This window comes from Neolamprologus multifasciatus, chromosome 10 (assembly GCF_963576455.1).
Source record: "Neolamprologus multifasciatus chromosome 10, fNeoMul1.2, whole genome shotgun sequence".
Taxonomy (NCBI): domain Eukaryota; kingdom Metazoa; phylum Chordata; class Actinopteri; order Cichliformes; family Cichlidae; genus Neolamprologus; species Neolamprologus multifasciatus.
The window spans coordinates 13,435,044-13,573,896 of NC_140448.1; the positions used below are offsets into that span (position 1 = coordinate 13,435,044).

At 39.8% G+C, this 138,853-nt stretch overlaps 3 protein-coding genes across 3 annotated transcripts; 2 read left to right on the forward strand and 1 right to left on the reverse strand.

The window, feature by feature from the left end:
- Positions 1 to 13,239: 13,239 nt before the first annotated feature.
- On the forward strand, positions 13,240 to 42,527 carry zbtb20 (zinc finger and BTB domain containing 20). The gene is made up of 4 exons (XM_085175877.1): positions 13,240 to 13,508; positions 29,231 to 29,375; positions 30,631 to 32,151; positions 34,911 to 42,527. The coding sequence occupies exons 3-4, from the start codon at positions 30,651 to 30,653 to the stop codon at positions 35,444 to 35,446; spliced, it is 2,037 nt and encodes a 678-aa protein (XP_085032003.1). The 5' UTR covers positions 13,240 to 13,508; positions 29,231 to 29,375; positions 30,631 to 30,650; the 3' UTR covers positions 35,447 to 42,527.
- A 1,860-nt stretch (positions 42,528 to 44,387) lies between these two features.
- Positions 44,388 to 52,115, reverse strand: LOC146509774 (ADP/ATP translocase 2). The gene is made up of 4 exons (XM_085175880.1): positions 51,904 to 52,115; positions 50,581 to 51,067; positions 50,354 to 50,494; positions 44,388 to 50,232 (listed from the first exon to the last, which is right to left on the reverse strand). The coding sequence occupies exons 1-4, from the start codon at positions 52,012 to 52,014 to the stop codon at positions 50,075 to 50,077; spliced, it is 897 nt and encodes a 298-aa protein (XP_085032006.1). The 5' UTR covers positions 52,015 to 52,115; the 3' UTR covers positions 44,388 to 50,074.
- A 6,199-nt stretch (positions 52,116 to 58,314) lies between these two features.
- Positions 58,315 to 87,050, forward strand: LOC146509775 (GDNF family receptor alpha-4-like). Its single transcript, XM_085175878.1, has 8 exons — positions 58,315 to 58,817; positions 67,035 to 67,301; positions 67,378 to 67,470; positions 67,580 to 67,949; positions 70,877 to 70,986; positions 71,497 to 71,631; positions 75,328 to 75,464; positions 78,716 to 87,050. The coding sequence occupies exons 1-8, from the start codon at positions 58,763 to 58,765 to the stop codon at positions 78,914 to 78,916; spliced, it is 1,368 nt and encodes a 455-aa protein (XP_085032004.1). The 5' UTR covers positions 58,315 to 58,762; the 3' UTR covers positions 78,917 to 87,050.
- Positions 87,051 to 138,853: the final 51,803 nt, after the last annotated feature.

The window sequence follows — 138,853 nt, forward strand, 5'->3', positions numbered from 1 at the left end:
ATTGACGGTTTCCTCTTCTGCAATGAACACATAAACAGAGACGTCGCCGTTTATGTAAAATGCATACATCTAACGTGAGTTCCCAGTATGGAGGTGAATACAGCTGCATTTCATACATGTCTGTGTAAATATTTTAGTGGGAAAATGGGAACACGTCATGTGTGTGTGTGTGTGTGTGTGTATGTGAATGCATTAGTAATTAATGTAAGGCTGCACCAGCATGTGTGTGAGGTGATCTGTTTACTGTGACAGTGATTAATGTACATGTTCAGTCGTAAGTGGCGCGTATGAGCTTTTATGCATATGAAAGGATTGGATTGAGTTATGATCCGCATACTCTACAGGCGTTTTCTCTCAGAAGATGATCCTAATATGGCTGACCTGTATACAAGATTATATAATTCTGCTCTTGAGTGAGCTAACAGCTCTACGCTCACATTTCCTGTGCCAAAAACTTGAGTACTCTCACATTCTCAAAGTTCTGATTCTTCTGGTGCAAATAATGAAAAGTGTAGACCCAGACAGAAGAAGAAAAAAATCAGTCACAAGAAAACAGCATAATATTCATGCTCATTATGTAAATGAGAAGAAAATATATATCTTAAAACCAAAAAAAAAGAACCCTTTCATTGCCCGTGCAACACCCACACATGCACAAAGGCACACGCACTTACACATGCACATGCTGTTAAAAATATATCATGCTAGGAGTAGCAAAGAGAGAAAAAACCTCTCCCCATGGACGAGCTTGAATACTGAGAGCATTTCCACTCATGTACATCCACGAACCTCCATTATAATAGTCTTTTAACAAGACTTGAGAAAGCACTCACCCATAAATATGTCGTCTCCATCCTGCTGTGTTGCTGAGCTTAAAGTCTTTTGGATCTATGGTGTGCCTCTGACAAAAAAAAGTAGGCCAAGGACAAGCACTGGTCATCTAAACAGTCTAAATGCAGGCAGAACATCCAGATCATGGGGCTGCTGCGTTGGACACTCGCCAGATCTACTTCTAGTCACAGGGAGATGGAATATTTTCATGAGGTCATCTTTATTCAAGCTAAAGGATATTGCTCATGCAATATAGTGGAGTATTTTTTTTTCCTGAATAATAATATTCTTATTGTAATGTCAAATATTTCACATTCAAAAATCTATAAAGAGGCTCTTTTAAACATTAATATCAGTTAAGTAATGTAAGTTATATTCCAGTGTGAAACATAAGACTACATTTGCTGGATTTTCTCTTGCCAATTTTTTTTCTCTGTCCAAAAATTCAGCTAATTTAAAAACCGACACCCTGGCTGTCAAAGACAGGAGACACCTACAGGTGGATCAAGACTCACTTGGGGAAGTGTCACTTTTTGGGCTTATTTGTGGGCATCATTGTGACTGCTGGGCCTGTCTGCTCTCACTTTTACTGCAACTTCCCTGAAATAAACTATCTGTACCCCAGTCGACATGCACAATGCGCCATGTGCTTCCTCGGGAAGCAGGCTGCAGTTTGGATTCTGGGATTTTTGCATGTCCCAAGGCAGATGTTCAACAATTTGCCTGATGTATGCAGCATTTGCTTCTGATGAAAACTGTCACACTCAGATTGCTACTGCATGGTCCGAGTAGGTACACGACAGCAGGTTTTAGGGTTCAGGTACTTTACAGCTTTCAAGCTTCAACAGAGGTGAAAATGAAAGCATAAGTATATATTTCTGCACTCACAGGAAGCACATATAATTCTACCTGGTTTTATTACAAAAATTTCCATTATGCAAACTATATTTTTCAAAAGCTAGTGGCTTTATAAAACACAGTATACCTCATGTTTTTTTTGCTGGTTGTGACATTTTGAAAAAGCCAAATAAAAGACTTAATGAATAATGATTTGAAAAAGGTGCTTCCTGTGGCAAAGAATCACATAATGTCTTTGAGATCCAAGTTTCAAGATTTAAGTCAGTCTTCTTTGTTAGGATGTACAGCATCTGCCAAACACATAGAAAGTAAATATCATGACTAGAGCTTCCAGAATGGAAAAAAATTAAGCCAGTACAGACAAAGGTGCCTTAAACTTCTATTTGATCTAACAGTGTCAATAGAAAATTGTACTTAGTAGTCAGTATAATCTTTTAATGATATAAGTTTGCATATGGTAGAATACTGCATGTAATCATTTGTGTTTAGAAGTATATAGTTGGTGGCATATTGAAAGAATGTCTCATCCTAGGAGTTGTCTGTAACAACGTTGTGTACATTCCAGGGTGTTCTGGCATTCACCCCCACATCCTAGGAGCATGGGAAAGGTTGTACCTTGTTTTATTGTTTTACGGTAGGATTAACGTAGCTATGTTAGTTTTAGTCTAAGTGCCTTTTTTACATATAGATGAACTGTTGGATTTTCCAGACCAGCAGGTTAAGGGAAGTCGTTTATGGGGTCACACTCTGACACACACACACACACACACATCCACATTCCAATGTAATGAACAACCCACTGGTGTATATAATAAAGAGCAGGACAATGGGAGAGCGGACTCTTGGAGACCTCGCTTCCATGCGAGCGCTCTGAGAGCTGTCCTTGTATACAAGTAAAACTGTGTTTCTCCTCTCTGATTCTCAGCTGAAGAAGTGTCTTAGAATATATCTCTTGACAAACGGCCAGTTTGACAGTAGCTGTGGTTACAGAAAGACTTCCTGTTTTATAGCAGCTTATGGAAAAACAGCTTCGTAAATACTTTCCTGGTGAGTTTCTCAATCATTCATTTTGGTTCTTATAGAAAACAAATGTCTATTTTGTAAACATCAGTCATGCTGTTTCAAAAATACAGGATTATCTGAAGTATTCTCATTGGCTAACCACTTGTGATTGACAAGTTGACAACTGGAAAGCATGCAGTTTCAAGGTCAGACGCAACCTCCTCATCATAGAAACACTGGAAGACATCACAATAGCTATGTCCACTGTTTATGTCAATGATCAAACATCAATTTAATTTGAGCAATACTTCTAAATTCTGATTGGTGCACAAATACCCTTAAAGTGAGCCTAGTAAGCATTTTCCTTATTTCTCTATATCAGGGGTCTCCAACTCTCAATCCTGAAAAGCTACTGATGCAGCTGTACTCCAACACAGCTGAATTACCTCTTCAGCATGCCATCAAGTTCGGCAAAGACCTGGTAACAAGCCATTCATTTGATTCAGGTGTGTTGGAACAAGGATCTAAGCTGCAGGACAGTAGCTCTCGAGGACTGGCGTTGGAGACCCCTTCTTTATATATACATTTACAATGATGGATGCTCAGAGGATGTTTCAGCCAGAGGTTTCTTCCTGTTAAAAGGGAATTTTTACTTCCCACTGTCACCAAGTTCTGGCTCATAGGGGGTTGTTTGATTGTTTTGGGCTTTCTCTTCATTATCACCTTACAAGATGAGGCAACTGTTGTTGTGATTTTGCACTATATAAATAAAACCGAACAAGGTCTGGTATAAGACAAATAAGGATTAACATGAAATGTGACAGATGCAAAGCTACTCTAGTATAGTCCAGCAATAAAGATCTAATGAAAAAGTCCTCTGTAAGCTCACCAGTAATTAAACACCATTAAATAAAACTTTTGTAAAACTTTGGCTGAAGAGGTGTTCATGTAGGTCACCAGTGGTCAGAGTCAGCTTATTGTAGAAATGAGTTTCATGGCCTTTAACAGTGACAATTTAAGGAAAACACTTCTGCTAATTATGTGGACACACTGTACCATAGTCTTTGTAGTCTGCTGAGGGTACAGTATAATGAAATGCACACTATAATTTGCCATGCTAACAGAGAATTGTTTGTTCTCCCGCTCAGTCTGTCTCACACTGCCTACATGTACCAGCATGCCTCACACTTTAGTGAGGAGTCAGCTGTGATTCACCGTACTTTTCTCATTTTTTAAAAAACTTTAATTCATTAATGTTGCTTGCCACATTTCAGGATGTATAATTAAGTGATGTGGACGTGCGTGCATGATTGTAATTCCTCATTGTGTTAAGTTGAGTTGTGTTGGTGAGAAAACACTTCATTGTGATCTTGTTGATTTAGTTACTCAGCTTAAGTAGTTCAAGAGAAACACTCTTGACCATCATTGCTTTCTTAGCACAGCTCATAGTGCCACTGAGTGGCAGAAGGGCTCTCATCTCCTCTTTATTGCATTTTCTCAAATGTGGATCCACTACTTTGACAGCACGTTATATAATTTCCTATAATTTTCTCTCGTGCAGATAGGCAGAGGAGCTGTCTGACCATCAAAACTGCTCTGTGATACCACCAGGCGGAATGAAAATGAAACTCAAACCGTCCCTGTAGTCCTTGAGACATCAGTGGATGGCGGAAGTAAACCAGGCTGCTACAGAGAACATTGGCACACTGTTGTGGGCGTTATACGCATGCCAGCACCATGACTAATACATGAAAATAAGGCTGAAGAATCACTGAAAGAATTTATCATTTATCATGCGTTTCAGAGTTGCTCCTTTGGATGTGAAATATGCCCAGCAGATAACAAACAAAACAATTAGACGTGCATTCACCATTTGAAGGCAGATAGACAGCTCAGTAAACACACAGCACATTTCAAATACCTCACAACAACACTGCTGTATGATTAGCCAACTCACTTCCACTTGTCAGTGCATGCCGTCTGCTTAGCGGCCAGCCTGGTTAAATGGCATTTGGCACACTGATAAAGCAAAACCACACACACGTCGAATAAGGCACTTCCCTGACTAACACTAACGTAGCTTGCTAGCTTGCAGTAACCTTTCCTTGCTGATAATTCCCACCAACCCACAGCGTGTTAATTAATAAGCAGCTGGGGAATTCTAGGGGTGCTAATGCATTCACTTGTCCACTGCACCATGTAATGATATAGCTCACATTCACCCCCCTTGGCATATGAGCCTGAGTAACAGAGCTGGTGGTGGGAGTAAAACCCTGATGTTAAGCTGAAAAATACTGTACACATGACAGTAGAAAGTGACTGGGATTATAGAGCCTTGTGGGAAAAAATGAATTTAGGTTTGATGTGGGAAGCTCGGAAGCATTAATTATACCCACAAAGTTAGGATAGATAGAGAGATAGATAGATAGATAGATAGATAGATAGATAGATAGATAGATAGATAGATAGATAGATAGATAGATAGATAGATAGATAGATAGATATTAGAATTGTTGTTCAATCTGGATAATAAATTACAGTTAAAGGGTCATTAAAATGTTACCTAACACCCAGTTGTGTTTGATTTTAAAAAGTGGTGGTGTCTGATTACGCGGAGTTGTACACCATCTGCTGGTAAAATTCTGTAGTACTACTACTAAGAAATCAACCTCAAGTAGATGTTACATATTAGTATTATTCTTTTCATGTTTTAAGCATATACTACTGCTCATTTGAGAGAAACAAACACATGTTTTGGATAAAAATTACTTAAAATGCTGATATGGTGTCACATTATCAAGAGCTGGAGTAACAGAGAGCCCTCATGGCACACATTTGAACAGATAAATAAATCATCTGATTCTGCTGTTACAGTTTTAGGGTCCTTGTGTTGAGCATGCTGGTTCTCCACATCACACTATAATGGCTTTTTAGAGCAATTAATCAGAATAGAGTGATGCGAATGGCTTTTCCCTGAAAAAGTGTCCTGGTGGAAAAAGTGCCTATTTGAGCCTAAAAACACAGTGATATTTGAAGTGTTTGCTCTGACTGTGTCAGTGGGCGGGACCAAAATCAGTAAAGAAAGAAAGAACAGTACAATTTACTGTACCCTGCAGAAGAAATCCCATTTTATTTCTTATTTTACCCTTATTTATCAGTTGGCTGCTCGTGCCCGTGTGAAAGTTGCAGTCAGATTTTATGCTTGGACTGTCTGTGTGCAGAAATAGAAAACGGTCTCCCTTTCAAAGCCCCCAGCAGTTGACAGCAGGACAAATGGGGGATGTCAGAGTCTGGGCTTTGAGAGCTCTGACATTCCTTCTTGTGCCCACTACCACCTGCCATGGCTTTGACTGCCAGTCGGTCACCTGTATGGTCATTCAAGGTCTTGGCCAAGCTTCTGACGGAGCAGTCATTGAAGGATGAATGTCCGTGCCTCCTAGGAAGAGCCCAAATTGCTCAGACACGTTTTTCGCGCCAACACTTGAAATTCGGTCACTCGAAAAATAGTTGTGTCCAGCTAAGGAGCTTCCCAAGGCTTTCGGGGACTCAGATGCAGCTCTGCATTGGAGCACTTATCATCAATCAGCTCATCTGTGAAAGCTTTAAAGAGACTGCTGAAAGACAGACATTGTTGTGATATTTTGAAGGGGCAAAACTGAGAACTCAAATGTCTTTTCAGTTCAAAAACGAGTTAAGATGCATGCGTGTGCATTCATGCATGTACAACTGGTGATGAAAATTCCCATGGCATACCATTAACACCCATGAATGAAAACAAATTAACACAACAACTGATCTTGCTTGACCTGACATTTTGTCTCAGGTACATACAAGTAAAGTTGCCGATGTGCCTCCGGGCATTTTAAAACACCCTGTGCGTTATAATCAGGGGAGAGAAGTACTTTTCAACATAACAGAAGGGCTAAAGTCGTCACTATCTCATAACATTTTTGAGTCACTACTTTGCTCCGCTTGTGGCAAATAGAGGTGAGATGAAATATGAATCACAAAGCAGAGAGTTGAGGGAGAATCTGTGGAGACCAGTGGCACGTTATTCTTATATCTCAGCTACAAGGCTGACACAGAGAGGGGCCCTTGAGAGCTGAAAGACAAGTGAAGAAGCCTATTAATCATTTATACCACTTGGACTGTGTTCTCGAAAAGACAGCATTGTGGTAACTCATTTATGTTACCTCAATTGCCTTTGTGAGGCAAAAAAAGAGACATGTACTAGGCAGAGGTTTAATGTGTTGTCTCTCGTTGGAGTTTCCTGCAGATTCGAGGTGAGAGTAAGAAGAAATTTGAAGGATGATAATAGTGTTTGATTTTCCTTTACTGCTACATTATTTTTTGCTTTGGAATGACTAATACTCTACAAGCAGTGCTTGTTTTGGAAAGCCTGTGCTGCATCAGTGATCCCCACAGTTCTATCCAAACATGTAAATCTTAACAGCATGGTGTAGCACAGCACTGTCTATGCATGCGTTGTGAGTGCACAAATATTTCCCCGCTTGTTCTGTCAAAGAAGAACAACTGCAGTGCTAGCGGCACTCCAGCAAGCGAGGCTAAATCGTGCCGGTTAAAGGGTTAAACCAGAGGATCAATCTACTGATTTTAGACATTCATCTTTTTCCCCCTTTTGTTTGATTTAGTTTATTTTTTTCTTCTCTCTGGAATCCTTAACCTCAAATGTTGCGTGACTCATGGAAGACTTGGTGCTTGCAAAGAGCAAGGAGATACAGTATTCGCCTTGCCTCACACATGCAGCACAACCTGAATAGGTGCCGTTTTACAGTTTCTGCTGAATCTAGTAACACCAAGCCAGAATCAGAGAGAAGCCCCGACCAAAAAGGAGTGAGAAAAGAAAAAAAAAAAAAAACCACACTTGTTGTGATGTGAAGAGTCTCACTTTGTGTCGCATCTGGCTTATCTCTGATCATATCTTGTGAGTTTCAGTAAGACATGTAATACTAATGTTGTCAGTGACATACTGGACTACTGAAAAAAGTTATTTTAGGCCCAGTAATTGACAAATTAAGACCAAAGACCAAATAACCAAAAGAAGAAGAGAAGAACAGCTAACAAAGAGATTTTATCGTCTGTACTTGTCAACAATCTGCCTGCAGCCAGTTTTGAAGATAAGAGGCGAGAAGCTTTCTGCAGTGCAAACTTACTGTGCATTACAAAATGATGCAAGCTTTGGGTAGCTTGTAAGTTATTTTAATTTTAATGGCCATTCGTTCTCTCTCCCAGAAACATGAAAAACATCACAAAAGACCAGACAAAGAGATTGTCTTTGCTGCTGTTTTTTTTATAGCAGAAAATCTGTGAAGTATGGGGAAATGGCAAAAAAAAAAAAAAAGCCAATGACGACCACAACTTGTGTGAAATTTGTCTAATATATCTGATGGTACAGTGTGCAACTATTAAGAGGGCAAACTAGGTCACACTATGGCTGGAAATGAAGTGCATTTCTATCACATTGCAACAGCGGCAATGAACAGCGCACATTCATAAATACTATATGATTTCCCAATAACTTGGAGTGATGATACTGATTAAGAGACAAAGTGTGACTGAGTACTCAAGTGGGCCTCGCATCCATGCATGGATGGTAGGCTGGCATTCACAGATGGACCATGGCACAATCTAGATTTTCAAGTAGCTTTACACACCAGACATAAAACAAATCTAATGCGGATTTCCCACATGATGACACAGAACAATGATGTTCTGTGGTGGCACTCTGCTAAGATGGCGGTGTGGTGCAGCATGACCTTGTTGACTAGTTTAAACCAGCAGCTCATGCTTGACACTGAAGAGGTTCAGCAGCCGTATTACACACAAAGGACTTCAATCTTTGCCGCACTTGTAAGAAGAAAAAAGGGTTCATATACGTGGTGCACTCACCGGTCAGTCTGTTCGGCTGCTCCTCAAAAGCAAATGTCTAATCAGCCGTTCATGTGGCAGAAAGCTGGTGGATTTAAGAATGTAGACATGGTCAAGAGGATCCGCTCAAGTGCAAATCAATCATTGGGATAGGGTGGAACGTCTATTTAAGTGACTTTGAACATGGCATAGTTGTTGCTGCCACTTGGGCTGGTTTGATTATTTCACAAATTGCAGAGCTATTATGATTTTCACACACAACCAACTCAAGGAGCGGCCCAAAAAAGAAAGTGCTAAGTGTTAAATGGCAGAGAAGAATGGCCAGACTGGTTGAAGGTGATTGAGAAACAACAATAACTTAAATAACCAGTTATTACAACTGAGGTTAAGAACACCTCTGAATGCACAACAAGACTTTTTCAAACATGAACTCCGGAAAATTCATGAAAAACCATTAAGAACATGACGGTGGCATGACGCAAGATGACTGCTAGCTGTGAAAATTCTGTCAATTGTCGCAGTTGGATATCACTCAGACTTTGAACTGAAGTCGGGAACAGGAAAGTTAAAGATAGTTTAATTCGAGTTTGATTGTGCCGTTTATTTGCATTTTGGTGTGGGGTAGGGTAAAGCCTAGGAAAAGCTCAAAGCTGCAGTGTGTGTGAAGCAGATGAGCTAGCAGCAGAAGACAACACCTATATTTGCTACTCCTTTCACCACAGGCCACATGAAGAATGGACCAATGTTATCTTGTGCGATGTTTCTCGATTTCTGCACCGACATTTATATGGCAGGGTCAAAATCTGGCGCAAGCAACAAGAAAGAGTGGATCCATCTTCGCTAATATGTCGTGTTAAAAAGCCTTAACAGCTCAGACTTGTTTTTGAACATGACAACGACTTTACTGTTCTATACCTGTTCTATAAGCAGTAGAGCAGGAAGTTTTCATCGCTGAGGTGCTACCAGCAAAACTGCCACAACATGATAATATCACTTCAGTATAGACCGAAACATTCTGAGGAATGTTTACCACACCCTTTTGAATCTATGCCACAGAGCATTAAGACACAGCAATTCTGAGGACACAAGGAGTGTGAGCGGTGAATGACGAAGGGCCATGCTGAAAAATGTTCATAAATGTTGGTGCCACTTAAGTGCTTTGTTAGCATTAGCATTTGTTAATATCTATGGCTAACTAAATTTGAATTTTACCAAAGTGGTTTGCAGCGCTTGCAGATTGTTCAGTTTACAGTTGACGTAAACAAAGTAATGAGAAAGATTGCTGAGATGATGAGCCATTAACCTGTGTCTACTAAGACGGGGTTTAAATGGGATGGATTGGGAAGGTAATAATATTTTTAATTGAACCACAACTAATTCAAAATAAGTTTGCACATTGTAAGTTGAGATACAAGCCATAATGAGTTGTCTAGACTGTCTGTAAAATGAATAGCCCGTGGTCCATTCATTTGGTGAAATGTATTAATGGGAGAGCAAAAGATACAAGGACAAGACTTGTGAGTGGACTTGCACAGTACCGTTTCTTAAAGCACACAAAGAAGCGTGGGAAACACTGATGTGTTTCTATGTTTTTCTAGAGCGATAATAGCCTACCATGCCATATTTTTAGTTGCACATCCTGAGTCCAAAATTGTAGGATGAGTTGTCGGTTAACTGATTACCAAAAGCTGGTTTGTTGAAGCTTGCAGTGGCATCATTGTCTGACTACACGGCTGTATGTAAGGCCAAGCAGGCTCTCAGAGGTCATGTGCAAATGAAGTGAAAGCTAAGGCCTAACTTGTATTTGAATATGGGGAGAAGCACAACAGACAAATAAATTAATTAACGAATAACCAAATAATTTTTAAGTCGCAGAGCTGCTGTGTGAGGTGTGCCCTGACCTGCCATTGTGAGATTATACACATGTATGCTCCTATTTTACCTCCAGATATGGATTTTACTTGTAAGAATTCAGAAGGATCCCAAAAATCTAATAGAGAAGTGATTTGTAGTACAATATTTTAGTGTTCAAAAGGTAAAGGTGAGGCTTAATCAAATCAAAATTTAATTGAAAATATGATTTTCTCTAAACTGCGCGGCCATTTATTTTATTAATTGCAGAATTTTGTAAAAATATAAATAAAAAATCTGTGGATTTTCTCTGGAAATTGATGAGGACTCATCAGAAATGAACAAAGGTCTTTAGGGGCTCAGCAGATGTATTTAGAACAATCTTATTTAGTTGTGAAAATTGGTCAAATTTCTTAAATAATGCTATTAACAAGGCTAAGGTTTGGGAATAAAAAAAAACAGTTCCAGGCTATTCATAATCCTCAGGGAAGCTCTAACAAACCAAATAGTTTTATTTATTTATTTATTGCATTTTCATGTATTTATATATTTATTTATTTTTAAAGATTTTCAGTATTGTAATATATATATATAATATATATAAATTTGCTATTTTCTTGTCATGAGGTATTCATTTAATATCAGCCATATTTTCAATCATTTTTTTTCACACCATCCTTGATTTCTTTTTAAATTCACTTTTAAATAGCATAGCTTAATTTGTTAATAAACCGGCACAATAAGGAAAAATAGGCATGCAATTGTACTGCAATTTAAATTTCATTTTTAGATGCATTGCACAAAATTTTAAGTTAAAAGCATGTGTTTTAGAAAGCTTTACAAAATAACTGCTTTGCCCTCAGTCCCTTCACTTAATGCCTGATTCTGTATTAATAGCACAAATAGGCAGATAACTACAAATAAACTAAGCACGTTTCTCATTAAATTTTTAATGGTGTCAACAACCCGTTGCCATAAAGGCAAGTCCGGTAAAATATGCAAAGCACTTAAGAGCCACCACAGAAACACAATGTTCTCCGTGGTGAATCCTCCCTGCACGTGGTGCCGGCTGAGCCATCGTGTTAATAACGCGAAGTATCCTAAATACTGTTCCGGGAAAGGCGTTCACCGCACTGATGTGCAATTTTTTCTGTTTGTGATCTAAGATTGTGATTATTCTGATTTTGAATGAGTATTAAAGGCATTTTTTAGTTTTCGTGATTCGTTGTCGGATTGCAACCGATCGCATTAAGGCCGGTAGTGGTGTTCCTACACTGTTCCTGGTTAATGTAGGTCAAAGCAGTGACGGAAGGGTGTCCTCCGTTGAACCCGCGGTATTAATCCACATCGCAGTCCTGCAGATGGCGCGCACAGTCAACTGAGAGTGCCCTGGGTGCTCACCGCGGTGCTCGCACAACAATATCCGTAAGGAGCCTACCCAGCTTCCGAGATGGCGATTGTCTGAAGCAGCACCTCTGTCTCTCCTGTACAGCTGGAGGGTTTTGCACGCAAAGTTCAAGAGTGCAGCTTTGCTTAAAGAGAGTTTTTATTTATTTATTTATTCGTTTGAAATCCCTCCTTCACCCAGCAGCTCAGCTCGGGACGCAGGACGGTTTGTCACATGGGGCTAACCTTAGTTGACCTCTTTGTCAAGTAAAAAGCTTGTCTTTCAAGAAGCAGGGAAGCTTACACTGAACACTCCGTCCACTGCACACCCTAATCACACACATACATATTTTATTTAAAGTATCTGTTATACACTACCTTCTGCGTGGTTCATTATTCCGATGTGAACCACAGACAAGAGTGTGCGCACACACGCACACCTGTCACTGTCTAGACAGGGAGGGGGGCATTAAGGCGGTGGGTGCGGGGAGGTGGGGGGGGGGGGATCCCACATGACCCATTACTGCTTTTTTTCTAAGGCAGCCAGAATATATCTCAAGGCACTGGATAATGACAAAAAAATCAACAACAACAAAAGGGGAAAAGCAGCGGCTCAACCAAATCTGATTGGCCGGCTGAACCGACACCGTTTTTTCCCCCTGCTCGCAAACCCGAGGTCAGCTCGGGACGTTAAAAAATAAATAAATGAGAAAATAGAAATGCGTAGAAAGTAGAAGACACGGCAGACAATCTAGCTTGTTGGCGCTGGAAGTGAGCGACGGCGCCGGCGTCCAATGGGAAGCGTCGGCGCAGCTGGCTCGCGGTACAGGCAGAGGCGGCGTCCAATCAGAAGTTCAGACGCGTGATGGACGTGTAACCAACAATTCCCCCTGTCCTTCTTCATCCCAAAGTGGGGATTGATTTCGGAGTTCATTCACATTTGCGAGCGCAGAGATTTTAAAACTGTTGGCGCTGAAAGCCACGTAATAAAAATGAGTGAATTACATAAAAAAAGAAGAAGAAGAAGAAGTGGGGGGATTTATGGGTTCAGGAAGAGATTCGCCTGCTTTTTATCGTCACTGCGAGCCTGTTTAACCCTCATCCTTTTACAGGCACCGCTCACTTTCACAGCCCGACTTCCACTTATATAAACTGCCGCGCTGCTGCTTAGGCAGTGGCAAATGAGTAGGTTGAACGCTATTAGCCCGCTACAACTACTATTACTACAACTCCTACCACTTCCAGAGAGCCATAATGGAGCCGGTTTGACCGTCCCACCGCGCTCCCTGCGATTGGGGCGCAATAATGTTGACGGATTTCTGATCCAACCCAAGACAGTGCACTGTTCTTCCAATAGCAGCTTTAAGTGAAAAGGCGTGCCTGCCCGTTCACCCCCCTCCCTCCCTCCTCCTCCACCACCACCACCACCACCCCTCAAAGTACTCGATGTATAGTTAAAAAATGGGAGGGCACACTTGAACCGAGCTGCTCTATGAAGGTAGGCTGCAGCGTGTGTTTATTGATGAGATGAAAAGAAGATGGAAGTGAGAAATGAAACAAAGTAAGGGAACATATTAAAAGAAGAAGGAAAAAAAAGACATCAACTCAGCGCGCTTCGTCAGGGGGGGGAACGCCGTGGAAACGCTGTCGCCACTTTTTTTTTCTTCTTGTGAACGAGCTTCGAAGTGCAGGTAAGAAATTGAGAGAAAAGTAGGAAAAGGGATGGGTCTTTACAACATCTCTGCCGCTATTATTAGAGAGAGAGGGAGCGGGAGAGAGAGAGAAGGTGGGGAATACAAGGAATTTCCTCTATCGGGGATTAAAACATGCTCGCTGACTTTCGGGTGAAATGCATGAAAATGCCACTCACTTCCCATGTAGTTGTGGCTGGCTTTACCAGCCCCCCCAGAAATCTCCGCAAACATTGGAAACTTCATTCTTTGGAGGGTCACGAACGTTCAATATACGTGATGCCAGCGTCCGAAATGTAGCCTAATGAAACGAGCCCCTTGCTTTAGATTAGAGGAGGAAGGGGGTGGTGGTGGTAGGGTGGGTAGGTAGGTAGGGGTGAGGGTATTCAGTTTTGGCTGCCAGGGGGTTTTGTTGTCCATCTATATTCGACTACCAAAAAACGCGCTGCCCTGGCGTGACGCAAGTTTGCCATCTGTCATTATTCTGACTGTGCCCCCTTTACTTTTAGATTTACCTGTGAGCCGGACAGTGGAGAGGTGGTGGTGGTTGTGGTGGTGGGGGGGGGGACACTTGAGAACAATACTACTCCGGTCAAAGTGTGTTCACAGGTCTGTTTCTCTCAATCAACGAAAGCCTGAGCGATGCTCGCGGGCTGCCTGCTCACATTTTACACACTGTGAGCCCGGAACAACTGTGGCAGGCGACGTGCGCATTTGGCTTTTAGGTCAGTTATTTGAGTCAGAGGAAACACGTTTCCTTATTGCATTTTTCTTCTTCTTCTTCTCCTTCCTACTGCTCTTATATACTCTCACTAGAAAACTGTCTTAAATGCATTTCAGTTTGTTAAACTTACCGGGAGAGGTGGTTGGTTTTTTTGGGGTTTTTTTTTTTTTGCTTTTTTTGTGCACGCGTGAAATCTATCCTTGGAGCGAAGCGGCTCACACTGAGACAGATGTCTAGCCTACATTTTTTTGTGAATTAATATCATTACGCCGTTGCATTTATGAGATGGGGTTACGTTCAGATGTGCTCAGCAGGCGAGGGGAGGCTGGCTAATATTGTGTCTGTAGGTAAAGCAATACTGCAGGTCCAGTTTCTGGGATAAATAAGAACTGGATCTGGTGGGACTCTTTTGGTCTGGATTTTGGTGCCATGTTTCTCCCAAAAATAAAAGCTCACTTTAAACTGTCGCAATCGCTCCCTCCCCCCCGTTTTAAATTCATACCCTACAGTAGATTAAAAAAAAATGTTTACCATGTGAGGCTGGCCTAGATACGAAGCCATGCTCTGGTGTAATTAAAGTTGCAAGAGAGGCTCTCTGTGTTCCTTTTGAGACATTTTGTTGCAAAATATTAATGGGCAACTCGTGATTCCTTCGCTCTTCCTTGTTACATGGCAGCACAGCGGCGCTTCGCCTCTTGATTAAAGTCAAAATATGTGTATTGTTTGCGCAATTAAAAAAAATATATAGATAGATAGATGCGTGCATATGTGTGTATATAGATTAATATACGCGGATGAATTTACTGAAAGGGCCACAGAGAGTTCATCTGTGTTCATCCAGCAACATGTCAGTCCTTCAGTGCTCTCTCCGTGCTCGATCGCGAGCGACGCGCGCGTGTGACTGGAAGATGGACAGGGGCAGAGAGCGTGCGTGTATGCGTGTGTGTGTGCGTGCATGCGTGTGTGTGTGTGTGGCAAACAGATGTTGTCCCAAAGCGCTCGGCTTTGTCAGATAAAGAGAGTAATACGGCGTGTCCTTGTGTCTAACGCGAGCGCCGCTGATAGTTTCTATAATACAGCACGTTCCGTGTCTGATTAATAGCCACAGACCCGGCTGGAGCTCGGGAGTTGTTCCCAGGTATAAAGCTTTGCGTCAATGCATTAGTCATGTCACAGGTTGGTGTTGGTTTGGTCAGTGAATAGCCCCAAACCGGTTAAGAGACCGGTCCCGGGTTTGACAGGCACGAGAGAAACGCCGCGTCCATGTCCTTAAAGCGCAGACTCGATCTGTGGATGTGCACCTGTGTGTGTGTGTCAGAGCGTGTGTAGGTTTTTTTCTTTCTTTCTCTCTTCCTTTTTTCTTTTTTTTTACGATTCTGCGTTTGCCTCTGTTTTTTTTCCACTTTTGTTGTGATCACTTCCTTCTGCCCGCCTTCATTCAGAATATGCCTCCACAACGTAAATGACTTGCTTGTCTATAGGCTCGGTTACGTAATTGGTGGCAGCACTGGATCGTTTGTTTTCTGAATGGACACATTTGGAAAACACGGAGCTGAGCGTGCAGCATGTTTGTAGGAGAAATGCAACATTTCCTTCACCCCCTCCACACACCCACCCACCCCACCCTCCTCCCCTCTCCTTGATGTGAGACTTCAGCCAGGCATAATTGCAATTCTGTCCCATGAATTAGAGCACGCTGATTTGACAGGTTGCATGTGGGTGAGGAAATAATGAGAAAGTAAAAATTATATTGTCACAATGTGTACACTGAATTGAACACCCTTCATCTGAAAAGAAACTCAAAAATTATAGTAACCCCCCCCCCCAAAAAAAAGGCGTAGCACCTGCATTTGTGGACATTTTATTGTTTTGATGAATTGGAGGGTACTTGTCTTGGCTGTAAGTGAGCTCTCGCCATGGCTTGATGTCAAAAACTCTTGTTTTATCACCACAGAGGTGTACAGGAGCTGCTGAGTGAGGGTAAGCCATTATGTGCTTTGGGAGTGTTTGTAGTCTGTGGATCAGGTGCCCGGTTTCATCTCAGTTAAGTCAGGAACGGGTATTTACATGTATAAATTCCACACACATTAATATTCACAGGGTTTGAGCCATCGCCATTTGCCCACTTTCTGTGTCACGGCTCAAACCCACCCATGACTAATGAATATTTAAGAGTACGTCTGCACATCAAGGAAAGTGGTTATTGTGTGAGGAAACCCAGCAGATAAACTGTACACCTATACTCACATGGAAGAAAGAGGCTGTGTGTGTGTGTGTGTGTGTGAGTGTGTGTGTGTGGAAGGGGTGGGGGGTGATCAGTTAATCCACATGCGGCAATCAATCCCAATTTTCTTTTGGCTTCAGCATCCTTCACTCGTCCGCTGTAGCTTGTCACCGTCTCTTCACATTTGCCAGTTTATTATTATTGACCAGAAAACTGGCGCAATGTGTGCCCAGCATTCAGTTTTGAAGTGTTTTTGACTGATTTAGTCACGCTTTCACACATTTTCTCCCACCTGATTATTTGGGTTTACTCAAGTGAAAATGTGTAAGGGTACCATGCTGTACTAATGTAATAAGTGCTTCTTTGTAAGACACATATAACCAGGGAAAAAAAAAACAATCATCTTGTACTGTACATGGACACAGATGGTAGGTCAGATTTCCAAAAAATAAAAAATAAAAAAAGAAATAAGTGAAATAAGGCACTGATGCCCAAAAAGACAAGATAGAGACATCTTTCTGAAGCCTCCGCAATGCTTCATTGGTTGTTGGTATTCCCACGCCATTCAGCTATCTTCACCAGGCTGTTACCAGGTAAGCGTGGTGGTCCCGAACTTACATGATTATATTTATAAATATTTGAAAGGATCATATTGTTGCAGTGCAGTTGCCCTGAAATGTTTTTTTTGGCCTTGGGAGCTACACTATGTAGTGAAACGGACTGGAGAGGTGTGGGAGGGCGTGTAGCGCTGGTCATGAGAGGAATTCACCTCGCTCGTTCTGCCATGTGTACTCTGTATTTATAATTTTATTTTGGAAAGTCTACATTTGGCTGAAGATTCTGGCATGTGCTGGCAATACAACGGCAAAGAAACGAACCAAATAAAATTCCTCCTCGCGGTAGTGGCGAGCCTTTGCAGACGAAGTAAAATCAATACTGTAATTTAAACTAAAATTTCAAGTCAGGTCTTTACCATCGTATGACAGCAGACTTGCACTTGAGTCCATTGTGGCACTTTGTCTGGCTCAGTTGAACATATTTGGCAGCCATTTTGGGAATGCAGCAGAGATCCATCGATATAACAAGCCACTTTGTGGATTGCATCCAGAATGTCACAGTGCTTGTTAACTGCTTGGCCTTTTTGTCTCAGGCAGAGTTTATCTTTTCCCAGCTTTTTATTATTTTTTTCCCTCCCTGTATGATACTCGTTAGATGAATATTCCCCCCTTTGGAATAAGGCTCATCTTTGATGTGATTGCCAACAGAGACTGTTTTCAGGTGCACATCTTAAAGTTAATAAGTCTTGTAATTAACTACAGAGTAGCCTTTAATAGACTTTAAGCTTAAGGATTTGGTTTTGTTTAAGAAGAATGAATAAAGTTTCTCACCTTATGTTTATTGGTAAGACTCCTGTTTTACAGCATTTGCAGCTGTAACGCAACATTTGAGTCCCTAGCTGCCATGGTAACCCCCAAAAAACTCAGGTGCCTCTAAATTATCAGTGATTAAATTATTTTCCATTTCTATTTTCCTTGTATCCCTTGATCCTAGTAAAATGTAATGATAGTTCTTCCTTGCTGGATCGTTGGATTACGCTTTGCAAACTAGAAATTGTTGGCAGGCTAGCTACCTCCTGGCTAACTGGCTTGGATCCTTCTACCCACAAATCACCCTTTCCACACATTACATGCTTCTCTTTATATTACATTATTTTTATCCCCGAATATACAAATCAATCACAAAACCTATTGACAATCTGCACAGGCTGCCTTTGTCAGTAAGGAATGAATTTCCCCGTTAGCTGCATAATGCAACACAAAAACACTGTTACAGTGTGTTATGGGGATTTCCTTCCAGCTATAAAGCAAGGATTGAACACAAAATCACTTGTTTAAAGGGAGGAAAATTGTATTTTGTCATTGAAGACGTGGCGAAGAAAGCATAAAAAATATTTTGGAATGAAATGAGAGGCTTTTATTTATTTATTTATTTTTAAAAGAAACCCAATCAGGGTATATTATCCATAAATATTATTTCAGGAATATTTACAGCTCCAGACTTTTTCTTCTCCTTCTTTTAAAATTCATTGCGTTGTTTTTTTTTGTCTTGTTTTTTAATATGTGCCCTTTTAGTTCAGAACTTTTATTAAACCTTAACTGAACCTGGTGTGACTATAAGATCGTGCAGCATAAAAACTCTATGACGCGTTTTTCAGTTTTCAAAGGACTTTTGTTTTGGAATCTTCCCTCCCTGCAAGTATCACAGGAATGCGTAATGAAAGCACAAATTGATCCCGAATAAGTATTTGCCAGTGTTACAGCCGGTCGTCAGTAAGCTTTTGTTCGGCTATAAAACTTTATAAAGTCTCATGAAACCCGCTTACTATCCTTACTTCCTGCATAGTTTCATAGTATATGGTTTTAGATTTGAATGTTTGCTTTCTCCAAAATAAAGCAAAATCTAAAAGGAGCGTTCCACAGGGGAGAAACTCATCACACACTTGCCGTCGGATAAGAACGTTTTATTTTAGTGTTTACACATGAGCTTGGTACAGGACCAGAATTAATATTAGCCTGCTCACACGATAAGAAATATGTTTATTAGTCTTAAGATATTTTTTTTAATTTTGTCATTTAAAGTGCAATGCCAGCTGCTATGTTTTTGCAGTTGCGGTCTCCTTGTGTCACATGTATACAGTATATACATTACAAACATGGTGGGTGTGATCATGTGTTTCCATTACACTCTCTTGGTTCATGCAGTTGTTATCAAAGCTTTTATATTTGTGCTGCAGGAGCCGAATCTCATGTAAGAACTTGATCAGAAGTTATTTCACAACAATTTCACAACCGAAGAGTTTCTTTTTTTTTCTTCCTTTATTGAAGATGTTTAAACTTCTTTAGAACTCATTTTAATAACGTGTCTTAGAAACATTTATTTTGTCGGTCGCATGGAAGGAGCATTTAAACCTAATTAATGTTCTTTCTCTTTAAACACACAAGCAGGCGTAGGTATTCGACTGATGTGAAAAATGTATCCTGGATTCTAATAGCAAAGTTGTATGTTTGCCAAGGTGCATGTGTGTCCTCAGTTCACCCTGCTACCCATATGGTTTTCTACAAGTCATGGTGAGCTCACTGCCTAGCTGAAGGGGAGAGTAGCTAAAGAGAGTATGAGAAAACTGCAAAGAGCAGTAGTGTCCTTTGTAAGTTTTTCAGCTTTTCACAATAAATATAAGCGCTGTAAGTTCCCGGTTTCATTCTTGGCATCGAGGAGACTTTTTAAGCCTCATTCCACTAAACTGTACTCACACCAGCCAAAATGTTAAGATTGTGCACACTCTCGCTCGAGGTACATTGGTATGCACTGTGCTTTGGGTAAACTAAGGAGGAATTATTTTATTTACACAATAGTATTTGTGTTGTGGTTTTATCAAATATTACGTTTGCTGAAACCTTAGAGTATTTTCACATAATCTAAAAATGTATTTTCTTTCTTTTTTTATTGAGTAACTCATTAGTTGTTTTTTTTCTCGTCTTTTCTTTTTTTAAAAATACAGCCTTAGGAAATCACTGTCAGGTATTTTTCTTTTCTAATCTTTAACAAGGGAATTTTTCTCTTGCATTTTCATCTTGAAAAGGCATATCTGTTCTTATACCATCCATGTTATTTATTGCCCTGAATTGTATCTATAGCAAGACACGTTTAAGTTTTGAAGAATCTGAAAATAATAGTTAATTTGTCTAACAGCTTCTTGTTTTAATGAATAATAAAGTATAGATTGTCTTTTTTTATTATTATTATTAGGACTGTTGGTTTAGGTGACAAAGAAAATGCATGCCTAACCTGTTCAATGACAACCAGATGGCAAGGCAAATGTTCAGTTTTATCCGAGTTGCCAGGTTTGTTGACAATAAGTTTGACATTTATCAAGTGACCCAGTGGGATCGTTCTAGTGACATTCGTAACACCTGCATTACATTTTTATTGTAGATGCAGTCCATGTGTCTCCATGAGATAGTTGGGCGGCTTGAAATCCAATGCAATGGTTGCTGGTTGTGGCAGCAGTGGGATGCTGCACATGAAAACGTCCATACATGACCTCGTGGCAGCTGCTATGTAAACTCACTTTAAGCTCTTTTTTAAAAAAAATTTTCTGTGAACAGATTAAACAACATGAATCCAATTTAGAGTCTTTCACTAGAGTGAGCTGTGCTGCTGGCTAGTGTCTAAACAATCATTCATTCATTCACAAAGCATGTTTCTTATTCCCACTTCTCTTTAGGCTCACTTCCAACATGCATTTATAGGAAGGAAGGTCACACAAATAGACAAAGACACACGTAGCTATTGTACGCACCCTGTTAACTTCACCTAACACACAGTCACATGACCAGGAATAAAGGCATATGCATTCCTGAGCCTCTCCATCAAACCGTGGCACCACAAATGACTTAGAAGTGGCACATTTGTTATATGACCTGCCGAAAATACTCACAGGCCCGTGGCACGATTTTTTTACAGTAATATTACCAGAAACAGCTGATCAGCTTAGGTTACACTCTGGGGCTTATGAGCTATAGATTGTTAGCATCAACGATAATAATTCTGCTGCATTCAAAAGACCACACTGACCAACAATTCATGAGCATTAGCGAGGCCAAAGGGCCAGAGGATTATCATAAACGGAGCTGATATTATCGCCGCTTTGTGCTGAGGTGACCCTGCGGTCTCTCTGCTTTTTTTTTTTTTTTGCATTAAAACAGATTAGAGAGGACAACCTGGGCTACACTAAAATGCACAAGGAACAATAGGAAGTGTAGCAATGGTGAACACGCAAATATCTTGTTGTGTTGACGGTGACACATTGCACAGCAACAAACAACGCAAGCCATGTAAGGTAATGGAAATTCATTACAAAGCAAGTGCGGTTTGCTCTGTAATTACAAATTACAGCATTGTACAGCTCCACCAGTTGTTGTCTTTGGAAAACATAAGGAAGTCCAGTAAGAAACGCAACATTGTCAGCATCGCTTAAACGCCTTTTAAATCAATTTCCCTACTTTAAATATGATGATCGATCGATCTTGGAGAAGACTTTACTGCTAATGGCATTTTTTGTTTTTTGGGCACCAACAAAGCAAACAGGAAATGGAAAGACCAGAAATTAATGAGCGTGTTAACAGCTAACACATCGGGTGGTAAAAATCTATTTAAAAAAAAAAACAGCCAAACAGCTACCATCAGCTCATTTGACATCATTTTAAAAACATATAGTCATCGTCACGGTCACACAAGGACACAAGAAGTGGTTATGTATATGCAACCTCTGATATGCTATAGAACTTGTATAACCACACTAACTGGTGTTGCTTACATAGTTTTTCCTGATGTCATTGCTGGGAAAACAACAAGCACAAACAACAGGCTTTCCAGGCAATGCACAGGCCCATTTTGAGATTAGACTGTCCAAAGGTTTGACACTATATTGGACTGTGTTAGTAGAAGCCTTCCATGTGATTCCCATGAAGCTCATAAGCTTTGTTTTGTCACATGTCCAAGTTTGCATATTTTTCTTTAAACTTCTCCATTTACTCCTTTGTTTCCTCCAAAAGGTGTATTTACTGAGTAAGAGGGTGTGGCTTACAGTGTTGGCAGTAGTTTCTTAAAACGTACTCATCATAAATGCCTGACGAGAGCTGATTTCCTCTTTACATGAATGATCTTATTGTCCTTATGCGAGCCCCGTTTTCACGAGGGACCGGTGACTTATCTGTACTTTGAGTGTGCTGCTGTGAAATTTCAGTCAGCTCAAGTGTCTAAATAACATCTAGAGATTAACACAAGGCCGAAAGAGTGGAAATCTTTCATTTTTGGCCTTTCCCTGAGTGCTTGTGAAATTCTGTAGTTGGCTTGCTTAACAAGTTAATCTCGCAACACGCTATTGTATGGTTGAAATTTCTTAATGTGGTTAGATTGCCACCCCTTGATGGATTACCAGAAAACCTTACCTATGTGCCAATTTTTGTTTAAGTCATTAGCTCTAAATCACATTGCTCAGCCTGCAGACCAGTGGATCAGACCGGCACTTGGTCAAAGCGTGTTTAGGGCACGGTTGTGGTCGGCAGTGTTTCAGTGCGTCAGCATTGCACTTTTAGATGGGTCATATGTCAAATGATCTGATGAGACATATATAATCATCTGTATTTACTACACAACAGCTTGCCAAACTAAAAATAAACTAAACACTGCTAACATCCATATGGCTTCAAATAAGGACAGCATGCGTCCATTAAGTCTTCTGGATTTACCATCTTATCCACATAATGAGGAAAATCTGTGCTTGAAGACATCATATTGAAAATATCGCCAGTTCACCTGAATAATGAGTCCGTTTTATTTCATCCCAATGCCATTTGTATTGTTGTTGCCGTAGCTACAGGCTGAAGAAATATGTTGCATCATGAAACTATTTTTTCTTTTGCAATGACCATTTTCTCTTTTTTTTCTCCTGCTAGCATGTTAGCAGTTTTGTACCATGTCTTTTTTAAACGGCAAACATTGTGCTTGTGCTTGCCAGAGAGAGAGGGTAGGTTGCTGACCCTCGAAGCAAAAGCAGCTAGCGGAACAGCTGACCTGCTTAAAGCACCCTTGTGCATTTGTGAAAGTTCAGCTCTGTGCTGGACCATCACCGCGCTGGCTCGTGCACCCTCGTGCAGCTGCTGTGAAACCTCATGGTACACAACTTCTGAAGCTGCTGACTATTCCACGCACGCACGGTCGAGTAGTGATTTAAAGTCACTGCTAGCAGTTAAATCATTAGTCAGGTTAACTTAAAGGTTTAAATTTTACAGAGCAAAGTGCCATTGTGGAGGCACTAACCATGACTGATGAAAGAAGGCTTTACAGTTTAACCACAGCACGTATGTGTGCTGTCTTTCAGAGGCAGGACACCTTGAAAGCGCCGCATGTGAAACCCGGCTTTACATAAAACTTATGCGAGCATCTCTTTTTTCTGTTTTTCTAGCTCTAAATACAGATGAGACTGTGGTTTCATTCTGTTTGGCCTCGCTATAGTGACAAACATAGTGTACTCTTAACCCTAAACACATTCAGAGCCTGCTTTGTTCGTTATTGTGTTAGAGCTGCGCGCTTCTTCACAAAGGTCCCGCACAGTCCCCTCGAAATTCAGCACAAACGCCTGTTTTTTTCCCCTTGTTTACATCTCAAGGATAGAAAGTCAGGAGATGCGTTATTTTCTTTGAAGATACACAACTGTTCCTCGTAGCTACACAGTCCCAATTTTTGAGAATAGAAATATGAATAGAGGCATACACGCTGATATTTCTTGACGAGCTGAATGTATTAACTGCTCTTTATCATGATACACTAGTAATAGACAGAGAGGTCCTATATGAGCAGCTGTGTAGGTTCGTGAAGATCTCTTAATGGCCTGTGAGGTCCTTTTTTGGAGAGGCAAAATGTCCTTGATGTGTGTAGTAGCTGTAGAGAGGCAGTTGCATTGGACACTTGTGCCTAAATGATAACTCTTGAATTTAGCATTATCTGCTTCGGGGGTTAGAGGTGTTTTGGAGACTATCATATGAGTAGTCAGATGGTTCTTTTTGGTCAAACGCTCATTAACAAAAGCAGAGCCATTTGCCAATTCTGAGATTTTTTTTTTTTCTGTTCCATCACCAAAGTGACTGCCGTCTTTAATTTTAATGGCCGTAAGCCAGCAGTGGCTGTTTGTCCCCCTCCCACCTCCCCCACTCCTCCCACCCCATCCTCTTCATAAAATACAGTATGAACAAAAACAATACTGATAGCACTAATTCACAAGTGTTTGTGTGGACTTTGTGTGAAAAAAAAAGTATATTAGAAGTAGATTATCCTCCCATCTGTAAGTGTACAATGGATCTGCTATGGATAACGGGTGGCGGTGGGTGTGTTTTTGACAGAAAGTGACGAAGTTGAACAAGCTGTCCTGTCAAAAAATACTTTAACTGTCCTCCACTTGAATTGCAGTGTTTATTGTTATTTATGTGCTAGAGGAATTTATTTGAAAGCCGCACATCCTGTCACATTGAGTGGCTTTCTGTTGGGCTGAATATGTTAACACATTAATATGCTGCGCTACTGGAGACATTTCAGTGGAACTAAAGATTTGCGGCGTGATTAAATCAAGGGGACCGTAAAGAGTTAACAGTGGCTGCAGTTAGTGTATGATGCACACAAATGCATGAACAATACAGTCATTGAAGCAATTTCAACTGAAGAGAGGCTATAACATTATAGTGGTGTAATTACTTTACAATGCTTTGACCAAGAAGGAAGGAATTTGAGAAAGGAAAAGTGTTGTAAATTGAGGTATTTTCATGTTTTGAAACCGCTCCTGGTCTTGAGTTTAAAATCGAAAGTACAGTTTTGAAGGAGGGATCTCTGGTACGCCTCCGTTTTGAGGTGAAATGGCAGTTCAAAGTTCAAAAGGCGTTTCATGTTTCATAATAATAGTTGCGTATCGAGTCTATTTTAAACGCGCTATAATTATCAATGATTTGCACTCGAAATCATTCAAACTATTTCACCGGTTCTGACATGTCGCGCCGTACAGTTTCAGTCCAGGGAGAAGTAGAAATGGGAAGGGAAAAAAAAATGTTGTGTGAAAAATCTTGGCTCAACCTGTCAACAGTCTCCGTGTGCTCGTTGATGATTTTCAGTGACTGCAATAAAGCCAAATCAATTAAATCTTGAGACTGAGGATGTGGTTTTTCTGCAGCTTTTCTTGGAGTGTATGGGAGTTGGGCGCATTACTTACCTGTTAAGTGCTCAAAGGTAACGAGAGAAACACAGTGCTCCAAATTGCTCCGATTTAATTAGCTGACACAGCTGTCGTTGGCCGGACTTTTTCATTTGTTTCTTTTTTCAAAGCGTGCAGTGGCAAAATAGTGCTGGCTAACGTTTTGATTTTTCAGCAAAGTTTGAGGCGTTAACTGATGACGCCAAGTTGTGTGTGCGCACCCATTTTGTCAAAGAAGTGAGCTGCACGCACTCTGTCTTTATCAAACGCGCCCCCTTCACTTACCTCACGAATTTTGCTTCCCCCCCCCCTTCAGTGTTCTGGCTACATATTTACATTGTGAACGGAATTACATTAGATCCCATATCCAAAAAGTACTATTACAGCCTGATTTCTGGCAGTTTATATGCTAATGTGCTTGGATGATTGAAATTAATAATTACAACGTCGGACGGTGATTGTTAAGCAGCGGAGGTTTTAGACAGACTTACTGTTAATAAGGTGTAACACAAAAACACTCTCGATAAGTGCAGATCTGCATCAGATCCATCAAGATGCTATATGCGCGTGCATGGACATGAGCTTTTTCATCATGTCCCGCGGCCCTTTTGTCTCCACACCGAATCGTACCAAGGGCCTTGAATGTATGCTTGTAGTGTGTGTTGTAAGCAGTATTTGCATATTCAAGATGTACATTATTCAAATGGCTGATACTGCTCCTTTCATAACCATGCCTCTTATGTCTGTTCTCAACCCCATCCCCCATTCTCACCATTCTAACCCCCCTCACACCCACCCCAAAACCCTCCCACCCCACCCCACCCCACCCCACCTTGATTAACTAATGTCCAATTCGGTGCAGCGTGTTCCACGAGCTCGCCTCCTCACACAGTCAGCTGATTAACCTGGAGCCTGCCTGGTGAAGTTGCAACCCTCGTCTTCCCGTCTTAATTCCTCCTTTTTTTTCCCCCTTTTTTTTTAATGCCCCCTTCTTCCTCCTCCTCCTCCACCCCTCCCTAGTCTTTGTTGTGGCGGCAGCAGCAGAGCATGCGTTGCATTGGCGGTCTGAAGCATTGTGTCTGATTTCCAGCAGACAAACTGACCTCTGGGGATTTATTGACAGCAAACTCCACAGAGGCAGACACAGAGCTGGGGGCATGGAGGCAGCCAGAGAGTGGGGGGGGTGGGGGGGGTGGTGGAGGGTGTTGGGGAAGGTTTGTAAGGAGGGAGGAGGGAGGAAGAAGAGTGGGGGCATAGACGGATGGAGAGATAGACGGGTAGGAAGGGAAGACGGGGAGAGGTTCAACGTGATGAAACAGGAAACAGGTAGAGGCGCAGAAAGAAAGAAACCAATATGGGGGAGGTGGGGTACAAACGCTGAATTTAGTTTGATTTAAATTTTTTTCCTCCCCATGGAGTATTAGCAAGTGAAAGAAAATGGCCGCCTCCTACAAGGATCTAATTAATTTTGAAGGATCATCAGCCCCTTTAGTCCAAGGCAGGGTACAGGAGGGAGGGAGGGAGACAGACCCCTGGGCTGATTAGAATTCACTGCAGGTAGGCGCTGGCTGCTGCTCACCCACTGTGTCACGGCTAAAATGGAATCACTGTTGTGAGTGGCAGTCTGGGCAACTGAAGCCCGCTTCCCTTGGCCTACTCCTTTGTTGCCAGCGTTCACCTCACTTTCCCCATTAGGCAGGTGGATTTACATGTCTGGACTGGTAGAAGCAACATATATGTGCGCATTGTCGAGCAGCAGCCACAAAACCCAACCATGGCACCTGGATAACATTTGCATGTCAAGCTAACCCCAGCAGGAAAAAGGAAAAAAAGTCAAATATTTGACATTATAATGGATAAAGAAATTTGACATGTGGGTGTGCGGTCTAGTAAAAAACAATGGTCTCGCTATTGTTTTTTAGGTGGTGCAACAATATATATATATATATATATATATATATATATATATATATATATATATATGAGGGGGTTTCCTTTGACTTTGTCAGTCAGGATTATTTAAGGAGGGTTTCATTCACACGCAACAGGTCGCAGTTATACATAGTTTCTAACTTAGCAGCTACGCCAGCGCTCAGTTTAGACTTACATAAATATATATATTTATAGTAAACCATCTGTATGTGTTATTTTAGGTCACTCACATAACTTTATAGTGAATAGAAAATGGCTAAAGTTATATTTCATATGTAGGAGGTTCATTTGATAATAATTTTTTTTTTTTTATCCAGATCAAAACTGAAAAACAACCAACTGTTTGCGTTTGGTTGAAAGCATGATCCATCTGAGTATTGTGTGATCACCATCTGCTCCTAAACATGTTATTACATGCCTATATCTAATCATCAAATTTGTAAGTAGTTTACGAACATGTCTGGAAAACAAGCACTGAGCGTCCCACAGAGTGCAGCGCTTCTCGAAGGGAGGCCCGAGACCCAAGCAGTCCGTCAACTCAGCCATTTCTACTCAGTTACACTTTAACTGTACTTTTTCCGCCCAGATTTTCTGCTTCAGCGTGCTCAATTATAACGACAATGATCATCTTCGGGCCACATTTACACATTAACGCGTGTCTGTTACCTTGGCATAAAAGAGCAGAACCGAATGCAGCCAATGATCCTTCCACACGAGTGTGTAAGGAAAGAAAAAAAAAAAGAAGGGAGGTCACTGCTTAAAATCTCATTGTTTCTGTAGGCAGGCTTTACTTCAGTGTCTCAAAGTAGGTGTGCTGTTGGAAAGTACTCGAGAGCCGTAAAAGAATAATTTGCTCCAACATTAATGCGCCGGTCTGGTCAAATCCTTGCCCCGTTCTGTTCATTCAGCAGCACAGAGTAGTTAGTGGCGTTTTACAGAGCACTTCATGTTCCTGTTGTAGCAAGCGTGGCTGCTGCTGAACGTCTTTTACAAAAGAAAAAAAAAATTGAGTGTCAGAAATATCATCCACCCTCAAATTAATGATAAATATTCACATCCAAACATGCCGTGAAAATTTCCAGGTACTTTAAAAGCTTTACTGGTTCCATTACCTGATGGCACTTTGGAACAATGTGGGTCTAATTTGTTTGGTGGAGGCATTTTTTCACCGATTCGATGCATTTTTTTAACCCCCCTTTTCCAGTTTCCCTGCTCTTGAACGATAGTGCGAGTGTGCGACTTGAGTCTGATGAGTTTTATGTGATTTCGTGATTTTTTTTTGTCTTCAGTTTTGGGATCAAACATTTGCATACTAAATGTGTTTCTACAGTGTGAGAGCAGTTGTGTCAGACTTCCTTAGCATCACCAAAGCAGCTCATCACATGCTTAATGTTGTTGAATGCCTTTCTTGTGTTTTCAATGAAAGCCTTGTGTGTTTAATATTTGACTCTTTTCTATTATTACAACTGAAAACGTTGCTTTACATCTGTGTGAGACATTGTGCCGTTTCATTTGTGGATTTGAAAATGACAAGGGGAACAGATACGCACACGCACAGACACACACACACACACACACACACACACACGGATGGTGAATATGACTGAGACCTTTTCCAAAATATTCAAACAAAAACAAAGCTCTTTACGAAAAAAAAGTAGATAATTTTTTTCTTTGGAAGGGTGTGGTTTTATTGCCCAAAAGCTCAGGCAACTGTGTGCGTGGGTGTATGTGTGTGTGTGTGTATGTGTGCGGGGGGGGGGGGGGGGGGGGGGAGGAGGAAAGAATACCAAAATTATTTTCAACCTTGATTTGTAGTTTTCAGTCATGTGAACTCACCGACGTCCATTCATCTTGCTTTTTAAAAACTCTTCACACATCTGTTGCAGCAGACACTCCTGGTTCATTAAGGGAGTGGCAGTATCGACGAGGCTGTATGTGGCATTAAGATTTGTCTTTGTCTTTTTCCCTCTCTCTCACTCTCACTCTCTCTCTCCCTCTGTCTCCCCCCCCACCCCCCACCCCTCCAAACACTGTGGCAGAGCAACACATGATTTGGACAGAGAGGACTGACAGCCTTGCCTAGCACCAGGCCTCTGATCAGCCATCTCCACCAGCAAACTGAAGCTTGACCCGCACTTCATCACCAGCCACACAAGCATCTTCGTAACAAAACGTCATCTAACTGTGAGTACTATACTCCTTTCATTTTTTTTAAAAAATAACGTATTCTTCCTTAACGTTTCATTCACTGAGCTGGGAATTAGCACTAATGTGTTGCAGTAATTTTTTACCTAAATTCAACTTCACTGGTTAAAACAAAATCTAGTTTTTATCATTTGACCCCCCCAACATAAATTTTACTTCTTCTCGCTATATAATAACATTTTAAATTAAAAAGTGTGTCTTCAAACGTTTCCCTGTGTATTCAGCAGTAATTTGTTCGATTCTGCCTCATATTTTCATTAGCACTATTTTTTAAATAAATGAATTCACTGACAGATGAAGTGTAAAAACCAAAAAAAAAATCAGTATAATATTCCACTTGGTTTTGTATGTTTTGTGAGGTAAAAACGAGAGCAATTTTCTTGGTTTCAGTACAAGTTGTGTTTAATGATCCTTCAAATAAGGTCAGCAGCTGTACTTTAAAGCAGACATTATACTTAAGTATGTTTCTGTGCTAAATGAATACATTTTTAAAGCAGTTGTAGAACAAAACAGACAATTCGTACACTTACTACCTTTCTCATTTTTATTCCTTCAGCTGAGGACATGGAAGAAAAGCACTTTCATTTATCTCTCACACTGATCAGCCGGGTCACGTTTTAGCGGATCCCTAGGATAGTTAGGAAGCGCCATCACAGTGAACACATGGCTAACAAAAGAGGCCTGTTTGTCCTCTAAGCCCAGTGCACCACCTAATGGTGTTCGGAGGAATTTCAGAAATACACACTGATAGAAACTTGGAGTAATTAGATGGGAACCATCTTAATTGTCCTTCAGTTTGGCGATGTGGAAGAAAAATGTAGCTCAGAAGCTGGAATTACTGGATTGTCTCCTAATACTATGAGACTGAACTGAAAGACCGCCCCCCCCCCCCCCCTCAGAATTAATACATTTGTCTTATTGTTTTAGACATTCTCCAAAGAATTGTATTATTTTTATTATTTATAACAGGCAGTTGTATTGAATTCGTATTCAAACTGATTGCTGTGTCATGGTTGACGACATTTTTACACACAGTTTAGAAAGGCAATTTCCTTGAATGGATAAAGAGCTTCTTATCATATTGCCTTTGGTCATAACTGTTGTATTCCATTGTGCACGATTTTATTAATCCTAATTTATCAGCGACGCTGGGAACAATGACAATGTTTTGTTGTTACATGTGCCGGGACTTTTAGTGTTGTGTTCAGTCAGGCATGTTGCTTCCTGCTTGCAGGTGACATCAGTTGCAAGGGGATGACCGAGCGCATTCATAACATCAATCTCCACAACTTCAGCAATTCTGTACTTGAGACCCTCAATGAGCAGCGCAACCGTGGGCACTTCTGTGACGTGACTGTTCGGATCCATGGAAGTATGCTGCGAGCTCACCGGTGCGTGCTGGCTGCTGGAAGCCCCTTCTTTCAGGACAAGCTGCTCTTGGGCTACAGCGACATTGAGATCCCTTCTGTGGTCTCGGTACAATCCATCCAAAAGCTGATAGACTTTATGTACAGTGGGATTCTGCGAGTGTCTCAATCAGAGGCTCTGCAGATCCTCACTGCTGCCAGCATCCTTCAGATTAAGACCGTCATTGATGAGTGCACACGGATCGTGTCCCAGAACGTGGGCCTGGCTGGGCCAGGGGGGTTCCCTGTTATACCGGGAGATTCTGGTCAGGAAACACCCCGCGGCACTCCAGAGTCTGGCACCTCTGGGCCCAGCAGTGACGCAGAGTCAGGTTATATGCAAGCAACATCACAGCAAAATGTGGATCGTGCATACACATCTCTGTACTCCTACCCTGGCCTGTCTCTGCAGAACGGCACCCGCGAGCGCTCCCTTTACATTAACCCTCTGTCGACGAATTACGATCCGAATCTTAGCACTCAGAAGGACCAGCAATCTCAAGATCCGCCCTGGATGAACCGCATCCAGGAAAGATCTCAGCAGGTTGATCGCTTCATCTCCACAGCTGAGTCCACTCACTGCCGCAAGCAACCACGACCGGTACGCATACAAACAGGAGGCGTGAAAGTAAAGCAGGAAGAGGATGATGAGTACAGCTGCTATGAAACTATGGGGGACTGCCAGGACGACACTGACCAGATTGAGGGTGTAGAGAGTGAATCCAAGGTTGAAAGTTTTGACTCAGGGGTGAGCTCCTCCATTAGTACTGAGCCAGATACAATGGAGCAGCAGCCATACCTGACTGGCTTTAGCCGAGACGGTGGCGGGGAAGGGCAGCACGGGGAAGGAGTTCCAGTGCAGATAGAGGTCAATGACTCGTCCCCAGAGCAAGTGCAAAAGACAGAGGACGGGGACACATCCCACAGCACTAGTGATAGTAGCATGATGCATACCCTGCAAAACTCAGTCAAACTCAGCCCTTTGTCCCAGTACATGCGCCAGCCAGACACCAGCAATCTAAGGATGCCGCTCACCGTGACCAGCAATTCCCAAGTGATGGGCACTGCTGGAAGCACCTTCCTGCCCACACTCTTTCCTACACAGCCGGCTAGAGACCACAAGCCTTTCCTTTACCTTCCTGGCCAGCAGCAACCCCAGTTTGTGGCAGTGCCGCCCCCCGCAATGCCATCATTCCCCAACCCTATTTCGGTACCGCAATCGCCAGCTCAGCAGCAACAGGCTGCAGGAGGAATTGGTCAGGGGGAAAAGAAGCCCTATGAATGCACTCTCTGCAGTAAAACCTTTACTGCCAAACAGAACTACGTCAAACACATGTTTGTCCATACTGGTAAGCGAAAAATATTTTTAATCAGTTGAATTTTCTTAGTTAAGCAATAATAATTCATCACTTCTCCAGGTAACGCTTCTGCTTGTGAATGCTGAAAGCTTTTCGGTTCACCAGTCTTTTTCATCTGAAATTCATTCTGATTACGATGTTTGGTGACAGTACCCGAGCTCGCTAATCATAAACTATTCAGACAAATTTTGTTAGTGCAGGAGCAATATGCCAATGCGGAAGAGCTGGAAAAATCCAAGGTTACCACACAGGGTGTGAGGTTGTAGCTTGTTCACACTGGGGAAACAACCAAATTATGCATACTGTACATACTGATATCTGATTTCCTGTCTTCGGTTTTCTGCAAAACATGTGGGTGTCATAGAAATGACCGTTTGAATGTAGAAACAAGTGTAGGTCAAGTTTAGATTAAAGCAGAAAAATGAGATCTCGACCATAAAAAGTCAAGTTTTAGATTTGCAAAGTTACTCTTTAGAAAATTCATCTTTAATATTTACATACAGTATAAATCAGTATGTAGATTTATGAGAGGCACTGTTGCACAAAGATAGTCGCCAAGTTCTAGCGTTGCACTGCACTGTGGATTATAGTTCCAGTGTAAAGCTGAGGCCTGTCGACACATGTCTGCCATCTTATTACTTCAAGCATAATAAATAATAAACCAGTACCCATCCTAGCAATTTAACTAAATTACTAACTGATAAAAAAACAGCCCAAATCGCATTCGTTAGGTCACGGTTGACTATTATCTTTGCCATCATTTCTGTTTAACTTGCAATGCCAGCAGAGTGCTCGTGCAGCACATCGTTTCACTGTGCACCGCTTTCCTCCAGCACTTAGAACCTTATCAATCACATGCTGTAGAAATCATCATCATCACAGAAAGAAAGAATAAAATATCGTATATAATTAGATGATCTTGTTAAAATTGCGTACTCAAATAGCCATTATTATTCATTACAATCCATCGCTTGGCCAGAACCACTTGTCATATGAAAGCTATTTGAAACTAAATTTCCTGTTTTACTCGCATAATTGTGAGCAGCAGAGTGATGACAGATTGAGAAGGAAAATAAATCAGCGATCGATTAATCCCCCTGGACTAGATCTGAACAAGTCGTGGCTGCCGATGATGGATCGCCTTTGTTAATCTCGTAAAAATTATATTTTTCAGAATACACAAGGATGCCAGCGTGATTTAGTATAATATGCCGCCGCTGTCCATGTGAGAATACATCTAACGCATACACAAGATAACATCTTTTGTTTGTTTATTAAGCAGGAGTTACAAAGTACCCCAGAAAATGTAATATATCACATCTTCACAGGGCACATTGACGCGGCGCACTCAAAATAGCTAAAAAGATAATGATAACACGTGCAGCAGAGGTAGTGTGTCATTTTTCTGCAATCAAAAACCTGTCAGAGACATAGAGAAGGCTTTTCAGCGGTATGAATCACTGTACTGCGAGTACACCGCCCCCCGGGCAACACAGTAAAATACCTGTTATGTATGTGCTGCTCATGTGTTGTGACCCTGAAACCTGACCTCGGCAAGGGCCTGGGTCGGGTCAAGTGGAAACAAACAAAAAAAGACAAAGCAAAAGCAGAATTTATTAGCTTCGTTAAATGAAAGCAGGTGGCAACACATTCATTTATTCGGCGCAGCAGAAAAGCAGTCGATACACAGAACTTCATTAACTTGCGTGGTACAACTTGTCTATTTGGCGGTGTTATCAGTCTCCTTCTCCGCCTGTTCATTTTACGTTATTATTGATATGTTAATATTTTACAGCCCATAATGTCAGCAGAGACAATTATGGAAAATGATCTTAACGTCGCGACAAAGTGGCAGAAATGCCAAATAGATGCATAAAATATTGCTTTCGCAGTCCTGACATTTTAGCCCCACTTTTCTGCGCCGCCATTACAGCGTTATTACATTTTTGTAAAATTCTTCAAATGTATCGTTTTCTCGCTTTTTTTTTGTTTGTTTTTTTTTAATTTGCGCATGTTGTATCAGAGCAACTATGACGAAACCTAAACCTTTCCCACGGCGCTGTAGCGTGCAGCGCAACGTGAAACCAGCATCACAATACAGCAAATGCAGGTTTAAATAATTCTAGCCAGAGGTGTGTTCCTGTACTGGAAAAGTAACCCCTGTGGCTTTGGGCGTCTGATGTTGCTGTACAAGTTGAAGTCAGCTGATCCTGCCATGTTTTTTTTTCTTCTATGTAGGGCTTAAGAGTCAGCTGGCTGTGTTTCAGGAGCGTTTAGCGTCAAAATTTGCCTTGATTCAATTTCCAACTACTAATTTGGTCCAATTTTTTTGTAATTAATAAATCAGACACGTGCCTTCGTAATGGCTGATTTACCCACAGCAGCGTGCGCACCCTGAAATCTTTCATTAAAAATGACCGCGCCACACAGATCTCAGTGAATGTCCCCATCGAGGTGGATGTTTATGTGATAAACAGATGGAGCTAAATTAACCTCAGAGAAAGAAACCAGAGAAAGGGTGAGAAGGGTTAGAGTTATAAGAATTTTTCCTTGAATAAATTTTTCTTTCACCGTTCAGTAATTGCACGTCCGCCTAGTCTGGAGATACATTATGAGATTTTAATCATTTAAAATGTTTAGTAGTGATTTTTTGACACCCATCTTGTCCATATTTCTAACCTAATCCACAACTTTCTTCCCCCTTTTTTCCCCCGCCCTCCTTAATGCTTTTGTCTTGCATGCACATCCAGGTGAGAAGCCTCATCAATGCAGCATCTGCTGGCGCTCTTTCTCCCTGAAGGATTACTTAATAAAACATATGGTGACACACACGGGGGTGCGGGCCTACCAGTGCAGCATCTGCAACAAGCGCTTCACCCAGAAGAGCTCTCTCAACGTCCACATGCGGCTGCACCGTGGAGAGAAGTCCTATGAGTGCTACATCTGCAAGAAGAAGTTCTCACACAAGACCCTGCTGGAGAGGCACATGGCCCTGCACAGCACAGCCAGCGCCATCACTGGGCTGTCAGGGAGTGCAGTTACCCCGGGTCCTGTCTCCATTCCCATGCCTATGGCTGTCCCTGAGCCCGGAGCTGGAGTGGTTGCCCTCGCCATGCCAGTAAGTGGAGGTGCTGGAGTAGGGGCTGGGGTTGGAACAGGAGTGGGTGTAGCTGCAGAAGCGAGCTGCCAAGAAGGGACCACCTACGTATGCTCCGTCTGCCCTGCCAAGTTTGACCAAATGGAGCACTTCAATGACCACATGCGAATGCATGTCTCCGATGGATAAGTACAACTAGATAAACTTCTTTCAAAAAGAATGACAAATAAAATGGCACTAGATTTTCCTTTTCTTATTTTGAGGTATGAAGAGTAATGAGTATAGACACTGGCACATTAAGTTTCCCAAAAAAAAAAAAGTTTTTTTTTTTCTGTTATTCTAAAAGAAAAAAAAAGATGGTGGCCTTAAGGCTTAGTAGTTTGATATTGATCTACTGGATGGATCCTAACTACAGGCCTCTAAATGTATGCTTTCCTAAAATACTGATTTATGTGTTGAACACTACCGAAAGGCCTACGAAAGAAACACATACACACAAACACACCTTTTGTGTCGACATGTCTGAATGAATATACCTGTTTGAACGTTCGTGCATTTGCATGTGTCGGTCTGTTTATCCAAGTGTGTGTGTGCGTGTGCGTTACCGTGTGTGTGTGTGTGTGTGTATGTGTGTGTGTGTGTGTACATTGCCATGAAATATCTATCATGGCAGTTGTGAACCCATATTGACCAGTTTGGAAACTTTAGATGTCCAAGCTTACTGTGGTATAATTTACAACAACAATAATAAGAAAAAAAAAACACCTGGGGTTGGGCTACATATTCCCTCTAAAAATACTGATGGTCACAAGATTGCCTTCTTATATGAAATAAAAAAAAAAAAGGAGAGTAGTTAATTTGACACTGGGTTTTATTTATTCCTATTGTATTAAGGGATTATAATGCAGCCATTGTCAAGGTACCAATTTCAATCATTGTCCTGAAATGTAACACCCTCGTCAGCGGTGACGGGGGGCAGATATTTCTCACATGCTTTATAATTATTGTCCATGCATTCTGATGGTAAAGATGACTAAATTACGGTGTGTTGATGAGACAGTATTTGAGCAAAAATCTGTTTCTTTTTTTCTGAAGTTTGGAGTTTAACTCATTTGCATACACTGCCACTAATATCTTCAAAAGACTGTTAAGGCTATTAGACCTCTTCCATGTCAAAACATAAGAAAAAAAGAAAGATTTTTGTTGCTGACGGTTTTTATTTAGCCTTTCATGCTCATAGTTTTGGCAGGTTGGAATATGCGACTAAACTCTCTCCTTCATAATTGCTGCTCCTCAACTTGCACCTGACTGTTATGGGATATAGATTTAAAAAAAACAAAAAAACAAACCCAAACAAAACAAAGATTTGTCACTTCAACTATTGTTGTTATTAAGTAGCCGATGTGGTTTTAATTTGATAATTGAATTTGAATATCGGGAGGGGTTAGGCTAGTTGTTGATTGAAACAGTGTTGTTTAGGAGTGGATCATTTAATTTGAATCAAATTTGAAATTAAAGGAAACGTCACCCCTGATCACAGAGCACCTGTATAACCTGTTTAATGGTATTGCAAAGCTATTTCAGCAGATGGGAGCTAAATGCATTGCTTTTCATGTCCTAGCTCTCCCTGAAGGCTCAAATAGCGTGCAGTGTTTTGAAAGGAAATACAGTCTGAAAGCAAAACAAGTAGCTCCACTGACTGATTGCTATCACACTGTTTCATGGTATACCACAAGTTGCAAATGGACTTTGTAGACAATAGCATACATTCCTAATTTTTCTAAAACCTAGACAACAGCATGTACAGAATAGATTTGGAAGCTAGTGTGTGCAAGTTGTCATCCCTGCATCACATCACTTAAGGCTCATTTCTGATATTTCAATTCTTTTTTTTTTTTTCTATTGCTTTTTAATCCAAAATAGGACACACACACACACACACACATACACTCGGACACACACACACACACACACACACAGACGCACGCACGCAACTGCCTGCAACTGCAATCTGAAGGATTTGCTCATTTATGTGAGCAAACACTTTCGTAGTTGTATTATTAAAAGAATAACTAACTGCATACGGGGGTCTTAAAAAGACCTGCTGTCGATTAAAAAAAAAAAAGTGCTACTTTGCACATTTTCTTAAAATGCCTGTGCTTGATATTTAATCATTTTCCTTAAATGAACTATGATTTTCTTTTATTCAATTTCAAAGGAAAAAAACAACAACTTTTTTTAAAAAAAAATCTTGATAAGTGGACTGCATTATTTTCTTGCATATATGTTGCACTGCTTAAACCAATAAGTGCACTACTGTTAACAGAGATATTATAGTTTTAGAAAAGAGGATTTTTTTTTTTAAATCTAACATTTGGTTGTAGAGTTCACATGTAATAGAATAGCTTTGTTTCAATTTCTTCATTAAGTACTTCAGCGATTCTTGGCTTTTGTTATTGCTTGCAGTTACCTACAGTATATATACTTGTGCCGTGTTAATGCAAGCACCTGTTTTTATTTAAACCTGTACCATTATGTGTGCTCATCTATGTTTTAACCTTTGAATTCACTCTTCTATGGAGTCAGCTCCCTGTAACAGTTTTATTCAACTGCATTTCTTTAGTAAAAGAGCAGAATTTTCCTATGAGAAACATCCAAGCCAAACAACATTAACAGTGCAACAACGACAGTAATAATAAACAAACTCCCGTCCGACGCTGTTGGCGGAGGTAAAAAAATAATAATAACTATTATTATATTATTAATAATAAAACATTTATAAAGTGTGTGTGTGTAACATAAATGGTATGTGTCCTAGAACAACTTTTTTCTGTGGGGTTTAAAGGTGTAGGGGAGGTGATGGAATGCGGCTTCTTTGATATCTGTCCGTCAGTCGTACGCAGTTGTGTCCCTTCCTTAGTGTCCGTATGTCTGTGAGTGTCTGTGTGTGGTATATAGCCTAATCAAAATGTTGATAAGTGGAATATCTGAACTGTAGGGCTTCCTTTGCAATATGCAGCGCAGGTACTATGAGAAGCAGCTCTCCAAACCTTTTGGGCTAATAAGGCACCTGTAACAGTTGTTCGGAGGATTTTACTCAAGCTTAGGTCAAGTACTGTTGACTTTCACTGTACCAGATTGGAGAAGTTGTGTCAAGCGTTTTTGATGCTAAATTTCATATAATTGCTACTAGATTTCACATCACTGCCGAGTCGGTTTCAGATGAAGTCAAGTGACGAACACGTGAGACCCGGTGATGTCGGGATTCTGGATTGTCCTGGTCTGAAACTGAAATAAAAAATAAAAAAAATCGGCCACACTTTAGAAATACACTGAAAAGCCGTGAGGTTGGTCCTCAGTAAAAGTAGCACATTATTTAACATTTGATTGGGCCCGTCTCTTACGGTGTGCATATAAGCCTAAACTACATGGTTCCTGTTTGTAGCTGTTGTTGCCAGGATGGCAATATTGCTGCATGCTAGTGCTATATTTGTCTCTACACAGCACGTGGAGGGTAATCTCATGCCTTAACAGACAATGCACTAAATAGAAATATGTAAGCAACTGCCGAGATCTCTTTCCAACAGTATTGCCACACGTATGGCGCACAGCTCATGATGTTGGTGTTTGTTGTCTGTTCAGTACCAAATAAACACTGCCAAACTAACATCATCACTTCTTTAACAGCAAAGGCAGAGACATTAATGAAATCGTTTCAGTGTAACGTGTGTATTCAGTAATCTAGCATTCCTTCATGGCACCGAAATTTTTACATATTTTGTGTAAACACGTATATCAAATGCACTATTGACTGTAGCTAGATGAGTACAACCAGCTTTGTGGTATCATTGGTCTAAATAGTAGGTTAAGTAGCTCGATGTTGGTTTTCTTTTTCTTTTCTCCTCCAAATATTTGATTTTACAAGTTCACTATCAATCGTTTCTCTCTATCACTTCTTTTGGAATAAGAAAAGTAGCCAATCTCAACGTTATCTGGATGAGGGCTAAATAACTCGTCCAGTCGTCAGTTGACTTCTTGTATCATAAGGTGTTTGATAGCAGACCAGGCTCGGAAGGGGAAGCACCTTCTCTCCAGTGTGTCATAACGTGCTTAGAGCATACCCAGGCTTCCTCCCCCTCTGTCCCCTGTCGCATTAGCATCACACGCTCTTCACTGTCCATAGTTATATATTCCTTATACTGCTTCAGATACTCGTGGTGGTGCTTAATTCTCTTTTCTCAGTGTTGCAAAAAAAAACAAAAAAAACCCCAAAAAACCCCAAGTCAAAAATTGTTGAAAAGTTGCAACATTATCCAGAAAAAAAAAGTCCTTATCTCAATCGTGCTTCTTCTAGTTGTTAGACTAGACTTTATGTTTGCAAAGTGTACGCATATTTTCCTGAACAAAACATATTGAAAAGTAGATACTAGTCTTGAGCCTGCAGCTGTTTGTATTGTGTTTCAGATATATTCCTGTTTATGTTTTGTTTATCGTAGTGTAGAGACACAGGGTCTACAGTACATTGTTGTCCTTCTTGCAGTAAGTTTAATTCATTGTTATACTTCTTTATTTCGGAGTTCCTTCTGCTTTTTTCTGGTGGTCATAGTGGTGTTGTTTATACATACATAGCTTCGCGCGACTGAATAAAGAATAGTCGGTTATTTTTCACAGTGTATTATATATATATGCATATATGCTTTGCATTTAGTTGAAAACAAGGAAATGGAAGATAGTAATGGTGAGGGTGATACTGAGTAAGGAACAGGTTCATTTTATTCTGATAAGCATGTGTCTGTCTTCCTGTTTGTCTTTAAGTCTGTCTCCACACATTTTAAGTCAGATTTCTTTTATTTAGGCGCGAATAAAGTCACAAAAGTAGAAAACACATGAACGCATTCATATAATACTTAACAGCTTTTTAAAAAAATTTTTGTTGCCTTTTTCGTCCTTCTACAGTACACATAAGAATGAAATAGATAACTTCTTACAAATAAACTATATATATTTTAAGTATCACCATCTCCACACAGATAAAGAATACATTTTCAGATAGTTTGATAAAATTGCAGCTAGAATATACAATACCTTGTGTGATATAGGGAGTACGCCTATCAAGTGCCTATCAGTACATACAGCAACTATACAGAATATTCATAGTTTTTCTCTCCTACGTTGCACAAATACAGAATATACACAGTGGACTAATGAAAAATAGACTATTTATACTATTACTGCTAAAAACCTGGTGGTTGTGAGTGCATAAGAGAACCCTTTAAATACCTGAAATGTTCTATTCATATACAGTAAAGACTACATCAGCTAGTTTTATTTTTTAAACATACATGTATACAGTTTGGAGGATGAAAAGATTTAAAATGCAATCGCGCACGCCTTTGATTGGTTGGTTTAGATGGCAGTTGGAAATTAAAATATGAAATCCTAATACTGGATAGCCATTTTGTTTTCCTGTCACATTGCTCTCTGTCATAGATGAGGCTTTTTTTTTTTCAGTTTTCCACATCTGCAAACAAGCCATATACTGTACTGTACTGTATGTTTGGGGAGAAAGGGCAGTGGCATTTTGTGAACAGCAGGGGGAGCCACACATCAGCCAGAAGAGGTGAAGTTTAAACGAACAAAACAAAAACAAGTAGAATCGTTGAATATTTTTGATTCTCTTTGTTGGTCATTATGGCCGTTGCATTATTTTATTTTACAATAACATCTGTGGGAATGCCAGTAGTTGCTTCCTCTGAGACTACATGAATGAAATGGTTTGCAGTCTGTAGGATCTGAAAGCTGCTTTAAGGTTCTTAGTTGGCTCCAAAGTACACTGTGCGCAAATCACACCAGGCGTGCTTTGACCTTGATGGCAGGCCCGTCCAAATGCAAGCCAATGCCCAATTTCCCCACAATGATCATTAAAGTTTTATCTTATCTTACAGCCTTGTTATTTATGCGCAGCTTGGAATCGTAAAGGGCAAGCAACGAGCAATGTGGTTTAAAAAAAAGAGAAAAGAAAATGGTTATTAAACGTTAGACTGGCCGGTTTTTATCACCGCAATTTGGAAATAAAAAGTGAGATGCCAAATTGAAAGTTTTGGCTACAGATAAACAGCTCTTCCCTGAACAGCAGTCTTTAGGTGCTTGGATGAACAAAAACTAAGAGAGAAATACGGCAGAATGAAAAACCACAAATCAAGTTTCAGGACCGAGTGGCTCTGAGATAAAAGGTTTTGTGATGGCTTATTATTTTGTCCCCTGTGGACTAATTACCACAGTTTTCTCTCTAACCTTCTCCAGCCTAGTTACGGTGCCAAATTTGGGGAGGATGAGGGGAGACTTTAAATTATAAGAGTAAGAGGGAAGCAGACAAAAATAAAGAAGAAGAAAAAAAATCTTCATTTTTTTTTCTTAAATGCAAAACATTTTATAACATGCCAAAAGAAAGTGATTGCCTTTATTTTGAATCTTTGAATCCTCCATAATGCATAGTTTTCAATTAAATTAGGAGAAAACAGCTATGATTAACAAATATACACTTAGTTTCATAGACATTTACTGTTAAAAGGAAGCATCACAAATATAGGCAATGTGATATAGCTAGTCCCTGTCATTCAACCGTCACACTATGACATCCTCAGAAACAGTTCTGTTTAAAATTTAAGGGTTTTACAGACATGATGAAGCAGCTGTTCAGATTTTCAAGTAGACACAGCTATACTGAGCTATTACAATATCTAGATTATATTTACTATTCTCCGAACATGCAGTTATTACTCTACCCCAGATGTGTTGTTTTAAAAATAAAACACCATCTTCAGGTAACTACCATCGAACAGTCCAAATAAAGCATGCAGTCCTGTCTACACAGCTTCTTTTTTTTTTTTTCAGTGGAGGAGTACTTTGTTATTGAGTCCCTGGATAACACGCATTCAGTATCTTTTCTTTATCACACTGATGAGGGGACTTGGACTCTGAAGAGCTGAGCCTCTTTGTATTCTCAGTCACTCTAGTCTTTTTGGCTTAGTTCAGCTGGATGAGACGAATAGGTTAAAAAGTGTGCAGCAGTGTTAACTAAAAACATGCATTCCTGTTCAAGAGCAGCACATTCCAACTCAAACCAAAACATTAAGGAGAATTCCCAACACTTAATCGTTTTTACAAACCCGTCGATCGTGTGGTAGCAAACTTGCTTATCACAAGTTTAGCAAAAATTTACATTTCCCTAAAAATTATCCCATTTCGTTTTTTTTTTTAATTTCTTAAATTTTTTTTTTTAGATCTCATCTCGACATTTATTTCAAACTTTGCCATGAGATCACAAACCCTTATAAGCTCTGACCACAGCTAACGCTTGTGCGGACTGGTTTTATAGACAACATATACACTATGCTATCGTTCTGCCTCTCTCTCTGTGTAGGTCACTCTTTAATAGTGCAGAGACATTAGAAAAAAGTCGAGGTTCCTCGCCGTGATGTTGGCCGTGGTCTCGGCCAACTCGTGGTCCGCCATCACTGAAGACTTAGATGAAAAATTTCAGCACTGTGTCTTCATAAAACGGGCAGGTAGGGGTAATTAGCAAAACGGGGCCATGGTAATCATTAGAAGTTAAATAAAACAAACAAACAAACCAAAGAAAAGGTTAGGACAATTTTAAGTTTTTGAAAAAATGAATATTTCTTTATAATGTGTGTGGGGTTCCTACAATTGGGCTAGATTGCCACCGTTATTATTATTATTACTATTATTAATATTAATATGATTGATTTTCTTTGTTTTTAATCTCATGGCAGGGTGCTTGTGAAAATGCATATACGTTATGTCACTTGTTTATAGTTTTGTGGTTGTGTTAATTTGCCTATTGTAGACCAAAATAGATTTTCTTTTTTTAAAAATAAGAAATGCAACAAAACATAAAAATGAATCTGACACAATAGCTGTGATGTAAACTATTGCATGTTAAAACATGTATAAGATTGTAAATGTTGCATTGTTCCTCTGGCAAAACATAAGAATCATTGGTTACGTCTTCTATACACACATTTAGCAAATCGGTGTACACTTTCACCTTCACATTGGATTGTGTTTAATATATTTAAGGCTGTCCCTAGTAACTAATCTGACATTGTAACTTAAGAGTACATTCAGCCATTGATACTTGAGATGGACCAAGATGTTAAGTTTGCACATATTTGTAAGTTGTTTATTAAGCCAAAAAAAAAAAAAAATGGAAAAAAAAAATTATACACAACTTTAAGTCTCAGCAACTCAAATCTAGTTTAGGTGCTCGTCACCTATTAACAAATCGACCTTAATGTTCGCTGAAAGAAAGGCAACAAATCCGGTTGTCACTGCGCAACAAAAGTAAATTCAAACCAAACTGTAAGATGGATTTCAACATCGCGACGTGATTAGGTATTATTTATCAAAGTGATTAAAAAAAAAAAGTATATTTTTGTAATAGCGAATGTAAATCATTTGGCAACAATTAGTTTTATAACTATGAGGTCCAAATCTGGGTAAAATCTACTGTATTTGTTCATCCTGTGTATTCAAAATAGAAAATTGAATTACTGTAATTCAGGCAGGGTTTTTTTTTTTTTTTTTTTTTTAAATCAAAACCCGGGCCGAAGATATTAACATTTAAAATCCAAAATTACACGCACCCTTTTTAAAAAGCAGCTTAGGTTTGATTTTTGATCTTCCTTCTTCTTCTTCCATCGTGCTTTCAGGCTTTTTGCTGCCATATCATGTACCTAGATGCTTTTGTAAACATGCACATGAGTTGAAATTTGAGATGTGGTTATAAATATGTGTATATTTTGTCAGGCTTTTTTTTTTTTTTTTTTTTGCCTATGTCAGCTTTTGATTTTACTATTTCCCTTCATTAAAAAAAAAAAAAAAAATGACATCTCTTATATAGTTATGAACTTGGCAGAAGTGGAGCTGTTGTAGTAAAGTTAGTTAACATCACAACTAAGCAACCCTGAAATATATGCTGCAGTAATGTGTTCAGTTTGTTTTTGATAATTTATGCTCCAAGTTGGTTTGTATGTTGTTATTATTGTTGTTATGAAACAAGCTTGTATGAAATGTATTGACTGCTGTTTTGAAATAGGGGATAAAGTTTTTCTTTTTTTCTTTTTTTTAAATGTATGTGCAAGGATGTTTTTATAATATGATTTGTCAAACACTGGACTGGAGTGAGTTTTCCAACATTTCCAAGTTGAGAGATGTATTTGACAGACATAACTGCACAGGCGACACCCGTTAGCACCGATGTGAGCTGACAGACAAAGCACACCCTCCCCCCGCTGTACACGGGAGGGTGAGTAACATGGCCGCCATCCTCCCGATCAAAATAGGAGTTATTTGGATAGAAGGAGTTACCATATTTCCTTTTGTGCTGGTTAATTGCATTCAGTAGGTGATGGGTGATATATAAAAAAATATATATATATATATTTAATAGGAACTATTTATTAGGGATGTCCTTCAAAATTGTTGTTATGGCATAGACTGGTGACAGATTTGTTTTTCTTTTCTGGAAAAGAAAATTCATAAAGGGATACCACTTCACAGCTAAGTAGTTGTCAGAATCACCCGATATGTTCTTTCTAGAGCAGATTTAACAGTTGCCTCTCATTACACCTACCACCACTTCTCAAACCAGATAAGAGATTTGCACTAGACTGATTTTGGTCTTATTCTATCAAAAGCAATATAATTCACACGACACATATTTGAACCATAGTATGGGACGCTTGTCCTCACCATGGGAATGCTGAGTAAATGGTGATATTTGACGTGTTTTACTTTGTTTTGTTTTTTTTGTATTCAAAGGTACAGAATTGGTTTTTTAAATGCACATGACATCCATATATTGCTGTTTGTAGCAGGGTTCTTTTTTTCTCCCCTCGCCCCTTTTTCCTTCTTCTTCTTCTTCTTCCTTTTTTTTTTTATGTTAAATTTACCCAGCAGTACCCTGAGTATTAGTGTCCAGATTTGAGGGGCATTAAAACTGTTGTTTCCTCCTGTGATTGTTTTGGACAAATCAAGCAGCTCTTACAGATCCGAAGTGAGAGTAGGGATGTTATGAGGGATGGAATCGTTCACCGCGAGTCAGTCGTCTTCATCACACAGCCAACATGTTTAGAAATAAACACAAATGCCAAAAGAGAAACCCAGCTGTCCACCGTCGTGCACACCTTTCCCTTAAAAACTTTTAGTGATATTTTTCTGGGATGTTACAGAAAAAAAATGCTTTAAAACGAAACAATAATGAAAAAACGAAAATCCAAATTGCATCTCTTTTTTTTTTTTTCCTTTTGTTCTTCTTTTCGTCAATGAACGCACCATCATTGGCTGCTTATGTAGAGAAGCCACCAAAATGTATCATACGTCATTTTCAATTAGGGTCATTTACAGCATTAGCGATCGGCCCGAACGTCACTATATTTTTCTGATAAATAAGTGTAAATTTTTCAAAAATTCACAAAGAGCAAAACGTCACCATTTTATCTGGATGTAGTAGCTTTCCTGTTTTCACCGCTTTGTGGTGTTGTTGAAAGATGTTGCGGTTTGTCTAAATTTGTTGCGTGTTAGAGGAAGCATAAGTATGTGCCTTCTTGTAATCTCCTTGGTGAGCTTGTTATTATTGAGAAGCTGAAGCCAGCCAATTGTGTTTGCACTAAAACCAAATTGCTTTTTGTGATGTAGACTATTTAAGCAAGCTTGTTGCGTCACTTTAACCGTACAGTATGCATGAGGGTGAAATTGGTAAGTCTAGGGCTAGAGCTCTCATCTGTTGACCTGTAAACCAGTGCAGCTTAGAGGATCTTGTGAATATATCTTGGCTTAGTTTCGCATTTAGTTTTCAAATCCCATCTCCTTACTCATCCAGTTTTTCACAACAGTTAAAGGTAAAACGAAACAAAAACGTAAAAAACGACACAAAAAAAAAATCAAATAACACATACCATTGTACCAATACAATACAGCTTTTACTTTCACATGCCACAGTTAGAGTTACACAACTGCAGAAGAGATTTTCATTTTTCTGAATCCATGGGAACGCATGAGTATACGAGGTCGCCTCGAGACTATTGGTCAAATTCATTTAGGTCGTTTTTGAAGACTTGTATTTATTGCATATTTCGTTGACATCTAAGAAAGGCCTACATCATGCTTTTGAGTCTTACAAATGCACCTTATTCATGTCAGTCCATGTGGGGTAAAAGGAAAAAAAAAAGGCTGGCAGTGTAATATCTCTGATTTTAGCACCTTACTACACAGCATGTTTTCACTTTATGCCAGTTTAACTATTCTTCCATATGTATGATTTAAAAAATAAATCTCATTCTTTGTGAAATTGTTTCATGGGATGTGCCAAAGTTTGGAGGCGATCTCCCAAGTGTTTATGCTTATCATATTTTTTTTTTCCTCCTCCTCCTTCAGTTATAGCAAGGGTATGTCAGAACTTTCCTATAACAGTGTGTGGAATCAATTTATCTCAGCAAACAGTATCATTACTTGCCATTTTACAATAAGCCCTGTATTTCACATATATTTACCAGTGATGTGTATTTGTTATTATAAAGAAAATAGCCGTAAAAGCTTCATTATGTTACATAATATTGTGACTTTTTTCGAAAAACTGTGAAGACTTATCTTGCATATACTTTATACAGAAGTATTAAGCCTTAATACAAAAGACTAAAAAAAGTGTGGAAGAATAAACTGATTGTTGCTAAGTAAGGATGATTTTTGTAAATGTTACCAGCACTTTTTTTGTAATTTTCACTCTCTGAGGTATTGTACAAGTTCAAGCTGTTTGTGAAGTTTGATTATGAAGGAATAAAAACTAGTACTTTCCTGTACTTCACAGAAAGTCTTGTTGCTGTTTTCTTTTTGTGCTCTTTTATCTTTTATCTTCGGATCAATGAATGCCTGTGTAGTAATAATAATGATAATAATAATAGGACTCACATTTCCCAACTGCGCTGCCACAAAGTACTTACATCCAGTTAATCCTTAAAACCAGATAGACATATAGATGAAATGCTCGGAGTCAATTTATTCGAATAAATTACCCGTCGTAGCTAAAATTAAGCTCATAAATAATATTAGCCTGGTGTGTTGTGGTGCGTGTTGATTCCAAACACAGTTGGAAGTGACGAGATAATGAACAACAGGCTGGAATGTATCCCAGAATGCACTGTGCAGGAGGCAGGGAACACCCCGGACAAGCTGTCAGTTGGTTACAAATCTAACAATGATTAATAAACAGTCGCAGTCGTACTTCACACCTACTGACAATTCAAGAGTACAGTCCACTTGACTCACAAGTGTTTAGACTGTGGGAGGAAACTGGCACGACCAATGTGGAAAGAGCTACAGAGATGATTTCAGCAGGAACCAAAGAGTAGGTGTGTCCTGTTGTTAGGTGTGCGTTTTTACCCCCGAGCTGCTGCAAAGTACAGCACGTGGCTGCGCAAGGCCGCAGATGATTCTCAGATATGGCCATATCAAACGTGGTTTGCTCTGGGGCTTTTTACACTGATTAACATACTGTGTGTGTGGACGGAGAACAACCCGAGCAAGATCAATACGAGCTTTTATTGATATTCAGATTAGAGCTATGTGCTGTAAACAGTAGCTCCTTATTTCCACAAGCAAAGTTAAAGAAAAAACAAATGCCAACCATGCACTTCAATAATACTCATTAACAGATTAGCAGATGTCTAAAGAATGGATAATATGACAGGTGTGATTTGGCAAAAACATTACCCAGCAAGAGGAGACAGGGAGAAGGCAAGGAAGATAATATGTACTGTATGCATTTTATTCAGATGCATACGTTATTGGTGTTTATGACTGCAGAATAAACTTGTATAGGACAAACATAGCTCTACTGCCTTGGCAAATCATCCCCTTTCTTTATATGGCTACGCCCACACTCTCAGTGCAAACAGGAAAGTGATTTGCCGTTTTTTTTAATTCATATTTTCAAACGATTTATAGGTGAATCTCTCGTCAAAGCAAAGTAAAATGCACAGGGTTTCATTTAAATTGATTTAAGACACTGAGCAAACAGTTCTGTATCTGTCCACTTTATTACCAACTTTATAAACACTTTAACATTTGTTATTTTAAATGCACTGGACAAATATTCTTCCTTTACTTTGTCAGGCTCTTAGTGCGCTTTATTGTAAGGTGTACTACTCTTTTTTTTCTTTTTTACAATGTAATAGAGGAACAACAACATTTAAGTTACAGTGTTACAGTACAGGCTACAGTTACACAGCATCACTCTGGAATGCATCAACACCTCTTTAACCTTCTGAAACGAGTTATACAGGCAGCAGGTTTCGCTGTATTGAAGTAATAAGTTCAATATAGCAAACACTGCCTGGCTGTTTGTGATGATTGTTTATCTCAGTTGGGTCAGGGTGATCCTTTGTTTTGTTGTCATAATATTCTGATAAGATTTAAAGCCTGTTTGAGCTTTAGACACTCCTCATTAAGAAACTCTCAGTGGGAGCAGTTTAGCAGAGCTGATCTAGTTTCACGCTGTATGCAACTGGCGCCCCCTGCTGTCCACATTCAGTATCTCGGGTTAAGTAAACCGAAACCAGATTGTACTTTGAAACTTGCGCGTGTGTGTAAGGGCCTCTTAATCGCTGCTTTATCTTTAATCTGACTTTTCATTGGGTTTAAAAAAAAGAAAAAAAAGCCATGCCATTTCTTTACATACCTGCCAAGTTTACCTTAAACACTCTCTCTCATAAATTATATACATCTACATAATCAAATTACACCTATGTTAATTTACACCATGTCATATAGGCTTTATTACTTATGAAAAATGTAGAAAGTATGTAGGAAGTATTTTTCCCATAACACTCTGCCTGGCTACAGATATGACTAATAAAGCAAGTGTTCACCTAGCCAGTGATTTGCAGCTCACTTAACATGCGCCACACCTTGTAATCATGTTTGCTATTTAGGTTGACAAAGCAAAACCAAACTTCTTACATCGCCAAAGCAACTTACGATGGATGTGAGAATAGATTTGAATTCAGTTGGTGTCTTGGATGCATGGTAGTCATTCTGTTCTACTAAATTTAAGAGCTATATTTATTCAGACACTGAATATCCAATGAGAGGGATATCTTGAACTACATATATTCTATTTTATATATTTCTCTTAAGATTTACATTTTCCAGCTGTTTGAATAACTAAAACCGCAGTACTGTCAATTTACATGTGCTGTGAAAGATAACCTAGAAACAGAACCTCAGTAAGGTCAGTATACAAGCTATAGATTGTGCTATTAACAATCTGAGTGGCACAACAAAGGAGGTGACACTCGAGTATTCTACTCTACAATCCTAGAAGTGGCCACGGTCAAATGCAGAAAGGCTCAGGGAGAGATAAGCGTGAGTAAATATAGCCATTGGGTGTAATCCACTTCGTGCATTTCATTATCCAAGTGAGTGTTCATCCCATGCTATAACAGTATTGGAGACAGTAGACATAAATTGTTTAGTTTGTTCCCCAGAATAAATTTATTCAAGTTGGGACCATACAAACCTAGTGAATGACAGGAGGAGGTATCATATTTCTTTTTAAACAGGAATGACATTGGTAAACAGGGTGTGGAACGTTTTAAAATCAAAGATGCACAACGTACAGCCATCTCTCACTATTGGTGAGACGTTTGTTCCCATAAATAAGGCAGAACGCAGAGTCCGTAGAAATGGAAAGTTATTACATTTAGCCAAATTGGACAGTGATGTGACAATGAAGATTTAGAGGACCTTCTTCAGCTCATCGTACAACACCAGCACGAAGGCGCCGCCCATGCCTCTGAGCACGTTGGACCAGGCTCCCTTGAAGAAAGCCTTACCACCCTCATCGCGTGCGATCTTGCGCCAGCAATCAATGGTCCCGGTGTACATGATTTCAGCTAAGGAAGGAAAAAAAGAAAAGAAAAAAAGAGTTAGCTATGAAATAAAACTCAATATAGAACAGATCAACTGTAACTTCTGGGTTCATGTCTAGGTGACGCGTGTTACAAATACACTCACCTCCTTTACGTCCGGACTGCATCATCATACGTCTACGGACAGTATCGAAGGGGTATGAGGTCAGGCCAGCAACAGCTGTCACAGTCTGTGCAATCATCCAGCTCACCACAATGTGGGTGTTTTTGGGGTCTGGAAGCATTCCTGCAAGCACAAAAGGAAAGGTAAATTATTTACAACACCAATAGATGCAGATGAATCACTTTATGATCAGTGCGAAATAAACATACCCTTAGCTGTATCATAGATGCCGAAGTATGCAGCCCTGTAGATAATGATGCCCTGCACAGACACATTGAAGCCCTGGTACAATCCTTTCAAGCCGTCAGACTTGAAGATCTTTATCAGGCAGTCACCCAGACCTGAGAACTCTCTCCCGGCTCCTGCCTTTCCCACATCAGCTGCCAGACGGGTACGGGCGAAGTCAAGGGGGTACACGAAACAGAGGGAGGTGGCTCCAGCAGCACCACCAGAGGCCAGGTTGCCAGCAAAGTACCTCCAGAACTGCGTGCGCTTGTCGACGCCATCAAGGAAGACCTTCTTGTACTTGTCCTTGAAGGCAAAGTTGAGGGCCTGGGTGGGGAAATATCTGATGACATTGGCAAGGTTACCTCTCCAGAAGGAAAGGAATCCCTGCTCCTTGGGAATACGGACAACGCAGTCCATGATACCCTTGTACTGCTTATCAGCTGTGATCTGCTTACTGGCATGCTGGACCTGGATTAAGAGAAAAGGAGAATCACACAGACTGAGGTTAAAAATCAGGAAGCTAAGGAACCATTTTACAGCAACAAGGTCCCTTTGTTGTGACCTTGAAGCTATAAAAACTGCAGAAACCACAAGAGAAATCCTTAAACAGATATCAGTAATTAATGATAATGACTACCGTGTTGAATTATAATCTGACTAGTTAATTCGGACGTGGTTAAGCATCTATGAATTTAATCATGCTCACACAGATAAACACTAAGCCTCAAATAACACAAATGCCACTAAATGCAGGGTGTAATACAATGTCGTTGTGCGGGTTGAACAAGAAGGGATGTAAAACTTGCTGATCTGGCTGTGATCGACTACCGCCCGGGCTTTAGCTTAGCAGTCGCGCTAAACGCTGGCTAACATCCGGGTGTACATGGGCCACCACAATGATACGCCGCCAAATTTTACCGAGAATACTATAATCATGTTATCCCCGTGTAACTACAGTTGAGATACAAGCGCTTTAAATAATCCAGACGAGTTGCCGGCTGTTCGTACAAAGTGTTCCCGTGTTTGTCCTTTGTTAGCTATGCCGGCTAAGGTTAACGTGTAATAAAGCTAGCGTTAGCAGCCGGGCTCGTGTAGGTCATTTCCCCATCCTGTGGTGACCTCAAATCCTTGAAGCAGTCACTCTTTATAGTTTCACCGTTTCCGGATAAACATTATAATAAGCAAGCTGCAATTAGTTTAAGTACAAGCTACTCAATTAGTATTCGATTAATACTTTTAAATGGCAGTGAGTAAGATTAAACAAGCTAGCCGGCTAACGGCTTTCCGCCAGTTAAGAGTTTTACCTGAAGGAGAAGCTTCACTCTCTCGATAGGGGCAACGGCTGTTTTGGAGATGGCAGCGGAAATACCACCGGCCAAGAAATCCTTGGCGAACGAAACAAGTGTATCATTCATATTGCGATGTTCTTGATGTGTCTTTCAGGTAACTAGTAAATACTATACGCCCCTCTGCCCTCTGCGGCTGATGGCCTGCACCGACAAAATGGCCGATTGTGTAGCTGCGCCGGGGATTTATTTTACATATTGGATCGCGATACTATACGAGAACTAGCCTCCACGTCACGCGCTGCTCCGCCAATAAAACGGTCCAATTCGTCTTGTCGTCACTTTACGTAGTTGTCTCGACCCCAGGCGAGTAATTCCTGAATTATAATTAAATTCACGTGAATTTAGACCGAAAACCATAATGAGACAGAACGTGTTATCGCTCCTTTTTGGCTTCCTGCTCAGAATCACTATCGTGGGTAGCGAGACAGTTTCAAATTCGTGGTGTGAATCATACCGTGAGGCTCATCTATCAAGGACCTTAAAGATGCGTAATCCCTACAATTATTAACGGCATATTACCTGTTATGAAACAACTCTGGCACAGCCTGTACTCCTTTTCAGTGTTACGTGTGACTCTATTAACATAGGTTTCACATTCTCATTTTGCCCTGATCGGCATATTTACACTAAACGGTTAAATCACTGCACCAGCCTGCAGATAATTCTTCACGTACTACGCAGAGTCAGCTAGGATGATATTAGATGCTTGTTCATTTCTGCACCTGCACTGCTGGTACCACAACTACCCTCTGAAAGCCACATTTTTAGGTGTGTGTGAGTCACCATTGTGACAATGCTGCAAATAGATATTTAATCTATCTAGTAGACTTAAGCACATATGTACACCAGAGGGCGGCAGAAGACTTGGTCTCAGTTTTATCTATCTATCTATCTATCTATCTATCTATCTATCTATCTATCTATCTATCTATCTATCTATCTATCTATCTATCTATCTATGTTAATAGCTTTTCTGCTTGTCTGACTATTTATAAAAGCCATTGATTTTCTTTCAAACCACAGATCATCGAATAATATACTTGTTGACTTTGTTTTATTGATTTGTTGACATTATTATGTAAAACCATAACATCACTAACACTGAACATATATTTTTAATTGTATTTGAGCATTTGGATCTGCGAGCTGCGCGTTTCTTGGCTCATGCGCAGTGTTGACCACAGGGAGGTGCTGCTGTCATGCCATGCACAGCAGTCAGTGTCTAGCCATCTCTAAGAAATCCTACCATAGACCAGCTTCTGAAGGTGAAGGCTAACAGCGTATTAAATGAACCCCCTTGGTACTGCTGTGAGAAAATATTTGCTTATTCAAAATTTTAAAGCACCCTGAAAAAACGTTTAGTTTTTTCTCAAAATTTTGCGTTTCCCTGTGATATTTACAGTTCCTTATGAAATGCCCTGTGTGGTTGGTCTTGTTTGTCTGCATGTGCATTTTAACGCCAGTCACTGTCCACTTGTATTTCTTGCTGCCACTTGAGAATACATTTAAACAGGATGTGTAAATTAATCCATTAATCCCTCTGCTTTTAATTACAGTGAGGACAGCAGGTCAATTGCACGCACTTTGCAATTTTAAATTGCCTTTGTTCGCCTTTATTGAGAGGCAGCTGTGGGTGTATTTAATCATGTTTTTTGAGTGGAGCATTTTTTTTTAAAACAGATAGGCTTGTGAACTCCACGAAACCACAAACAAACACCTTAAAGTAAAGAAGAAGAAGAAAGCAATTTATTTAAAAAGTGGATGCTATACTTGAAAGCTTTGCATCGATGCTACAAATCTTTGTAAAATACTGGGAGTGAGAGAAGTTGAGGAAATAATGAAAGACGGAATGGTGAAATAACAAACACAAGGGAGGGAAATCACCTTAGCGTTACAGGTGAGCAGTCTTATTTTAGTATTTCTGAATTCATTCCTCTGTGGATAACCACATTCCCCCCACAGATCAGCCACAGCACTGGAACAAATTAAGATCTCACAGTTCCACTCCTGCTATAAACTGATATGAATGGGAAAAGCCTGAACTGCAGACCAGTCTCGATGGAAAGGATGAGAGCTGTTTAATTTAAGGCAGCTGTGGAGGAAACAAAAAACCCAAAACGATTTATAACCGTGGACATATAGTCCAAACGGAAACAAAGGTTCGTCTTCCTCAGATTTCCTCTGAATGCAGCCTGGCATGGCACAAAAGCCTATTATAAGCGTCAAGGTCGAAGGCATTCATGTTCATTCACTGGAGCTATGCTTTGAACACAACCGACCATCAAAAACTAAACACAACACGTGAAGAGTTGAGTGGATTCACAGTAATGGTGCTAACTTTTTTTCCTGTGTAACCTCAATAACACATGCACGTTGTCCATAAAGTTGATGCCCATATTTTTCTTCTGGGACCCAGCTGTTCTCCCACTGGAAACATTTTCACGTCCCTTTGGCCACAATCGCTCGTTGCATTGAGCCAATCACATTGCGCCTTTAACCCTCTGGTCTCTATCTGGCCATTTTTGGCCACTTTCTTTATTCGGTTTTCAACCATTTTTGTTCTGTTAATGCAAATGGAATGAAACTTTCCAAAGGTGTGCATTTTTTAAAAATTTTTTAATTTTCAACATTTCAACTTAATAATGTCAATAATATTCACTATACACCAATTTGTTCCTGTTTTACTGATCGTGGCCATTTTTGGCCAATTGAAACCCATTATAACCACCTTTTTTGATTCCTTGTTACTGGCAGTACTATAGCATGCAATTTAGGTAAAATTGCTTTCATTCTAAACTCAACACATGAAAATTGTAGTTTTTCATTTTTTCTACCACATGACATCCTTGGCCCATTTTCTGCCAAGCAAGCAATTTCATGTAATATTCTTGGTTTCCACTAGGTGGGGTTGATGGGTTACCACACTCCAATGGACCAATATAATGAAACAATTTTGACATAGGTTTGGTCTTAAGGATCTGATAGTTTGTGTTTGTGCATGACATTGCAGCACAAACATGTATTTGCAAGATAGACTGGAATAAATAATGACGCATCAAACATTACATAGGCTGCAGTGAATTCCTGTGGATGCAGGATATTGAGCTTTGAGGTTCCCAGTCAAACTTAGCTTTGAAGCACATGTGAAAAGCACTTTTACTCTTGTATTTTTCATAAAAAGAGACCATACCCAAAATATTAACTCTAGAAACAAAAACAAAAACAAAAAAAACCCCAATCACAGGACATTTTGCACAGTTCAAACCTGCAGCTGCAGCGCAAACAACAACAAACACTGTTTGTAAACGTGTCCTGGAGTTTATGCAGGTGCAGACGTTGCTACTGCTGTAAGTCAACCTAACAGCTTCCAGACCATTTATTCTGGCAATATGGCAAGAAGGTGGGAGTGTCCCCCCCACCCCAAGAGGGACAAAGGGACCCCCTGATGATCCTCTAATCGCCTGAGCCAAGGTGTGAAACTGGGTGTGAACTCTGGCTGATTGGGAACCACACCCAGTTCAAAGCGTATAATATCTAAATTTGAATTATATTTTGGTTTTCATGACTAGGACTGGTGCTAATTTAAAAAATCAAGTCAATGAAAGTAGAAAAATGTTTTAATATATATGAATTTTATAGTATTTTGAAAACGTAAACATGGGTGGCCATTTTTGGCCACGAACAAAATGAGAGGGATTTTTTGTTTTTCTGTCACAGCACAAAAAACCAAAGATACATAAAACTCATTGATACTTTTAATTATTGCTATGCATCTAACCTCCATCATGGTTAGAAAATAAATCAGTTTGCATGTATTATTTAGGAAAAAAATGGGGATTTTATGCTTTTATCCCTTTATCCCTTTATCCCTTTGTAAATCATTAAAATTATGTAATTTAACTGGTATTTAAAGGGTTAAAAGTCTGGATTTGAATTAAATTTTGGTCTTGATGAACAGCACTGATACTAATCTAAAACATCAAGTCAATGAAAGTAGAAAAATGTTTTAATATATATGAATTTTATAGTATTTTGAAAACGTAAACATGGGTGGCCATTTTTGGCCACGAACAAAATGAGAGTTTTTTTTTGTTTTTCTGTCACAGCACAAAAAACCAAAGATACATAAAACTCATTGATACTTTTAATTATTGCTATGCATCTAACCTCCATCATGGTTAGAAAATAAATCAGTTTGCATGTATTATTTAGGAAAAAAATGGGGATTTTATGCTTTTATCCCTTTATCCCTTTATCCCTTTGTAAATCATTAAAATTATGTAATTTAACTGGTATTTAAAGGGTTAAAAGTCTGGATTTGAATTAAATTTTGGTCTTGATGAACAGCACTGATACTAATCTAAAACATCAAGTCAATGAAAGTAGAAAAATGTTTTAATATATATGAATTTTATAGTATTTTGAAAACGTAAACATGGGTGGCCATTTTTGGCCACGAACAAAATTAGAGGGATTTTTTTTTTTTTTTCTGTCACTGCACAAAAAACCAAAGATACATAAAACTCATTGATACTTTTAATTATTGCTATGCATCTAACCTCCATCATGGTTAGAAAATAAATCAGTTTGCATGTATTATTTAGGAAAAAAATGGGGATTTTATGCTTTTATCCCTTTGTAAATCATTAAAATTATGTAATTTAACTGTGATTTAAAGGGTTAAAAGTCAGGATTTGAATTAAATTTTGGTCTTGATGAACAGCGCTGATACTAATCTAAAAAAATCATGTCAAAAAAAGGGGAACTTTTTCTTAATATATATGAATTTTATAGCATTTTGTAAATGTAAACAGGGGGTGGCCATTTTTGGAAGTTTTTATGTTTTTCTGTCACTGCACAAAAAAACAAAGATGCATAAAACTCATTGATACTTTTAATTATTGTTATACATCTAACCTCCACCATGGTTAGAAAGTAAATCAGATGGCATGTTTTATTTGGAAAAAAATTGGGGTTTTGTGATTTTTTTCCATTTATGAGTTCCTAGGATTATGTGATCTAACTGGTATTTAAAGGGTTAAAATTATGAATTTGAATGAAATTTTGGTCTTGATGAACAGCACTGGTACTAATCTAAAAAATCATGTCAAAAAAAGTGGAAATTTTTCTTAATATATATGAATTTTATAGCATTTTGTAAATGTAAACAGGGGGTGGCCATTTTTGGCCACGAACAAGCTGAGAGGAAGTTTTTATGTTTTTCTGTCACTGCACAAAAAAACAAAGATGTATAAAAGTCATTGATACTGTTAATTATTGCTATGCATCTAACCTCCATCATGGTTAGAAAGTAAATCAGATGGCATGTTTTATTTGGAAAAAAATTGGGGTTTTGTGATTTTTTCCATTTATGAGTTCCTAGGATTATTTGATTTAACTGGTATTTAAAGGGTTAAAATTATGAATTTGAATGAAATTTTGGTCTTGATGAACAGCACTGGTACTAATCTAAAAAATCATGTCAAAAAAAGTGGAAATTTTTCTTAATATATATGAATTTTATAGCATTTTGTAAATGTAAACAGGGGGTGGCCATTTTTGGCCACGAACAAGCTGAGAGGAAGTTTTTATGTTTTTCTGTCACTGCACAAAAAAACAAAGATGTATAAAAGTCATTGATACTGTTAATTATTGCTATGCATCTAACCTCCATCATGGTTAGAAAGTAAATCAGATGGCATGTTTTATTTGGAAAAAAATTGGGGTTTTGTGATTTTTTCCATTTATGAGTTCCTAGGATTATGTGATCTAACTGGTATTTAAAGGGTTAAAATTATGAATTTGAATGAAATTTTGATTTTCATGAACAGCACTGGTACTAATCTAAAAAATCATGTCAAAAAAAGTGGGAATTTTTCTTAATATATATGAATTTTATAGCATTTTGTAAACGTAAACAAGGGGTGGCCATTTTTGGCCACGAACAAGCTGAGAGGAAGTTTTTATGTTTTTCTGTCACTGCACAAAAAAACAAAGATGTATAAAAGTCATTGATACTGTTAATTATTGCTATGCATCTAACCTCCATCATGGTTAGAAAGTAAATCAGATGGCATGTTTTATTTGGAAAAAAAATTGGGGTTTTGTGATTTTTTCCATTTATGAGTTCCTAGGATTATGTGATCTAACTGGTATTTAAAGGGTTAAAATTATGAATTTGAATGAAATTTTGATTTTCATGAACAGCACTGGTACTAATCTAAAAAATCATGTCAAAAAAAGTGGGAATTTTTCTTAATATATATGAATTTTATAGCATTTTGTAAACGTAAACAAGGGGTGGCCATTTTTGGCCACGAACAAGCTGAAAGGGTAGTGATTTTTAACAAGGCCAGAGGGTTAACAAGAGTTGCACCGTGCAGTCTCAGTCTGCTCTCAACTCTGGCTGGACAACTGTGGAGCTGCCAGGGAGGCAGAAGCGCAAACGCCACACAGCTCGCGCTCGGGAGGTTACGGTACGCTGTGTGACTGATGGGAGCTTTGTCGTGATCGGCTGCAGAGAAACTTTCTTCTCTCTCTCTTTCTTCTTTTGTGGATAAATGATTTTGGAATTGGCGTCCGACAGAGATCAATATAACCGGGATCCGAAAAATAAATGGAACAACAAAAATCGCGAGAACTTGAATCGCTCCTGTTCAGTTTTCGCCAACTTTGTATAGGCTGCTAGACCATCCGATCAGCCTCAGTCAGTCAGTCCGTGAGGGCGCAGCGGCAGGGGAGGCTGGATGTGGCAGGAGACGGGTCACTGAGCTGCAGTGAGCCGGGTGCGAGTTTCCTAATCCCTAACTATCCAATGTCACCGGGCAGGATGATAATCGTTGGACTTCTGCTCAATGTTTTCTCTCATGGTAAGCATCACCTTTCTGATTTTGAAGTGAGATTTTAATCACCCGTTTAGACTGTCATATCGCGGTGTATAATGCAAAGCTGGGATCTTTTGGAAGAGATAATTTCTTCCAGTACCGGCAACTTTAATAAGAAAGTGCATGTGTGTGCGGGTACGTGCGTGCGTGCGTGGTTTTCATGCAAATGTATGAATGAATAGCAGCATATGAGAGAGTATGAAGCCCCAAGCCGAGATACACACGAAGACACCGGAACTAAATTTGTTTCGCTGATGTTCTGTTATTATTTTTGTATATTGCCTGCATCTGTGTGACCCGAGCGGTAGCTGGCTTGATATTGAAATTCATAAAGGGACAAAGACTTTTTGTCCACGCATGAGAAGGAGAATAAACGTTGGCTGGACGCAGGTTCATAAATAGTCTTGCATTGTATTCCAGGTTTAAGAGAAACTTTTGGGACAGCCTTCAGAATAAAGCTACACAGGTCCACGAAATAATACAAAATCTAGCAGAAGTTCAGATATTACACGTGGATGATGTGTTCAGGTCTGAGACAATAGACCTTTCTTCCTTTATTTCATAAAATGTGCAATGGAAGTGAATTTGCTGTAGTATTAAATCTGACATTCACAACTTAATAGAAGTAACAAAAGAGAGCATTTAGTGTCACAGCACGAGCAGTCATTGTCTTTTGTGAAGATCAACTCAAGAAAGACTTCTTAGCAATATCTGACATTTCAGCAGGCTCTGTGAATTTGCAGTGTGAACACACATTAAGCTTCTGCCAAGTGCCTTTATATTGTCTAAAGTCAATAATGTGGTCGGACATCTCAGTGGAGCGTAAAGCTTGTTGGTGTGTGGTTGCTGGTTTAGAGTTATATCCATTTTGATCTTTCTTTTGAAAAACGTGACATGTACATCAGAGCTTGTGGCTCTTTACATGTCATGTATCTTGATCTATTGTTCTTGATCTAATGTAACACAGACCGCAGGAAACACAGCCACCGCCCACCCTCTGCTTTTCACTGCACAAATGCATGCAAATAGTGTAATTGTTGGATTATGCTCCAAGTACAGGAGGTTCATCCTTCTCGGCATCCGGGAATGTTCAGATAACATCAGGTGAGGGTGCCCATTAGAGATTAGTATCATTAGATGATGAATGCTTTCTCGTGAATGTCAGAGCCTTCAGACACGCAGAACATCATAGTGTTTCAAGCCCACCTGCCACGCACTTAGGTGGAATCACACCAAGAAAAGCAGCTACTTTCAAGTGCTAATTAATCGAGACACGAATCGTTACACATGCAAATTAGTCTGCACTGATGTTCACTTCTGACATTATACCTGATTGCAAGAGAAATTATTGGATTTTAATTTTGTTAATCAACGTCATTAAAAAAAAAGTGTAATCGGTGCAGAATCTGGTCAGAATCTGTTAATGTCGTTTTGGTCAAATCTGTTGCGGCGCTACTTTGTTTCAAAACGGCTGTTTGGCCAGACTGTTGCTGTTTAAATAGTCTGGCCCCTACGAACTGTATTCCATTTCACGCAATGTTATTTTTACCTTGGAATATATCCGACTTTGTGCAACCCGGTGGCCTCAACAATGGCAGCGCCAACAAGATGACGACAGTGGCCTTCTCAAAAGGTTTGTCACCAAGACTGAAGAGGAGAAAAACATCTATAGGTATCGATTAAGAATTTTCACCCCTTTGAACAAAAGTCCCGACTTTTAAAAGCTGACTTTAAAATCTATCATCTATTGGGTCAAAGATAGGATTCTCATTCTCTGGGTTATTTTTTGTATATGTTGTTGAATCCACGGTTCTTTCCCCCAAATGAATAGTGCAATGGAAAGAAATCCCACAAATAATGCATGCGATCACTTTGAATGTGGAAACACTGCATGTTTGCCAGCTATATCAACTGAAAGCTGGCTATTGTTGAGTGACATTTAACCCGACTTTGACCCTTTGCTGCCAGGCCCCTGAGGATTATCGCTAAAGTCCCAGTAGAGGCTGCAACTGCTGATTGAGCACTGCTATTTTGGTAGTTCATTTAGTGGATGTGATTGAGCCATAACACGGTTGTCACAAATTTATTAGGGCTTATTTTCAGGCTGTGTAAAGTTACCCACTTCTTAGGTGGACTAGTCTCCCTGGAGTTTCTATTTGGCTATTTGACTTCACCTCATGCACGCAGGTTTATCCAATTCTCACCCTCTTTGTCTTTCTCTCCGTGCCATAGGCATTTCTTTGTCTTCCCCTCTGAATGCTCAGGCATTGTCTTGATGTTCCCTGTGCCTGTAATTCTGTTTTGTTTAGGAAGACAGCACACAAAAATTAAACTGGCAAGAAGCCCATTGAACATTCCTTAGATAAAAAATATGAAATGCTCGCCTCTGAATATGCATCTATTTGACATTTTGCATTAAAGGAGTCATTTTAATTAAAAGGATCACATCAAGGATAGCAATTAAATGTAGGTCTGAATGACACCTGGTTTCTCACTGTCAAGCTAAAAGCATAAAAAAAAGCCCCACTTTCTTAAACATTAAATTGTGTCACTTATGTATGACTGGCTGTAATAGTCAATTTGTTCACGTGTGCACTGCATCTTGATTGCCGCTCGCACACACTTGATGGCACAAACAAAAAATCCACAGCCCGATGGAAACTGTCAGTGCTCGTGTGTGTGTGTCTGGCCAAGAAATGTCTTGGCACGTTGGAATTTAGAACTACATCAGGCAGCAGAAGGCAGAAGGCTGAAATATTCACACAGATCCAGACACCCTAGCTGGCTGATGCAGCACCTGATGCGTTTTACCTGGTGTACAGCGGAGGGATGCTGCCTGCGTGATGTGGCTGCACAATCGGCTGGCACGGCTCATTAAGTGAGACATTATCCATGTACTAGATGCACTGGGTAGCTGTTGATATCGAACATGAAATGATTATTCTTGTCCTCACCAGCAGAACTGTCGCCTCTGGATTCAGACAGCTTTACCTGCTGCTCAACAACTCACTGTCGAGCAGCTAATACTGCTTTGCTTACTCCTGACTCACGTACTGAGGGCCCCCCAGGCCTGGAGTCTTTCTTTGGGTTGGTACATCAAAAGTGGTTAAGCAAGTGGCTCCGTATGGAAGTTTTCAGCACTAGTGTTGTTATGTTGCACAAACTGAGGCAAAATCAAAGGTGAGGTGTTTGCCCATACATGCAAGGTAATTTAAACAAGGTGTGTTTTTTATTTAAGGTGTGAAGAGTTGTTCCACAAACAGCCTTTTGAAAAGAAGTTGGCAAATGATCAGATTTTTTTGAAGACTGCAGATTTTTATTTTTATTTTTTTAAGTCAATGTAACATGTTACTAAACCAATCAGTGTTGTCCTCATGTGGCCACAGCTGTGAGAGCTGCTGGTAAAAAGATGGGGCTTGTACACTTTAGGTGTGGAAAAATTTCGATGACTTGATAGGTTATAGAGAATAAATAAATACAGCAGGTAGAACTGCATGAAGTGACTGAAGAGGAAGAAGCTACAATGCAGAACAGAGAGGTCACAAAAGCATGTAAGCACAATGACGAGGGAGAAAAAGATAACGCAGTGTACTGTGGTTGCTTGGCTAATGTATGGTTGTTATTGTGTTTCCTTGATAAATAATAACTTTGTTTTCAGCTTCTTTTGAAATGTTTTCTTTGAGCACTAATAAGTCCCCAATACCCAGCGACATCTGAAGGAAATGCATATGCTTTGAAATAGCATGTTAAATAAGAGTCATCTCAGCACGAGTTCACATACTAAATAAGTCAGCTTTCCATTACAGACAAAAAAAACCCCAACTTTTGCCATTTCTTTAAGAGGAACTGCTCGACCGAGGCTGCCCAGGGCAGTAGCGAAACTTTGCTTGTAACAAAGAGAATATGTGCAAACTGTTAAGCATATGTTTAATGTTAAAAGAAGGCTTAATGTTAGAGGAAGCTGAGCCGAGTGTTTGAATTTGCATAATTCTCAGTGGAAACGATTGTGTCAATAAGGAGCCACTGAAGCCTTAATCAGCACTGATCAACCATCTGTGTCCTTCCTGAGGAAGCAGCTCTGACCACACTGCACAGGGAACAGTGTTCAAATTACACATCATGATTTGAGCATAATGTTCTGCGGGGTATCCGCTCCCATTTATTACTCCCATGGTTTTTTTTTTTTAGCATGACGTCTTGTGGTCTTGTGATGGGTTAATTTCATAGAAATACAATATCCCAGCATGGTTGTGGGTCAGCCCTGGCATGCCAACACTGTCGTCCTTTTAATGTGCCGCTAATGAACAAAACAGGGCTATAGAGATATTGAACATTAGCCTCATCGTTGTCATTGCAGCTATAAAACCACGGTTGAATATGTGGTTTAACTGCTACTAATAATTACCTAAACACAAGCTGACATCTTCAAGCTGCTATTTTTTGTTTGTTTAAAGTCCAATCCTAATCTATATTTATTTAATATACTCACTAGAAGGTCAAGAAGAGCAGTAAGTGTTTGTGTTTTTATGGTGGAATAAGTGCATTTTAATTATAGCTCTACTTTCCCTGACACAAAACTGTAGCTGCTGATTGTCAACAATTCCAGTTACAACAAGTAAAATCTTTTACGTGCACGCAGAAATGCATGAACAGGTCAGACAGGAATCCCACTGGTGTGCTTGTGAATGAGTGCACGTAGTAACACTTTGTGGCAGCCGTGAGCGTGTTTCTCCTTTTTCTCCATCTTGTTGCTGTGCTTCCATTTGCTCCTTGAGTCTGTGACTTCCTTCCAAGAAGTCCCTTCTGTCACAATCTCTGAGCAGATTTCACATCAGAGTCGCACTCTCCCGCCACGGTCTCCTCTCAAGTCAAATTACTGCCCAACAATCTGGACGCTCTACAGCCCATCCCATGTGTTTGAAAGGACGGAAGAGAAAATTGCCAACCCAGTTGGTCCCTCTGTGAATGTCGGTATGTGGTGTATGGTTTGACGTTTATGGCTTCAACCTTCATCAGCTCACAAATTCTATTAATCAGCCCAGTGAGAAATCAATAGAGTGCATTATGGCTCACATATCGCAGTAATTAATCTCCCGCTCACTTTTCTTTCTATTTTTCTTTTTTCCTGAAAAACATAAACCCCGTGCTTACACCAACAATTCCCTTAATGCAGAAGTTTACTGTAGCAATTTGTCGTTGCAAAAAAACCCCCATAATGTGAGCCTAGTGCTTCTTTATCAGCATAGCGTTAAATAATGCTATAAAAATGAACTCCTGACCTGCACACTGGACGAGGCATAAAAGAGCTGGTCTGGACTCCATAGAGGTTTTTGTTATCTCTGATGTATATGTGTGTTGGTATGTGCATGTGTGAGCTTACACCATGAAAGGTTCTCACAAAGTAAAACTGCTGATAGTCTGTCTTTATCGAATGTAAGCCCGAAGGAGCAAACACTGAGAAAGAATAATGAATAAACTGGAGATTATACAAAGCCTGCTAAAATTGCAGCTAAAAGTGCTGGGATGTAATACTTTGGTAGGATTATCGAGACGTCACGATACACCGATAGACAGGTAATCATCACCTTTGCTGTAACCGTGAATATGACTGATTGGCCTGTGTTTTACTATCCCCCACCCCCACCTCACCCTATGCAGTCCCAGCAGTCGCTTTGGAAGTTTTCCTGCTGCGGCGATGAAGCATAGCTTCTGTTTATGATATGTCTCATGCCAAAGTGAGACGTGGACCTCATGTGGCGCCTGAGATTGCAAAACATGCAGCAGCAGAATTGGATTGCAGCCGCGCTTTGGGCCGCCAGTCAGCAGGAGCTTAATCGAAGTGTGTGACCAATCTAACACAATGTGTGTTTGCATACGAGCTTATGTGTTGTAAATGTTAATGTACTGAATCATAAGTATACGTGTGTATGAACCAGGTACAGATATTTGTTTACAGGCATGCATTAAGTTTTAAACATGATGATTTACTCTATGTGCAAACCCAGTTTTATATGTCTGCCAGCCTATTCATTACATGCACTTAAAAAGTGACAGGATATAGAAAATTAATGAGCTAAAGTGGGAAAAGCGAGTGCATATTGCCTACCCAAGCTATTTTCCTTCTAAGTCTCGAATTACTGTATATCAAGTGTAATTTGTGGGGACAATAATGTGTCACATTTGAGAAAATTAATTTCCTGAAATGCTCCTTCAGATACATTTTTTGAAGACTGCTTTTCTTCTTTTTTTTTAAACAAATGTCTTTACTCTCTCTCTCGTCTCACTCGGCCTGCCTCTGGCCTTCCTGCATTGTGTTTTTTTTTTTTTACTGAGCAGCAATCAGCATTATGAAATGATTTGTAGTTTATCACTCGTAGTCATTCGAGGCAGAACATTGCCAATCAAAATATGCTTCATGCCTAATCACAATGAACCCACATGTTTTTTGTTCTGACATGTAGAGGAAATGTGGTTGGCGGTATGCAGCATGTTTCTACAAATACATATACAGCTGATGCAAATCTTTAGCGTCCTTAAGTAGCATATTTTGCAGGAGCAGCTGTATGAATGCGCACATACATCCTGATAGTGGACGTTTCAATTCAGTCACTGTCTGAGTGTGATATCCAGATTGAGTCTCAGTGTGAAGGTAAAACTGGAAGTGACGTGCTGCATAGTGCTGAATAAATTGGTTTTGTCTCTGGCATTACATGTGGAGACGGTGTCTGGCATCAGTAAAAGCTTGTTCCGAATGGAAGGAACTCTGCTGCAAAAGGATTTGCCCTAAGCTGTTTAAGTGTCTTATAATAATAAAAACAGCAGCGCAAGACATTCATAAGTACACATATCTGAACATAGCCTAATAAAAACCAGTGTGACACATGTAAGAGGATGATAGTCAGGTTTGTATAATCTTTTATGTAATTTAAACTTATACATTTTTACACTGCTATCAGTGCCTCTCATTAACTTTTTTTAAATGATATTTCTATGCATGCTTGTTTATAGAAAGCTACTTTCACTTTTTGGCCAATTACTGTCACATAGGAGGGGCCAATTCCGGAAATACTCTCTTGGTGGTGGTTCAAGTATTTGCAGAGCAAAAACGCATCCAAGACTTGAGGGCTGGCTATTGAATGGCATCCCTTCTGATCCAGGAAACTAGCAGATTTTTTTTTTCTCACCACATGCCTGGTTGTCTTTTAGAGTTTCTTCATAGCTTCTGAATGCAATGCAGTTAGGAAGCTGACTCCCAAACCCTCAAGGAAGCCCTTGAACAGAAAAGTGTGGACAGATTTCTAAACGGACAATAACATTGATTTGACCCCCAAAATAAAAGAGACAAAACTTTAACTGTGTGAAATCCGGCGAAATCAGAAACCAAGGTGGGGAATCAATCTTGAAATTACGCTTTGGAAAGTTGTCAGCAGTAGTAATGTTGCATTTAATGGGATACATCATGGGTGTATGAAGAGGTAGTTAATAGGATGAATCATCAAAAACATCAGTAGGATCCTCCACTAAGTAGTTTAATCAAACAGTATGGCAATGTTAATTTAGAGAGCAAAATCCTTTTTGTGTTGCTGGGAATGTAGAAGCTGAGGAAATATATGACTAACAGAAGTGGTTACTAAAGATTTGGCTAAGTTCTCATCTTTGCTCACTTAAAGCAAAGATGGTTAACTCTTAAGAGAGATGAAGCTAACTCATAGTATATGAGCTCCATCGTATTACAATTTGAGGTGAAGCATACTAAACAGCTTAAGAGGACATGCTGTAACTACCACTGGTGCAAATATTGTGCTGAACAATAAACTGATAAAAAAGTCAAAGATTTACTTTTAAGTTGTGTGGGGAAAAAAAGAAACCAGAAGAAGAAAATTCAACTACTGGGAACCCACTGGGAAGACGAGGAAATAATTTGAAAATGATTATAGCCATAACATACTCCTGTAGTGCTGGTAAATTATTCTCCTTAGTCTCTTTGATTAGATCTGAGGTTTTGCTCTATTGCTCTTGTGTAGTTTCAATTTAATCTTCCTTTTTGGATATTATCATAACCTGTTGAGTGCCTATGGAGTGCACTCACCTGGGTCTGCTGCCTTAATTAAAGCCTATTTAGTACTGGATGGTGGGACAATAAACTCAGTAATGTTGGCAACATGCAGCTTTTACCACTTACGACATTAACTTTTCTTGCAGGTAGCGTGACAGTATCTGCATCCGTAGACTGTTTGGTGGCCGAGCAGGGATGCATCCAGGAGCAGTCCTGCATGGCCATCTATCGATTGCTGGAGTACTGCGCGGCCGAGGAAGCCGTGGCGCCCCTCAGGGCAGACGCGCGGTTGGAGTGCCTGGAGGCCCAGAACTCCTTGCAGCGCTATCGCCCCCTCCAAGTTTGCAAGTGTCAGCGTGGCTCTCGCAGGGAGGAACACTGCCTCAAGGTCTACTGGACTGTGAGATTCGCAGGTGGGTTTGATGCCAGCATTTAATGTCTGTATGTGCTGAATTCTCAGCTGATGTGGTCTTTGTTCTGCTTTTTTAGCATATGATGAGTATGAAGTGTCTCCATATGAAGAACTGAAGTTAAACCTGGTGAGAAACATCGAGATGTCACGTATGGCCTCCATCATGTCAGGTAGAGATGAACGTTTTTGTGACTTTGCTCCCAAAATTAGATTGAGATGCCATTTTTGATTTTCCTGGGTATACATTGCTCTGTTTTCCTCCTGAATCCCTCCCCCCAGCTTCCTCTAATACTATGGATGGTCAAAACCAGTGCTTGAAGGCCGCCCAGGACTGCGGCCTGTACGAGAAATGTGGCTCGCTGCGGTCAGAATATGTTGTAGCCTGCACCAAGCGAGCAGCAGTCTCTGACAACAGCTGTAACCGCCAGAAATGCCACAAAGCCCTGCGGCGCTTCCTGGAGCGCGTGCCAGAGGAGTACAGCTTCGCTTTGCTCTTCTGTCCCTGCTCTGACACTCTGTGTGGGGAGCGCCGGAGGAAAACCATCGTCCCGTCATGCTCCTATGAGGAGAATGTGAGAGGGGAGGAGAGGGCGGGCAAGCCCAACTGCCTCAGCCTTCAGAACTACTGCTCCAAAGATGAGCTGTGTAGGTAAGATGGCTGTTTGAGTAGACTGATGCAGAACATTAAGGGCTCGTCGTATGGACACAGAACAGAAAAAGCATTGAAAAATGAGTCAGAAATATTTGCAAAGTTAACCACAAAGTAATGATTCTACATCAAACACATGGTGCTGTCTTTTTAAACACTAGTGGCACCAGTGAGCTGCATTCTGATGAGCATCTCCCATTTTGTTAGTATCAACAGAACTGCTGCATATAAAATTTCTCCTTCACTGATGAATGAGTTAATTAAATAATCTCTCCCCTAAAACACAAACATGCAGTCCTTCAAGGATGATATGTATGAGATACACCTCCCAGATTACTAGTGACTAAAAGTAAAGTGAATGGAAGCTGTAGATACTTTTTCGATTGACAAAATTCATCCATCAGATCCGCTTTTCCCAGATGTGATTTCGCATGTCATTCAGATGATACAATCCAAGATGTCCTGAACGTACCAGACCCACTGTACGACCCTCTCTTTTGGACTTAAAGTGGAATTAAAAGCTACTGTTGTCCATGTCCACTTGTGCCACTAAATAAGGTCTGACCTGTTGGTGCACGGACACAAGATATTTTGGAGTGTCCCGTGGTGCCTTTGAGTCCTGTTCTGGCTTGTGGTAAGACTTGATGCGGTGCATCTTTAGATCCCAATTTCGATGCTTGTTTGAATTTGAATGTGGGAGGTTTGGAGGCTGTGCCGTTGATTTCAGCTCTTTGTATTATTCTGGGATTTTCCTGAGCAGTTTTTGTGGTTTTTGGGGAATATTGTCATGCTGCCAACAGAGAGTGGTATTGGCATGGGGGTGCTTGGTCTGCAACGGTGCTCAGGCAGGTGGTAGATATGAATGTTACATCCATATTAATGCCAGGACCCGTGGGTTTTCAGCACATCGTTGCATTGTAACTCAAAGATTAAAGTCTCGGAATATAAATATTTTATGCCTTGAATGTACCGTATCCTTTCTTGTCTGATCGTAGGGAAATATAAGCTGGTGACAGGTCCTGTGGGGCCATAACCACTGAGGAAGCTTTTTACAGATACAGAAGTGGGAGCAAAAGATTGGACCAGTTTACTTCCAGTGACTCAGAATTCAAAGCTACATTGCTGCTCATCAGGATGATTTGTGAGGGCAGTTTTTGTTCAAGCGCTGTCTACTTATTGTTCATAAATGGATATAACAACACTCACCAGACGCATTGTTAGGTCCACTTGTTCACCTGCTTGTAAACGCGAGGATCTAATCAGCCATTCACACGGAAGCAGCTCAGAGAAAAAATGTTGCATGCTCTGATGAGTCTCAGTGCTGCAAAATTCACATGACAGTAACCGAATAAAAGCATGATTCTATCCTGACTTGTATCAACAGTTCAAACTGGTTCAATTCTCAAACTGGTTTCTTGAACATGACATCCCTGTATTTATATGACCCATCCGTGGTGGAACAGAGAGTCAAATCATGGATGTGCAGCTGACAAATCTGCGGCAACTGTGTGAAGCTTTCATGCCAATATGGACCAAAATCTCAGAGGAAAGCTTCCAGCACCTTGTTAAATCTGTGCCATGAAAGATTAAGGCAGCAGTGAAGATGAAAAGGGGGGTACTACCGAATACTAGCAGGGTGTACCTAACAAAGTGTCCATAGAGTAAACTACTTGAGACTTTGAAAGTAAGACGGTGACGCAACACTCACACTTTCAATATACAGCATTATGAGGAACAAAGAGATATGAGGTTCTCAGGGACGTAATTTCCAGGGGGTTTAGGGGGGGCAATGACTCCCCCCCCCAAATAATCAGACCCAACCAATATAACCCCCCCAATAAAATTATGAATTATCTTGCATAAATAGGCTGTTGATTTCCTTTACTCATTTCAGTTCTTACCAGCAAAAGAGCTGCTTGTTTAATCATATGGGAATTTACCCAGATTTATTTATTTATTTAGACCAAGATCTTGACCCCCCCAATGTTCAGCACAAAGTTACGCCGATGGAGGTTCTCCTGTTTCATTCCTGCTGACATGTGTTACTATACTGCAGAGTGTGGAAACAGCACCAAAACACACCTCACATCATTTAATGTACAGTCTTATAGATCTGCTGTTGATTATTGATAAAAGCTTTGAATGATGCAGCTGCAAATGAATGTATCTGTGCACATTTAATACATTAACTTCATTAGCCCGGCGATACTTTTTATATGAATGAATGAAAGCTGAAAAAGAAGATTAAGTAAAAGAACAACTGCAAGGCCAAACACCGCAAAGTGCATAAGAGAGAGTCGTGGGAATTTTGAACTCAAGAAGTTGTCATCAGCAAAAGTTTTAAATTGAACTCCGGCTTTAAATCAGTGAGTCAATAGACTCACTCAGATTTTATACAAAAGTAATGAAGCACAACAATGCTTCATTACTTTTAATTGCGGTAGCATCAAGCAGTCTCTTTGTCTAGCGCGCTAACCTATGCAGCATTCTGAAAACGAGCAGCGGGTTATGTTTCAGTAATGCACACGGCATATGGGCTGCACCTCCATTGTGGAAAGGGTTGATTGCAAACCTAAAAGACATCATCTACCTGCAAAATGTATGGTTTGCACACCTTTCAATTATCTGTCAGCACTGACAATATCAGTGTGTGCATTTTTGCAGAAAATGAGGTGGTGTCAGAGTGCTAGAAAGCTACATTTTTTGAAGTTTTACTAAAGTACCAGGCAGTTTTCATGTATCCCTTTCTCTAGTGGGTTGAGCTCCTATACTATGTCGTTGTTTGTGTTGTTTTTGGTGTTTCCATTCAGCACAACCCTGAATCCCGAAATGAAATTGTCAAAACACTTTTAAAATGCACACTCTGTTTCTCTGTGCTGACACATGAAAAACTGTTTTCTCTTCTTGTGTGCGTGTGTGTGTTTCAGATCCCGCTTTGCTGATTTCCAGCATAACTGCCAGCCCTCCCCTCTCTCTGCCTCTGGCTGTATGCGAGAACGCAGAACCATGTGCCTGAAGGCTTATGCTGGACTCATAGGTGAGATGGAGGAAAACAAATTAAAGAGGTGGAAGAGGCTGAAAGAGTGTATAGCTCAGAAAAAAAACAGACAGAATTTGACAAACAGAACTCCCTCCAATAGGTGTTTAGCAGCGATATTCGGTATGTGTAATTTTCATTATGCAAAATAAATCTACAGGGGTTCACAAATGGTCCTTAGATGCTACTCTTTATAGCATCACTTATAACAACGGCAGCAGATTCAAAAACAGTGTTTCCAGCAGCTCACCAAAATAATGTGGGAAATATTATTTTCACTCATTCCTCACACTCAAAATGTAATTTTGTGTACCTGAAATTATCAATATCTAGAGCTGGGAACCTGGTGACACCATACCTGCAGGGCATCTAATACCATTAGTAGTCTGTGTCTTACCTTTCGTAGAGGTGTGTGCTGAAAATGAAATTCTTGAGTTTGAAGGAAATATGATTTTAAAAGTTTATAAAGTTGTGCCTGCAGTATAACTTTGGTCTTCTTTCTATAACCAGGAACCATCATGACTCCCAACTACGTGAGCAACAGCAGTACAGAGGTGTCCCAGTGGTGCACATGTGAAGGCAGTGGGAATGAATGGCAGGGCTGTCAGCGCATCCTGCAGATGTTCACCAACAATATTTGTCTGCGTGAGTACGATGTAATAAGGCTGGGAAGGGAAGGCAGCACAGCACAGTTTTACAGTTTTTTATCCAAAGGAAAAAAATTGATACCAGAAATGTTCTAACAAAAACAGTGCTCACAACAGTTTGTGAGAACCAAACAGTTCAAGACAAATAAAATTTAAGATCTGTTTTTTTTCTCTAGTACACAAAATCTCCATCTCTGTGTCTCTGTCTTTGTCTGCCCACTCCTCCTACATGATCAGGAGTTAAGCATCCAAACGTGGCGCACAGGAACCTCTTAGGCACCTTAAGGTTCTTATCTATCTCAGAAATTATGATGTCATCATGTTATCTCGCAACCAGCTAGCAATGGGCTAAAATGACCTGTGTTTAGTATTTATGCATTTATAAAAAATTATAAAAGCATTGCATCATTTTTACTTTATGACAGCAATAACTAATTCAAATCCACAAAATTTGAATTATTATATATTATGACACCATGCTAATAACCACCTAGCAACTGCCCAAAATGACCTGTTTTTAGCATTTATGCACTTATAACACCTTATGCAAGCTTCATGTCATTTTAACTTTAACATCTCATATATATCCACAAAAATTCAGTTATGTAATATATACTGTGACACCATGAGGTTGCAAGACAACCGCCTAGCAACAGGGTATTGCTGTCTATGCTAAGAAAATATTGTTTTTAGCATTTATACACCTATAACACCTTATGCAAGCATTATGTCATTTTAATTTCACAGCAGTGACATCTCATTTATATCCACAAAACATCAATTTTATTATATATTGTAACACCATGAGGTTGCCTGGTAACCAGCTAGCAAAGGTCTAAAAGGACCTGGTTTTAGCATGTATGCACCTATAACACCTTATGCAAGCATCCTGTCATTTTAATTTCACAATAACATTTGTATATATCTGTAAAAACTGAATTATACATTTATATATTATAGTGTCATGATGTTGCCTAGCAACCACCTTGCAATGGGCTACAATGACCCATATTTTGTTTGTATTTATGCAACTACAACTCCTTATGAAAGCATCGTGTCATTATCATTTCACAGCCAACAGGAATAGGCTAAACAAAGCTGTGGCATGAGTATGTCCTAGTCATTCTGAGAAAATAAAAGTGTGCATGAACATTCAGAGAGTCAGGTGTGTTTCAAAGTTTCAGTTTCAGGAAGTTTAAACTTAACTAAGGAGACTGTAAAAATACAACTTGAAGAAACAATGTACCTTTTTGATCATTTACTATACGCTTATTGACATTCACATTTGAGGATTTGGTAATATATGTTGATTTTATTTTTAATAGTATTTTTTCTACATTTTGTGTTATTTGAAGGAGTTCTTGTAAATTTAAATGGGAGCACAAGTAGCTGATGCATCTTACAAATCAAAATTTAAACACACTGCTCATCTTTACGCTAAGTATCTTGTATGTGACAAATCACCCTGTGTCAGCATAATGACCGAGGAAATGTTACTTTTAGAGTATTATTTAAACTGATGTAGGCATGCTGATCTAAGTGAGAATTTTAAATGTGCATGAACACAGAATTCAAATTAGGTGGGTCATAATTGATGATTGAAATGGCAAACCATTGAACCATAATGTTTTCTTATAAATAAATCAGTGGCAAGAGACATCATCTCTGGTGTGTGGCTGGCTGCCAAATGTGAATCTGATTTCCAAGCTCTGTGTCAATAAATCCTTTCACCAAATCTGGTAAATATAATGTGGCTTCTTGTTGAACTGTTGCCAAATCAGAATGGTTGGAAGGGTATTATCTCATTTTGCTGCTGTGTAAGTAGATTTTTACTGATGTACTGTACTCTAATAAGAGAACAAGAATAATTGTTATTCTCTTAATAACAATTGTTATTAAGAGAATAACAACTTACTCTCTTGAGTAAAATATGATCAAACATTAAGTGTTGTCCAGCCAAGAATCAGTCAATACATGTCTAGTATACACAGCAGTCATTGGTTACCTGCATCAAATTATTTGGGATTAAGATATAAGTAGCTGAGTGAACACGCAAAAGAAAGAAACCGAATGCAGCACATACCAAATATTACAATGACTAGTTTCAAGGATGTGCATTTTATATATCCCACCCTGTAGCCAATGTCTGACAGGTTGAAGCTAGAATATCCCACAGCAAGGAATATTCGTGTTTATATAAATATAAATTTAAAACATTACACGGGTAATATTTTTAGTGCAAATAGCAGTATTTAAAGGACTTAAAAGTGTTTAAGCAATAACTGCAGTCATGTGAAAAAGAAAGTTTTCTTACCACTCTATGTATTACTGTGAAAAACGAACTACACTATCATTTTCTCCATAGGAATTAACAGGATAAGTAGCACCTGGGTGTTGCTAATCTTGATTAATTCCTCATCAGCACATGTGAGCACCTCTAAAAAAAAGCTGAGGTTTTGGTGGCTTGCTGGTGTGGAGCATTCAGGTGTGTGTTTACACACTGCCACAATCTTCCCAGGAGTGGACATCCAATAAATTCACCCCAAGGTCAGACTGTGCAGTGCTCACAGAAACTGCACAAAATCAAAGAGATACATCTTTTACTCTACGGGGCTCAGTTCGCTTACTAAATGTTAAAGTTCATGACAGTACTATTAGAAAAAGCCTGAACAAGTGTGGCTTGTTTGGAGGGGTTACCAGCAGAAAGAGGCTTTTTTTTTTTAAAAATGTGAGAGACTGACAAAGTCATACAGAAAACAATTACTTTAAGTTACTACTGCTACAGTTATCCCTACAAGCTATTGGATCACAGGATACCATGCAGTCCTGTGAAAACCTCTTTCACATGAATATACTTACATTTACGTACAAGTATTTGTATACCCACTAATGACTTCACCACAAATACAAACAGTTGCAATATTAATTTGAATATTTTAGTATTTTATTTACTGTCCTTCAACTATCCGTGTGTGAATGTGTGTGTGAATGGGTGGATGACTGGATGTGTAAAGCGCTATACAAATACAGGCCATTTACCATTTACCATTTATCAGAACTGCTTGGTAACATGTGGCATGGACCCAGCTAATTTCTGGAATAATTGTTCACACCAAAGCAGATATTTTCTTGTCTTTGGCAGCCAGGAGGTTCTCTGTGGGATTTAGCTAAAATAACATTTGGAATGTGTAGAAGAGATGTGAAATTAGATTATTTTCATCCCATTTTATATGTAGGGAGCCAACAGAAATATTGTACAAGGTTTTGACCTAAAGGTGGCATTAAATGAAAAGTCAGGAAATTTCAGTTATCAAAACTCATGCCAAGGGATATGTGGGTATATGTACCAATTTCACCGCAATCCATCCAATGGCTGATGGAAGAGGCTGAAGCACGCAGAGAAAGTTCAAGTGGCCACAGGTAGAACTTTACACGCAGAGGTCTCAGAGTAGCAGGTTTGAAAACAGAACCTTTCTGATTTGAGGTGAATGTGCTAAACGGTGCACTACCGTGCCACAAAAACAAAAAACAAAAAAGAGAGGCTCATATCTCATGCAGTTTTGCACAGTGTTTTCACAGCTAATGGCTCTAACTATGCTTAGAAAAGTCACAGAAAATTTTTTTTGGGTGATGCTTCAGGGATGAATAATGATGTGAAGCTAAAGAAGATTTCCCCTGCTGCTTTTGTTTTTAGGCAGTGCCATCAGCTCCATGGGAATCTCCGCACCTCCTCCTGTGGAAAACTCTCCCATGCCAACTTCTCAGCCCTCCCCACACGTTTACCAGGAGAAGGTCCACGTCAGTGTTAACACTCTTCCTGAATTCGACAGTGTAAGTTGTCTGTGCTCTCTGCGCCATATGCTGGTGGTACCAGTTCAGCTAAAGAGGCAGTCGCCTGTGTATCAGGTGATAACGCCTAAGTGGGACTATCGCAGTGTTCCGGGCTCCGGAGCTCCTTGTATAAACTCAGATTACTTCCCTCCCTCTCTCTCCTATCCACACCTCTTATTGTGGCCTAGGATTAGCCGTAGGTGTTTGCAGCAGTAGACTCAGCCCTTACTTTTAATATTCATGTATGCACACCCATCTGCTTCATAGTCTCCATTCTCTCACTAGTTTAATCCTTCTAATTCCTCATTTTCTTTTCCTCCTATCCCAAGCCACCCACCCTCGTAGCACAGAAACACCGCCGCTAGTAGATTTAGAAGACATCGAGATGCACAGTTCATTTCTGCAGTTTCACTGAAAAAGGTCAGATTATGAATTCTTGTGGATACACCAAAGTGAAACTCTGCAGCATCACTCCACACCTCCTTTGATGCTTTTATCGATGCACTGATTTGAGAAAACCTGAATGAAAAAATGGATAGATGACTGCGCTACAAGTTACCTTCTGTACTTTTAATGCAGTGAAATGTCAAGACCAAAAAATAAAACTCAAACTAAAGTAAGGATCTGAGGTGAGGACTCAGTCTCTTTCCATTCAGTGTGCCCTCACAGCCCTCTGTGGCTGTGTTTGAATGGAGGCTTCACTGTAACTCAGGGCATTCTCAAAGGAAAATTATATAGCACAGAAAGTCATACAGCAGTGAGAGATTGTTGAATGTGAACTCTCGAAGGAGAAGTCGTGTAAAATGTGATCTGGGTTATTAATATTAAGCTCTGCTTCTTTCTTATTTGTACAAATAGCTTTAAACAATCCACTGAGAGCAACATTTTGTGAATAACCTAATATTTTACTGAAAAAAGATCACACCCAGGTCATCAGTAGATGTTGCTCTATGGTCAGAAAGTGAAAACCACTGCTTCTGTACGCTGCTTCACATCAAAAGCATAGACCAGAGAAAGCCCAGCATACATTTATGTATTAATACTGAGCTAATGTGGGAGTTTTCTGCCTGCTGGCTTGTCTCGACTGTGTAAATGTTCACTTTCAGGTTTTATATTCTTATCCATCACATAGTTCCATGGTGTGACATCTCATTTGTCCCAAATTTTCCCGTGGCATAAGGTAACAACCCCAAACATACAGCCAGACTTTTAAAGAATTATCTTCAATGAAATGATGAAACAAAAGCCTGGGCAGAGCTGATATAGCTCCCCGGAGACCTGAAATACAAATACAGTCAAAAACAGATTACATGAGGAAACAGAAGACATTGGAAAAGCCTAAATAGCAAGATCCGTCATCCCAAGTGTTGTGCACATTTACCTCAGAGTGATGCTTTTGACTTTTTAAATCTTTTGCACGACAAATTGGAGATTACTGGTGGGACTCCTAAATGTGATTTTATAGAATTTCATTAATATTAATAATGGACCAGGCTTACTAGAAGTGTTGGGTTCTTATGATCCTCATTTTTACATTTAAATTGTAATTTTTGGAGTGTTACTAATCTGCCAAGGACAGCTGGGTTATGTGCTTCATCGTAGTTTAACTGCCTATTTGTACTTTAGGTCATAGAATTTGAGTAGGAAGCCTTTACAGGTTGTAGTGCCCCTTATATACATGCTATATGCTACGTATCAGAAATGATCATCTTTACAGATTCGACTCTGTGTGTAGACTCCCTCGCTGTGGGGAGGGGCTGAAAGGCAAAAGAGTGCAAAGGTCAGTTCTTTTGCATAGCCCAAATATCTTTTCCTCCTCTGGTTTAACTCCAACATTGACAATCAGGCTAAGCAGTCACACGAAGGTGTTTGTTAACTCAGTGAGACAATCTGCAGTTTCCTAATTTAGCAATGAGAGGCAGTGTTAGCAGCATGTGACCAATCAGCCAATGACAAACATGGAAAGATTTACTTTCACAAACCTTTGAAAAATATGGATGAAAACAGAATTTGGTTTTTGAATAAAAACAGTGGTCCAACCAGTAATTATATTCAGCCTATACCTGCCAGTTTTTATATATGCTGACAGCCCTGTCCTGCTATAGTGAAAAAAGGCAATTTTCCCAACTTCCTATTAGCAAAAGTAGAAGTTAAAGTTTACTTTTATGGTCTGATGGTCTTGGTACATTTGTTTGTTCCATTTTTCTATTGCAGCAAACTGAAAAACTGTCAACAGTTGTACTCTAACTATTATTAGGTTTCAGTAAGGATCCACAGATCAGCACCACACATCTCCTTTTTTCTTTTGATACTGAGTGGAGCAGAGAGCAGAGGAAGAGAGTGGTCGCTTAAAGAGTAGATAAAAATCATTTATTCACAATAAAAAATGGATCATCCCAAAAACATTAACGATAAAAAAGATAAAACATTCAAATTTACTTCAAGATCATGGATGTAATAGCAAAAATATGGAAATACAGGACATAAAAATATAAAATCTTACCAAATCAAATGGTGAGCAGAATAAAGCTGTCAGGCAATTCAGTAGATATAAAAACTCCAAATCATAAAATAGTATTTGCAACCACAGAAGAAGAAAACTTTCCCTACTTGCTACAGCAAAGTAAGTTGTTTTGGAAGCTAGTGCAGCACTTGTTAGTCCTTTGGCATGAGTCTCCACTCTGGGGGGTCTTACTGAGGTGATTGCTACAATGATCAAGTTGCTTACTGCAGATTTTTTTGTTGGTTCTTCCATTTTTGACCTCGTCCTACCTCTTAAGCACTCACTATGCTCTGGACGACAGTGGCTCACCAGTGGCCGTTCCCTCACCGTGGCTTCCTAGTTGCTAATTTTCATTCCCGTCTGTGGTTCTCTCTTCTCAGCTCCTCCTATAACTGTGTATCTGTTGCCCTGCCCATTTCACTTCTCTGACATCCTATAGGTCCCGTCCTGGGGGTTGACCTTTTTTTCTTTATTTAAAATAGTGTACAAATAGCATTGAGAACTGACAACAAAAACACGCATCTATATATACATATAGATAGATAGTTTCAAGTTGCACAAACGAAATGTACTTTCTGTCTTTTGTTAACCTAAAAGTCATGTCTTAGCTTCCAGGTTTTTTGCCTTTAGGATATTTTTACATGTGCTTTAGATTCTGGGTTAATGTAGACATTCTCTTCCTGACCTCTCCTCCATGCTCCAGCACACATGTTAATTGAAAGAATCGCTCTTCCTGTGCTTCCCGCAGATGGAAGACAGCGAAGAAGAGGAGCAGGAGGAAGAGGCAAGCGAAGAATTCAACGTCATTCCGCCATATTCCGAGAAGGACTCTGACACAGAATCGGGTGCTAGAGGGAGCCAGCGGGGAGCAGCTAACCAAGCAGTGCCCGTGTATCCATTACTGCTGCTGCCTGCGCTCATCATAGACTGGAAGTGTTGGAGCTACTGAAGCCTCCATCTCATTCTCCACTTACATTTTACACTCGCTACTGCTGTCAAATCCATCTCAGCACTCAGAATGGACCTCAGAGGACTGTCATGAAGAAGAAATGTAAATACTCATAACACTTTTTCTTTCCTTTTTTCTAGTTTTGTATCCCAGCATTTTTTTCTATCTTCTTTTCCTCTTGAGCCTCCTCAAATGTTAAAAGATATCTGTAGCCCCACTGTATCCATGTTGTCTGTGCTCAAGTTGTCTCAAATGAAAGGAAGGCAACAGCATGAGCAGATACATGAGAGCATGGGTGAATTGAGAGGTTTTCTCTGGGCAAATGCTCCATCTAGAGCTTGCTTCACACTGAAACCCCTCTTTTACCAAGAAGCACATTGCCCAAGGCCACATTCACTTTACTTGCTCCCAAAAACCATAACCAGTCTACTCCACTGCAACCAGGCATGAGCATGGCTTTTGATTTCTTTTTCTTGACCCATGTCGCATCCGTTTCTCTGCTGCCCCTTCGGCTCTTCCTCTCCCTCCTTCGTACTGTGGCAGAGTAAGATAATCCACTTCACAACGAGCTAATAGGGAACCGCACCACACTTAAGCTGCTTTGTACCACTAAAAACGAAACACTTTTGGCAATGGCTTCATTTAATAAAGTGACGAAATGTAAAACCAACGCGTTGTCGCGTTGTATACAGTTCTTTGCGTTTGGCGCACCGAAAAGCTGAGAGCAAGAGTCACTCTGCTCCCTTTCTTTTGTTAACACGCCACTTAGTATTATTCCTACCGCAGTGAGTGGCTGCGAATTCAACCACAGGCAAAAGTAATGAGATCAAATTCTTTTGTAGAAATGACGAGGAGAGAAAAGCAACATAAGCAATTACAGCACAATTCAAATTGCTCAGCATGCAGGGGAAGTCTAGAGTAGGGCTCAGGGGAGGAAAAAGCCAATTTACTGCTGTCATACCCTCTCACTTCTTTTATCCTTAGGAGATGTGTTTTTAGTGCGCCTTCACCATCATGCACTGTAGATGCTGCGAGAGCGAGATGCAGTGATAGAGACGGACACAGGAGGCTGTAAAGCCTGCTGGCTGCTCTGATCATTGAGCAGCACATTGAGCCATTCTCTCTGCCTGAAATATCTTTTGCTGATGTTAATGATTTTTCCTCTTATGGCTCATTTTCTTGTGAAATTATGCAGCTGCAGGGGTGTAGGTAAAGAGAAGGATAGTGAAGCTTTTTAAGAGGGGTAAACTTCTTTGATTTGATGATTTCCAAGAAGTAGCTCTGCAAAGAAAATCGCTCCATGGTTTCTCACTAGTCATAAACCGCTATAGCACCAATTCATTGTAATTATGAATTCATGTTTTTAAGAAAATAATATGTATTGGAGTAATTGCATTGATGGGTGACTCAAGACTGCGTCACCAACATCTGCTGGAGTTGTTTATTAATATGAAGACTGAACTTTGGATATGTCTCGACAGTGTGAAGGCGTAAAGGAGACGCTGGAAGCATATAAGCCCTGTTTCCCTGAGTGCCAGTCTATCCTATTTCAAAGTTTGGGGAAGTTAAAGTTGGACTTTGAATGGATGTTGTAAGGCTAGTGCACCTGCAGTGACTATTACTGACTGTAGGGCGAAATGACATCATGCAAGATTTTTGACCACTTACTTGTTGAGAGCAAAGTTTTGAAGTATGACTTCATGCTTAGCTGGTGCCAAGAGAACATACCCGGACAGAAGAAGTGAAGTAATAGTCTGATTTGACAACCAGCAGGCATTCACATTTATGAAGCAGACCATGGAGGAGGCGTGCCGCTAATGACAGAGAAACATCACCCATCACAGCGTTTACGCTGTAGAATCAGCCGCAGCGAGCTCTTAAGCATCCAATGACAAGTGTCAGTAATTGCATCCCGTGCACTCTGGCCTTAACGACTTAATGTGAGTTTACATGTGTGTCCGCAGGTTTGTTTATATTTGTAAACTATGTAAAGTAAACGTTTACATCAGCTTACTTTCCATGCATAAAACTGAGATGTTAAAGAAACTGTAACTATTCCCCAGACAGTTTGTATGTTATATCATGGATGTGGTGAGGCTATGTACAGTACTGTTTCAATGCTTGTAAAAACATACCAGACATGCTGAATAATGCTGACCTTAGTGTGTATTAACTGTGTAATTTTGTGACATAGCATAAAGTGTTCCAGTTTGTTAAAAAAAATCAAAATAAAAGTCATGTTGGAAATTGAAAAAAGTGCTTTTGAATGACCGAGGAACGACCGCTGTGAAAGGGCTTTTTGGTCATTTATAATGTAAGTGAACATTAAATCAATTAGTTGGAAAAAAATAAAAATAAAAAAGAGTGTTAAAGTATCCAGTTATTATAAGAAAGCTCTTAGGTTTTACTTATTGTGAAACCATCAAAAATAATCTGGTCGTTAACAAGTCTTCAAATTAGGGAACTACAACCTCATAAGAACTACAAAATCATGTTATTATTTATTTAACAAAAACTAAGCCAAAATGCAGATGCATTGTGCAAAAATTAAGTATTCCCTTGCTGCTTCCACAGGAATTAAGAGGCTAAGTAGCAGCCAGGTGATGCTAATAAAATGCACTTGACTGATCATCATTCAGTGTGAGCACCTCTATAAAAGCAAGTTTTGGCAGTTTTCTGGAGCATTAAGGTGTGTGGTAACACAATGCCAATAAGAAAAGCAATCGTTGCCGCCCATTAATCTTGTATGGGTTATGAGGTTATTTCCCAATCATTTAAAGTTCATTATTGTACAGTGAGAAAATTCACCCTAAAGTCAGATTGTGCAATCCTCACAGAAACTGGAAAAGGAGTTGCATCTTAGATCCTAGCAGGGCTTCAGTTAGCATGTTAAATGCTAAAGTTCATGATAGTACAATTAGAGAAAGACTGAACAACTGCAGTTTGTTTGGAAGTGTTGAAAGCCTCTTCACTCTAGAAAGAAGAAAAAGCTTAGGTTTGCAAAGTTGCAACTAACCGCAAGACCTCTAGAATAATGACTCTTTGGACATGCAAGACCAAAGTGGAGATGTGTGGCCATAATACAGTGCTACATTTGATAAAAACACAAACACAGCATATCAGCACAAACACCTCATACCAACTGTCAAGCACGGTGGTAGAGGGTTAATGATTTGGGTTTGTTTTGCTAAGACAGGACCTGGACACATCGGCGTCATTAAGTTGACCACAAAGTCCTTTTTATATCAAAGTAGGTTGTCTGTCTTACAGCTAAAGGATTTGCCAAAACATTGTGAGGAAACAAGACGATGATCCCAAGCACAGCAGCAAATCTACAACAGAATGGCTAAAAATGAAAAAATATTGTTAAATGAATAATGACAGGATGTAATATGCCATGTTTTTTTCATCTCAGGCTATATTTGCTTTATTTTTAGACCTGCTAAGGATATGTAAAGCTTTTTATTTGATGACTGTATAAATACTATTTGTAGCTTAATTAGCTCTAATTGAAAGTCAAATGTTCAGGCTAATAAGTCACTTTAATTTCCCTCCAGCTTATATATTGACTCTGGACAAATTGAGCCAGGACTCTCATTTTTACATTTCACTCCTGACTGACAGAGGTGATTACAGGGTCTGGGGTGTCTACATACAAAATGAAGCCGCTGTGACATGAACAAGCTACAGTGAAATGATTTTTAGGCAGCAATGGAAACTTTAATTACAAAAAAGTGCAGCACAAGGGCTCTGGGCCTTTGTTGTGTATGTCCAAACTCAGCCAAGTGTCCCCAAAGTTAAGTTATACTTTATTAATCCCCCTGAGGAAAAAATATCTTCTATGTTTTGTTATTTATGACCAGTGGGAGCTCTCAAGTTCTGAGTGGTTTCTCACATTTTAACCCATTTACTAGAAACCATCACGGGTAAACATTTCATACACAGCGTTGCTGTTGTTATTTTTAGAGCCTCGGGCATTATTGTAGGGAAGTGGCTGTGAGACAGCTGCAGCCAGGAGTGCAGCATAGTGCAAATACAATTAGGTTTCTTTTTTTATTTTATTCATTCATTTTAGGTGATCTATGATTTGAAAAACAAAAACGAATCTGAGAAAAGCCGCTGAGCGTCCTCGGTTATAATATTTATCCTGCTATTGTATTGGTTTTCTTTCTTTAAAGCTGTACTACTACTGGGAATAGTTTATCAATAAATCAATATCCTTTAGTATGCATGCATACGTCAAACACAGCAGTCTAGAAGACCAGATACATGTTCTGTTGTCTAGTTTAAAAGTTTTTTTTGAACACTGCTGTCTGCAGAAGAAAAGCCACGGAGAGTTCAAAACTCATTGCTGAAAATGTCAAATCTTTTATAATGTAATAACAAATATTACATTTAGGTTTTCAAGGACTGTCAACATTATGGTTCTAAACCACACCACTTCTTACCTTTTACAGCTACCAGTCGTGCTGCTGTTAACACCAAAAGATTATTTGGTCAAATTTTTATTCCAGTATTACAATGCTGAAGTAGCCAAAGGGAATTTAGCTGTTTAAACATTATTTATGACTGAGCGTTTGCTACTGTGCTTCCTGTTAATGGCCTGTCAATGTCTGCCCTCGTGTTCACTATAGATTAGGCTTCAATCATTTGATTATTAGTTATGCCATCAGTGTGACGCTAGCGTAGTTGTTTCTGACTTCTTTCCCCAACTATCGCAGCCCTCAACTGAAAGTGTGAAGCTAACAACGTTTTGCTAAAGCTTGTCTAGTAAATCCTGCCTCCATATTGTCTGTTAAAAATGGAAAATGGAAGCCAGTGGCTACAAGGAAAACAAAAGTATATCATGATATGGAGAAAACATATGTTTTCAGACTGTCTGCGAAAAACACGAGGCATTTAAGGGTAGAAAGAGCAGCAATCTGTGAGGAAAGAGCAGGAACGATGGGAATTTAACGCCGCATGCAGTGCAGCTCCATTTGGATTCAAACTCAGGACCCTCTCACTGTGTGGTGACAGTAATCACAGCTGAGCCACTGTTCTGCCCCGGGAGGCTGTCGAACTGCTTAATATCTCAGCGCTGTGCTTATAATATATAAAAGATAAGCAGTTATGTTAATGTGGTTATTAATAAGGTAAATCAGCGCATGCATTTGAAGGTAATCCTATGCCCACATACAACATTTATCTTCCTATATTAAGTAACATGTATTAATAATAATCTATAACTCAGGCATGAACCCAAAATCTTACAGCAGTAAGCAAAATTGGCCTTTCTTATTAATATGATAATATGTGCAGCAAAAAAATATAAAAAGTCTACTGAGATTATCCCATTAGCTTCTCTCTCATATCCACTATTGTGTGCTGTTGTTGCATTTTTTTTTCCAAGACTGATTCTGCACACAAACACACAGTCAGATACCTGTCAGCACTGTAAACAAGAATTACCCGAAAAGCTGGCAGATCAAAGGTGCGCAAAGGTGACTCATTGCCTGTGATTCCACCACCCCAATGATGCAGCCTGCAAGTTCACTACTGTACATCACCCTGTGAACAGTAATGAAGAAAGAAAAAATTGTTAGATTCTTTACTTTAAGGCCTGCAGTCAGAAATGTGGTTTGATTAATGTTGTTCCTCTCGAATGTTTCAGCTTCACTGCACAGAATTATTCATGTGTAGAGTTTGACATTAGAAGACTGATTTTGAATTCTTCCACTGAAATGGAAAGTTCCCCTGAGTCCTTAATTCTGAGTGTAGGCAAAAAAAAGTGCAGTGTGGAAGGTTGCATTGCACATTGTGAGTGATTGTTCACTGATGTGAGATCTTCAACCCAGCAATTAACCCTTTGAAATGAAATATATTTTTGCATAGTGACAGATACAGGATATTCAATAATTTTAAGAGAACTATAGGAAAACATATCAGACACACTTATTCAAAACAGAGCATTTTATATGTCATCTGAAATCAAACAGAAAAGCATCAATATCAGAAAGTAACAAAAACAACCTGCAAGGGACACTGAGATTTACGCAAAATGTTCTAAACTATCTGATTATCCAGTGAATTATTAAATGTAACATTATTAGATTATTGCACTGATGCTCTGATACATCACTGTTTCTCAAGTTTTGTCTGCCAAGACAAAAAAAAGTTCACACTCCAAGCATGTGCGAATGGATCCAAGTTGAATTAAAGTCAGTGCAATAGCATCACCAAAGTGCTGTTTATTTTCCCTTTAAAAAAATCACTACTACCCCTTGTAGGCTACGTCCACACTAATTCGTTTTCGTTTGAAAACGCATCGTTTTCTCTCGGTTTTGGCCTCCCGTCCGCACTGAGACGGCGTTTTCTCAGCGAGACGGCGCTCATGGAAAACACAGCATTTTCAAAACGCTCTAGAAAACGCATACGTTTGAAAACAATGCTTATTGCAGTGTCGACATCAAAAAACGCAGACTTAAACAATGACGCATGTTAGTCATTGGTCACATGATGCAGTCATGTGACCAATTAAACAAAGATAGCGGAGGGCATTATACAGCAGTTGTTTTGTTTGGGCTCAATGTTGACAGCCCTAATAAAGATTAATATCAGTCTGTACATGCTTCAGATAGCTTTTCTTCAAATTCTTTAATTCTCACTCGCTTTTGCAACTTTGTACTTTTGTGTTACTCGCAGCAACAACTCCGCCTCATTGTTAGTCCATTTAAAAAGCTCCGTGCTTTTCCTCAACATTTTGCTGCAACGTTTCAAAGAGCTGGAAAGTAAATAAGCGGCAGCCAGAACTGAGGCGGGTCGAATCTCCTTGCGTTTCACGCATGCGCAGTACTGGAACGTAACGTTTTCGGCTGTTTCAATGTGGAGCGTTTTTAGGCAAAAACGCCGTTTTCAGATCTATCCGGGCTACTGTGTCTCCCTGTCACACTTTGAGAACCACCAGCTTCATGTTACTGTGTTTTGCTGTTTTACTACTCCACATGTGTTTAGTCCTAACAACACATATTTAGTTTTCTGCAGTAGTTACCACACTACTATGGATGGCCACCATGCAAAATATAAATGAAAGAGATTTTTTAATGGTGAATAACAAGCAAAGCTTTTATAAATATTTGACTTACATCTAGTCTTTTATTTTGGGTAAAAGCTAAAAAAAATAACGTAAATTAAGCTAGATGTTTTCAGGGGAAATCTCTCAAGTGGAACTAAATATTTTATTCAAAGACTGGTTCTTGCTGCTTTAATTTTTTAAAATTATGTTTATATTGCTTTTCTCAATTACTACTTGATTTTTTAATGTAAAACCTTACTCTGAAGAGCAAGTCTTCACAATTATTTGATACCCCAAACTGTAGTTAAATATCATGCTTGAGCAGATCTAATTAGTTACTTTTTATCAGTGCCTGTGTGGAAGAAACACTATGCAGTTATCATATGGGCACTACAGAGATTTGGTGCAAAAACCTATTTTGACCTTGTAGATCTTTGCCTACAGGGTAAAATACTACAAGGTAAAATTGTAACTTCCCAGACGGGAACTGTGCGAAGCTGATATGACTCATCATATCAGCGCTCACTTCCTTTGGGCATGTTAGGATTTTAATACAATTAAGATTTCATACTCTTCTAACTTTCCTTTTACTTCAAATATTAACCATGAAACAGTGCTGTGAACAAACACTGAAAGGGCAGCTCTTTATTGTAGAAATGCTAAGGTGGTGCATTTTCTCATGAGTCTGTTTTCTTTCACTTGATGGGACATTAATGAATGAAAACAGATGGAAATTTTGAAAGTAGCGACTTGTGTATAGTAGATGGTGTTCTGCTCACATCATGAACACTGCAGATGTCACTGAGGCACTGGAAGTCTGCTTACAACAGGGGTGTTGTTTATACAGTACACCATTTTTTAATTTATTTAATTTTTATAAATTTTATTTTAGTCACAGCAGCATGTTAATAACAAAACATTGAACATACAGTAGTTTGCTGTTCAGTATTTACAATACCCCAAAAGATAACAGAAACAAACAAACAAACAAACAAACAAACCAAAGAAACCCCTACAAAACAACAAAAAACAAACAAACAACAACAAACAAATATAAAAATAAAATGTATAAGGGACATTCAGTGTACAGTTAACTATGATAGTGATATAGAGATATGGCATCCGGTCATGATAAGGTGGTCATTTTAAATGTTTCCATGTACATCAGGAATGGCTGCCATGCCTTAAGAAATTTGGTAGTTGAACCTGCCAGTGTATATCTCATCTTTTCTAAATGTAAAAACCTCATGAGCTCTGCAAGCCACTGTTCATGTGTGGGAGGAGCTTCCTGCTTCCATCTTACAGTACAACATTTTTTTAAGTTCCAAAATTTTACATAATAAAAAAAAATCAAAAAGTCTTGAAATCAGGTGAGTACAATGTAAGATGAACACCATGTCATTATTTACAAGAAGTATGCAGAAACAGTATGTGGAAAAACTAAGTATACCTTTACTGCTGCCATAGGAATTAAGAGGTTAAATAGCAGCCAGGTGCTGCTAATCAAATGCACTTAATTATATACACCATCAACAAGTGCGAGCACCTCCATAACAGCAGACATTTTGGCGTTTTGTTGGTCTGGAGCATTCGGCTAAGTGTTAACGCAATGCCAAGGAGGGAAGATATCAGCAGCAGCAGCATCATCATCTTAGAGAAGCAATTGCTGCTGCCCATCAATCTGGGAAGGGTTACAAGGCCATTTCCAAACAATTTGAACTCCATCATTCTACAGTGAGCAAGATTATTCGGGAACATTCAAGACACTCCCCAGGAGCAGCTGTCCCAGCAAATTCACCCCAAGGTCAGAGCATGAAACTGCAAAAAACCCAAGAGCTACATCTCAGACTCTACATGCCTCAGTTAGCTAGCTAAATGTTGAAGTGCATGACAGTGCAATTAGAAGAAGACTGAACAAGTGTGTCTATTTCAGAAGGGTTGCCAGCAGAAAGCCTATTCTCTCTAAAAGAGCGTGGCAGTTTGCAATATTACATCTGAAAAAGCCCCATAAGAACAGACTAAAGTGGAGGTGTTTGTGCTGATACCTCTATGCTCCTTTTCTTCCTTTGTCTTAAATCAACAGCAACACAGTTTTAACCTCACCGGTCTGGTACATAATCTCATTCGTAATGATCTCCAAGTTTGATTTGGTAAAGATTTTACAAAGGATGCCCTTCCCATTTTCCAGCCTTGGGGTTGGTACTACAAATACATTTGGTTGTGGGTTAGATGCCTTTATTATTATGTCCTGATACATAAAACGAGCCTGTGCCTTCTTCTGAACATTTTAAATAAAAAATAACTAATGTTTTTATTGTTTATGGTGCTATTTTCTCTTTGTCATGTATGAAGTCTCCTGATTTCATCTGTTTTGTCAGTTTACAGCTGCCACAGTCCAGTTGCCGTGTTCTATTATTGTTGGAGAAGATAAAATAAAATCACAGGTGTTAAAGCAAACTCAGCAATAACCCAAATCCATTTTAGCTGCTGCAGCTTGGCATTCCATTGTTCAGGATGGCTCAATGCCGTGGCTTTATCAGATACTTGAACATAAGAGCACGGCGGTTGAAGTTATTACTGTGTTATTCCACGGTTGAGAAGTCAAAGTGAAGACTAATCTGTCAGACTTGTTGCTTTGGGGCTTCCAGATGTAGCCATCTGCCTGTCTTTGTTTACAAATGCAAATAAAGGCAATAAAAAAGTTAAGTCATTTCAGAGCCATGATGTGGTTTTGAGATTTCATTTCTTCACATGCAGTCACTGTTTTGCTCTCCACAATTACTCTTTGTTCACGAGCAGAAAATGCCTGCTCAAGCGTGATTGGTCATTGGCTTCCAGTGCAAAAATTCTTGCTCCTTTCCTACTGACTCTATGTATTTTTGTGCATAAATCTGCCACCTTTGCATGTCCTTTGCTTCCAGCATCTGGATGTAAATGCTATTTTATCCAAAATGTGTCGTACGTGTTCATGAGGTGGAGTTCTGAAGAAAAATGACCCTAAATGCTGATGCAGTTCATTATCACTGGCTTGTTAAAGCAATGATCAGAAGGAGCCTCTCATTTTTCACTGATGTAAAGGAGAGAAAGCCCATTTTAAAAATTCACATTATTAAACAGTTTTTTAACCCAAAGCTTGTGTAACCTAACACAATGTTAATTTTGAACATGGTCATTAAAGAAAAGAAAAAAAAGAATAGCTATTGGTGCATTACACAATTAAGCAGCCATATCCAGAAGGATCACGTATCTACAACCTTTAATCACCATAAAACAAAACTTTACTGATGAGTACATGTCTGATAAGGAAAAGGTAAAACAAACAAAAACAACCCCCATAATTTCAGCTCTGTTTTTTCTGTAGCCATGCTCACATTTTGGATTTTTGTTTTTAGCCACGGGTGAACTGTGCTTTAAAAATTGTGGTTCTCCTTTGGTGTAGGAGATGGACATTTTTTTGTTGTGATGTGGTGCAAATGGCCTCAGAAACAAGGAGTTTCTGGAGTGATGTTTGCCAAAGGGATACCGCATTGCTTTTTACACTGCGATTCATATAATGATAGTGCTCTTAGGGCAGCAGCTGAATGTCATTTTGTTTTTAGTTTCTTTTTCTCTCTAGCCACTTTAGGTTATTTAAAGGAATAGCTTCACAGTTTGTGAAATACTTGCTTTCAGAAGAAAAACGTGACATCAGTACATCTGTGTGCTAAATATGGAGCTATCGCCAAAGAGACTGCAGGTGACTGGAGTCTGCTGGTTTGCAACAAGATTTCTTATTCCTAAATTTCTTTCTCTTCACTTAGCTTAAACTTCACTGATTGGGAAGGTTTTTGCTTCGCTGAATTTGAGCGGTTTAGAGGGGAGTAAACAATAAGCCTTCCCTGCATGTTTTTGTGCTGTTGCTCATCATGATTTCCCTTCAAAACAGGTTCAGAGTTGTTATTATGGTAATTTTCCAAACCAGAGCAACTCACCTGACATTCTGCCTCCTACCAGTTTACAGAGCTGGTTCACCTGCTGACTCCAGAGTGCTGCACGCAGAGAGCAACACAGATGCTGATACTCGTGCAGAGCTCTTCACGCAGTTGCACTCTTTTTTGTGCAAATTAGGAAAAAAAAGTAATGTGAGGAAATCACAGCGTTCTTTTCTCTTGCCAAAGACTAGATGTACAGTCTGACTAATGTTGTTTTTGGGATTTTGTTTTGTTTTGTTTTTTCAAATGCCCCGTGATGTTGGATATTACCGATAATTACATCGGGAAAAAAACTCCACTCGCCTTCGGTGGCCTTATTACTTATGCAAAAATAACAACAGACACCACACTTGAACAAATAGTACTTCTGGAGCAGCTTTCTTTCATGCAAATATTGAATGATAATAGGCAATAATTTTCTTCCATGTGATGAAGACCTGATTGTAATGTGCTTTGGCATTTTACAAAGAAAATAGGCCCACTCAAAGTTTATGGTGATTGAATGTGATAAAGAGGGAAGGTCTCCCTGATTTGTCAGAGAAGCTTGTGTGAGATGATTACTCATCACCTACTGACAAACACTTAAGATTCAGTCAACTGTTTCCAATTGCGAGCAATTTGTGTGCCCTCCAGCCACAAACTAGCAACATTACGTTAATAGTAAATCAACATGGTCAAGGAGACCTGCTGAAGTTCAAACCGAGCATCAGAATGCGGAAGAAAAAAAAAAGGAAATTTAGGTGACTTTCAACGTGAGAAGATAGACTGGGATTTTCCCACAAAACCATCTCTGGAGAATGGTGTGAAAAGGTGAAAATATCGAGTGAGCAGCTTTTCTCGGGATGAGAATGCCACTCCTGTCAGCTAACAACAGGAAACTGAGGAGACAATTCACACAAGACAATAGAAGACTGGAAAAATGTTTACCAGTCTGATGAGTCTCTATTTCCTGCTTTAACATTAAGATGGTAGGGTACGAATTTGATGTAAACAACATGAAAGCATGCCACCACTCCCATTGAATACAGTACAACAGTAATAACTGTAACAAGTAAAAGAAGAAGAAATAAGAGTGAAAAACAGGATAGATTTTTCCAAAAAATTAGATGAGTCTGTCAAAAGGAAATGCAGTCTAAATTAACCATCCCAAAAAAAATCGAGCATTTAGCTAAAATGACAAGTGGGCCCTATACTGTGAAGCAATGTGAATCTCCTCAGGATATCTTTATAGTGTCTGGTTTCATTTACTTTAACATAGGCAGTCAGGATAAACGATCACATGAAAGTGATTATCAACTCCATAAATTAAACCAGGGTTTATCAATCTAGCTACAAGTGTGTTCACATGAAAAGTGGCCATTAGCAGCATATAACCAAACCTTAACATGCATAAATCAACTGGCAGCAGTGCATTGATTCTGCAATAGAAGCTTAGAGTATACTATTAGAAAAACATGCAGCCGTTACACACATAATACATGGTGAAACCAATACAGCTGCTGCAGACAAATCAGCATCATGAGTGACAGCAAAAGCACTGTACAGTTGTATAATATTAAAAGCGGTTTATCATTGTGTGTACTTCTGTCTGGTTAGACTTGAAAAGACCTGCTATATTAATAAAGTTTAGCATTAATGCTCTGTCATTAAGATATTAGAGAATCAGGTGGATGGAGAATCAAACTGACCTAAATGTACTGAAGCAAACGAAAGTAGCAATTGAAGACAATAATTTGAGTTTCCAGTCAATAGCAGGGAAATATAGAGAGTGAATAAATGACACGTTCAGAGTAATTTCACGTATTTATTGTACATTAAAGCAGTTTCAATTGATCTGCAAGTCAACAATAAGTGCTCTTGACCTTTACTATCTGCAGTAAAATCTATATTGGAAAAAAAGGAAGGAAGAATAGACCGATTCCAACCCTTTGCAGCATATTCTCTTCATTTTCTTTTGGTAATGACAGTTTTATTTATATAGCACATTTCATGACACATAAACTCACTGTGCTTAACATAAAAGATAAAAACATAAAAACCTAAGTAGGTATACCTTAAGGAAATAAACACAACAAAACAAACTTTACAAAGAAATAAAATACAAGTTAACACACACACATGCACACACACACACAGAGTTATTAAGTGTAAGCCTGTGAGAATAAAAAGGTTTGGAGTTTGTTTTTGAATCTAGACACAGTTCTAATTGACTTCAGGCGAGCAGGCAGCTTCTTCCAAAGAACAGGACCACAATAGCTGAAAGCACCTTCAGCACACATGGATCTAATTGTCGGAACAATTAAAAGATCACCACCTGATGACCTGAGAGGTCTAATTGAGTTATAGACATGTCACACATATACTGAGAACTTTATAAGCTAATAGAACCATTTTAAAGCTAATTCTCTATTGAACTGGGAGCCAGTGAAGTGAAATACTGGGGAAATATTTCCTTGTGGAAATTTAAGGCTGTTGTATTCTGAACTAACTGAAGTAATCCTGCTGATGACTACTAACAAATACAGCCTTAAAATAGTCTAACCTGTGTGTAATAGACCAATTTCTCAGAGTCAATTTGAGATAAGATTTTTCTGACTTTTGATATTTTTTTTAAAGTGACTGAAAGCATTTCTGGTGGCCTTATTAAAACGATTATCACGGCAAGGTTTGCAACTTGCTCATTGTGATAAATATGAACAATTTTCCTGTCTTTGACCTTTTGAATCAACAACAAATATTTTAAAAAAGAAATCGTTTGTAAGAATTTAAAATGATTTCTTGTGATACAGACATGATTTAATCTATCTGGTGAAAGAATAGAGTCCAGCAATGATAGAATTTAGGACCAAGCCTAGACGCTGTTGGTGATGAAGATGGAGACAACGGCTTTGATGGGTCCTGAGTGACCAGAGTGAAGTGGAGACGGAGAGGAGGTGGGTTTGTGAGAGACAGACTGAAAGAGCAGCACTGAGATTTAAAGCACACAGGTTGGAAGCTGACTGGCTCACTGAAAGGCGGGCAAGAGAATCATTGGACTAGAGTAATGATGTCAGTATTAACTGTGACAGCGTGGGAAACTGGAAGTCATGTAAAAACAAAAGGACTAACAGGAAGCAGGCATATGAGTGATTACAGATCTTCCTTATCGAACTTATGCATAAACTTCATTTCTGTCTTCTCTGTATTTAGTTCTAAAAGGTTTCCAGACATCCAGCAGTTAATTTCATCGGTGTGGTTTATTATTATGTGACCAGGGATTAGATCATGAGAGGAAAATGATAAATACAACTGAGTATCATTTGTGCAAGAATGATAGAATTCTTACTCCACAGGGATTGTTTGCAGGTATAACGGTTTCACCTCTACTGGGAAGGCTTTCCACGAGTTTTAGGAGTGTGTTTATGGGAATTTTTTTTACCATTCTTCCTGAAGCTCCTTTGTGAGGTCAGACACTGATGTTGGAGGCCTGGCTCGCAGTTTCTGCTCTAATTCATCCCAATGGTGTTCTGGCAGGTTGAGATCGAGACTCTGTGCAGGTCAGTCAAGTTCTTCCACACCAAACTTGCTCATCCATGTCTTTATGGATCTTGCTTTGTGCGCTGCCATGCTGTCATGTTGGTACAGGAAGCGGCATCCTCAAGCTGCTCCCATAAAGTTGGTAGCATGAAATTGTCCAAAATGTCTTGATGTGTTGAAGCAGAGTTCCTTTCACTAGAACTAAGGAGCCAAGTCCAACTCCTGATTAACAACCTCACACCATAATCCCCGCTCCACCAAACTTTGCACTTGGCACAATGTGGTCAAACAAGTACCGCTCTCATCAATCAGACTGCCAGATAGAGAAGCATGATTCATCACTCCAGAGAACACGTCTCCACTGCTCAAGAGTCCAGTGGTGACCTACTATACAATGACTGCAACTGATGCTTTGCATTGAACTTGGTGATGTATGGCTTGGATGCAGCGGCTCTGCCATGAAAACTCACTCCATGAAGCTCTCTTCACACTGTTCTTAAGCTAATCTGAAGGCCACATGAAGTTTGGACATTCGTAGCAACTGACTCTGCAGAAAGTCGATGACCTCTGTGCACTGAGCACCTCAGCATCCACTGACTTACCACTTTATGGCTGAGTGGCTGTCATTCCCAATCACTTCCACTTTGTTATAATACCACTAACAGCTGACTGGTGGAATATTCACTAGAGAGGAAATTTCATGCCTGGACTTGTTGCACAGGTGGCATCCTATCATGGTAACAAGCTGGAATTCACTGACCTCGTGAGAGACACACATTCTTTCACAAATGTTTGTAGAAGCAGTCTGCATGCCTAGGTGCTTATTTTTATACACCTGTGGCCATGGAAGTGATTGGAGCACCTGAATTCAATCATTTCGATGGGTGAGTGAATACTTTTGGCAATATACTAAACAACGGCGATCTCCCCACCCCTCCTGTTTGGATGGGTGCAATATTCAAACCTATAATTAGTGGGCGGTGTTTCAGTCACCTCTGTGCTACCACTGTCATCAAGCTTGATTTCAGCTTGAAGCAAAAAGTCCAGTTATTACAAATAATGATGCCATTAAAAATATGTCTTATTTGGTATTGAACTAACATTGGAGCGAGTTATAGTGGCATTAGTGGATCGAGACCAGATGAGTTTAGTGTATACAGAGGTGTGGATCTTTGAGGTTGGCTTGTCGCTGGTGTCTGGTCTGTTGTTAGCAGTGTTGGGAAGGTTACTTTTAAAATGTATTCCATTACAAAATACAGAATACATGCCCCAAAATGTATTCTGTAACGTATTCTGTTACGTTACTCAATGAGAGTAACGTATTCTGGATACTTTGGATTACTTAATATATTATCATGCTGTTTACAACTACATGAATGTACTATTGCTGTGATTTATTACTGTTACTGAAGGTCCGCGGCTCCGAACCGTAGTAAAGGGACCTCTGGCTAATACGGTGGGTTCTGTGTCGGGCTCGTAGCCGAAAAATAGCTTTACTTTGTTGTCTGGGTCAACTTTGCTAGCGAGAGACAGAGAGATGCGTTGAAAGGCTGCTCCAACGGAACTTATTGTTTTTGGAGGAAAACACGAACACGGTGTACAGTCGAGTCTTAATAGCTTACTTACAACTGGGCTCGTCAGGCACTCTTCTTGGCTGCAGTGGTTATTATTATATTTACATGCTTCCAGCTCCCGTTTTTGCTCGATGACAGCTGGTACTTTTCCTTTTTCTCCCTTCCTCGCTCACAGACACATAACGTGTATGGCAGTCCATTCTCCCTGCCTATGATGCTAGCATTCTGCCTATTAGCTTAGCACAACAACAACAAAAAGGCCTCTCTCACCCAGGAAACAGAGAGAGAAAGAGCGTCACCCTGTAACCATGGCAACCGTAACGCTGCCACCTGGAACAACAGAACATAGCTGTCAAACAAAACCCAAACAGGCCTGACCCGCCACAATATGAAACAGGGAAGTACTGCTGTGTAATCCATTTATTTCAACAAAGTAACTGTATTCTAAATACCACCTTTTTAAACGGTAACTGTAACGGAATACAGTTACTCATATTTTGTATTTTAAATATGTAACGGCGGTACATGTATTCCGTTACTCCCCAACACTGGTTGTTAGTCATTACCTACATATGAGAAAACTACTTGGGATTTGCAGAATGTCATAGGATTAAGGCTTTGTAGCTCCTCGGGTTCTCCTGAGATTTTTTTTATTGTTCAAAATTCTGACATGCAAGAAATCATTTGAAAATGTGCTTAAATATATATCTACACACACGTATAAATAAATCACTGAGAGAGAAAAACACAACTTTATGTTTTTTTTAAACTGTGGGTTTTGAAGAGAGGCTCTTGTACTTATGGACGGTCCAGATAGTTTTACCTCAGATGAACAGAGAGAAAATGCCTGCTGTTACAGTTCTACCAATCTAATGTTTTAGCTCAGCACAGTATTTTCCATTAGGCTATCCTCTCTGCCAATAAAATGTGTTCATCTGTTCTGTTCTTTTCATTTTCCATACTGCTCCCAAGACCGACTATGTTGTTACAGGGACCTTTATCTTATTACTGCAGTGAAAAAAGCTGCGGTGGATTGAGCCTGTTATGACAGTCACATAGTGTCCAAATTATTTAATTATGGCCCTTCTTGTTTGATTATTTGGGGCTGATGAGCTCAGCTGGGTGTTGTTTAAGATTGACGTGTCACGTCTCTATTTTTAGCACGTATAGTGCTACACAGTTGTCTTTTACAACAATGGGTTTATGCGCTATTCATTATGTTACTGGGACACAAATACTGAATGTTAACTTGGTCTCATAGCTGGTGACGTCCTCCCACTGAGAGACACGATGACCTATTTAAGGGTTCAGACTTGTATTAGGTTACAGTTATGATTAAAGATTAAAGGGTTAAGGTCAGAAATAAAATGATAGTTTGAGAATGAATGTTCATCATTAATTATTAATTATCATCAGTTAATATTCATCAATCTTTGAGATCTGTGGAAATATATGAAAGTTTCTCAAGACAGTAACAGAAGGGGTGCATTTCACAGTCAACCTGCTATGAAGATACTTTTTTTTTTTTTTGTATGATAATAATAATGGATTGGATTTATATAGTGCTTTTCAAGGCACCCAAAGCGCTTTACAATGCCACTATTCATTCACTCTCACATTCACACACTGGTGGAGGCAAGCTACAGTTGTAGCCACAGCTGCCCTGGGGCAGACTGACAGAAGCGAGGCTGCCATATCGCGCCATCGGCCCCTCTGGCCAACACCAGTAGGTGGTAGGTTAAGTGTCTTGCCCAAGGACACAACGACCAGGATCGAACCGGCGACCTTCCGGTTACAGATACGCTTCCCAACCCCCTGAGCCACGGGGGTTATGTAACATATTATATAACTTAACTTATGTAAAGTTATTTTGTGTAAAATAATTTTACACAAAAGCCAGCTACAATTTGGGAGAGAAGATCAATGCTGCTGTCATTTGCTAGACCCATAAGCTTAACTGCACTTATGACAAAGGCTAGAAACTGGATGAAACAACCAGTGTAGCTCGGTGCAAACTCAACAGCAACCGGATACTGTCACCTCACTTATTGATATGTTTTGCCTTATTTTTAATCTCCCATAAATCATAAAATCAGCAATTTGTGGTTTTGCACGGCATTGTGTGCATGATATTTTTCTTGTTTAGCCAAAAAAAAAACAAAAAAAAAACAGAAGAAAAAGAAACACTCTCTAATAAACCCTCCACTGAAGCAAGAAAGGGTTTGTTTTTACACAGATTTTCAGTGATGTTTTCCAAAAGTAACGCTGGGAAAACAACCTTTCATGCAAGAGTGCATCAGAAAATGTTCTGCACATTTTCTATCAGATCATTTCTTAACATCCTAATTGAAAGTGTTGCCTGTAGAGCTGTCATTTATGGCCGAGACCCTTGCACTGATTTTTATGTGACAAACACTATTTGCTGCTGTTTGGAAAATGAAATCCAGCAAACAATATGCAAATGCTGACAAAGAATCTCTCATTGGCGCTGCTGTATGGGTAGATGCTTAAAAATGTGACAGATTACACATTTTCTTCCACACAGACAGCTGTAACCATCATTTTAGTGACTTGGCATATAAACATTGCCCTGCAGTGATACACATCTGCTGCCAAGTATCCACTATGACAATGCTGCGGCTTCAGGTCTGCCAGGCAGACATATACTGCTGCAGAAGACAAAAATATCATGAGAAATGAATCTTCCTGATGACTTGGAAATGCAGATTTTGTTCTGTGAACATCATCTTCACCTACCATAGAAGGATTCTGTGATAATGCCTATGAACTGGACTTTGTGATAATGGCACGCTTCTAAGAGAAGGACCGGCATGATTTTATTGGCCATATAGTCTCTATCTGCAATAACACAGATCATTGAATTTGTGGTGCACTGGATAGTTTTCAGTGATGTCAGCATGAAGATGGCTGCTGCGTGCAGAAGGTTTGGCAAATGATCTGTGATGTTTTGATAGCTCTATATTAAAACATATACAACTAATTTTAACAGTTGTTGACATTAACTTCCCAGTAACCTGTTTTGTTTTCATCTCTTCCTTATTTCCTCACAGATTAGTCTCCGATAGAGCTTTGGTTAAAACCTTGCATTGATGACACTTGGCTACCTCCGTCTGTATTTGTTTCATAACCACATCTTTTTCCCTCTTTGTCCATGTTGCACCTGCCCTACAATATCCCATCATGTCTGAGCTCCGACTCTGCCTGCTGGCTGTGTCTTCTCAGTTTCATTTGCTTCACGCTGAAACAGTTCTGCAGCTCTGGCTGTTTAATCTTTACACTCTCAAGTTTAGTTTCATTTTGCATTTTACATTTTCACATTAACCTTTCGGTTCTGTTATTTTGTATAGATTTATTCCCCCCTGCCAATACAAAGCCACAATAGGAAGGCTTTAACTAGCTGTACATTTGTTTTTTAGTGGCTGTGGTTCCCTAGACTGGGGGATTATAAGGATTATAATGCCTGACATTAATTATTTAAATCTATGTTGGTCTCCTAAATTAAAAACTAGGTAAACAAGCAGAAGACTTATATTTAATGATATACTAACAGCCACTGCTAATTGTCTATTGTGCTGCTTAAACAAACTCTATACAGGTTATATATATATAAATATATATATATATATATATATATATATCCCTGCTATTAAAACACAAGATTTGGTTGGAAAAAACCGTGACAGAGTCCTTTAATGTGAATCTGGTTGTGTGTGGAAAAAAAATCTGAGCTCAACACATCTATCAAATCTGACATTTCAGGTGACATTTCACACACAACAACCTTGATTTGATAAGGGATGATGCATCGTTATATTCTTTTGTGTCCTTGTCAGGCCACTGTAATTAAGGAGACACAAACGCGTTCATGTACTACTGCACATAACAGAGTATGTTTTTGGAAACTTTGTCTTGCGACCATAACCCCTGACTTGTCTAAGTCTGACCTTAAACCTTAAAACCTTTGTACTAACATTTACACACATTCTGTCCTGAGTAAAGAGACAGACAGTGTCCCTTACTCTCCTCTCCAAGTAGGTTATAACATAAAAGAAATAACATAAAAGAAGATTTGAGTCAACATTTAAGCTGCCTCAACACTCACAATATAAATGTTATCATAGCCTGTTGTTATGTGATGTGCTGATGTCATTAAACATGATGCATAATTTAAGTTTTGTGTGTATAAATGAAATGTTATGGGACACAGGGAGAAAAGGCAGAGGTGTGTGAAATTACATAAGAACTGGACTCAAAGTCAGTGGTCAAACAGAGTAACAAATCCAGATTTGATTGGTTATAACAAAATCTTTGTTTCCTTATGTGGAACTTTGCCTTTAATTTAGACATTAGCTTTAGGGCTCACTGCAAATATTGCTGCAACTTGGTTTTGTGGAACACTAGCTTCCACTGGCCCTGTCCAGATTAGTCAGATGCAGCATTCTTGGAACAAACACCAACTGACTGCTGTAGCAGGGTCTATGCTCACAGGTGATGTTAATCAGGGGCATGATTGTCAGCACCTGTGGTACCAGAAGCTGACGATTTGGCAAGTTTTTCATGGGTGTAACCCACAGATCCAACTCTGCTGCTTAACACATGTAGCTTCATTTAAGGTGAAATAAATAACAGTGTAGGATTTATTGCCAAGAAACATTGTTACAACAAAAAATAATGAACCAAACACAAATCTCCTTACTTTATGTGCTAAGTTAGTAAAGGGGGTGGGCTCAATAGTTTGACACAGTGCTGTAATTAAAGTATGGCAGTATGAATGCTGACCCGTGGATGCTTATCTGGAAACGGAGACTGAGCATGATCACACTTCTTGAAAACACAGACTTTCACAAAACAAATATTCTCAGACTTACATTTTCACAAATTCAGCCTGTATCACTGCGCTCCACAGGGGGAACATAGTGTAAACCAAGACAAGAATGAAGACTAACTACATTTGGCACTTTAGAGTTGTTAAAGAATATATATAAGGTAGAATAAAGATACTTGAAATCCAATAAGAAAGCACAGATGCAAGTTAATTATGGATTATTAAAGGCAATCTAAGCTTTGCATGTTGACCTGTTGCTCTGACCATGTGGAAATGTTTGTATGAAGATATATAAGAGTATAGAAAAGCCCAGGAAACAACACACAGGCAGAGAGAGAAAGGCAGCGAGGGGTAGATGAGCCTCTGCCAAAACACAGCTGCTGGCTGAATAAGTAAAACCACCTAGGAGGAACAGAATGATGAGAGGAAGCAAGACATAGGAGCAATTCCCACAGACCCTTTCATAAACACAAAGATGAAAAAAAATAGGTGTATGGAAAAGGTGCGAGAGCTGCAACAAAAACCTTCCCTTATTTTCCTCACAGTACTCCATCACAGACAGATATATATCAAGATTGAGAAGCACAGACCTTTTATAATGGACTCTGTTGGAAGAGAAAGTAAAAAGGACCAAGAGAGACTATAATGCCTTAGTTTATTTTGTGACAAATATGGGATAGCAATATTGCAGATCATGTTTGCAAGGACACAGAGTGTCTGCTATCGGAGGGAGTTTTGCTTAATGGGGTGGTGCAGGAGATATTTCTGTGAGAGAGAGAGCACATAGTGAGAGACACAAGGCAACAGATGGAGGAAAGAGGCGCAGTGTGGCCGACAGCAGTACAAGTACTCCAAAGAGAGAAGACAGTGGGGGGTGAAGCCCTGTGTCCGCTTGATAACCAGGAGAACTTTTAGAAGCAATGTTGTGCTTAAAAATGAGACAAAGTATTGATTGGTAGCAGCCTATTAAACTTACAATGGTGATTGTGGATGTGGGCTTCAGCAAAAAATAATTATAATGATTATTTAATGTACTAACCACTAGCGTTCATTAATTTTTTTATTTTTATTTTTTGTATTTAGTACCAAGAAAATGAATGTCATTATACCAAACTGGCTATCCCATTCCATAACAATGTAAAAGCATAATGTGCTTGCTGGAGGCCAGGAGAGATAGAAAAAGTGGGGGAGGAGGAGGGAAATGAAGATGAAGTGTCTGATGTATGGCTCGAGAACAAGAGTGGCATTAATGATAAAACACTGCCAATGAATAAGTCGGCCAGTGGACAGCACAGGCCTGTCAGCGTAAGCATAAAAGGTGATGAGTGAGAGCTTTGCACTGTTAAACCTTCATGCTCCAAGATGCACGGTGCTGAAGGCACAAGAGGAAGATGATGAATATATAACACAGCCATAATTAAGTGCAGGAATGAAAGTGACAGTGCACACTCTGTTTAGCAACACATGAAAAATATTGCACGATTAAACAAACTATATTCTACTTTAACCAGTCAAAGCTGTACTAACAATCCCACTCAATAAAACACAGGGTATTTAATCTGTTTTTTGTTTTACCGTGGATGCAAAATAACTGCTATCTTAGAATATCTGCAAGAGAAAATGAAATAAGGATTTGAGTTTACTGATGAGTAATGTACTGAAAAACACTTATGCAAAGCTCTGTTGCTCCAGAGGGAGCTGATAATTTGAAACAAGCTGGAAATTAAAAAAAATCTATTGATGAGGATTTAGAGTGAAGAGCGCATACTAAAACCCTGTAGCCTGCTCATGATCACTGCTTGAGCTTAGTTGTTTACGTCTACACATTATTTCTATATGAAGATTTTTTTTTGACATTTAATGGCTTTAAGAACTTTAAAGATACAGTCAGTCATTTTGTCAGGTCATTAATAGAAAAAAGAATGTTGCTAATGTTGTTAATTAGTGTGTAATTATATCTTCCAACAAATGCGTTCTCATAAAATTCCATTTAAAGGTGACAGGAGTGGGCACCAGTTTGATGGACATAGCTGTTCTGCATTTTATGTATGCGGCTAGATGTTGGCCACATATAACGTACAGCAGAAGCAGAAGAGAATAGAACTTGAAAGGTTTTTTGTGCTGTGAAGGCAAATTTTAATTCATGTTTGTACCTTCAGACTCAACATATGAGGAATCATACCCAGGGGCGATTCTAGGATCAGAGCTCTGGGGGTTAGGAGAGCTGCCCATCCAGGCAAGGTAAACTTTACTTGTCACAATGAGACTTCTTCCCTGGCTCTGTCAGTCCCTGCATCCCTAAATGCCTCCAGTTGTCCCGAGTTCTCTCTGACTGTCTCCTTGGTGCATTTAAACCCCTGTTCCTCCCTGTCCTCGTCGACTGTTGTCCTCGTCGACTGTTGTCCTCGTCTCCGTTATCAGTCATCATAATTTTACCATCTCTGTGCAAGTCTGCAAATTTCTTTATTAAATCATAAGAATCTTAAATTCATCAAGTCTCTCTGTGCCTGGGTCCTCGTCTCAAAACATGAGATCACTGTTTTGTACATTTTAACACAATTGAATAAGCATATGCTTCAGCCAATACCTTTTGATTAGCCATGTGTCAGTTTCTTGCTTTGTGGTAGATCTTTATTCTGTTTTCACTGAGATATTTGAATGCTAATCAATAAATCAATATTCAATTCTAAAAAAAATTCTAATCCCCACATTTGTGAAAGAAAAGCAAAACACTTTTTTGAAAAGTTTGTAACAAAACCATCAAATCTGATAAAGGTTATTTAAATGCTGCAAAAGAAGAATGGATTGGAATAAATAAAAAAAACATATCCTAACCTTAATTACTGGGGGAGAATAATGAATGATGCTCACAGTGAGTAAAAAGTAAACTGAATGCATTTTTTTGACAGAGATTCACTTGAGATTCACAAGTTTATGTATAATATAATACAAATACATAAAAAATACACTCCAAAAATTTCAATGGGAGCAACAGGACGGTCAAATGTCGCGGATTTTACTACAGAGCAGGACGGATTGTAACAAATATGGTCGGAAAATACGTTTTCAACACTGCAGGTTACCTGGGTGTAATGTTTTTAAGCTTAAAAGAAACATGGCCTGACTCCTAACTAACTATATAAAGAGTAACTGAAGGTTAAATGCAGCAAATATGTCCTGTTTCAAGCCAGGCACTTAGACCTCAGCTCCGCTGCATCTCAGCGACCATTGATTTGGCACAAAAGGCACCAGAGCCAGAGTAGGGGAGAGGCGAGCTGGAATAAACCATTTTTTTTGGGGGGGGGGGGGGGGGGGGGGGGGGGGGGGGGGGGGGGGGGGGATCTATACTTTTGTTGTCAAAATATTACATCTCAACCAAGTACTGTGTGCTTTCTATATTTTTTGTAGTGTATCACACACACAAAAAAAATATGACAATATGACAATATCCTGTACCAAATATTGTCAAAAAAGTAAGAAATACTTGGGGGGAGCTTTGGCACTCCCAAAAATGGGCTAAAAATGCCACTGATCACACCTATGTTTTATCATGGGAGGAAGGGTCCCATTCACCAAAGAAGTGATAAAGCAAAGCAAAAAAGTCAATGCAACCAGCATCTGAATAAAATGCCATCCTCTTCATCCTCACCTCAAGCCTCACCTCCTGAACTGAAGTAATAGCTCTAAAACACAAACATTTTTAGAAATATGCCTATTTATTACCAATGTTGTCAAAATTAATTATTATTAGGAGATTAGATATGCAACCCTCCCATCTCTGGACAATTGATAGCGAGTTGGCTAAACAGCAACAATAGCTAGTTAATAGCTGTAGAAATCATGCCAGCTAATGTTAGGCTAGAGTGACCTATAAATCACACTTTCCCTCTGATAAATAATGATTACATTCTCATATAGTATGAGAGTTTTTTTCACTAAATGCCTGAGTCTATCTATGCGGCATGCACTTTAAAGACAGTTTCACTAAGGCTAGCTAACAGCAGCTAACACCGGCTAACAGCTAACAGAGACTAGCAGCAGCAAAAACAGCAGCACTTAAAGACAAAACTGTTGAGGTCATCCTCAAAAACTCATCTCAGTATTGCTGTCATCGAACAGACGTGAGCTTCACTGAGTCGTATCAGACTCTTTTCATAAAGTTTTACAGCCTGGACACTTGTGATACCACTGACCTTTTTTATCTGGTATCGATAATACTAATTGGGTAATACTTAAAGTGTTTGGAAAATCAAAAGCATTGTATTTCAAACCATACCTTTAAATGGATACAAGACATCAGCCTACTTCTTCTTATTGTTTAATTATGAAGAATTGTCATATAAAAAATAAAAAACCTGACAAGTCAGTGACTGCATTTTTCAATCAAAACAAATATAACTAATTGAAAATAACAGCTGAGAAACACTTTATAAGTATATTTTAAAGATGCATATTTATATAATTTATGATAATTTGAGTTGTATTATTATTTTTAAAAGGCCTAAAATGGCTGTTTTACTGCAAGTATGCAGTATATTTTAATGACACCTAGCCTATATAATCTACTTTAAACGCTCTACTCTACAACCTTTCCTGGCTAAAACTAGGCCAACTCACATTGATGCGAGTGATCCCTGGTGCACACATAATACTCCAAGCTAAACTGTAGCTTGCATTTATTTCATTACTTATTTAATAACTATATTTATTATTGTAAATCTGAAAAAATGGGATTCCGTAGTTTTAAGGAATTCCCATTGTTTAAACATCAACACAAAAACCTGACTTAGACCTAAGTCACTTAAAAAATTCAGAAACAGTGCTACACGTCGCTAACAACACCACCTTTTCTCACTCTGTACACGGATACAGCGCCAAATGCCTCCGCAAGCTGTCTTGCCCTAGCAGCACCTATCGCTCTCGTCCTCTTCAGTTCGCATCATCATATACTCATCATCAGGTTCTGTGCCACAATTTACTTTTCTATGTGTTTGATAAGGTTTGTGGTCTTGCCACGTGTGTAACAAACCACGTCTTGGCTGTTTATAAAGCTGAAATTGTTTTGCACATGACTCGGCTTACGATCAGCCATTATTGTCAACTAAGTCATTGAGTACACGTGAGCCGCTGCACCATCACACAGTCTATCAAATCATGTCAATCATGTGCCTTTTCTTTCATGTCTGCATATTGTTTTTGATTCAGATCATGGAAAAACATTTCCTTCTCCACCCACTAGCTACTGCCAGCATAACTCAGATCTCAGGCGATAACTACTGTTGGTCTGGTTCACATAGATCAAATTATTTAAATTACTGAGAACTCTGGTGTTTTACTCTTAAAAACCAAAAGATGAAGCACTGAAAAGAAATAATGTGCCTTAGCCACTAATTCTGTGGACCAACATAATATTTCACTCTCATAATTTTTATTCTGCAGTGCTTTTACCAAGTCTGCAATTTATCCAAACTTTTTTCATTTCAGGAAACAGCAATTTTTAACGAGATGCAAAAGATTTTGACGCAGGATAAAGTCAGTGTTTTAAAAAGTTTAGAGTTCACATGTTTTTCATTAGGCCTAACAGTTGCCTTCAGTTTGATTCAAAACTGAACAGACTGAAGAAGTTCATGGTTTTGTTTGTGTGGGTTTACTGTTATTGTTTTTTCTTTTTGTACATGTACATTTTAGTACGCCACACTTTTATTTACTGTGCCTGAGTGTTCACAGTGCTTTGAAATATGCTTAGGAAAGAGATGACATTTGATGTAACCAGTGTCTCATATAATTATTATGCGAGCGGCTCTGAGCATGATGAAAGTAGTCTGTGAATCTATTTCATCCTTTGTCCATCACTTTGTTCCAGACTGAAATGTATCAATTATTAGTTGATATTTTGTACCGCTATTAGTGTCCATGAGGCTAAATTTTGTTATTTTCTAACCCCCTAAATTCAAATTCTAAGCTTTGATTTATCCAGTTATTACCTCAACATAGTGGTTGCATTGACAAATGTTTTGCAGGGACATACAAAACTTAAGACCTTGTCATTATTTTCCTCTTCCGTATTCATGAGGCTTATGTTTTTGTTTTCTAGTGCAACTTCCTAACTCCACATTCATATTCCTTAAGAACTGTAATCACCTCCTAATATAGCAGTGAGATTTTTTTACTGATTTATGACTAAATATCTGTAAACAGCATTTCTAGTCACCCTCAGCTTTATTTTGTATCAGGTTCTAATTAGCGAGCATGAAACACGAAGCGAAGATGGTAGCAGTGATAATTGCTCAGCGTCAGTATGTTCACATTGCCACTGGGGGCATGTTGGCCTGCTAATATTTAGCTGAAAGCACAGCTATCCATTATTAGAGTCTCACAGAGCTACTCGCATGGCTGTAAAGTGTTTTTCGAGATAGTTGACTCTTCGCCCTGAGATTTAAACCCTAACGTGATTTTTAAAGTCGTGCAAGAACATCACATGCATACGCACAAAGAAGAAAAAGCAAACACACTGCAGCAGTTACCCTTGCATGTACACACAAAACGTGACCGTTATGAGATTATAAATGTCAGCCACAGAGTGCCTCTGATGATGTCATTGCACTTACTTTTGCTGACTGATGACAGCTCTTTGTTCCCTGAGATACAGGCACACTTGCCCATAGATCCAGAATAAGAAACCGCAGGCACAACCAAGACACTTTCCCACGAGAAGCCAAGAAAGATACACAAACATTGTGGAGCTTAAATGCATTTCTATGTCTGTGTTTTCAGCATTAAATAAAAGTCACGTCAGGGCAGATGTCAGCTGACTCCTCATTGAAGATTTAGACCTTCTGAGTACATAGGGGCCAGTGGTCAGACTTTAAAAGCCTACAGTCTGGTCGGGTGAGGCTTACACAAAAGCGCTTCCTCTCTATTGAAAGACACACAATGGCAGAGGCCCTTTTTGAGACTTTTGCTTTGAGGGTAAATTATGCAACTTAATGGATTCATCTCTGGTCCTGTTTGCTGAGATAGAAGGAATGGAAGGAGCACAGCAAAATGTCTCTGAATGTGGAGAATTACAAGTGGGATGAAGGGATGTAAGAATCGGAGTGAACGAGAGGAAGGAAAAAGGGGGAGATGGGATATCTCAGAGGTGAAGCTACAGCCACAGGCTTTAAAGCTGTAAATCCACCTTTCTTGCAGAGATGTGGGTTTTTCATTTTTGTTCTAGCTACCTTCCCATTGCACCTCCCCGATTTTCCCTGATCACAGACACACACACATGCACATAAGCATGAACACTAACATAAATGCTGAATCACACTCCTAACAGCCTTTCTGCTGCACTATCAATACAATCCAGTAAATTATGTGGAATAGCCTGAAGTAAAACAGCAGAAGAAAACATGCTCACAAGCTCATCACAAGGGAACTATTTAATATCAGTGAAGGTTCATTAAAATGACTTGTGAACAAATACCTTTCATCTTCTACTTCATTCCATTTCCACTTTGAAATATGAAATTTCAGCATTCATGGCAAATTTCATAAACATTTGTAACGTGGAGAAGAATTTCTGAAAGTCTAGAGAGACAAATGTTGAAATCCTTGATTTTTGCTCCCGGTGAAAAACAATAGTAAATCTTCTTTTGACTTAAAAAAATAATCTTAAACGCAACAGAAGACTTCTTCCTTTGGGCATGCTACACCTCTCCAACTTCTGTGTAAGCGTTCTCACTAAAAACCAAACACACAAAAAGCACTAAACAAATACCTTTGCCTTGAGTCTTCTTTGATGCAGGAACAAACTAGAAGGGCACACAGAGAGCACATCCTTTCCCAAAGCCAAAGTTCTGTATCACAGTTTTAAAAAAGAAATAGATCTGCACCAAAATGCAATGGTTTTGTCCTGTGGCCTACAACACGTTTCCACTTTGTGTAAATTTGATAGTTTTGCATAATAACTAAGTAGATTTTGCTTAGTTATTATGCAAGTAGATTTTATCAATATGAGGAGAGGGTGTCTGTATCCTGAGTCCAAACTGGGGTCTGGTTTCAGAGAAGAGGGGCCTGAAAGCTGAAGGCTCTGCCTCCCATTCCAGTTTTAAATATATAAGCAACCATACGGTAATACGAGTAATACGAGGTATTTAAGTTGAAATATGGCCTGATTAAGCAAAACTTTGTATGTGAGGATTTGATTTTAAATTTAACAGGGAACCAACAAAAAGAAGCCAATATGGGACAAATGTGGTCTCTCCTGTCTGTACGCTCCCCGCAGCGTTATGGATCAACAAAAAACAAAAAACAAAACAAAAAAACAACAACGTACAGATCAAGTAGGAGGAAGAAAGTTGATATCTGTGCACATTTGATGGAAGAACGAGTGACCAAACTATTGTGTTTATTAAACTGGCATTGAATCAAGACGCTAAAGACAGCGGATGAGAGCAGATAGAAGGAGTTGGAGAGGAGTGTACAGATTAAGAGTGGTATTAATTCTGACCCATAATCTCTCTGCCTCTGTAATTGAGGTCACACACCAGGGGAGGCTGAGTTAGGAGAGAGACTGGCTCTCTGCTTTACTGAGCTCTATGGACGGAGCACACAGCCACAGAAATGAACTAGGGTGATGCAATCCTCCCCAGACCTTGAGACAGTAGAGTTTGGGTTTAGAGACAAAGTAAAAGGAGACAGTCAGGGACACACTGAGGACAGTCTCAGCAAAGACCTGAAAACTACTCGAAACCACGGAATTCATTAAAAAATACAGGAAAGCCCTGCAGAGTTGAGTCTGAGTATAATCTTGAGATCAAAGATATTCAGAAGGCCAGATAATACGATGTGATCTTCATGATACTTAGTTGCATTTTCAGTATGAAATGCTATACTGTCACTTCCACAACTGTGCATATACAAGAGACAGCCAGTGAATGTTTCACTGATTAAACAGGGGTGGAAATTTCATGAATATTGTAAACCAATGCTAACATTAACTAGCTATATTTACTAGCTTCCACCAGACTAATGGAATAGACACATAATAGAGGAGTATGTCCTCCTCACTGTCAAGTGTTTTACAAGGTAGGCATTATATCCTGTGATATACAACCAATGGTGACGCGATCTTGTGTCAGTTCCCAGCTTGTAGAATGAGAAGTTAAAGAATGTGTATTAGCGTGTGCCGTTTCATTTCACGTAAAATGCCAACTCAGAAGTTTAGACTCTTTTCAACAAAAATGTCCCAAATGGTTTTGCCGTATATGATGTCGCTCAGAGCTCAACATGCAGCCAAAAAAGTCAAAACACGTGTCAAAGAAATAAAGTTAATGCACAAAAGGCTACATGGTTAAAAGCAAATATCTACAAGAGTAGACCCTGATGTTCAGACGGCATCAGGAACTTCATGAGTCACCCACCATGACATCACCCACTGATCTGTGGACTGCTGCTACAAACACTCGAGTTGAGCGTTGAGGCCATTGCTATGTTGGATTTCTTAAAGCTGCCTGTGAGTGTGTTTGGACAGACTTTGAAGAAAATATAATGTAGCTGCCAGAGAAACTGAACAGCTGACTCATTCAAGCATATGTCACCATAACCGAATGCTGAACTAGATAAAACAGAACCCACTCCTCACTCGAAGAAGCCTATCACTTTTAATTGTGTCAAACTTTGCCTTAATACAATTTAAACAAGTTGGTAATACAATAAAATACACCCATCTACAGTTACCACAGAGAAGGAAATTATCTATTAATTGTCAATCAGTTTTTGTACCAGGAGGTAAAAATGTGTATTTCCACTCTAAAATGAGTTATTTTAAAATCTAAGTGTAGATAGATTGAATGGCTCACATTGGTAAACAGCCTAAAACGGCTGTTTGAGAAACTGTAGTCTTTGACACTTTTAGATGCCTTGAAAAAAGTTGTGTCTAAAAGCTGTTAGTCACCTAGGGCGTTGTGAAAAAGTGACACTTAATTCAAAATTTTTCAGATGTGAACCTGCCGTGTAATGATATACCAGGGGTCCCCAATCCCAGTCCACGAGGGCCGGTGTCCCTGCAGGTTTTAGACGTGTCCTCCATCACAGCTGATTTAAATGGATAAATTACCTTCTCAACATGTCTTGAAGTTCCCCAGAGGCCATGAACTAATCATGTGATTCAGGTGTGCTGACCCAGGGTGAGATCTAAAACCTGCAGGGACACCGGCCCTTGTGGACTGGGATTGGGGACCCCTGGTATTTACAGACTTAAAGAAGAAGGAATATTCTCAAAAAATGCACAGTGAAATATATGAAGTCAACAACAAGCGATGATGAGGTGGTTCTGATAGTTCTGAACAAGACAAAGGAAGAAATGGAGATTCTGCTTTCGTACATATTTCAGGACGTCACTGTGAAGTATTGTTGGCAGAGTTGAGATCTCGTCTGAGGAGGCAGAGAAACATTTTCAGAGAGCTGAGCAGCATCTAGCTCTGTGACTGAGCAAAGTAGCATTAATTTATTATTTTCATATCATTGTATATTCACTACTGGTACATGTTTGAGCTACGAGTGCACTTGTTGCCAAATGCTGTGGTCTGATTGGTCAGATCTGTTTGTCTGTGAAGGTTCTCAGTCATCCAGGTCATCTCAGTCATCCAGGTCATCGTAGTCAAAGGAGCTTGCAAAGAAAAAGCTTTTCATTGCAAGCTCCTTTGACGTCAGATCTGTTTCTTCACATTTGTGAGTTGTTGCATTAAGAATAATTTAGTCTGAAAAATTTTTTAAAGCACAAAATATTTGCACAAATTTTAGGCATGTAACTTTTGACACAATTTTATGAGTAAAAGCCTTAAAACCTTAAGGGTGTTTTCACACCTGTCCTGTTTAGTCCATTCAACTGAAGAAGTCTGTTTCATTCTTCCCCTTTGTCCAGATGTGAACATATTCATTGTACTCAGGTATGGACCAGAGCATCTGTACCAAGAAGCTTCTCTTGAAAAAAAGCTTTTCTAGAAATCAAAAGAAATCACACCAACAATAACAACAACAAAAAAAGCTATAAAATTCATCAGCTGATTCATACCATAATTTTGAAGCTCTTTTTTGCTGTAGCTAACAGTTGCTGGCTACAACAAAAACAGTACTAGCTAACCATTAGCTGGCGTACTTCATGGTTCCAAAAACTATTTTAGCCAGTGAGTACAAAAACAGACAAGCAATAGCTGATCTTATGAGAAAATCTGAGATTAAGCTTGTACAAAAATAAAATAAATGAATAATTGATTTCCATACCTAACAAGATAAATAAATACACATATAAATAAATAAAATAAAATACAATAGAGTTTTGTTGATAAGGCCAAACTTTAGAGTAACCAATCCTGGTGTGTCGCCTCCCATAATAAAGACCTCAGAACAAAATAAAACAAGCAAACAAATAATTGAATAGCTTTGGATTGATCTCTACGAAATATCAAAATTAGCTTAGTGTGCTGGTATGTGCTCTATCCATCAATTCTTTTTGCTGCCTCTGCTCTTAGTTTCTCAGCCTCTGAAACTTCCCTGGTCTATTCACTCTGTTCTTCTGCATTTGTCTGAGATCAATATTGTAATAACTGGAGGAGAAAGTCTCATCATAATCAATAAGAGCAATGTATAGCTAGGCAGACCCAGACAGAGAGAAATCATTCTGCCCAACAGCAGAGCTTAATGTTTGTGACACCTCATTCATTATAGTATTGAATAATCCATCGGCTTGTCACCGCCGAAGAACAGAATGAGCTCTGGTGCGAGCACATAGGTGCTCACAGCAGGAGGATGATCTGACAGAACTTGATAGGATTCACACAACTTTGAGAGTATTTACATATCCACAAGTCTGAGACGAGTTGTGAGATCATCAGGGCAAAACCAAAAAAACCTTGAGGCCAAGCCAAGTTACAAGTTTAAACTGGAAGTAACTTTTATGAAATCTACAAAATCTTTTTGTATAAGTTATTAAATTATTACAACAAGGTTTCAGAATTTCATATTTTCATACAGTTATGTCCATATATATTTGGAGACTGTCCCAGTTTTTTTATTTTTTTTATTTTTTACCTTTTTACTGAAACATATTCCAGTTATAGTTATATAATAAGCATGGACATAATGTGTGGACTCTCAGCTTTTATTTAAGGGCATCCACATTCAAATTGGATGAAGGTTTTAGGAGTTTCTGCTCATTAACATGTACCACCCTCTTTTTAAAGGGACCAGAAGTAATTGGACATCTGACTCAAAGGCAATTTTATGGGCGTGTGTGGACAATTCCTTTGTTATATCATTATCAATTAAGCAGATAAAAGGGCTGGAGTTGATTTGAGGTGTGGTGCTTACAAAGGAGCTCTCCATTCAGGTGAAACAAGCCATCCTTAAGCAGCAAAAACAGAAAAAAAAAAAACATCTGAGAAATTACTACAACATAGGAGTGACAAAATCTACAGTTTGGTAGTCCTGAGAAAGAAAGAAAGAAAGAAAGAAAGAAAGAAAGAAAGAAAGAAAGCAAGCACTGGTGAACTCTGCAGTGCAAAAAAACCCTGGACGTCCAGATAAGACAACTGTTGTGGATGGTAGCAGAATCATTTCCATGGTGAAGAGAAACTCTTTCACAACAGCCAACCAAGGGAACAACACTCTCCAGGACATAGACATATTGATATCCAAGTCTACCATAAAGAGAAGACTGTGTGAAAGTAAATACAGAGAGTTCACTGCAAGGTGCAGGCTACTCATGGTCCAAACATACCATATTATCTGTAAAACACGGTGGACGCAGTGTGGGCATGCATGGGTGCCAGTAGCCCTGGGACACTAGTTTTTATGGATGATGTGACACAGGACAGAAGCAGCTGAATGAATGAGTTTTTCAGAAACATACTGTCTGCTCAAATCCAGCTAAATGCAGTCAAATTGATAGGGCGGCATTTCATAATACAGATGGCCAATGACCCAAAACATATAGGCAAAGCAACCCAGAAGTTAAAGTAAAGAAGTGGAATAATTTCGAATGGCCAAGTCAGTCACCTGATCTTAACCCAACTGAGCATGCATCTCACTTAAGACTAAACTTCGGACACAAAGGCCCTCAAACAAGCAGCAACTGAAAGCTGCTGCAGTAAAAGCCTGGCAGAGCATTAAAAAGGAGGAAACCCAGCATCTGGTGATATCTGTGAGTTAAAGACCTCAGGCTGTCATTGCCAGTAAAGGGTTTCCAACCAAGTTGAAATGAAATGAACATTTAATTTTTTTTTTTATTTAACTTGTCCAATTACTTTTGAGCGCTTGAAATGAAGGGTTTGTGTTAGAAAAACACTTTAGTTCCTCAGATTTTTATGCAATATCGTCTCTGTCTAAGCTAACCGTATATCTGCCTAAGTAGACTTTTTCCAACTCATTTCAGTCTTTCAGGGATCTTTCAGTGGCTTATTAAATACTTTTATAAATAAAAGCATCACACCCCCCCCCCCCCTCCCCTGCAGATGTTTGCAGTAGGTTATGTTTTCCTCCCACAGCTTGAGATGGCAACAGCATACAGGGATTTTAAAGTTTGGAGTTCCTGCTGTCAAGAGAGCCATTTCATTCTTTAGAAGATTATCCATTTACAGCACCATCAGTTCACTTAAACCCTGAGGTAAGAAAAAAAAAAAACATGCACCTCAGTGGCTTATCACCTGCCACCAAAAAACAGAAACATGGATCTAGTTTTGGGGCAGAAGTAGGACACTTGGTGGTGATCTTATCAAAATGTCTGCGAACATTTTTGTTTGATCTTCAGCTCAAATTTGACCTTGCTTGGGTCAAAGCTATTACAGCTGCCATAAAAAGTAGCTGACATCCACCTCCAGTAAAATTATTACACCATGAATACGTATGCCAAGGTGGGAGGAGGAACGCTCAGACACAAGATGCAAAGTCATCAACTCAGATTCACATGTGTCTGACAGACACAGAATGAAACACCTCTTAAGAATTGCTCTTGTGGGGCCTGGAGGGCCTGTCAGTTGACTTTGGTGCGCTTTAAACTCGGGGCTAATAAGGATGTGCTGTTGGGAATTTGTGTGCATGACAGCCAAGCAGAAAGAGAGGCTTTGATTAGCTACAGGGCCCGTGCAAAGGGAATCATTGCACGGGGAGACCAGCCGCAAACCTGAGCTGAGAGAGAAAAAAAAGTTCAAATACTGCTGAAGTTCAAGGCTGTTTGAGAAAATAAAAGCATGCACGCCACACAACCTATGATTTGACATTTTAAGGTCAAATAGGGAAATATCTCAAGGTCTTACTAAACAAACTACATAACAAAAAACAGTAAAATTTAAAAAAAAATCAGTTGATGCAGTCGTGTCAAACATGATGACAGAGACCTTTTGGCATTTCAGGCAATCACAACACGTGAAATTGATTTAGGGTGTCGAACTGAAGAGCAATGAACAAGTGATTGTTACTGTCAGTGTATCATAGGATCAGCTTGTTCTTCTGCTGGTAAACAACAGAGGAGACTGTCGTAACACATTAAATGACATGTGAAATTTGGCAGCCAATAATTAGAAAAATGGGGAGGCTCCCTGGGGGAGCCGTTCTTAACCTACTGGGTGTTATTTCTGTCTTTTTCACACTGTGAGGAAACCATTAAGGTCTTCTGAGTTGTTTTGATTGAGAGCCGCAAGGTTTAAACTGTGACCATTATAGTAAATAAAAAAACAAAAAACAAAGTAATAACAGCAGCTCAAGACTGCGATTCCAACAGTGAGTTTAAGATTATGAATTATACAGCAATAATTTTTTCAATGTTCATGTTATATTTGATGTGCATGCTTGAATTTAATATCACTGGTTTAGAATTATGTGCAAATAATCTTTAACTAACTTCTTAAGAGATATTAGCAAATTAACAAGCAAGCCTTTACCTCTTGGATTCAAGTGCATTCAACTGCATGTATGTATGTATACATATACTCCATTGTAGGGTGTAGTTTGTGGCTTAGCTATAGGGGAGGGGTGGAGCAGTGGGTTAAGGGTATGGTGTCAAGGGAGGCTGACCAACACAGCAGATTTCCATCATCTTATCATGCCTGTCCTATTTGAGTAGGGTGCCGTGACCTGACAAGAGAGCTGTCTGATGTGTTGCCCTGGAGAAAAAGGTGGAGAAAAAACACTGTCAATAAACATTCATCCATATTGCAACACTGTGTGTTGGGTCCTTTTGTATCACAAGAGGTGCTGCAACCCAGTCATGGGATGACAGACCCATGACCAAAAAAGTGGTAAAAGTAGTGTCGGAGCTATGCATCAGGAACAGGCAACAGTACAACAGCAATAGCTTGACCGTCTGCAGGGTTAAGGTGTGCTAGTTGAAGCTGCTCGAGGACCTCGTTGCTCTGCGCCAGCATCACTGTCCCACCAGTGTCCCTTTCCCCAGAGACTCTCTGCTACTCACACAACCAAACCAGGGCTCCTAAATTCACACCATGTCACTGTAAATTGTATATACACAATAAAGAAGTGAAAAGGTATTCTTGCCTCAGCATTGAGTCTTGCATTTGGGTCCACGCTGCCTTCCGGCCACCTGGACGTAACACCCTCAACTTTTTTGTGGGACATCCGCTGGGCGATACTGGACTGGCTGATGGGTCCCCTCCTGGACCCATCACAACCACCATGGCCCATTGCTGCAGAGCGACTGGGACATGTCCACCGGGAATGTCCACGGATGGGGGTGGGACAGTGTTGTCAACCCTCCAACATACAGTGTACCAGTAAGACATCAAGGGGGTATACGCAGCTTTGTTGGACTTTGTTGGTCTGACGGTGACCCTGGGGAGGATTAGATAGGTGGGCCTTCCTGGGAGGCCTCACTGTCTCCAGCGGTTCACACAATGGGAGATTTCTCACCAGAGCAGTCTCGAGACGATACTCTATGCTCAGCCTTTGACCAGGTGATGAAAATCATTGGTCAAATGATGTGCCCTGATGTAGCGCTAACCTACCCGCATTTTGCGGTGGTGACAGACAGATTGCATCAAGTGATCTGTGACACTTGAATGGAAAAGGAACACATCCAGTTGTTGGTGCTAAAAAGCTGCCTCTACAAGGTGATGCGGTCAGACAGGGGAGTAGCCACAAAAGTTTAACACCTTAACCAGCTCAAAGCATGGAGAGGCTTAGGCCACTTCTTTGGTGAAGGAAAGAGATGAGTTGGGGCCGGAGGTGCCAAATTCCACCATTCCTATCTCCCTCCATTGTGATGACCATGTCACACAGGTTCAGAGAGTGGATGGTGCTGGAGTGCTGGTGCTGCAGCAGTGTTTTGCACATGTGTTACCTCCCGCCTACCTAGTCATACCTCGCTCATAGAGCACCATTTTGAAATGCGCCCTGATGTGATGGTGCATTCAGAAATCGACAAGCTTCCTGGACAGAAGACAAAAAAAGGGGAAAAAAGAGAAATAGTTAGGAGGAAATGGGGGAACTGCTGAAGATTGGAGTAACAGAACAGTCCCACAGTGTGTGGTGTAGCCCCACAGTTCTTGTGGTGAAGAAAGGTGGGTCTATAACATTGTGCTGACAACCACAAAGTGAAAGAGATGCCACGATTTGATGCCATGCTCAGGTCGATGGTTCATGTGCCTGTTAGGGACTGGTCATTTTTTCATGACAATGGATTTAACCAAGGGCTACCAACTGATTCTCCTGTCTTGTTGCAGAGCTGACTAGACCTTTGACTGACCTCCCCTGAAAAGTCACCCCAGATCTGGTCCAGTCGACAGAGCAGTGCCAGGCAGCATTCGTGCAGGTAAAGAAGGCTCCCTGTAGGGAAATGCTGCTCCACACTCCTAACTTCTCCCTCCCCTTCAGTCTGCATTCTGATCTTGAACGGAAGGCAGGTGGCTGTTTTATCCCAGCAGGTAAGCGGGGGTCAACTGCCCTCTGAAATATATCAGTGGGGATTTGTTAGAGCTGAGAGAGGCCAGGTACAGTACAGTAGAGAAGGAGTTCCTGGCCATCTGGTGAGAGTAGTTGACTCTCTTTGATAATACTTGCTGTACTTCCTGGAACGTCCATTCACCCTCTGTTCGGACCATGCCCCACTCCAGTGGCTCCATCGCATCCAAACATTCTCCCGCTTCTGGGTTGGGGTCGGGATTCAAGGTGTGGCTGACACCGACGCTGCGGATTTCCATATTTCCAGCATGTAATCATGGCTCCCTTATAGAATGCCAGGACCTGACGAGTGAGCTGTGTGGTGTGCTGAACTGGAGGAGGCAGCTGGAAAGCTGTGCAAACACAAAGTGGCAAAGAAACACGGTAAATAAACATTCATCTATGCTGCAACGCTGTGTGTCAGGTCCTTTTGTATTACATACCCTGTTGCTTTTGTGTCCCTTTATTTGCAGCTGGCAGATTGAATAGAGTTGTTGACACCCATGGAACACACAGTTTACTCTTTTTAATGTTTATACACCCCGTTCACACTTTCAAATCATCACAGACTGATGCTTGGTCAATACATTATAGCCTTCACATTTTAAAGACAGTCTGACAGAGTTCAGGGACATAACTGTTGCTGAGCATTCAGCCAAAGTAATAAAGAAATATCTATGGGAAATACTGCCCTTTAACGTGTGTTACGGTGGGTGAATGCCTGTGTTTGGACGCTGACTTTAGTGCCTTACCGTAAATAAAGAGCGATGGAAAAAGGAAAATCAAAAACCAAAAACAGAGGTGACTTGAAAAACAAAGGATTCTCTGAAATTACTGGAGGCTGTGTGTTAGTGATTGTGCTGATATGTATTTTTGTTTTGGTCTGTAAGTGTTCTGTTTCCTGTCTTACCAGTCATTTATCACTCTGGTGCATAATTTTTTTATTTTAATTTTTAAGCATTAATTTTTCTTTTGTTTTTTTCAGTCAGACTCTCTCTCATTAGAATACTTTTATAATGACAGCTTTGGTGATAATGTTTGATGGAGCTGAGTTCTTTTACTACGTTACAGCTGTAATAGTTGCTAGTTTAGCATCAACCGCATGGCAGCTACAGTAACTGTTTGTTTTTTGCTGGCATGCATTATCAAACGTGAATTGACAAGCTTCCCTTTGTAGATCAACAACATTAACAGTGGTTGAGTTGCAAGATTAATAAGTTAAGTTGGTAGGCAGCCCACATTTTGTCTCCATTGTCATCCAGCTGAACTTTTTCCCCTGCAGGTTTAGCAAGGCTGACCTTAGGAGAGAATGGACTGTAGCCTCCTCCAATTACAGCAGAAAGCACAAGGATGGTCTTTATCAGGTCACACTGACTGGGAGTGAGTGGATGTGTTGACACAGCTTCTCCAGCTGCATGCCTTAATAATGAGTAAGAGTATATCTTGTACTCTATATCTTTTTTTCTGTATCTTATGAGCAAAAGTGTTCTAATTAAATACAACATTTTAGTAAAGTAAGTTTTAGGGGGATGTGGCTCAGATGGTAAAGCGTATTGCTTACCAGCGGGAAGGCCAGTGGATCAATTTCTGCCTCTGTCAGTCTGCATGCCAAAGTATCCGCGGGCAAGATACTGGACCCCAAGTTGCTCAGGATGTATCCAAATGTTAGAAAGCACTTAGACAAAGATAAAAATGTTATATGATTGAGTGAATGACACTTGCAAAAGCATTTTGAGTCTTCAACTAAATGTAAGTATTAGTCTGTTTCCATTTCGTCAATTCAGTCCACATTGAAATAGTTGGTTTTCAGTTTCCAAAATGGGAGTGCTTTTGAATTTAAATCAACAGCTTGACAATCAAATCTCAACCACAACCACACGAAAAGCTTCTTGAATTCTTGCAATTTAAACTATTAAAGATGCATTGTTTTTTTAGAATCAGCTTTGATTTAGCATGTCTATTTAAAACAGATTTTTTTACAAAGTCTTTTGGGAGCTTATACATGTATAGCAACACACTTCACCTACTTCCAAAATGCATGGAGAGGACAAAGATCTGATGACATGAAGACTCCAGCAACACAGTTTTTGTTTAAATAAAAAACAGGACCAGTCACACCTTCACAAATAAACAAACTGACCAATTAACATTTAACGAGGTAGTACTGGCTAATTGGTTAATTGGTTAAGCTACAGCCCAAATAGATTCTGGACTGAACCACTACAGATTAAAAGGGGGAAAAATAATTTTTTAAAAAATTCCCTGCAGGTCTAAAAGAAATACATACTCAAAATTACACTGAAAAATGCAAATAAGTTTATATAAAACTAAAGTACAGGGATGTTAAAAGAGGGAGAAACAATACAAAAATCTATGTTTTTAACTAAATTTTTGTATTTAGCAATGATCCTGATGAAGGCCACAAGCCAAAAGCTGTTACTTTAAGTGTCGCTGGAGTCTTCATGTCATCAGCTTATGCATGTAGACATCTGTCCATTGAGTACAGTGTTTGGAGTCCATCCACAGCCTGTAATATAAACACTCAACTTACAAAGCTATGTTGTCACTACTAAAACTACCTGTCTTATTTTATAGATTTAGACTTTCCAGACACAAACAGCATAATTTAATGAATGGCAACAAATCAGATAGTATTTTATTCATTTTCCCTCCCCCCTGTGTCTTGTTTGTGATGCATTACCTATTCATTTTCAGGTCCCTTTAGATTTGATGCTTTGTGTATTTTTGGTACAAAAAGCAAATGAGTTTTACACTTTTGTCTATTATTTTTTGCTGCAGTTACTTCAGTGATACAAAGACAAAAAATAAGGCATTCAAAGATTAGGATGTGGTGTTTATACCTTATTAGAGCAAGAAAGCCAGAGTGAATGCACTGTAAAGGTCATGTTTTGTCTGCACCTGGCTGACTGTTCTGTTTTATTTTTGCTTTGTATTCTTTCTACTCCTTGCTTCTGCATCATTTATTCTGAGTTTGTTTTTTCTTAATACATCATGTTAGTTTGATTTAAGAGCTCCTGACAGACCAAGTGACAAAATGACAGTCTTGGGAAACAGTAGAAAGACAGTGAGAGATTCTTCTGGACAGCATCATATTGCTTGATATTCCTCTAATGCATAATGATTCCAAAGCTGTTTACGCCCTGAACTTTAATTGGCACCGCTCGTGTAGATGTGCACTGATTTACAATAAGTATCAAGAATGCAAATAAAGTAAAATGGGGACATGTTTCAAAGGCTGTACTCTTCTGACATCCCGACACATACGAATGGTGAAATTGTACTAAAAGCATAGCATGCAATTTTGAGCTTTATAGCGCTGCTTTTCCGATATAAGAGGAATGCATAACTGTCTCTTTTGACATGGAAATATAATATTTTCAAGCAGCTGTCAATCACAAATTCTTTTCAGCTATCAAGAGGCGCCCCGCTGGCCGAGTCTGTTACCTTAAAATCAGTTGAAAACCCCAAAGTGCAAAGGCGACAAACTAAGTCAGATGAAAGAGAAAATTACAGAGAGCAGCTGTGATTTAGCCCTGCAAAATTGTGAAGAAGATGTACAAATAATACAAAGCGCAGTCAGGCCAGAGGATGCAGACATATGGCAGCATCTCAAGGCAAAGCAAAATGAGAGGAAGAAAAATGAGCGCACATACACCAAAGAAAGATGATGCAAGAAAGCTCTGACACTACTGAGAAGGATGGAAGTAGAAGGAGATGGATGAATGGATGGAAGAATGAATGGATGGATGGATGAATGGACGGATGGAAGGGTGAGAAGAAACTTTAAATCAGTGATTTTCTTTTATGTTTATATATATATATCTCTCTCTCTACATATATATATATATATATATATATATATATATATATATATATATATATATATATATATATATATATATATATATATATACATTAAAAAAGCACTGAATGTCAAGCAGCTGTTCACAGAACAGACAGTTACATGGGGCAGTAGTAGAAGAGAGGTACAGGCACAGGAGTGGGTGGCTAGCCATCAGTGCACAAGCCTGAAGCAATGAAACATTACGCCAGGATAATGAAGATGGTTCTGCTCGGTCACACTCCACATTAGCCCAGAGTCAGACCGACCCCAAAGTGTCAACAAGTTAATAGACTGGGTATCAGTGACTCTTTCACACTGCTGCTCTCCACCACAAACACCAATTATTTACAGGAATTTTGTGGATAGATATACATAGATCCCTCTTCGAAGAAATTAATAATATGATCACAGCCTGAGGTACAGCCAGGGGTGTAAGCATTAATGAGTGTGTAGAATTTCTTGCCATGTCGAATGTGTGGCCAATGGTGTGAAGCAGTTTAATGGTATTTCTGTGTAGGCGTAATGCTAAGAGAGAGACATGATGTCAGCTCTGGATCTCGGTTTATCTTCAGCCTTTCTTCTAATGGAAAATCAAAGTAAAGTCACAGTATAATTTAGAAAAAATATAAATAATTAAAAGGAAGAAAAAATCACAAACACTTTCTCAAGCCAGGGCGTCACGTACTGCTGTTGTTCTGTGCATGCTCTATTCATACAGGGTTGTTTTTGTTTGTTTGTTTTTTTAAATCTAACAATGATGACCTTTAAAGTGAATTAAGCACTTATTTTAATCCTAAACCAAGATCTTTTTCAAATGTTGCATAAGTAACATTTCTGGCTTTCTCAATTTTTTATTTATTTATTTTTTGGTAGCAGCACATTTATGTAAATGTTTCTTGCAGATTCAATTAGACATACCCAAGACCATAACTTCTTTATAATCTAAACTGCACTTTTGAGCATTTACCTCTCTCGCTGTCAGTAAAAGAAAGCGTAAAAGAGGGATGTAGTTACCATGACGTCACCCCCTGGTTTTTAAAGTCCTGTTTTTGCCCTCAGCATCTTGATATTTTCAAACCAGATGAGAGAATGGTCTGACTATGAACCTGCCATCATTGGCTAGTGATTTGTCGATCGCAAGCGGTTAGCAAAATTACAACATAGCATTCATAAAATGGTCTCAGTGTAAGTCCATTTTATAAATGAGTGACTGAGACCATAAGCTTGGCAGGATATCATTCACAGAGGGCTGTCTTCCCATAAATGTCTGTACACGTACAACCGAAACTCCTGTCGCAACCGAAGCTATCGCTCCCTGTTGGCCTTTAAAAAGAATGCAGGTTTAAAGGTTTAGGGCAGGGATGTGAAACTCATTTGCTACATGCAACACAGATTGATCTTAAGTGGGCCAGATGACTAAAACTTCACTTTCTGTTAGTGTAACTACACATTTAATCCCCGAGGTATCCTAATATAAGATAAATAAGTTCAATTTTAACAGTACATACCAGTTTTTCTACATGATAAATGTACACATAAAAGGTCTTGTAGCTCACACATTTGACACCCCTGGTTAAAGGCATTTCCAGATATCTAAACTGATTGAGGTTAGCATTAGCATTTTCTAGAGAAAGCATGAAGAACAGGGTTGGTTTTACTTCATAGCAAGGTAGAACTTATCATGGATATAACTTGGTCAGTTTTAAAGTGCTCCATTTTTGCATATTTACAAATAAACAACAGTGGCAGGGGAAATTAAAAGTTTTACGGCTGTTTACATTTACTTCAACCATCTTTTGATTGTTAGCTTATGGTTGCTGAGGCAGCTCTGACTTTCTGACTAGGAAATTAGAATTAAAGGTGGTAGTCTAGATGAAAATTCTGGCTGGGAGCTCAGAAATTCCAGCGTCCAACTTATTCAGGAACGCACCATCAATTTCCAGACCCAGACGCTGTGTCCATCTTTTGTACTGTGAGTGCTAATAATGAGTCTCTCTGAATTTATGGGCGTGGTTATTTTGAGGTGCTAGCCCTTGCACATGGGTTTGGAAACCGTCAAAATCTTATTATTTGAATGTTATTACTGTTTAGGACAGTCTTGAATCCTGTTTTCTAAGGTGTTGAGCACCCACATGAGAAACATGCTAATCCATTTCAAACTTTCAAACAATACTAACTGTGATGCAGGAATCTTGTAAATATATAGATCTACACAGAAATTATTAACATGGCCACAGCCTGAGGTACAGCCAGGGGTGTAAGCATTAAAGAGTGCGCAGAATTTCTTGCCATGTCGAATGTGTGGCCAATGGTGTGAAGCAGTTTAATGGTATTTCTGTGTAGGCGTAATCAAAGAGAGAGACATGATGTCAGCTCTGGATCTCGGTTTATCTTCAGCCTTTCTACTGCCATAGCAACTCTTAAGCAAGGAGGAGCTTATCATTTAGACAAAAAAAATGTTCAGATCCTTTCTGTCAAGTTAGCCAAACCTTTACTATGGCATTGTTCATAAAAGGCATCTACTGGCATCTGCATGCTTCTATATAAACCCTGTCTTTGCATATAAAGCAAAAACACAGCACATTTTTATCTTTTTGATATTTTTTTATCTTTAATCACAACGTCATTGGATCAAACACATGCCTATACGGGGCACATGCACAGGCTTGTTTTATTTATCAGTGTAAAATAACTACCAAGTACTAGCCTATATTTGTTGTTCTGAATGTGGCTCTGTCATTGAACATTATAACCTCACTCACACTCAATTATGCTAAAATAATGAGGTTTCTGCCTTCAAATTCTCAAAAAGCATTTTCTACAGTAGCATCCTACAGCCTGTGTCTCCATAGACTGTATAAAATTACCTTTAAACAGTGAATAAGCTGTACTTGAACACAGTCATGTTTTAACACTACTGTCAAGATACTAACGTGCTCCAAATGGGAACCCTAATATGGAGCTGTTTAGCACTTTATGTTGCTTTCTTTGTCACCTTATTTGAGTGTGTTAGCAGCTTTTCCTAACTTCCACCAAACACAGAGTACAGCCGAGGCTCATGGGAATGTAATTAATAATATGATATAATTGACACTTACTAAAGCCATCGCTAAGGGAATATCAATTCCCATAGCACTTCATTCAGCAGCTGTATTTTACTCCAAGCCACAAATGCCAGCCTCACGGCCATGCATCACCAAAGGGATCACTGAAGTGGGATCACAATGAGAGCGATTTTGTCTGAAGCATTCCAACGACATTACGATAAAGTCTAGCTGACTGATGTTCTGTCTTTTAAGCCACTGTTAACACAGAGCCTCGAAGCCATGAATTTGAATTCAAATCACTGATGAAGCACACTATTCTCGTGGCTTGGATGCTTCAGATGCCACACAAATGACACACGGACAAAAAGCTTCTGTAATGGCGACGCGAGCCAGTACTGAATTCTGCTGTTTGATGACAGCCAAAAGTAAACCTTCTCAAACAATAACTGCAAGAGCAACTCGACTTCAGAAATCTATGGTACTCGAAATTGTTGTTTATTTTGATTCCACAGAAGTAAACATTCAAAGCAGACAGGCATAAACAAGCCAGGCATCTCAAACTTTTTATTGGATGCAAATTAAATAGAGAGGGAGCTCTTTAAGACCATTTGCAATCCTCTATCTCGAGCAATTAGGCGAGGGTACGATTGACAGCAGCAGAAAGCAGATGCAGAGATGTGACAGGCAGCCAGACGCACTCCAGTGTGCTACACCGAACTCCCCTAATGCTTTGGCTTGTAGATAACTTTACAGATCAGCCATGATTATGTTGCTTATTAATTCAATCAGTCAGCTCTGGATGGCTGCTCTTTTATTAGTGCCGTCTTTTTACTTATGCACTCTACAAAGGCAGATGTGAGTGATGCAAGCAAAGAGAAAGCAAAGGAGCGAGAGACAGAGAGAGGGAAGAGAGAGGAGACCTTTGACAAACTCTGAAGTAATTGCCTCTAGTCATTTGAAAAAGAGGTTTTAGGATGAAAAATTGATCCATAGATCTATTTAATCAAGAGCTGACTCAAGAATTGTCCTTTAGAGTACCTCTGCTTTTTGACACAAGCGAAATAAAAAATGAGACACTATGTTTTGGATTTTACACTTTTGACATTTAGAGTATTGTAATATTAATTGACCGTATCACGAGTCTCTGCCTAGCTCAGTGGGTTTCTAAGGATCTGGTATCGTGGTGCTAGAGCAGATCAAATGCAGCTTCCGCGAGGCATCAGAGATCCAGCCGAGTATTCCTTTCTCCTCTCTTTTGCCACTTTCTATAATTACTTGCAATACCACACCTCCCAAGTTGAAAAAAATAATAATTACATCAGATGTTAAAACTTCATGAGGGTGACATGGTGAGTGTGATTAATATAATTATTCCTTCGGGTTATGTAGTTCTCTGTTCCACAGTCAAAGAAAAGCAGTGAAGTCAGATGCATCAAAGAAAAGTTACATAATATAACCGAGTTTCCCCCCCCCAAAAAAGTCAATTATAAACAAAATTGAAGTATTTTCATATCATATGTACTTAACTGAGAATTGCCAATATTAATTGTTGAAAATGAGAAAACGAATTGCTTTAAAAAAAAAAGTGCTCAGTTTCAATTTAATGCCGGCAACATGTTTCAAAAACGTTGTGATAGGGGCATGTTTACCACTGTGTTGCATCACCTTTTCTTTTAAAATAACACTCTGCATGTGTTTGGGAACTGAGGAGACCTATTGCTGTAGATTTGAAGGCAAACTGTTTTCCCATTCTTGCCTGATAGCTGCTCAACGGTCTTGGTCCTTCATTTCACACTGTGCAGCAGGATTTCAGTGGGTGACAAGTCTGGGCTTCAGAAAGGCAGGGCACATGTATTCCTCTACAAAGGAATATATGAAGAATGGGGTTTAATTCTGCGTTAGTGAAGCAAGAAAGGTGTTTTTGGAAAACGTTGCTCCAAAACTTCATCATTCAAGCGTCATTTAGCATTAATGGTGCCTTTGCTGAACAAGTTACCTACACCGTATGAAGTAATGGCCTGGTCTCAGAGTCAGTCAGGCTACAGGTGAAACGGTGATCTGCATGTTTGATTTGGCATGGATGCCTTTCTTGATGTAACCCTCCGCCTTTATCTGGGCCAGGGACTACATAGTGGCTTGTGGCAGGTTGAGGTGAAGAGAGTGTCGGGCAGAATCTGAAGCTAGAAATTGAAGGGGTGAAGCTGAATGTTGTGATTGTGTATGACCCACATGTTGGGTGTCAGTTAAAGTAGGAAAAATAACTATGGCGTAAGCTGGATGAAGTCCGATCACCACTGGTGATTGATAGACTTCAGAGGACATATGTAGGTCAAGTAAACAGAGGTGATGAGGATGTGATATGTGATATGTGCTATGGTGTTCAGGAGAGAAATGTGGAAGGACAGATGGTTTTGGACTGTGAAAAAACTGATGCAATGATTGTGGTGAATAGACATTTCTGGAAGAGTGAGGAACATAGGGTAACATATTAAAGTGGACGTAGTGTTAGGGAACGGCTGTGTGCAGACAGGAATAGGACCCAAGGTGCAGACACTCGGAGGCAAAACTTAAACTCAAAACCGCTTTAATGTTAAACTCAAAATATAACATAACTGGAAATATCAAAATAAACTTACACCGGAGGACTGAAAAAACACACAGCTATATAAACAGTAGATCGCGACAATGACAAACTGAAACACAAGGCTTAAATACATAGAGGGAGCAATCAGGGAATGGACAACAGGAGGGAAACACAGCTGGGGCAAATCAGAACTGACGAGACAAGGAAGTGTAAACTGAACACACTGAAATAAGACAGAGACCTTCAAAGTAAAACAGGAAACACATAACACAGACTGAACAAAAGACACAGACTCACATGCAGACACTACAACAGAGGGAACAGAGATGTGGGACCAGGGCAGACACAGACACTGACTGGACACGGGGATATAGCAGACAGGGGAGACAGCAACTAAGGATTACCCAGAGACAAACCATAAGACATGACTCTAACGAACCCCAAAGACTAGAAATTATAAATAATATAATAAACTCAAAACCCCTGGGTCAACGACCCAGGCACCCTAACACGTAGTTGTCAAGGAGGGGTTTGGTGTGTCCTTGGGTAGAGAACAAGGAGACTTGGTGATGGGATGAGGAAATACTGGAAAGTATTTATGGGAAGAGGCTGGCAAAGAAAAAATGGGATAGTCAGGGAGATAAAGAAAGTAAACAGGAGGAAGTTCCTCCTGTCTAATAGAGAGGTGGCAAATCCAAAGGCTTAAGGTGAGTTGTATATGAGGCTGGACACTCAAGTAAAGGGGAAAAAAGGCTTTATCAACTGGACAGGCAGAAAGATTGGACTGCAAAAGATTTGAAGCAGGTCAGGGTAAGGATAGAGATGGAAATGTACTAACAAGGGAAGAGAGTGTGCTGGGAAGGTGGAAGGAATTCTTTGAGGAGCTCACGAATGAAGAAAATGAGAGAGAGAGGAGGTCGGATAGAGGACAGTTAGTGAATCAGTGAGTGCAGAGGATTAGTTAGAAGGAACTGAAGGCAACTATCAAGAAAATAGAGAGTGCTCCTGACATACCTGTGGAGGAACTGCGCTGTTAAGGAGGGCAATGGACTTTTTAATCAGTTTGTTTAACGCAATTTTGCAGAGTGAGAAGATCAATGAGAAATGGAGAATAAGTGTACTGGTACAGATTTTCAAGAACAAATGCTGAGCTGTTGTAACTACAGAAGGATAAAACTGATGAGCCACATAATGATGCTATTGTTGAAGAGAGAACTGACGATCAGCAAGAAGCGGTATGGCTACATGCTGAGAACGACCACGAGAGATGCAATGTTTACTTTGAGACTACTGATGAAGAAAGAACAGGTCGGAAGGATTTGCACTGTGTCTTTGCTTATCTAGAGAAAGCATATGATAGGGTACCAAGAGAGGAACTGTATCATGAGGAAGTCAGGAGTTGAAGAGAAGAATGTGAAGGACAGAGATACAGAGAGAAAGTGGAGATGTGTATGGTAGGAGCCACAGATGGGTTTACATCAGGGATCAGCTCAGGGCCCCTTCTTCTTTGCACAGGTGATGGACAGGTTGACAGATGAGGTCAGGGAGGAGTCTCCATGGACTATGATGTTTGCAGATGACATTGAGATCTGTAGTGAAAGGGAGCAGTTAGAAGAGAGTTTTGGAGGTATACTCAGGAGAGAAGAGCAAGACAGAATAAATCTGTGTGAATGGGAGGGAGACAGGTGTAACGGTGAAGTGGCAAGGTGTAGAGCATAGGTGTCAAACTCTGGCCCGCGGGCCAAATTTGGCCCGCAGCCTAATTACATTTGGCCCGTAGAGCCATACCAAATTACTATTAGAGCTGGCCTACTGGTATTATACAGCTAATATATATATATTGTTTAGTATTAAGCTTTGCTTGTTCCATATTCAGTTTTCCAGCAAAACTTATTTGAGTCCATAAGAAAAGATTCATTCTTATATCTGGAGGAAGATTTTTTTTTCAATAAATATTAATGTTAGCCCGCGACTTTGTTCCAGTTTTGAATTTTGGCCCACTGTGTATTTGAGTTTGACACCCCTGGTGTAGAGATAGTGAAAGCAGTTGAGTTTAAATACCTGGGGTCAACCATCCAAGGCAACAGACAGTGTACAAGACAGGTGAAGAATAGAGCAAAAGCATGGTGCAGTAGATGGAATCAAGTTTCAGTGATTTGTGAAATATTGCAGCATGAGTGAAGGAGAAGGTTTACAAGATACTGAGACCTGCTATGATTTGTGTGTTTGAATATGATGGCACAAAGTTACAATAAAACGTCTTTAAAAGAAAGAGGCTAAGTTAGGAAAGTGCAAAATCAGTCAGGATGACTGGTGTGACTTGAGGTCTTATTCGGGCAAAAATCCCCTGTCTTTCCAAGACAAGAGGGCGAGCTGGAGGTGATAGAGTTGAAGATGTAAAAACATTTTTTATTTTTTGGGGGGAGTGGCAGAAGGGACAGGACTAGAACTGAATATATCAGAGGGACAGCTCAGGTTAAGTAATTCCAAGACAAAGATAGAGAGGCAAAGGTGATTTGGACATGAGCAGAGGAGAGATGGTGGATATATTAAACAAAGGATGCTGACTGTGGAGCTGCCAGACTGGAGAAAAAGAGGAAGAGCACTGAGAAGATTCACGATGTAGGGAAGGAGGACATACAGAGAGCTGATGGATGCAAGGGATAGGGTCAGACGGAGGTAGATAATCCCATGTGGCAGCTGCTAAAGGGAGCTGCTGCAAGAAGAAAAAACTGAGATTTACTAGGATTTTTTCTTTTTCTTTCTTTTTTGAATTAGACAACTTCCTCTGGTTTTTGTTTCTGGGTGGGGGTGTTACATCCCTCCTCTCTCTCCCTACTAACCCTTTGTTTTGTCCAGGCTCCACCTCCTCTGTCCTGATTGGCTGCTGCGCAGAGTCCGGCTGATTGGTAATCAGCAGAGCACTATTTAAGGCCTGTGGAGCTGTGCTTCTTGGCCTCTGGCCATTTTGGTTGCCATACTTGAGCAGGCTTGCATGCCTTTGTAGCTGGTATGAGCATTGTTGTTGTCATGTCCAGACTGTTTGTAGGGGAGAGCTGCCTTTTGCTTTGACACCCTGTTTTTTCCTGTTTATGTGCTGTTAGGTAGGTTATGGTTATAGGTTGTATATTTTGTTTCTTTGGAGTTAGGTAAGTTTCTTTTATTTCTACACCAGGGATGTTTTGTTTGTTATGTTGGCCTTGGCTCTCCCTGACGTTACACCTCAGTCTGGACTCAAATCTCATCTCCAATGTTAAATAAACCTGCTAAAATTACCATCTTGGCTCCTCCTTCTCTATCCCCCTTTATGTTCGTCCCTCCAACCCCCTAGACTAGCCAGGGGACGTAACATAAATTGGGGGCTCATCCGGGATACGAGAGGTGGTGGCAGAGGTGGTTAGTATGGCAACTGGTGTTTTCAATTTGAGTGGATTTTTGAGTAGTCCTTCTTGGGAGGAGCTAAATGTGTGTAGAAAACATGATTTGTTTGCTATAGCAGCACACTTGGAGTTAAATGTATCAAGGCAATTGGTGAAAGAGGACTTGAAAATTGCTGTTTCGAACAAACTTGTGGAAGAAGGCCTGCTACCTGCTTCCAAACCACCTCGTTTGCCAGTTCCTCTTGACAGGGCCCCTAACGAAGGAGTGAAGCCTGCTGTGTTAAAGGAGGAAGGACAACACCCTGCTGCTGTGGAGCAACAAACGGTGGAAAAGTTAAGCACTAATGGCTCACCTTCTTTTGCTACTCCATCTTCTCCTCGTTCAAGACAAGAAGTGTTACTCACGGTACGTTTGGCTAAGTTACAATTGGAGGCTCAGGATAAAGCCCAAGCTCGTCAGGCAGAGCTGGATCTTCGCAGGTTGGAGTTGGAAGCAGAGACAGAAAAGGCGTTAAAGCTGAAAAGGTTGGAGCTGGAGTTGCAGATTGAAAGGGAGGTCAGACTGCGTCAGTTGGAGTTACAGGCACAGACTTCAAGAAGCACTACCACTCAACCTAGTTCTGCAAATTCATCTGTTGGTGAAACAACCTCCTCCCATGTAAACCCAGGTGGTTTTAATGTGAGTAAAAACATTGTGTTGGTACCTCCATTTCGTGAATCAGAAGTTGATACATATTTCAATGTGTTTGAACGTGTTGCTGCCTCATTGCACTGGCCGAGAGAAGTTTGGCCATTGCTTCTCCAGTGCAAATTGGTAGGCAAAGCACAAGAAGTCTGTTCTGCTTTGTCTTTGGAAGAAAGTTTGAAATATGATGTAGTGAAGTCTGCTATCCTTGCTGCTTATGAACTGGTTCCTGAAGCGTATAGGCAACGCTTTCGCAATCACAAAAGAACAGCAAATCAGACTTTTGTAGAGTTTGCTCGTGAAAAAGCTACTCTTTTTGATAGATGGATAACAGCAAGTAAAGTTCCTGACTACAACTCCTTACGTGAACTGATACTGCTGGAAGAGTTCAAAAATGGCCTGCCAGAACGCATTGTTGTACATCTTAATGAACAGAAGGTTTCCACTTTGAAAGAAGCAGCTGTGATAGCTGATGAATTTGTGTTGACTCATAAAACTGTTTTTGTGCAGAAACGTGAAGTTGCCACCAGAGAACCTCCCCCACGAAAGGATCCTTCAAGCCCACGACAGACTTTTGCTTCAAGGACTGAAAGGGAATGTTTCTATTGTCATAAACTTGGCCATGTTGTTGTTGAATGTCCTGCTTTGAAACGCAAGAACCAGTCACCAAAAGGAGTGGGTTTAATTAAAACCATTCACGCTGAGAGAGGGGGCCAAAGTGAAGGAGTTGATCCCTGCTTCAAACCCTTCCTCTTCGATGGCACTGTGTCATTGACTGGGAAGCCTGAGGATGAAAAACCCATTCGAATACTCAGAGATACGGGAGGGTCACGATCTGTGATTTTATCTGATGTATTACCCTTGAGTGACCTTTCCTCTTGTCATGGTAGCATTCTCATTCAAGGAGTTGAAATGGGCTATGTTGAAGCTCCTTTGCATTATGTATACATCAAGTCAAAGTTGGTTAATGGCATTTTCTCTGTGGCAGTACGCCCCTCACTTCCCATAAAAGGGGTGCAGTTCATTTTGGGAAATGATATTGCTGGTGGAAAAGTGCAATCTGTTCCCGAAGTAACAAACGATCCAGAATCAAACTTGAAGAGCAACGACCTAGCAACATGTTTCCCATCTGTTTTTCCTGCTTGTGTTCTCACCAAGGCTCAGACGAGACGTAAAGCTGCAGAGATTGTTTTGTCAGACTCTTCGTTGGCTCAGGCTCTGGCTACAGATGATTTGCAAACCCTGATTGATCCTAAAAGTGGCTCAAAGGATACTACTGAGAGGTGGAAGGATCTCCATCTCTCACAGTTAGACTTGCCAGTCACCTGTAAAAGCCTTATTGCTGCTCAGAAGTCTGATCCCTCATTGACTAAATGCTTTGCTTCTCTTTCTGAAACAGGAAATAAAAAGGCTTCTTATTTCTTGGAAGATGGGGTCTTGATGCGCAAGTGGACTGCACACCCAATTTTAACAGCGGCCGTAGAGGGAAGCTGTTCTGATGACTGTGACTGGAGCACTACTTACCAGATTGTTGTGCCTCTTGAGTATCGTCACTACGTAGTCTCCCTTGCACATGAGCACCCCCTGTCTGGTCATTTGGGAGTTACAAAAACGTACAATAAGATACTCAACCATTTCTTTTGGCCAGGATTGAAGACTGATGTAGTTGAGTTTTGCCGCACTTGTAAAACATGTCAGATTGCAGGAAAGCCAAACCAGACAGTTCCTATAGCTCCTCTTCATCCTATACCAGTACTCGGTGAACCTTTTGAACGTGTCATTGTGGACTGTGTTGGTCCATTGCCCAAGACGAAGAATGGTAATCAGTTTTTACTGACTGCAATGTGTACTTCGACTCGTTTTCCTGAAGCTGTCCCACTCAGAAGAATAACTGCACCTTTGGTGATTAAAGTTTTGACAAAGTTCTTTACTACTTTTGGTCTACCAAAAGTAGTCCAGACAGACCAAGGAACTAACTTTCTGTCTAAACTTTTCAAGCAGGTCATGCAGACTCTTGGGATTAAGCATGTTGTGTCAAGTGCGTACTACCCTGAGTCTCAAGGAGCATTAGAGCGCTGGCATCAGACACTCAAGGCAACGTTGCAGAAATACTGCTTGGATACTGGAAAAGAGTGGGATGAGGGAGTACCCCTGATGGTGTTTGCCATGCGTGAAGCTAAGCAAGAATCCCTTGGGTTTAGCCCAAATGAACTAGTATTTGGTCACTCTGTTCGGGGACCTTTGAAGTTGTTGAAAGAACAGTTCTTGTCAACAGACCATGTTGTGAAAACTAATGTTCTGGATTATGTTTCACAGTTCAGAGAGCGCCTCCATAAGGCCAGGTTGGCAGCTGCAGAAGCCCTCTCCTCTGCTCAGGGGAAGCCGTTCCCCGATCTTTCAATCCAGGTGACAAGGTTTTGGTTCTTCTACCAACTGCTAGCTCTGCATTGTCTGCCCGCTTCTGTGGACCATACCAGGTGGATAAGAAAGTAAATGACACTGACTATGTGATTAAAACCCCAGACAGGAAGCGTAAAACGCGCCTGTGCCATCTCAATATGCTCAAACCTTTTCATTCTAGAGCTGATCCTCTCTGTGGTCCTGCAGATGAGTCTGTGGCATCTCCATCAGAGCAAATCTCATCTCCAGAAACTCTCTTGTTGAACTCTTCCTCAGGATTGAGGACGAGTTTAGATGAGGACGGGCTCAAACTTTGTGATGCCAGCTACCAGAACGCCAGAATGCTTAATTCTGAGGTACTGTCCCAGTTGTCTATATATCTGTCTCACTTGACCCGTGAGCAACAGTTGGACATTGAAAGGCTCATCAACATTCATTTAAAACTCTTTGGGGACATCCCTTCCCGTACTACTATAATAGAGCACGACATTGATGTTGGGAATGCAGTGCCTATTAAGCAGCATGCTTACCGTGTGAATATGGCAAAAAGGGAAATGATGAACAAAGAAGTAGACTACCTTCTGAAGCATGGATTGGCTATCCCAAGCTATAGTCCATGGAGCTCTCCGTGCCTGGTTACGCCAAAATCAGATGGAACACCTCGCTTTTGCACAGATTTCCGCAAGGTAAATGCAGTAACAGTACCTGATTCCTTCCCACTGCCCCGTATTGAGGACTGTATTGACAGCGTCGGATCTGCTGCTTATGTGAGTAAGCTTGACCTTCTTAAAGGTTATTGGCAAGTACCTTTGACAGAAAGAGCATCAGAAATCTCAGCTTTCATAACACCTGATCACGTTTTACAATATACAGTCATGGCATTTGGAATGAGAAATGCTCCTGCTACCTTTCAGAGGTTAATGTCAACTGTATTATCTGGTGTAGCAAACTGTAATGTTTATCTTGATGATGTGGTCATCTATTCTTCCAACTGGTCAGAGCATGTCGACACTTTAGCCACTGTGTTCAAGCGTTTAGCTGATGCTTCCTTGACCCTCAACTTGGCTAAATGCGAGTTTGGTAAGGCTACAGTGACCTACCTTGGAAAGGAAGTTGGGCAAGGCAAAGTTCGCCCTATCAGTGCAAAGGTTAATGCCATCCTCAACTTTCCTGTGCCAACAACACGCCGTGAGCTGCGCAGATTTCTAGGGATGGTTGGTTACTACAGGTGTTTCTGTAGGAATTTTTCTGAAGTCGTAACACCACTGACAAACCTGTGTAGCCCGAAGATACCATTCATTTGGAGTCCTGAGTGTCAACATGCTTTTGAATGTGCAAAAGGTCTTCTGTCGAGTTCACCTGTTCTTGTTGCTCCAGACTTTTCTAAACCTTTCAAGCTTGAAGTGGATGCCAGTGAGGTGGGGGCTGGAGCTGTTCTTCTTCAAGATGATGGACAAGGAGTGAGTCATCCTGTCTGCTTCTTTGGCAAGAAGTTCGATACTCATCAAAGACGATACTCGACAATTGAAAAGGAGACTCTGGCCATGCTTCTGGCTCTTCAACATTTTGATGTGTACGTGGGATCTACGTCCCAACCTGTAGAGGTCTTCACTGATCACAATCCTCTCGTGTTCCTCTCTCGTATGTATAACAACAATCAACGATTGATGAGGTGGGCCTTAATTTCACAAAACTACAACATTGAAATAAAGCATAAGAGAGGATGTGAAAATATTGTGGCAGATGCCCTCTCAAGAATGTGATGGTGTAAGGTTAACAAACTTATACGTTTGTTTTTCTGGGTGGGGGTGTTACATCCCTCCTCTCTCTCCCTACTAACCCTTTGTTTTGTCCAGGCTCCACCTCCTCTGTCCTGATTGGCTGCTGCGCAGAGTCCGGCTGATTGGTAATCAGCAGAGCACTATTTAAGGCCTGTGGAGCTGTGCTTCTGGGCCTCTGGCCATTTTGGTTGCCATACTTGAGCAGGCTTGCATGCCTTTGTAGCTGGTATGAGCATTGTTGTTGTCATGTCCAGACTGTTTGTAGGGGAGAGCTGCCTTTTGCTTTGACACCCTGTTTTTTCCTGTTTATGTGCTGTTAGGTAGGTTATGGTTATAGGTTGTATATTTTGTTTCTTTGGAGTTAGGTAAGTTTCTTTTATTTCTACACCAGGGATGTTTTGTTTGTTATGTTGGCCTTGGCTCTCCCTGACGTTACACCTCAGTCTGGACTCAAATCCCATCTCCAATGTTAAATAAACCTGCTAAAATTACCATCTTGGCTCCTCCTTCTCTATCCCCCTTTATGTTCGTCCCTCCAACCCCCTAGACTAGCCAGGGGACGTAACACCTGTTCAAACTGTTTCAAAACATGTTGCTAGCATCAGTTTCAAAATAAGTATACATTTTTAGTTTTGATGACTGAGAGCCAACATATGATTGCAGTTGCAGTTGCAGCTTGTGTAATGATGATAGCATGTCTTCATATCTTACAGCCACTTTTAGCACTTGTTTGTAATTTAAGACAATGAAATTGGCAGTAGCACAGTAGTGCATTGTATTTCCTTGCTGGAGTCAAAGACCTGTCATTTAAGCCATGGGATGTAAATGGACGGCAGCACAGTGGTTAGCACTGTTGCCGCACAGCAAGAAGGTCCTGAGTTCAATTCCGCCATCTTTCTGTGTGGAGCTTGCGTGGGTTCCCTCCAGGTACTCTGGCTTCTTCCTACCGTCCAAAAGACATGCAGTTTGTGGGGATAGGTTAATTGATTGATCCAAATTGCCTATAGGTGTGAATGTGAGTGCAAATGGTTGTCTGTCTCTGTGTGCTAGCCCTGCGACAGACTGGCGACCTGTCCAGGGTGTACCCTGCCTCTCGCCCTATGACAGCTGGGATAGGCTCCTGCGACCCTGAAAAGGATAAGTGAATGGATGGATGGGTTTAAATGGACCACTGCTTACATATATATTTACTCATTTCAAAAAAATGTGGTACATAATACTGTGTTTTAACCCAAAGTTGGAGGCGTAGCATCATTCTCCAGTGATACAAGGTAATCAGTATTATTAACTTAATTCATCAAATCTTACTCTTTAACAAATAAAAATCAGCATGTAGATGATGAACAAGAAGCTCAGCTCATTTGACTGACAAGTTCTACATACACGATGTTAAAATGAATACAATTCTCTCTCTCTCTCACTCACGCCCTACCAAAAAACCCTGCAAGTCATTATTGAACAATAATTAAATCAGAATTTACAACAAAAGCTCAGTCTTGTGCTGTCGATTCATCTTGAGTAACAATAACACATTGTAAATGCAGAAAACAGAAACAGGAGAATAGAAATTTCCCCTTCCCGATAGTACTGCATAGGTTTGTTAATAACCACATCATTGTGAAGAAGACCTGCAATTAATTTTAACTCCGTTAATAAATGAAAGATGCCATTCAAAATAATAAAAAAAAGACTTTATGTGCAGTTGTAGATCAAATGCTTTTTGAAAAAATTTAAAAACACACACATACATAGAAGTGCGTCGTCTGTGAAATCAGCTGTTTGGTCATCTTAATGATTCTTTTTGTCCTCATTCACATCAGTTTTCAATTGTTCTGCTAAGTTTTTAATTAATTTGTTTCAAAGCCACTGTGTGCATTTAAGAAAATGAAACAAAGTGTGAAACGCAGAGAGAAAAAGAAAGTGGGAGAGAGATAGAAAGAGGGATGGGTGTTCTTTTGATTTCTAAATGAATAAAACTTCCTCAGCCTTTAAAAGCTCAGTAGCTCACCATGTACCCACATTACAAACCCCAGCAGCAGTCTGAATTTGAGGGATAAAATAGTGGCATAATGGGGACTCTGCGATGTTTCTGTTCTCCTTGAACCTTGATGAGGTCTACTCCATGCTGCTACTTCTGGACTTCTTCTTCTAAAAAAGGAGCAGTTCACTGTCAACGGCGGTGCACATATCTTCACGCACAACGATGTGCAATTTGACGCCTTGTTGCCAAAGAACTCATCAGAAGTGTCCCAGTTGAGCCACAGTGAACATAACCCATTTTATACACTTAAAATAGTCCCCGCGAGGAGTAGCATGACATGGTCAGACAGTCCCAGCAGAGTTCACTGAAGCGAGCTCGAGTGTTTTGTCCACAGGGACATGTCATCTGTGGCTTGCCAGGGAACTTAAAAGGCGGGTTGGGGTGCTTAATATGACTACGTATGTTAACAGTGACTGCAACTGAGGACATGAGGTGAGTCATTTCACAAAAGTAGGCAGCGGCTTCCAGTAGGATGTATACAAAGGTCACGACAATGGAAATGAACCACAAAGGAAGAATGGACTTTGTTTGTGCTTCCAGTCAAGGGAATAAAATTGTAAAAGGCAGGAAAGGGAGAAACGGCAGAAGCAGTGCATAACCACGAAGCAAATAACCTCACCTTTAAAATTAAAGTCACTTGTCAACATGAAAAATAGTGTGGAATGGCGGAGTGTAAGCTCTGGTACAGGTTTTCAGTCCTAATAGTTTGCAAGTAGTCCTGCTTACACTTGTTGGATATTAAATGTTTTTCCTTTCGTGTTTAATTCTCACTGTATTATCTTCACTCTCGTCTATTTGGGGCTTTGCCAAAATTTTGAGGAAAGCCTTGTCGATTTGAACAATGTTTGGGAGCGTCCAGCTTAAGATCGCTAATGAGTGGCACACCAGCAGTGAGGTTGAAGGGGTCAAAGACGCAGCTGCTGAAACAAGAAAAGTCAGATCTCTAACAGAACCGAGTGCCTCAGGAGGAGATGAAAAAACAAAACTTTAAGCCCTTCGTTTACTGATGTTTGGTGATTTCACATACTGGTTCGAACATTATGTTTATTATCAGCTGAGATCCTCATCGGTGTCTAGTTCAGCACTGGAAAAGGAACACTTAAACATTCAAATTAACAGATAAAACAATTTAATCTGTTAATTTTGTAGCTTTTAACCAGCAAGTAAAGGGCTGGTGATCATATTAATAGTAATAATATTATTGTTGATCTCTTTTTATTAATTATCAGCACTGTGCCACTTAGTGGAGGGAAGAGAGAGAGAGAGAGAGAGAGAGAGAGAGAGAGAGAGAGAGAGAGAGAGAGAGCATAGCCCAATTATAAATTAGTAATATTTCTTCTGGGTTTTATGGAGGAAAGAGAATTGATATCAGAATTCATGTATAAAGTCATGCATCATAAAATATTAAATAATGTATATACATAGCCTTGGGCGCAGCAACCCATCATCTCATCCACGTTCTGTGCTGCCATTTCTGAATTACATCTGCTGATAATTATATTTGAGGGGCTTATTACATGTCTAGATTCCTCTGCACAACATAATCCTTGAGTTGACCATGGATCCCTTCATGTAAAATTATTAAAACCTGAATATATAAAACCGTTACTCACTGAAGAGGAGCACAGTTGTTCTTCTGTGTGGTTAAAAAATGAGGTAGCGTGTGGTTTAAATCAGGCGGTGACTCAGACTGGTTTAGTATAATTTGTGGAGACCATCTGGCTACGTCGGTGCCACCAGCTAAAGTAGAGTTTCTCACAGACCACGAGAACAAATGGTATCAAGTTACAGGATGTAATAACAGCGGTGTAAAAGCCCATTGCTGACAGAGATTTTCCATATGAATTTTGTCAGTTACATGTTCCCAGTGGCCTTGTGGAGTTGTTTAAATGGGAAGGGGGCGGGACTTGGGAGGGACTTTAGAGGGGGTTGCATGTAACATTAGAGTTATTGTGTCTGTTCCTGGCCCTCGCAGCACCTGTCCCAAAAGGCAAATTAATCCCATAACCAAAACATATCCCTCTCTCTCTTGCTGTGCACAGACATGACACATCTGTCTCAGCCATTATCCGTGGCGTGACATGTTGCTGGGATACATCACATGACACCTTCACATGGAGGATATAGTTACTGCAGCATTTGGTCTCACATCTTATGCATGATGCTTCTTTCATCCCCCCCCCCCCCCCCCCCCCCCCCACACACACACACACTTCATATGACCTCACTCAAAACACTTTCTTCATAGAAAAATGTTG

Excerpts from the sequence above, each read along its gene's own strand:
- zbtb20 (XM_085175877.1), top strand. The coding sequence starts at position 30,651 with ATGACCGAGCGCATTCATAACATCAATCTCCACAACTTCAGCAATTCT. Across the intron at positions 32,152-34,910 it reads ACACATGTTTGTCCATACTG|GTGAGAAGCCTCATCAATGC; the intron begins GTAAGCGAAAAA and ends ATGCACATCCAG.
- LOC146509774 (XM_085175880.1), bottom strand. The coding sequence starts at position 52,014 with ATGAATGATACACTTGTTTCGTTCGCCAAGGATTTCTTGGCCGGTGGT. Across the intron at positions 51,068-51,903 it reads GAGTGAAGCTTCTCCTTCAG|GTCCAGCATGCCAGTAAGCA; the intron begins GTAAAACTCTTA and ends CTCTTAATCCAG. Across the intron at positions 50,495-50,580 it reads CATCTATGATACAGCTAAGG|GAATGCTTCCAGACCCCAAA; the intron begins GTATGTTTATTT and ends TTGTGCTTGCAG.
- LOC146509775 (XM_085175878.1), top strand. The coding sequence starts at position 58,763 with ATGTCACCGGGCAGGATGATAATCGTTGGACTTCTGCTCAATGTTTTC. Across the intron at positions 58,818-67,034 it reads GCTCAATGTTTTCTCTCATG|GTAGCGTGACAGTATCTGCA; the intron begins GTAAGCATCACC and ends CTTTTCTTGCAG. Across the intron at positions 67,471-67,579 it reads TATGGCCTCCATCATGTCAG|CTTCCTCTAATACTATGGAT; the intron begins GTAGAGATGAAC and ends CCCTCCCCCCAG.